General features: G+C 35.3%; 2 protein-coding genes across 12 annotated transcripts; both read right to left on the bottom strand.

Annotated features, from left to right (window-relative positions):
- Positions 1 to 4,692: 4,692 nt before the first annotated feature.
- Positions 4,693 to 34,502, bottom strand: LOC105751056 (butyrophilin-like protein 9). The gene is made up of 10 exons (XM_031941295.1): positions 34,186 to 34,502; positions 22,493 to 22,840; positions 15,831 to 16,109; positions 13,102 to 13,218; positions 11,866 to 11,886; positions 10,929 to 10,964; positions 9,993 to 10,013; positions 9,267 to 9,287; positions 8,308 to 8,334; positions 4,693 to 6,138 (listed from the first exon to the last, which is right to left on the bottom strand). Exons 1-10 carry the CDS (start codon positions 34,250 to 34,252, stop codon positions 5,645 to 5,647), a joined length of 1,431 nt encoding a protein of 476 aa, XP_031797155.1. The 5' UTR covers positions 34,253 to 34,502; the 3' UTR covers positions 4,693 to 5,644.
- Positions 34,503 to 61,863: 27,361 nt separating this feature from the next.
- Positions 61,864 to 124,538, bottom strand: LOC111721515 (butyrophilin subfamily 3 member A3-like). 11 transcript variants are annotated; one of them, XM_031941284.1, is made up of 27 exons: positions 124,223 to 124,538; positions 116,366 to 116,710; positions 110,810 to 111,157; positions 104,474 to 104,752; positions 101,777 to 101,893; positions 100,461 to 100,481; positions 99,500 to 99,535; positions 98,641 to 98,661; positions 97,883 to 97,903; positions 97,126 to 97,146; positions 96,744 to 96,779; positions 95,398 to 95,418; positions 94,224 to 94,244; positions 91,558 to 91,749; positions 90,666 to 90,686; positions 89,044 to 89,079; positions 87,685 to 87,705; positions 86,485 to 86,505; positions 83,332 to 83,523; positions 73,547 to 73,567; positions 71,941 to 71,961; positions 71,501 to 71,521; positions 68,864 to 69,022; positions 67,929 to 67,952; positions 67,422 to 67,676; positions 65,135 to 65,161; positions 61,864 to 62,977 (listed from the first exon to the last, which is right to left on the bottom strand). In XM_031941284.1, exons 1-27 carry the CDS (start codon positions 124,287 to 124,289, stop codon positions 62,472 to 62,474), a joined length of 2,871 nt encoding a protein of 956 aa, XP_031797144.1. In that variant the 5' UTR covers positions 124,290 to 124,538; the 3' UTR covers positions 61,864 to 62,471. The 11 variants fall into 11 exon arrangements, with proteins under 11 accessions (XP_031797144.1, XP_031797152.1, XP_031797150.1 ...); XM_031941292.1 differs by having other exon boundaries at positions 67,422 to 67,613; XM_031941290.1 differs by lacking the exons at positions 87,685 to 87,705; positions 89,044 to 89,079 and adding an exon at positions 89,837 to 89,845.
- Between the last annotated feature and the right edge of the window lie 19,641 nt (positions 124,539 to 144,179).

The following is a 144,179-nucleotide window of genomic DNA, read 5'->3' as shown; positions in this document are numbered from 1 at the left end:
GGACACCTAGCTTCTACCATTACTCATACATTAGCCCTTTAGCATTCAAGCCTACTGGAGAATGGGAAAGAGATGAAGAAGGTAAAGTGATAAAACTCTTACTTGGTTAATAGGACTGTTTATTAGGATCTCTGCTGAAAAATATGAAGTGGGAGAAGACATGCAAAAAATGCTGCCCAAAGAATGACACTGCAAAGAATGTAGTGTAGTCTCTATGTGCTGTATTCCACCAAAGAAGATTATCTCCTTAAGATAAGGAATTGTTCTATTTTTTTCTTTGTATCCTTAGTGGCTAGCACAGTGCTTGGGATACAGCAGATACTTAATAAATGCTGCCTGATTCTTAATTGATCGGCTATTGATTTCATTTTAACATTCAAAAACTTCCCTAACACCTGTCTTACCATATATAATCAAAAGGTAACTGCAAGTATTTTTTTTTCATACAGGTTTCAATATATGAAAAAGTTTGTGACTTCATCAACTTACCATGACGTCATAATACCGATGGAAATTATAGCCCTTCTGTGTCTTAGTAGATGGATGAATAAAATAAATTCTATAAACACACACACACACACACACACATATATATATATATATATATATATATATATATATATATATATTCAATTTTTAAAAAATACTCTATCTACCTGGACTGGGCATATCCAAACTTTGTTGTTACTGGTTTTTAATCATGTCCAACTCTTTATGACCATGTGGACCAACCAGCCATGGAATTTCTTGGCAAAAATACAAAAATAATTTGTCATTTTTTCTATACCTTTTTGAAGGCAGGATCTAAGTGACTTGTCCAGAGTCACACACCTAGTAGGTATTAAGGTCAGATTTTAATTCAGATGTTCCCAAATGCAGTTCAAGTATTCGGTTCAATGTACCATCTAATTGCTCATCTTCAAACTTAGCTAAATAGATATTCAGGTGACAATCCACCACTGGACATATGTTGTCCTTCACTGGCATAGTCTTTGAGAACCCAGCTTCCCCTCTAGTCACAATGGCATGGAGATGGTATATGAATAAATAGCATAAAGAACCAATTCAATTTCCTAAACTTTGTTAATTCTCATTTTAGAGTAATGTTAAAAATATTTGTTAACATATGAATTCAGACCTAGAATGTTTCATCTAAGTTCATATAGAGAAATCGTAAGAGTTGGGGTTATCCTGTATGAAATACAGATGCTATTGATTCTTCTCCACTAGAAGAAGACATATTTTCTGTAGCAAGTATGCATTTCCATAGGGCACCAGTGAAAAAAGTATATAATCAATCTCAATATTTAAAGGCCCTTTGTGAATTTTGAATGAATTATTTTGTCTACCCCAAAGCCAATTCTAAGATCAGAGTGTCTTAAAAATTTATATCTGGAAGTGGCTCTACAGGCCCTAGTCCAAATCTCTCAACTACAGATGAATAAAGTAAGTCCCAGTTTTTGTCTCTCTGACTCAATTTTTCATTTATCTAATAAACATATTGATATTTACTGAAAATTAAAAGTTACCTGGTAGTTGAGTTGTTATTAAGGTCTATTGAGGAATGCTTTAGTTTAAGAATTTTGAAAGGTTAAAAATATGGTATAAATATAAAAGGAAGAAAAGAAGGAGAAATTAGGAAAATGAGAAGGCAGTGAAGGAAGAAAAGGAAGAGGAAAAAGAAAAGGAAAATGAGAAGAATCCTAGCCATGGATATAATGAACCAATCATTGGATGCCTAGAGAGCATTTAGAAATAATATAAAAATACTATTCAGGACAACAGTCAATCAGTACATAAACATTTATTAAGTACTCACTGTGTAAAATATCGTGATAAGTGCTGGGGAAGAAAACTCAAAAAAAAATCTGTCTGTGTCCTATATATAAATATCTATGTACATACAAGATATTATACAGAGTAGATGGGCGGCATTGGGAACAGGGAAGCATTAACAATGGGTCACTCAGACAAATGATAAGGAGATAAAGAAAGAAAAGATGAAAATTCCATATATATATATGTATATATATATACACACACATATATATATACATATATATATATGTATATATATATATATATATATATAAACTTCTACTTTAAATATGTTGTGTCGCCTTGTTTCATTTAGGCAAAGGATGCTCAAACACTGAGAACCTCCTATGTTTCTATTTGTCTTACTCCTCATTGCCTGGTTCCTTTTGTGTGTTGTTCCCCTCTTTAGATTGGAAGTTCCTTGAGGGCGAAAATTGTTTTTCTTTTTTAGCAATTGTATTCCCAGTAATTCGTAATTTCTCACACATAAGAGTCACTTAATAAATGCTTATTGCATCAGATGGAATTGGTTTAGACTCAAGAACATAAAGTCTTTGGATAGAATGATGATTGATGATGACTGAGAAGGAGTGATCAGATGGATAGGAGATTGGAAGGGTCAATGTCATGAAATGCCAGCAAGAACACAGCATCCAGAAGGAGGCAACAATTAACCATAGCAAAGTCTGCAGAGAGGACAAGGAGGGTGAGCACGGAGAAAAGGCTACCAGAATAAATTCCTAAGAGATTATTGGAAATCTTTGGGGAGTGTAGTTTTGGTAACAAGGTTGGAATGCAGATTGCAAAGAATAAAGCAGAGAATAGGGGGAGAAGAAGTGGAAAAATGAGCATGTAGCCTTTGCTTAGGAAAAAATAGAAATTATGATAACATGAAGGCATGGTACAGCCACATTAAAGTTTTTTAAGGTTGATGGAGACATGAATAAAATTCTGGTCAGAAGGAAGGAGCCAGGAGTCATTAAATGCATGGGTAGGATTCTTCTCATTTTCCTTTTCTTCCTCCTCTTTCTTCTCTTCCTTCACTCTTTTCTCATTTTTCTTATTTCTCCTTCTTTTCTTCTTTTTGTATTTAGACCATATTTTTATCCTTTCAAAATTTTTGAATTAAAACTTTCCTCATTAGGCCTTCATAACAACATAACTACCAGGCAACTTTTAATTTTAAGTAAATATCAAATAAGACTGCAGATTAGATATAAATATTTCTGCTTCTCATTTAAAACCTTCTGCAGCTCATCTTTCCCGGTTTATTTTATATAATCCCCCCTAGTGACAGCAGTAGCAAGAGTCAAAGAGAAAGAGAGGTTCAGATCAGCTGGAGTGGGGATCAAGTAGCAGTAGAAACAAAGCAGAGAAGGTACAAATCGAGCAGAGGAGAATTTAATGGGGACTGGGACCAGGACCAGGAAAAGTAGTATAGTGAATGGTAAGAAGACAAAGGATGCTAAGAAATATCAAAGGAAGAAATGCTCCTTCACAGAGGTGCTTTGACCACATGTGGCAGGTGTGCATGCATATATATGTAGTATATATATATATATATATATATATATATATACACACATATGTGTGTCATACATGTATCTCCTCTTCCCACTGACTATAAGCACTTATGGTCATAGAGTGAGCATTGTCAACTGAGTGAAATCCATATTGAAAAAGATAAATTGTATGAGACAAAACAAAATGGAGGAAATGAGTATGTGCCCCTGATTTTAGGTTATTTCTAGATTTTTGCAACTACACATAATGTGGCTATGAAAAATTTTGAAGACATTCTGTTTTTATTTTGACAATACCATCAGGCTATATTCCTAACAATGGAATTATTGATCAAAATCTAGGATTTGTTTTGTGAACTTTATTGTACACTCAGATAATTCCAGAAAACTTCTACATATTTGCAGGTATAATTGAACAGATTTATGATATGATGGTGAAGATCTCATTTGAACTGAATACCAACTCAAAAATGTAACTGTGTATGTGTAAATGTATTAGTTACTCATAACTTTGGGTGCCAGTAGTGCTAGCTCACTTTGGTAACCAGCCAATATTTCCCATAAAAATAAACCATGCTTCTTTTTTTAAAAAAAATTAATAGCCTTTTATTTACAGGTTATATGTATAGATAACTTTACAGCATTGACAATTGCCAAACCTCTTGTTCCAATTTTTCCCCTCTTACCCCCTACCCCCTCCCCCAGATGTCAGGATGACCAGTAGATGTTAAATATATTAAAATATAAATTAGATACACAATAAGTATTCACAACCAAACCGTTATTTTGCTGTACAAATAGAATCAGACTCTGAAATATTGTACAATTAGCCTGTGAAGGAAATCCAAAATGCAGGCGGGCAAAAATATAGGGATTGGGAATTCAATGTAATGGTTTTTAGTCATCTCCCAGAGTTCTTTCTCTGGGCGTAGCTGGTTCAGTTCATTACTGCTCCATTGGAAATGATTTGGTTGATCTCATTGCTGAGGATGGCCAGGTCCATCACAACTGGTCATCATATAGTATTGTTGTTGAAGTATATAATGATCTCTTGGCCCTGCTCGTTTCACTCAGCATCAGTTCGTGTAAATCTCTCCAGGCCTTTCTGAAATCATCCTGTTGGTCATTTCTAACAGAACAATAATATTCCATAATATTCATATACCACAATTTATTCAGCCATTCTCCAACTGATGGGCATCCACTCAGTTTCCAGTTTCTAGCCACTACAAAAAGGGCCGCCACAAACATTCGTGCACATACAGGTCCCTTTCCCTTCTTTATGATCTCTTTGGGATATAAGCCCAGTAATAACACTGCTGGATCAAAAGGTATGCACAGTTTGATAACTTTTAAAGCATAGTTCCAAATTGCTCTCCAGAATGCTTGGATGTATTCACAGTTCCACCAACAATGTATTAAACCATGCTTCTGCCTGGAAAACATGTAGGGGTTCCTTGATCCATGGGCTAGTATCTAATGCATAGCTGTGTTTTTAAGACCATTGTTAAAAAGCTATAAAACAAATAGAGCTGTTATAGAAAAGGTACACTAGGAATTTCCAGTGTTGAAACAAACAGATTAGGAGGATGCTATTGGTGATTATTCTTTGTTTGCAAAGAGGACCAATGATATGTGACATTTTAACTTGAGAGTGATTGGATTAAACTGAGGTGGAGTTGCACAAAGTCATCATCCTTACTCTCTCTTCCAGAATAATTGAAGTCTAATGGCAAGACAAAAGTCAAGATGATTGATGATGACTCAGGATATAGCAGATGATCTTGGCACCTTTGATGTCTAACCAAGCTTTCAGTGCTCCACAGAGCCTGCTTTAGCTGTCTTCATGGCCACTGAACAAATTGTTCTCTTCTGCCTATTCCAAGGAAGGTCATCTTTATATTCTTGGGGTAGACATCTCTTTAACTCACCGAGAAGTTTGAGTGTCATCAGTAAGCTGCAACCTGGTTAGTCCATCTTCCAAGAAGTTGTTACCCTGCTGTGAATGCTACAGCTTCTTGGAACCATGGGTGAGAATTGGGTAACAGGTGGGTACTACAGTAGTCCTGGAAAGGCCTTGTACCAAATGGAGGAGAGAAGCTGTGCATATGAAGGGAGAAAGACACGTGGGAGAATTCTCAGCATGTGCTGAAGGGAAGACTGAAGGCTGTGGATAAGATGACTCCTCAAGAGCCCATTTCTGCTTACTCAAAACAATTTCCAGGCTCTCTTTTGGGGTTAGGAATTTTACAAGGCTTGAGAATCCCCTGCCTTTGGGGGATGGTAATAGGGACAATGTTTTCCTATGGAAACAAGGGGTCAGAGTACATAAATAGCCGTAGGGCTTCTCTAAAGGTATCCTGGAAGGTGTAGATATGGGTATCATCAGTCACATTGTAGAAAGAGATGCAGCCAGCTTCATAGTCCAGGAAAATACCCACTACCTTGGGGGGCACTCTCAAGTGGAGACGGGTTGGAGGCCTAGATTTAGCCCAGTACTGATTTCCCTTCTTCAGAGAGATAGTCCAGAACTCAGTTGCTGGTATGATCTCGCACCTTCCTTTTCTCATGACTGAGTCATTACAGAGTCCCAAGATCCACTTCATCTTATCTTCTATCTGCACCTCCCAGTAATATTTTCCTGAAGTGAATCTCTCCTTGCCCAGCACACAGTACAAGGGCTCTAAGCCCTGAGGGCCCCTGTGCTTGTTTTGGTGAGAGGAAGAATGAGAGCTTTTTCCATCCATTCCAGGAAGGAGGAAAGGACGAGCTGTGTCCGCATCAAAAGTGACATCCACTGCAAAGAAATGGACACATTTAATCCCAGAGTTCAAACAAGAGCCTACAGCTATGCTCTCACTTCAACTGGCCCTCCTTGTGATATGGTTTATTCAATGATCCTTCATCTCTTGATGATACCCTAGAACATATTTCCCAGCTGCGATTCCAAATCACCTCCAATTTCAAGGCCCCAAACTCTCCACCAGAGACACCCACGTATAGATTGAGTCAATACATCCCCCCAATTTTGTTGAAAAAATGCAAAATCATTTGGCCCAACTTTTTTCATCTTCCCTTTTTTCTTCAATATATTTTTGTCTTTTCACGTGTGCCCTGTCTCAATTTTCCCTATCTCAGAGGAATGTCTGTTTTCCATCTTTGCATTTACTGCCCCCATTACCATCAAACACATACATATACACACAAGCAAATAAAAATAACTAGCTTTAAGGTACAAATAGTAAGTCATTTTACCTATACAACAAACTGGAAGGTTGTTGCTATATTGTTCCCATTTGAAACTGAGGCAAACTTGTTAATTGACTTGCCTTTGGTAACCCAATCATTATCTGAAACCAATTTAGAACTCAGCTTTGCTGAGTCTAGTGTGTCCCCAAGCTGTGAATCTATTTTGTTTCTATTATAGTATAGTTACACTTCTTTGAAATCATGCCTCATATACTTTCTAGATTAGGGTTCCTATTACTATATTGTGTAGGAACAGTTAAAAAGGTAAGAGAAAAACAATAAGGGAAAAGGGATGTCAAATAATAGCATATTGTCACAGAATCCAAGAGAAGAGAGTTCCAAGAAGGGATATATAAAATAGGATTAAACCAAAATAATTAAATTTTCTGAAAACCTTAAATTCTATATAAATATGAACTATTTTCCACAGAATCACAAAATCTCAATTAGAAGAACTTCAGGCCTTTCACCCCAATGTGCAACTGAAAGAAAACCACTTCAAATAAGAATGTTCGGTAAGTTGTTGGTCAAATAACAAACGTGAATTAAATGTTTACTTAAAGCCAAACTATACTAAGTACTGATTTAAATCATTGCAATCATTTATTAATTACCTACTATAAAAACAAGTCACTATGCTAAGCTCAGAGGATACAAAAATAGAGAATGAAACAAAGACCTCAATTTAGGGATTAATAGGACATAGATTTTTGCTAGAAGGGACCTGAGAAGCCAGTTTATTCACCAGTCCACACACACACACTTTTTACACATGAGACAATCAAGGCCTGAGAATTTGAATGAGTTTAACAAAAGGTGGTTAAATGACAGAGGGAGAATTGTAGCCCATACCCTTGACCGTAAAATCAACACTCTCTTCCCTCCACCACTTTGTCTTCACTTCAGACCATCCTTTTGCCTTATAGCTGTCACTAAATTGTCAAGTATTTGTTACCTCTCACTTGTTGATCTATTTTTCTTCCATCTCCTTTCTGGGTCCAACAGAATAATCATAATCCCTATTTCACATGGCAGCTTTCCAAATACTTGAACACCTTAAATATGTTCATTTATATAAAAAATTATAGCTAGGAGTTTAATAGCACCTGCTATTTGCAAGCCTCCTTCTGTGTGTTTAATAATTATTATCTCATTTCTTCCTCATAACCTTGAAAGGCAGGGAATACCTATTATTATCTCCATTCTACAGTTGAGAAAAAAGAGGTAAACTAAAGCTAAATGACTTGCCCAATATCATATCACTAGTGTCTAAGCTGTATTTGAACTTAGAGCCTCTTGACTCGACGTCCAATATGCTATTCAGTGTACCACCGAGCTTCCCTAACATGTCCATCTTAAATATCCAGTTTCTTAATCAGGTTCTCACTTGGCATCAGTTTAAGGCCTTTAAGCACCCTGATTTCCCTTCCCTGGATTCTCAGTTTATAAATGTCCTTCCTAATGTATGGCTCCCAAAACTAAAATCAGTAATACTTCATATGTACGCTGACCAGAGCAATGTATAATGGAATTATCATCTTCCTAGTCTTGGCTATTATTAAGCTTCTTTCAATGAATTTTTGGAAGGTATTAGATTTTTTCACTGTCATCCAACACTGTTGAATTTAATGGAGCTTGCAGTCAGATATAATCTCAGAACTAGTTTAAAGACATTTTGTCCTCTCCTCTGATTCTGCTTATAGTCTCTTCAGTTTACCTCTGTATTTCTGGGCAGTTTGTAAGTCTGAAACAAAACCAAAAGAGGAAATAAGATTAAAATTCCAGCACAAGGTAAAGAGGCTCAGTTTAGCTATAGCCATAGGGACCGGGGGCCCTAAACCATTCTTCACCTTTTACCCAGTAATTAGTGATTGCTCAGACTCAGCTCTCATCAATCTTGAGTTCTATCAAGTAGATTAGGATCCCTATTCTGATATGTTTTAGCTATTAGAAAGTCCACATCTTAGTCACATGGAGAATGTTAATCATAAAAATTATAATTCATAACATGATTCTCCCCCCCAAAAAAATACAAGTAATTAGCAAATATATTCAAAGCACAAATAAAATATTATATAGTAAATTTACTTCTGCACAAAAACAATTAAAGTATAAAGATCATAGTGTACATCAACATAATGTTTAAAGCAGGGTTAAGGAATGAAGCACTGACCTTCCATTAAAAAGGCATAGATTGGGTAAATGTTCTCATAATCAATTTTTCTCTAAGCTTTGGAAAGCATTTTACTCACTTTTTCCTTTTGTAAACTGATAGAGGTGTAGTACATAATCTCTAAGATTCGTTATCAAATAACACCGTTTGAATCTTTCCCAGATCCACATTCATATCACAGTTATAACTAATCTCAAAACTCTAATTTCTGACTGGCAAAAATGAAGCCACAGAATTGCTTGGCTGATTAGGTCACTTCTGATTTTCCATGTATAATGTGTTGATTTTTTGAAAATGTCTATCCTTTTTTTTCAATGATTCAGTGTTTCAAGAAAAAATTACAAGAAAATCAGGTAGTCACATTTTTCTCTCTAAAAATATGAGCAACTGAATTAGTTCATTGATTCGGGATCTCCTGATCAACTCAGTTGCCAGTGTCCTGCACTAATATTTGGATCACCACATAAAAATATTTGGATAATGAAGGAGAAAATATTACTCACCAGGTTCATCTCTAAACACGTCTGAAAAGAAATAAGGAAAGAGTGAGTGAGAGAGAGAGAATTCATTTCTCTGGATTACTCATTTCCAACACAGGGGATGCCTCATTTTATAGTTCTGTTTCAAAGAGACTTCATTCTTATTGATATTGAGAAATAATGCACTGCTTTAGCATTTAAAAGGCATAGATTGATTGGGGGAATGTTCTCATAATCATTTTCTCTCAACATTGGAAAATATTTTTCTCACTTTTTCCTTTTGTAAAGTGATAGGGTTGTGATGCATAATCTCTAAAATTCTTTATCATCTAACAATATTTAACCCTATCTCAGCTCTCACATTCACACTCTTTGGGATCTTTACATAGTGATAAACACTCTGAAACTTTACTTTTTCATCTGAAAAATGAAGACATAGAACTGAATGGTCTATTAGGTCACTTCTGATTTTCCATATATAATCTGTTGATTTTCCAATTTTCATAAGATGCCTCATTAGTAGTGGTCCAATTCACTGAGTTTTTTAAAAAAATATGTCAATTCTTTTTTTCAAGAATAAGTATTTTTCTAAATAACTAGGTTATTAAGTCTCCTCTGTACAAATACAAGGTCCTGGATTTGTTCATTATTTCGGGGTCTCCTGTTCAACTCAATTGCCAGCAGCCTCCACTGGTATATTGTATCACCATATACAAATATTTTGATAATGAAGAAGAAACTAGTACTCACCATCTTCATCGTTATTCACACCTGCAAAGAGTGTGCAGAACAGAAACAGAGAGAGACAGATACAGAGAGAGAGAAAGACAGAGACAGAGACAGAGACAGAGACAGAGAGGCCGGGCCAGAGAAAGATAAAGGGAGAGAGAGACAAAGAGAGACAGATAAGGAAAGACAGAGACATGGAGAACTGAATTAGCATCTCTGTATTATCCATTTGTAACACTGAGCATTCCTCATTTGACACTTCTGTTCTCCATACTATTCCAAGTATTCACATTTATTGGTCTTGAGAAATGGACCACTCAACTATTGACCAAAACAAAGATCTGGGATATCTTTCTCTATTAATACATTCTATACTTTTAGGAAAGTCATTTTCTCACTTTTTCCTTCCGTAAAGTGAAAGGGTTGTAATACCATAATTTATAATAAATAATACATAATCTTAAGATTCCTTGTAATTTTACAGTGTTTGATACTATCACAGTTCTCACCCTCATTATCTCTGGGATATTGACAAAATGATGACATCACTGAACATCCATTTTCTCATTTGTAAAATGAAACCAATGGATGGCATGGCCTCTAAGATCACTTTTAACTATAAATCCCTAATTCTAAAATAATCCCAATTTCCACTAGACACCTTAATTCTTACTGCCCATGCATTGACATTTTTAAAAATTTCTATTCTTTTGTCAGCTTCTTGATTAAGAAACAATGTTTTGGCAAAACAACAACAACAAAACAAAACAAAACAAAGACAAAAACAAAAACAAAAAACCTCCACAGGAAAAACCCAAGCTTGTCTACAAATTGGAAAGTCTCAAATGCAGAATTGAGTTGGGGTCTCCTGATCAATTCAGTTCCCAGTATTCTTAAATTCTATATTAAATCAACATATACAAATATTTGAATAATGAAGAATGAGGCACTACTCACCGAATTCATTTTCTACCTTGACTGAGGCATAAGAGACTGAAAGAGTGAGAGCAAGAGAGAAAAAGGGAGAACAGGGAGGGGAGAGAGAAGGAGAGAATTAGCTTCTCTTGATTCTCTTCCCCAATACTGGGGAAGCCTCATTTGATACTGCTGTTCTTTAGATTTTTCATGGCTTTTTATATTGAGGAATAAAGCACTGACTAGCATTCAAAAGGCATGGTTTGGGTAAATGTTCTCTCATCATTAATTCTCTCAGCTTTGGAAATCATTTTTTTCACCTTTCCCTTTTGTAAAGTGATAGGGATCTAATACATAATCTCTAAGATTCCTTTTCATTGAACAATGTTTGAATCTGTCCCAGCTCCCCATTTATAACTTTATACAGTGAAAACCACTCTGAACCTCTACTTTCTCATCTGCAAAATGAAGCCATTGAAATGCTTGACCTATTAAGTCACTTCTGATTTTCCATATATCATGTTTTGATTTTACCAGTCTCCACAAGATGCCTTATTTATTAGTTCTCTAATTCACTGACTTTTTTTAAAATTTCCATTCTTGGGCAGCTGGGTGGCACAGTGGATAGAGCACTAATCCTGAAGTCAGGAAGATCTGAATTCAAACCTAGCCTAAAACACTTCATGCTTCCTAGCTGTGTGACCTTGGGCAACTCACTTAACCCCAATTGCCACAACAAAACAAAAAATAAATAAAAAAATAAAATTTCCATTCTTTTTTTCATGAATCAATATTCTGACAAAACAAATATTTTACAGGAAAATCTAGGTTGTCAAGTTCTTCTCTCTACAAATCAGAGATCCTGGATTTATTCATTAATTCAGGGTCTCCTGATGAACTCAGTTGCCAGCATCCTGCACTGTTATGTTGCATCACCATATACAAATATTTGGATGATTAAGAAGAAAATATTACTCACCAGGGTCTTCTTTATTCACACCTGCAAAGAGTGTACAGAAGAGAAACAGAGAGAAAGAAAGAGAAGGAGAGAGAGAGAGAAAGAGAGAAAGAGAGAGAGAGCAAAGAGAGAATTAGGCTCTTTTATTAATCATCACAGCCTGTTCTCATATTAATTTATTTTGTCATCTTGGGAAAACCATTTTCTCATTTTTTCATCTCTAGAGTAAGTGCGTTTTACTACACAATCCCTAAGATTCCTTATAATCTAATATTTGTATCTATCCCAGCTGCCGTTATCTTTGTGTACCTTAGAAAATCATAACATCTCTGAAGCTCTATTTTCCCATCTGTAAAATGAAACCTCTAAAATGAAACAGTGTGGCCTCTAAGGTCACTTTCATATTTAATCTGTAATTCTTAGATAATGCCAACTTCCACTAGCTATGTTTTTTTTGCTTCCTATCCACTCCCTTTTTCAAACTTTCCATTATTTTGTCAATTCCTTAATTAAAAAATTGTGTTTCAATACAACATATTCCTCACAGGAAAAATCCAAGCTGTCATGGTTTCACATGTACAAATTAGGGAGACTGAATGACTATGTTGATTTGGGGAACTCCTAATCAATTAATTTCCTGATGTCCTGGACAAAATTACATGGGATAAGACATTAAATTACCTAATCACCAAATATAGGGTCAGGAGACCCCAAGCATGCAGAAGAAATAACTTTGGAGAAATTTTGGAGGACATATAGTAATTCTATAACTAGTTCCAGTGTATTGTCATGTGGTGACATCTTTCTTAATATGTCCTTTGTAGTTAATCTGGGTGTTTATACTAATGAAAATAGCTAGATAGATAAAGATATATACATATATATATATATACATATATGTATATATATGTATTCGTGTATTCACATACATGTCTATGTATATATATTTATTAATTTGCATATATAATACATATGTTATCTGAAAATGTATTTTGTCTGTATATATAGTAGATCAGGAGCTATTTCCAAAATCAGAAAGACCCGAGTTAGAAAGTTGCTTTTGCCACATGCTTGTTGAGCAGCCCTAAAGAAGGCCCTTAACCTCTCAGTGCTCTCAACAATTCGATAACCTTCTTCCTTGCCTAGAGGGAACCAACCTGCATTGACAGAGGGATTGCCCTTGTCTGAGCATTCTCTGTTTCAGAATCTCTGGCTTCTACTTCATGCTGGAATAATCCACATTGCACAGATCTTTACCTTTGCCTTTTTTTAACTTCCAGATCACAAAAATAAGGATGAGAATCACAGCGATGACAAGGACCCCAGTCACAATCCATATCACAATCCCGGGAGGATTATTTTGAGACAAGTCATCTGAAAAATTCAAACCATCGAGTTATATAATAGAATCCGGGGTCTTCAGTGATCACTAAATTAGTGCTCAATTTGGTGATTGCACTAAATAGTGAAATGTCCTCATTTTACAGAGGAAGAAACTAAATCTTGGATCATTCAATTCCCAACTCCCAAATGTCTCTAGAGGATGGCCCCTGATTTTCTGACCAGTGTTCTGGTCAAAAGACTTTCTGAACACCTGCAAACATAGATCCCTCTCTGATCTGGGTACTAGCACAGCAGGGAAGGCAGCTTATGGAGTCAGAAATAGAAACTATATGACTAATGCTGCAAAGAGGGAGGGATTTTGGTCCAAATGGAAATTATTTGCACCTAAATCTGTGAAACTGTGAGATGCTTGAGAACATAGATTCTCTTTTGCCTTTCATTTTATTCATGTTGCTTTGTATAGTACGAGACACTATCTGTGTCTGGCTAACTAATTGCAAGCAATTCAATTGAGAAGGAAAAGGAGCACTGCCTTTGAATACTGTGTATGTATAGAAAGACAGCCCTTCATATAAAAAGCATTTCAGTATAAAAAGCAATGAAATGTTTGCTGTGCTAAATAGAGATGAAGACAGAAAGAAGAACTTGGGTTGCAATGAGGTACCATGGCACGGGTGGTCTTGGGTATATCTGCTCTGCTCTCTCTCCATATATATTTTTTTGCTTCAATGGTCAAAATAACCTTAGAGGAAGACCATCCTCGGATCAGATACCTAGTGTATTCTATCTCTTCTTCCCAGTGGAGAGGATCTTAATCTTTTGTGAGTCCTGAATCTCTTTGTCAGATTAATAAAGCCTATGGATTGCTTTTCAGAATCAGGTTTTTAAAAGCATAACATAAAATACATAGAATAACAAATGAAACCATTGTTATTAAAAATAAATTATCAATATTTACATTTTAAAAATCTTCATACTCAGTATGTATGTTGAAGTTTCCTATTATGAGTATAGGGGTTGAGGAGGAGAGAAAAATAGAGTCATGTGCCAAAGTCATTGGGGAAAGGAGGATGAATTGGAAGTCTATAGAAAATCTCTACCGGGGATTTAATTGTGTGGTAAATGTTTACAGCATAAAATTCAAAAGAAGACAAGTTATTGAGAGAAGGAGGTGGAGGGAAAGCCTGGAAGTGACAATGTGGAATAAGGAAAATGAAATTTCCCCACTTTGATGATTGACCCATTGGCTAATGAGTAAAGGTCAATATTGGAAATAGTAGAAGGGAATCTGTGTCTTCCAGGGGCAGCCAGGTAACAGAAAGATCTAAAAATCAGAACGTGGAAGAGGAACAGATTTAGGATGAAGAGAAGTCTGTTACCTATGGCATTCCAAAAGTTACATTGGAAAAGCTGGGTAATATTTGATTAAAATTTGGAATGGGAGGGTTGATTGAAGTAGTAATAAGAACTTGGGTTACACAGGTGGTGTGGGGTTTGAAAGATGATCCATAGAGGATCAGAATTATTAGATTATGAAGCACATGGACATGTATGAGGATGTTCATCATTGAGTGGAGAGCAGCACTCTTCCAAAATAGAGGTTGAATATTGGGGTTAGAGACAAAGGCAGCTGAAATGAAAGGGACCTGGTCAAATGACAAGATGGCTGACTTGCTTCACTACTCCTCTTCCCTCAGAAGGTGGAAATTAGCCAAGAAAGGGATGCAGCAGATGGAGAGCAAACCTGCAGGGTAGGGGAAAGTAATCCCATTCATCACTAATTTTTCCATTACTCTTCCCTCAAAGGACAGATGCTATGGACCTGAACTCAAAGAATAGATTGTTGCTCTTTGCACCACAGGTTTTCCACATACTAATTGGGAGATTGGACTGGCAGCAGGAAATGAGAAGTTATCTTGTGCTGCCACAGATGGGACAAGGGGAAATGTCCTTTTGGGAAGATGGAAGATGGCAGGCCCCTTTTTCCTTCAAAGACATACTACACCCAGAAGAAGAAAGAAGACACAAGGCTCATGAGCAGAGGAACTCTTAGTCCCTCTCATCATTTGAGATGACTAGCCACTAGGTGGTAGCAAGAAGAGAGATATTCTCTGCAAACAAGGGAGCCTATCTATAAAACCTTCATGTCACTGCTTCCCTTTGTGTTTACCTCCAGTTTACTGGGCATATATGTTATTTGAACACAGATGCTTGCATGTTGCTTTATCCACATTAATCTTTATTATTATTTATTATTAATAATTAATAAAGACTGCTTTGGGGTGGGTTTTTTATTTTATTTGTTGGGTTGTTGTTTTATTTCTTTTCTTCATATTCCCTTAAAACTTATCACAGTGCATGGAATATATGAGGTATTTAGGACATGTTTATATTCCAATGCAGTAATTTTACTACTCTTACTCTCAGTTTCTTCATATGTAGAATCAGGAGGTTAGATTGCATGATTCCTAAAATTCCTTCCATAGCTGAAATCTTATGAGTCTTAAAGACAGAAATTTTGGCATTATAACACATGAATGGGAGAAACATTTGAAAATCCTGAGTTGTTTTCTTCCCCTTTCTACCAAAAAGTACTCAGTCTGGTCACAAAGCTGTCTTTAGTGCTCAGGGAAGGAACTTACCTGACAGAGAAAAACTTGCTTCCAACTTTTGTCTGAGGAGAGGGTTCCCAATGAAACAAGAAACATTCACTATGGAATTCATGGAAACTGTAATTGATGTTTCAACAGAAAATAACCCATTTTCTTCCTTCTTGATCGTAGTGTCTTGTGGCAATAACGTTTCCTGGTTTTTTCTCCATAGAACTTCAGGCTCTGGGTACCACCCTGTAGATGTGCATACCAGCCTATGCCTTTTATTTTCATCATTCACAGCGTATATGTGAGGAGCAGAGCCTTTGCCTAGGAAAGGAAAGCAACACAAAAGTAAAATTATTTCCTAGACGAAATATTCAAGAGGATTTTTATCTTATTCCTCCTTATTATGTTTATCAAATATATTAATGGTAAAGCATCAAATGAGAAAAACACAATATGTCTCTGTATCTGGGATGACAATATGTTTTTCCAATTATGGATTTCCTTGGCAAGATTTGAACATGACTGAAACTGAACAACAACAACAGAGGAAGTGATCATTCTATTATTGACTTTTAGTCAGACCCTATCTTTTGTTCAATTATGCCACTTTTGACAAATATTTTAACATTCTTTTTTTTTAAATTTCAGCTCAAAAATGTTTCCATCCTTCCACCCCTTCTACCATTCATAGGTAGAATATGATATGCATTATACATATGAAGTCATGCAAAACATTTCCAAATTAATGCATTTTGTTATTCCTTCTGTTTTATGTGTGAATTCATCTCATTCACAGTCATAGTCATGATTACTGTGTAATTCCTTCTATCCTTTTTACTTCTATTCATCATTCTCTTTTTTTTTTCCTTTTTATTCTGCTCTTTCTCAAAAGGCTGTTTTATCTCTGGACACTGACTCCTTAAACTGTTCTCCCTCCTATCACACCTGTGTGTTCTTTTATCTCATTTCTCTCCTCTTTTCCTGTTGGGTAAGTGGATTTCTATTCCCAACTAATTGTGCACATAAGATCTTCCCTCTTTAAACCAATGCAGATGAGGGTCAGAAGAAGCACTGCCTGCTTCTCCCATCAACCTATTTTCCCCTCCATTGTAAAAACTCTTTCTTGTATACCTCTTCTATGTGAGATAATTTCCCCCATTTTCTCTCTTTTTCCTCTTCTCCCAGTTCATCCCTCTTTCGCATCTTTTCCTTTTTATAGCATGACAACATAATAGAATCATGTTCATACCCTCAGTAAAAGTAGACTGTTTAGTCTTTTAAAAAAAGTAGACTTAAGACACAGATCTTTGAGGTTATAATATCATCATACCATTTTTGGAATACAAATAATTTAACCTTATTGAATCCCTTATAATTTCTCTTTGCTATTAATCGTTCTATGCTTCTCTTAAAATTTGTATTTGAACACCAAAATTTTGTTGTTTTAGTTTTTCATTAGCAGAGTTTGAAAGTGGTTATTTTATCAATATTTTCTTTCCTCCTAAAGGATTACATTCTGTTTTACTGGGTATTCTTGATTTTTGTTCTAGGGCACTCTTGACTGTAATCCTAGCTCCTTTGCTTTCTGGAATATCCTAATATCACCATCCACTTTAATGTGGAAGTCACCAAATTTGTGTGATCTTGACTGGTTTCATTGTATTTGAGTTATTTCTTTCTGACTACTTGCAGTTTTTTCTCCTTGACTCCAGAGCTCTAGAATTCATTTACAATATTTATGGAAGTTTCTATTTTGGAACTACAGGACAGAATTATGGATTGTTTCAATTTCTATTATGTTGTCTTTTTCTGAGATATATGAGCAGGTATCCTTGACAATTTCTTGAAATTTCATATCTAGGATTTTTTTGATTATGGATTTCATATAGTTCAAGAACTATATCTATTTCCTAGGTCAGTTTTTTTTCTAATGCAATATTTCAGATTTTTCACCTTTTCATTCTTTTGGCTTTCCTTTATTATTTCTTAAAGTTTCATGGAGTAATTTAAACAACTCTCTTTTTTGAGAAATTTTTTTCAATGAGTCATTATATCTCTTTTTCCTATTTGACTATTTCTGTTGAGTAAGCAATTCTTCAGCATTTTTTTATAACTTTTTTTCAAGCTCTTCTTTTTGGATAATGTTTGACATTGCACTCATTTCCTCCAATTTTGTCTCTGCTTCTTATTTGACTTTTTAAATCACTTTTCTTTGTTTTTAACCATTTTATCTCTTCTAGAAATTATTGGGCTTGTGACCAATCTCTGTTTTTCTTTTATGTTTTTTGTATATTTTTATGTCATTTTTTACTTTTTAGTTTTTGTCTTGACCTTCCCTATCATCACAATTGCTCTCTATGGTCAGGTTCCTTTTTTTTTGTTGTTTGTCCATTTTTACATGTTATTTCCTGAATTTAAACTTCATATTAGAGTTTGGGATTGAGGGAGCAATTACGTTCCCAAGTTTTAGACTTTTTCACCTAGCAGCTGGTTCTATGTAGCTAGACATTTTAGATCCTTTCAAGGTGAAATGACAAAGAAATAGATGTATCCAATGCTTTCCTGGTTTGCACAGACAGTACACTACTGTTTCATGAGAATTAGTCCTTTCTTTATTGAATCTATGACTAGGAACTGTGATTCATGCTCCCAGGGCCACAAGTGCTCCTTTATTCCCTGAGACGAATATCCTGGATCTAGGATTCCTGATCATTGGTGACTGCAAGTTCTTTCCATTCCATTTCTAGAACCGGTTAATAAGCAATGGAGCTGCCAAATTGTTCCAGGACCTATGCCAAATGCTATTATGCTATATAATGGGTATTATTGGCCAGAACTCTGAACTTGAAGCAAGGATTCTTACAAGGTGTTAAGTCAGTGGAATTGATAAAGACAATGATTATCTAATTTTGCATGGTGCTTAATAGTTCTCTAAATTTAGTATGATTGATTTAATTTAACAACAAATAATGGTTTCCTGGTGATATAATGATTGGTTCATACACAGTGTATAGCATATGAGCTGGGATTCAGATTCAGAGCCAGATTCATTCACTTCATCTCACATCACCATGGTAGCCTATGCTCCTGCATTTGCTCCACTGAAACGAAGTCCCTTCTGAAGGCCATGGGAAAGCTAGTTGAAGCCCCAGTCACGGAAACTAGACTTTCAAGGAGATAATAAAGGATTTGAACTTTAACACCTGGCTAATCTTGTGGTTATTAATCTACTGAAAAAAAGGCTGCTCTAAGACCCCCAGAAAACTAACAAGGAACATTACATTTTGGTCCCCAATGTGGGGCTAAGGACTTATATCTATGTACATTTATGTACCATAAATTAGGGTGAGTACAAAAACAGACAAGAAGGAAACTTTATAAAGGGCTAAACTAGTATTTCAGTTGAACTGGGACAAATGTTTAGAAGTTCAGGAACCTTTTCTACCTCAAGGAAAATGTGTAGAAAGCATGCTTAGACTGATAAAAAAAAAAATCAAGTTTAATTGTAACTTGGAAGCAGATCATTGAACTTTTAGAAACAGTACACAACACATCTCCTTGTTTCTCAAAGGAAAAAGAATTAGATCCAGAGGAGTGGAAATTAGGAGAGCAATGAAGTGAATATTACAATGATAATGGTCCTGATTCAATTTGTAAAGAAACACTTTATACATATAACTTACTACAATTGGCTTTAAAGAATTATATAAGTATTAGAATAAGGAAAAGGAAGGAAGAAAAGGAGGGTGAGGATACTGACAAACTAGGTGAAAAGGATGAAGAATTAGACAAGAATAGAGTTAAGTATAATTCTGATGAAATTAAGGAATGTGGTGCTTCACAGCAGAAGCCATTAGGGATTTCCCAACCCCTGACCTACCTCCCTCAATTAACCCTTCATGGGTGGAGGGAGAAGGAAGAAGGGGAGAAGCAGTGACACAGTCAGCACCACCTATGAAACAGCCTATAAGAAGATTACAAAAGGCACAAGTTAAAGCTAAGAAAGGACAGGATATATCTGATTTGATAAGTGCATACCCTGTTATTGAAGAGTTTGACTCTTCAGGTCAACAAAGGAGAAGATACACTCCTTTTGATCTGGAAATTATTAAAGACTTAAAAAAAAAAAAGGCTGCACTCTTTATTTACATCTTCTTATGGCAAGATGTATTAAAGAATTTGGCTTATGTAATCTTAATCCCTAGTGACTGGAGATCTATAAGAAGGACATATTTAGAATCTGACAAAACTTGTTGTGGCTACCAGCCCAATGAAATAGGCAAACTGGAGTTAATATACAAATCACCTTTGATCAAGTAGCAGGTAAAGGTCAGTATGAAGACTGTTTAGCACAGATTAATTACCCTTTGATAGCATATGAGCAAATTGCTGCTGTGGCTATCAAAGCATGGGGCTCCCTCCCAGGAATTCAAGATCGAGGGGAAGCCCTCACAAAAACAGAACAAGGTCCCAATGAATCCTTTGCTAATTTTGTGGGACATCTGCAAACAGCTGTCATATGAACAATTGGAGAAAATGCAGCTACAGGAACAATGATCAAATAACTAGCTAAAGACAATGCTAATGAAGTTTGATAAAGACAATAGTTATCGCATTTTTGATTTCCTTCACAAGTTAATTGTACAATATTTCAAAGTCTGATTCTTTTTGTACAGCAAAATAATGTTTAGGTCATGTATATTTATTGTGTATCTAATTTATATTTTAATGTATTTAACATCTACTGGTCATCCTGCCATCTAGGGCAATTGTTAATGCTGTAAAGTTACCCATGCATATAACCTGTAAATAAAAGGCTATTAAATTAAAAAAAAAAAAAAAAACTCTAATTATACAGAATGGAAAAAAAAAAATACAATAGTTATCTAGTTTAGCATGGTGCTTAATAGTTCTCTAGTTCAGTACATGTACTTAGTACTTAATATAGTTTTACAAAATTCACACCTATGATAATGTAATTATAAGAGAGTATATAAGCTGGGAGCCTCAGCCAGAGTCAGAGTCAGAGAAGACAAGTGCACTGGAGGTGGGACCTCAAGCTCTCAGAGCCAAGCAGAGACAGATTCATTCTATCATCTACCTTTGTGGTGGCTGGAGGCTGAAACACAAGCCCTTGGACTCAGAGCCAGATTCATTCACTTCATCTCACACCACTGTGGTGGCAGGCTCTCCTCCTTTGCTTCTACATTGAAACCAAGACTCCAGAAGGCCTCTAAGAAAGCTAGCCCAAACCCCAGGAAGGAAACTAGATTGTGAAGGAGATATTAAAGAATTTGGACTTTAACACCTGGCTATTCTCATGGTGATTACTCTACTGAAACAAAGGCTGCTTCTAAGACCTCCAAAAAACCACCAAAAACACTACAGATGGGTACCATGGAATATTGTTCTTATCAAATATTCAGTCCCCTTTCCATCTCTCTGTGGTGATAACTCTCATTACTGCTGGTACTGCACCTGCTATCACCATTTCTTCCAATGCCCTATTTTTGTGTAACTGTCATGCTCCAAGTCAGTACCTATACAAAAACCACAGACACTGCTTCGGACCAGCTAAGTTGTCCTGGAAGGAAAAAATGTCTTCCCTCAACTTTTTGTTGGTTATGCAAATTTGACTTGACACATTATTTTAAAGTTGTTTAGAGAGGAATTTAGCTAGCATTTAGCTAGATAATGTTCTCTTTACTCCATTTTCCTGGCTCTGCCTCTCCAATCATATCATTAATAGACATTAACAAGTGAAGCATTTTCATTTCAAAGAAAGAATTGACTAGATTGGGAATGAAGGGGAGTATGGAAGATGGATTGATTAAAGGAACAGGACAAGAAAAAGAGAAGACTGAGGTAAAATAAGACATAGGTTTCAGGTGTTTAAAGAGTTATCAAATGGAAGAAGAATTGACTTTATTCTAATTTATCTCACAGAAGACAAGTAGAAACAATTGATGGAAGTTGCAGAAGGGAAATTTCAGATATTCTTTCTTGTAGTAAGAGCTGTTCAAATTATGGATGGACTGCCTCAAGAGACAATGAGTTTCATTTCTTTAGAAAACTTCCAGAGAAGAGGCTGACTGACAGTTTGTTAGAGATATTATAGAAGGGATTTCTGTTCAGATTAGGGTTAGATAATCTTTGAGGTCCCTTTTTTGCCTTTATCCTCCCCCCCACACACACACACACACACACATACACACATGTAAGCCCATATAGCTTAAGTACAAGAGTTCATTCTATTTTGTTTTCATGAGCTGTTTGAAAATGCTTCTCTCAATTTAAAAGGTATTGAAATAGTCAACACACACTATTATGAGCAAAACTATTACCTAAAGCTCTACATTTGAATAAGTATCTTTCACACTGTGACTCTCTTTAGTTGCTTCCCAGAAAGTTCTTTGTCTATGTTCATGTATCAGGTTTGAATTGCTCTAATTATTATATCTGAGCACTTTAATGCTCTTCACTCTCTGAATTCTTGAACTTCATCCTCAGATTAATCCTTCAGACACTCCCAGTTCAATCAGCTGCCTCTGACCAAAATAAACTTAGCTCACACCTGCCCTGCCTACTTTTGTCCCTCTGGCCTGATATTTAGGATTCTGTGTGTTCCCATCAGAAAAACACCACAATTGCTCCCCTTCCCAAATATGACCCTTATAGGGCCAGGACACCTGGCACCAACTCACCTGCTACATACACTTGGTATTCTGCTTCCCCATAAGTTTTAGAACTTTCAAATAAACACCAATACTTCCCTTCATCAGAGGGACGAATATGATGAAGCTTCAAGGCCACACTCCCAGTGGAAATGTCATCTCGAAGAAATTCTGTCCTCCCTTTATATTCTTGGCGCTGATGATTTAGATAATCCTGCCTCTCTTTATACTGATGCACAAGTTCTAAGGACTCTCCATAAAACCACGTCACATCCATGTCCTGGGCATCCATCTGGGGAGAAAGGTGGCATGGGAATATGGCCTCTTCGCCCACCATGGCAATGACTGGTTGTTGTGGTCCTATCACAGTGAATTTCCCTGAAAAATGTAGACAGTCAAGGGGTGAACACAAAATTAATTCAAGAATTGGGGTAAAACAGAAGACCACATAGTATGAGCAAGACATGAATATTTAGATGTGAAAAAAACACATTCAGAAATAATCCAATCCCAGATCTCATTTAATAAAACACAGAATCTTATCATCTGAAGGAAGCTCAGAAAGCCCTATCAATGGGAGTCAAACTCTCTCTACCCTATTTCCCTAATAATATCACTCTCATGTTACTTCTATCTACTATTGGGCAGAGCCAACAATGGTGAACTCTCCTCCTCACTTTTCTCAGTGAAAGAAAGAAAACTAAGATTGATGGGATAATAAACATTGATTTCTTTGTCAAAGGTCAAGTAGGCAGAAATTATCATAAACATACATGCAATTAAAACTAGGGTGGCTAACAGATTTCTCCTTTGTCCCAGCTTCTCCTTAGATTTTAATTATCTTTAGATATAGTCAAATCAGCCATCTGAAAAATGAAAATGAGACTATAATTACATTGCATAAAATATTTCTTTTAACCTTAAGTTAGATACCATAATAAGTTACAAATGAATAGTTGTCTAAGAAACATTAAAAGTTTACTAAAAATAGAGGCAAATGGGTAAAGAAATATGGCTAGAAAGCAAATTGTTAACCAAACTTGGAGTAAGAGAGATCATAAAAAATAAAATTATTATGTAATATAAGGTACAGTCAGGAAGACCTGAATTCAAATCCTGTCTCACGTACTAAACAACTATATGACCCCAAGTCAGATAGAAAACTCAGAAAGGGAAATAGAGGGTACAAGACAGAAATCGTGTTCTATATTCTTAATAGATAAATTTGCATGTAGGACCCAGATTCTTCTAAAACCCAGACCAGTTTAAACTTAACCCTACTTTATCTTTTTTGATTTATGGGATGTTATGATAAAGAGGTTGTGAGGGAAAATTAAAGTCATCACTTAAGAACTGATTGGTTGACAGCAGAAAATGAAAGGGAATAAAGCCCAGAAAGCTCTGGAGAGGTAATAATGACAGAAAAAAGACTGAGGTTAAATTTGAATATTACTTCCTCATTAAGCAGAAATATGGACAAAATTAGATTAAGGATGAAAGACAGTTAAGAACTTATGAGAATGGAACCAAATTACAATTGTGTTAATTTTGATAAAACATTCTATTCAAAGGAAGGGATTTTTCCTTTTGAATGGTCATATAAATAGTCTTAATACAGTTTTTTTGGAAAAACAATTGGATAAAACATCATGGGATTCTCTCCATTCACCATACCTATGGTTTAAATTCGCTATTTCCACCCACACAAATAAGTCATTGATTTCTCTTTGTATGCAAGTACAATAATTCTCAGTTCACTTTCGAAGAAAGGGGTGAGAAATCAAAGTGGAAATTACAAGGTGAAATCAAACCCACTAGCAAATTAATTGAGAAATTGTCTAATTCATACATTGGTATGTCGAAAAGACCAGTCATATAAATTCAGTAATTGTTTACTTTGATAAAATTAGGAATAAGTCAGTGACATTTTGCAATGAAGACTGAAAAGAAATTCTTGGGTGGCAGATCTAGCAGTGTTGAACAGATGTCATCCTGAGCTATATCTGTGGGTGAGGCTAAATGAGCATATGTTGTCATAGTGAGTATGGAGCCAGAGGGAGCAAGAACATTTTCAGGATAGCAAGTTTGGAGGTCCTAAATGTGCCGTAGGAGAGGTGAGAAGTGCCCAAGATTGTGACTACAGACATTATTCAGGAAATGAGAGTAATGAGGACATGAAGTCTGAAGCAACACTAATTAGAGCCTGGTAACAATAATAAGCTATTAAAAATAAAACAAAACAAAAATAAAATGAATAAGCAAAGGAAAAACCCTGGTCATAAGTAGTTACTATATATAAAAAAAAAGATTTGAGTTGATATTTAGAGAAAGATAATGAGGTTAAAAAAAATTAAGCCACTCCTAACCCAAAAAGTAATCTCAAATGTTCACAAATCTAAAAAGAAGCCTTGGAAGAACTAAAAAAGGAATTCAAAAATTCAATAACAGAGACCAATAAAATAACAAGGGGGGAAACAGTGCATGAAAATATTAAAAGAAAATAAATCAATTCGAAAAAGACATCCAAAGTCTTAGGGAAGAAAATAACTCCTTGAAAGCTAGAACTGAGCAAGAAAAATTGAATAATATTCTTAAGACATCAAGAAATAATACAACTAGAAAAAAACAGAAGAGAATTTCAAATGCCCTTTAGAAAAATAACTGTTATTTTGAATACTTTGAGAATATGCAATATAAATTCTTATGTTCAGATTACCTGAAAGTTATGATAAAAAATAGAATTTGACGAGAAATTGTTAAAGGAAATTCCTCTGAAATTCTAGAACAAAAGGGTAAGAGAGAAATAGAAAAACAAATGTATTATTCATCACCTCCAAAAGAGCCCAGAAGGAAAAATTACAGGAATGTCATATCAAAGTTGCAAAATTCCCAAGAAAATATTTTAAACAACAAGAAAAAATACAATGTAAACATTGCAAAGATATAGCTAGGATTTCACAAGAACTAGCAACTTTTACACTAAAAATCAGAGCTCTTAGAATATTCTATTTCAAAGAGTAAAAGAATAGGAGTTGCAACCAAGAATAAGTTACCCAGCAAAGCTGAGTTTCATCTGAATAAAAAATAAAAAGAACATTTCAATGAGCTGAGAGACCAAAAATCAATGGAAAATTATAAATAAAAGATCAAGAAGAAGCATAAGTAAAACATTAAATATTAATTACAAGGCACTCATTTACATCAAACTGTTCACTTATTATATATGGAAATGTTATCGATATTCTTAAAACTGTCTCTATTATTAGGGTAGTTTGAAAGAAGGGTTTGATGTGAATTATGTATCATGGGTGTTTTTCAAAATCAGATATTAAAAGATCAAAAGGAGCATTATCTCATAAAATGGGGTGTGAAAAGAAATACTGATACAAATGAAGCAGATGGAGGTGGAGGGATGGTAATGTTGGAACCTTACTCTCAACAGATTTTGGTTGAAAAGGAAAGAACATGTAAGGCATGTTCTCAAGGCATGTGGAAGTCTTTGAGATGAGAGGACTGGGGGACAGGATATGGAGGACAATTTTCAAATGTGAATTCAGATTTAGGAAGATGAGGAAGAGGAGAAGAAACAGACCATTAGAGGAGTGAGTAGAATAAAAAATAAGAGGGTATTGGGAGAGACTGTTGTAATAAGGATAGGGATTTGAGAGATTTAGAAGGATAAGAGTAAAATTTAGATGGAGGTAAATTCACAAATAGTAATTAAACTTTGAATGTAAATGGGATGAACTCATCCAAGAAATGGAAATGAATAGCAGAATGGATTAAAATTAGAATTTAACAATATGCTATTAAAAAAAATTTAAGAATATGATACACACACTTAAAGTGGAGAATGAGAGAATTTATTTTGCTTTAGTTAATGCAAGAAAAACAGAAAAAGGTGGCACATATGATGTGAGACAAAGATAAAGCTGAAATAGATTTAAACTGAAAGAGATTAGTAGGATAATTACATTTAGATAAAAGTTACCATAGACAATGAAATAATATCAATATGAAATCCTATACATACTAAATACTATAATATCTACATTTTAAATGGAGACTGTAGTACAATAATACTATTTATTAATATCTTTCCCTCCCAGAAATAGATAAATCTGTTGTCCTCAGCCAAGGAATACACCAAGGAATAAATAAATATGAAGGCAAGAAATGTATATAATTTTAGATTAGCTAGATAGGATACAAATCTGGAGCACACAGAATGAAATTAGAAAGCAATATTCTCAGTAGGAAATAATGCATTTACAAAAACTGATCATGTATTAGAATATAAATTTTTTTTCAGACAAAAGCAGAAAAGCAGAAATGTTATATAAAGGACCATAGAAACACTGATTAAAAGATAATTGAAAATTAAATGACAATCTTAAAGAATGAGTTTGTTAAAAAACAGATCATAGAAACAGTCAACAATTTGTTTAAGAAGAATGACAACAGAATAATAGATGGACCATTAGATAATCATTTTTTAAAATAAAGAAAACAAAATCACTAGCACAAAAATGAAAAAAAAAGTCAATGTAACAGCAATAAAGATGAAATTATAAAGACTTATTATAAGGAATTATTTTACCCAGTTATATATCAATACATTTGAATATTTAAGTGAAATGGGATATGCAAAAAAATAAAATTGCTTAGATTATCAGAAGAGGAAATGTTTGATATAATTCTCTTTTACATCTATCTAGTCATGAATAATATAGACATATTTCTGTCTAATAGTAGCCTTCTCTAGAGTGGAGAAGAGAGGGGGAGAAAGGAAAAATTAAAGAAATTTACATGAGAACCTGATTAAATATTAAGAGAAATAGAAACTTGTACAAAATAGAGTTGCATTTTCATCTGCAATTGTCTCTTTTATTATGCTGTTATGAAAATGTTTATTTTATTTCACAAACTAAAAATAAAATAAATACAATTTTAAAAAAGAAATGGTCTTTTAGAAATTGAAACCCACAAGATCCAGATCAAAATGACCAACTATCAATTAATAAATCTAATAATCAATACTTATTAAAAAAAACCTTCTTGTGACAAAGCAAAATGCTGTTATTTCTATACAAATGATCTCACTGTTTAGGTGACAGATTGTCATAGACCTCAAAGATCTTACATTCTTGCTGGAAGAAAAGAAAGAAATACACGGGGGAAATACCATTAAATGTCACATGGTAGATACAAAGTAAGTAATTATAAAACAAAGTGCTTGGAAAAATTATTCTTAAGAGAAGGAGTATTGGGGAAGTCTTCTTGGAGGATGAGTGAGCATTTAAGTTGGGTTTTGTGAAACAGGCATTCACTAGGTTACCTTGGAAAGAATACGTTCTAGGAATAGAAAAGTGTTTCTGCAAAGCATCAGTAAGGAAGGAAAGGTAAAAAGATTATAGGATGAAGTCTTGTGCCAAAGTTCCCTTTTAATGCCGTGACCCAGTTTCTCTAATTGTCCTATTTAGTTATTCTGCCTCAGGTTATAACCTTTCCCTCTTAATGTTTGATGAGATAAAGGTCTACCTCAATTGCTCTGCCCCAAAACCCCAGGCTATAATCATTCCCTCTTAAATGGTTGATGAAATAAAGGTTTTATATCTTTAGGTTGTAGACATTCCTCCTTAATATTTGACAGAATAAAGGTTTATCCATTTTAGACGTCATTAGAATATCAGTAACCTCCCTCCATTGTGTCATCCTAGGGGCTTCCCCACCATTAGCTTATCCCCACCCAGATACCTCCCCCATTATGTCATTGTTCTTGTTATCCTATAAAAGAGTCTTGCTGTCTAATACTCAGGGCTGGATTCTTTGAGATGGTAGTCTTGTCCAGCCCTGGTACCAACCATGGATCCATTAGTTCCAGTATTTCTCACTATGTAATAAACTATTGAATTGGTCTCCAATCTCTGTCTTGTATAGTTTCTTCAGCATTACATTTTGGAGGCTCCAGTGAGATAATTAGAAAATGAGCAGGATTAGAGATAAGAGACTTTTCAATTTCTGCCTTGGGCAAGGTGGTTGCAGATCTGAATTCTTGGCCTGTAGCAGCTGGGCCCCTCTGAATTCTTTTCCAGAGCCTCCAGGAAAGAGAGCAGTTTCCAGCCACAACACCCTGATAGTAAACACCCCCATTTTGGCCACAGGAGAGTAGGTCTGTTTGGGTACCTTTTGGGTTACCATCTGGTTATGTCTTAAGACCTATTTTATTTGGTATGCTAGCATCTGGATTCCCAGAATTTTGAAATACTGACGGGCATAGATTCTGGGAGTCGGGTCTTCTGGACACAGGGGACCCTAGCTGAGTGTCTTCCTAAGACACATCTGGTGTGCCAGTTAGCACAACTCTTGGCATTCCAGAGAATAACCCTGGATGTCTTCTAAAGACAGCATTGGCTTAGCCTTGTGTGTGAATAACCAGATGTGGTTGTCACTGTTGGGGTGTCCTTGACACGCCTTTGCTTGATACTTGATTAGTGCCTAACTGGATTCAGTTGTCAGTATTGGGGTGTCTTTGAGACACCATTTGGCTTGTGATTAGTGTCTAACCAGATGTGGTTGTCACTATTGGGGTGTTCTTGAGACACCCATTTGGCTTGTTTCTTGATTAGTGTCTAACCAGACATGGTTGTCATTCTTGGGGTTTCCTTGAGACACCCGTTTGGTTTGTTTCTTGATCTAGACACTTCCCTGCTCCTAAAATCTTTCCTTGAGCAGATGCTTTGCTTGAGGAAACTCCCTCTGTCCAAATCCTTTCCAGAGGCAAAGGCCCCACTTTGCATTTCAATGCATTTCGAATCCCTCTTTTTCTCTCTCTCACAAGAAAGCCCTGCTTTCAGGTAGGGAGTCCAAGAGGGAGAGGAAGTGTCTCTTTTAACACCCCCTCCAGACCAAGGAGACACGTGGCCATTCTGAGGACCCCATCCTTCTCGGGAGTGCCAGGCCAGCACTCTCTTTGATCTGTTCTGGGGAGATAACTGGACAAAAGAGGAGCTTTGTTTGAGCCCTTCTCCCACTCCACTGTTATATGCAATGGAGTCTCCAATGGTCGGGCTGTAGCCACAAACAGAAAGGTCACTGAATTGGAGTGAGTTTAGAGAATGTCTCTACCCACGACTGCTACTCCCTGGACAGGGGTAAGCGGTCTCTCCTTCAGGTCTTGGTCTCCCATCAAGATTTGGGGGCTTAGGTGAGCTACCCCGCCCTCAAGTTCCAACGTGGAACCGCCAGAGAAGCCCTCGCCATTCGGGATGCACCATGCCAGGTAAGATGGAATCTCTTCTTCCCCCACCCTCATTCTGGCTTTTCCTCCCACTTTTTCCATTGAGTGGGGAGTGTATACATTTGAAAAAGGGACTTGGTTTCGCTGATTTGGTCATCCTGTGTTAGAGCAATGTCCCTCCTGTCACAGCCTTTTAACTGTAGAAGTCTCAGAATTACACTTTTGCATACTCAGGGGGCTGTCTACAAAGACTGGGGATTTTAAGATGCCATTTGGCTTGGTTTTAATGCTAGTGTCCCACTGAATGTTGTAATTGTGTAGTCTAAGTGTGATTAGTGTCCTGTATGTCTTGTATGTTATTTCCTGTTTTGTGGCTTAAGGTTAAAAAAAGGGGGGAGGGCTCCATTTGGATTATGGGAGGGAAGACTGGAGCAGACAACTTTCCTCAGGGCTATTCTTTCCAGATAGCTCCTGGTCTGTGTTAAATGTTAACTGGCTGGTGGATAGTCTTTCTGTGTTATTTTTTTTTTTGTCTGTGTTAAATGCCTGCTGTGTTCTGTGTAATTTGTTTGTCTGTTCTGTTAATTTAAGAGCTCTGTTAAATTTAAGAACAATAATCAAATTTGGGGATTGGTTATTTCAATGCTGAATTCCATCTGGAGAAAACATTTGATTAGGAATTTTAAGATGATTCTAAATTTGGGAAATGAATTGGTTATCTTTAAGCATAAGATCTTAAAGAAACAATAGCTTCTTAAAGAAGTTCTATTAACTTGCCTGAAAGGGGTCATGTGCCTCTAATTAGGTAATGTAACAAAAGCGATCTGACTTTTCTGAAAGCTTCAACTCTGGCCAAGTTGGAGCTCAGGAGGAATCCATTGGGAATAATGGCCACATGGGGCCCGAAGGAAAGAAACTATGCTGTTTCATTATTTGAAATGAGATAGGAAAAGCAGTTTTATATTATTGGGAATTTAAAACTGTTTGTTACCTATATTATAACATTGTAAATTATGCTTTAAATCCAGCTCTGCTGGACATGTGGGCTTTATGGAATTTGCCCATCCATCCACCCACTGATTTCTGCTACTTTAAATGTTGGGTGGGGTAGGGATCTTTTCATCTAGTTAGTCTGGAGTGAAGTTTAGTTCGACTTCCCTCCCCACCCCCTTGTCTCTTTGGAGGTAGAGAGCGGAGAAGGCCAATCACATGGAATTCTCTCTTCCCCCCTGCCTCTAAACTGTTCAAGACATTTTTTTTTTATCAAGTTGTAGCTACCTGGTTCTTGGTTAAAAGCAGCAAACTGATAAGGTTATGGTAAATATCTGTTTAGGATTTGTTACTGGAGGTAAAATTTCTTGGGTTTGTAGTTAATATTCACTGCATTTTTTCCTCCTGTAACTGATTTCTATAATCAGAGCAATGGTCAATAAGAAATTGTTAATTCAATTATGTCATAGCTTGCTGTTTCCAATCTGGTTATGTGTAATCATTATATCCTAAATACTTGAGCAAATAAGTATTTAATCTGGTCATCTATTGATGACTAGATATTGTGTCTGGATATTCTTGTAGCAGTCCTTGTAGACCGGTCTTTCTATCTCAGACTGTTCTAACTTTCCTTTGTTGGATTTGTTATTATTTCTAGATTTGGTCAAATTACAGATATATAGACATGCTTCTGGGACCTACATCAAGCTTTGATTGTCAGTACGCCATACTACATACACCCATCCCCCTTCCTGGACTGAGCATCTTCTGCCCATTTTCATCAAGAAGAAGTTTTTGAGAACCATCTCCCCTTTTCCTAATGTAATCTGGACTGATATGGAGGAATGGGAAAGTGGTTGACTTGTTAGAATTGTAACTGAATCACTGTGTGTTTAAGACTTGGGATGGAAATTGTTAAACTTGTGTAACTATTGCTGTTATGTTTGAGGGACTTTTAGTCTGTTATGTATATGCATATGTATATGATTTATATGTGGGATGGTTATTTGGTAATTCCTTTCCAAAAGAAAAAAAAGGGAGGAAGAAATAGGAAATTGGGGAAACTGGTATATTTTCTTAGGCACTTCTGCCCTACCCCCTATCTTACTAGTTCATATTTAATTGAAAGTCCTTTAAACAGTCCTTTTCATTTTTTAATCCTTGCTTAAATTTACTAGACTATGATTTGCTGGTTGTGCTTTAGAAATCCCTTATTCTGTTGGAATTACCCTGGTAGACTGTTTTTGGTATTTTTTTAAGAAACAACCAGAAATTGGATACCTGCTTTGAAACTGGCAGTCTCTCTTATCTGTTTCTCCACTCCTGTTACCCCAGGTCCTTAATTAATATTTCAGAGTACTTAAAAGGACCTTGTAGTTGACACTGGGCCTCTAAAGGTTTGGAGTTTGCCTGCCTTGGTCTAATTGTGCATAATCTGCTTAGAGATCTGATCCTTTCTGTAGTCCTGTTTGTTCCTCTGAGCAGGGATAGGTGGAGCTACTCTAAGCCTCACCCTTCTCCCCTGAGGTGGATTGCCCCTCTGAATGGGCGGCACAACTGCCTTGAACTCTGCTACTCTGTAAGTAGAGGCAGAGTCATGCACAAATGACCACATATGCTTCCCACCTACAGAGGATGTGACATGATTGAAATAAGGAACTTTGTGTATTGCTGATTAACTCTGGGGTTATCAGGGAGAGACTTGACCTTGCCATAAGTCCTTGCATTGTTCTAGCTTTATTTTGATTTTTATTTGGTCTATTTACTTCACATAGGGTTGTTTAAATTATGGTGCTAAGACCTTCTAGAGGAAGGTAATTCAAAGATTTGAATAGTTCCAAGAGAAAGAGTAGGGAATGTTGTGCCAAAGTTCCCTTTTAGTGTCATGAGCCAGTTTCTCCAATTGTAGTTACTCTGCCTCAGGTTATAACCTTTCCCTCTTAAATGGTTGATGAGATGAAGGTTTTATATCTTTAAGTTATAGACATTCCTTCTTAATGTTTGATAGGATAAAGGTTTATCCATTTTAGATGTCATTAGAATATCAGTAACCTCTCTCCATTGTGTCATCCTAGGGGCCTCCCCCCATTAGGTTATCCCCACCCAGGTACTTCTCCCATTATGTCTTTGTTCTTGTTATCCATAAAAGAGTCTTGCTGTCTAATGCTCAGGGCTGGACTCTTTGAGATGATAGTCTTGTCCAGCCCTGGGACCAACCATGGATCCATTGGTCCCAGTATTTCTCTCCATTTAATAAACTATTGAATTGGTCTCGAATCTCTGTCTTGCTCAGTTTCTCCGGCATTAGAGAAGAAAAAGTCAATGATACCAAAGTACAAAATAGTATTATTGCATATTCTGGAATGATGGGGATATAGTCCAAGAGGAAACACAGATGAGATTACTGCCAGAAGTATTACTCTTAAGATAAGATCTGCCCTATGTTTAATGTGTTGTGCCTGAATGGCAGAAATCCCAGGTATAATAGAGTATAGAATGTTAGAGAAGGGGGAGCACTGACCTTGGGCTTTACAGCTTTAGTGTTTTAGGGCTACAACAACCAGAGTTTTTCTAATTAGGGACATGCAAGCAATATTTAGCCTATTGATTTCCAGAGGTGGTGTGCCTACAATGAAGCTGTAAGAGAAATAGGGATGAAGTACATGGAAGTATCCATCTTCTGGTTCTTCTTAGGAAAAGTTGTGCAAGTAATGACTCTATCAGCAAACATTTGCCAAGCACTTATTATGTGGCAGGCACTGTATTAAACTCAGGAATAAAAAAAATGCAAAAGCATGATCCCTACCCTTGGAAATTCACATTCTAATGAAAGAACTTACATCTCTTTGAAATAGACACCTTCAACGGAATGATAACAGTGTTCTTGGGGACCCTCAAGATGGCAAAAATAAAGACTTTGTAAAATAACTTTTTTATGTAAAATTATCCAGCCAGATTGGGGGCACTGAAGATCGAGCAATAATCTTAACAACTAACATGAATCAGGCAAAGAGGGAGGGGATACCTTCCCCAAGCAGTTCCAAGGACACCTATTTGTGACTATGCTGCCCCATTCGATCTGCCCTCAATGTTCATTTTAAGGTGAGTAAAAAGGCTGAAAGGTGAACAGAGATACATGGCTTGACTAACTCAAAACCCTCCACCCTTTCAGGATGTCCCAGAGAAGCCAATAAATGGATCATTAAAATCACTTTGAAATCCCATAGTCAAGAGCAGTTTCGAACATGACAGGATCTAATGAAGATATGAAGACATAGACTTGATTGGAATATAAAATAGAAATGTGACTAAACACAAGTATTCTTTCTGAATCACTCCCATCCTCTTTCACTTAGAAAATATTAAACATCAAAGAAAGGTAAAAAGAGAGATTTAGGACAGAAAAAGCTATAGAGAGGCCCAGAGACATAGGGAATCTCTCCCTGAAGGGACCAACCAGATAGCTATGAATTCAGAAACATCTCCCATTTACCTGCGACTGTCCAGGGGAGCAGGACCAAGAGGACAAAGGACAAATCTTGAAGAAAGAGGCACTGCATCTCAATATCATCCCATCAGAGACACTGTAGCTGTGACTATTGACAGGTTATTTAATTTCTCTGATGTATTTTCTTCATCTGAATGCAAATGGAAATGGATTCAATAAGTTCTGAGGTTCCTTTAAACTCAGCTGAAAATCAGTGGTTCTCTTGGTCTTGACTAAAAGAGAATCCTCCTTTTCAGAGACCTGGCTATCTTGATAAGACCACCAAGCTGCCCAGGCTCTCTTGAGGCTTGGCATCTGCCAAGCTCCAGTGGAAAATGAAAGCTGAAAACTTGCGGACTGTGTACCTTGGGACCTTTGTCCCTCAACCAGAGTCATTTACTTATCATAAAGCTTCAGTGCAAGTTATCTTTTCTCAATAGAAAATCCATGCTGTGTTTTTCCTACTTAGCCAATTTTAGGGATCAATTAATATTACTTTAGAGATGCCCTTAGAAGTCCCCCACTTCAATCCTCAGTTATAAAATATTCTACCTGATGTTGTCAAGACAGCACTTTGAACACTTGAAAGCCCATTAAACAACTTGATTATTGTTGTACCCAAATCAAGTGGCAGCTCTGTTCCTGATCTGGACTTTGTCACCATACTCAGCTCAACTCTGGAAGAGATTACATTGCCTGGGCTCACCTAACACAGCAATATTCCTCTGCCAAGCCAGCCCCCTCTCCTACAAGTAAATTGTGCCTGTAGCCTCCATTTTGGGGAGAGACTCACTCTTACTCGCCTTTCCCTTTTCAACTTGGATTCTGACTTTTCAAATATTGACAACAATCTCAGGTACTGACAACTCCCCTCATTTTTGGTGGCTTATCTCTGTCCTTAGAACATAACGCTTTGAGGACTATGACTTTTTTGTTTATATTTGTAGGCCCAGTGCTTAGAACAGTGACTGGAACACTTTTGTTGCTGTTGTTCAGTCATTTTAGTCATATCCGATTTTTCATGACCCATTTAGGGTTTTCTTGGCAAAGGTATGGAGTGGAACGCCATTTTTCCATTTCATTTTATAGATAAGGAATTGAAGCAAACAAGATCTGGCTAGTAAATATCTGAGGCTACTGAAACTATGTTCCCCTTTAGGGACACAACCTAAAGGATGAGGTTACATGGCTACCCAGGCTACCTGGTTTGGAAAGGCCATTGTGTCTTCAAAAAAAGCCACTTTCATGCCTTGGAATTTCTCTTTCCTGAAACTCTTGTCTGATTTATTGGAAAAGGAAAGTGAAAGAGTTCAACTATAACCTTACATGATAATGGAGCCTCTTTTAAAAGAACTTATAATTACATTAACAGTGAAAAGCAAGGTGGATAGTAGATAGAACCCTAGGTCCTGAGTCAGGAAGAGCTGAATGTGAATCTGATCTTAGACACTTACCAGTTGTGTGACCTTGGACAAGTCACTTTTCCCCTGTTTCCCTCACCTTCCTCAAATGTAAAAGGAGGATAATATCATCCACCTCTTGGGATTGTTGTGAAGATCAAATAAAATAATATTTATAAAGGAATGATATTTCTGAATGAAATAATATTGATAATATGCCATATACTATATATTTTGTAACCTTTGTTCTTATTTTTTCTCAATCAGGAATTATATTTTGTCAGGAGAAAAGTCCATGCTATGCATTCTCTCTTTAGCCAATTTCATATATCGTGGATTTTCAGAATTCCAAAAGCCCATGTTAAACCACATCAACACCTGCCCCAATTTTCAGGGGATCTCTATTAACTCTAGGGTGAAATGTAAACTCTTTATTCTGACATCTAAAGGACTGAACTTCTTAGATCCAATGTCTTTGATTGTTATTTTAAATATGATTCTCCTCTGTACATATCAACATATATTTGTGCATATATGTATATATATGTATATGTGTGCATAAACACACATATTTGTCTATATAAATTTAGATGGATTATTTGTACATATGTTTTCATTCTACGTGTACATTATATGTATTTTGTGTGTACACATTTACACATAATATATATATCCATATATACATTTATATAAAGTGATAGAGATATATGTAATGTATATTATATTTTTTCACTTGACCTGAAATTTTATTTGTATAAGGGACTGTAGGATTTTGAGGGAGAAATGTGTTATACTCACCAGGAGAAATCATCTAATGGAAATTAGAAATACTGCACAGGTAATCAACCCCCCCAACAATCTTACGATGACCCTCTGGCCCAACTTCTCCACATTGGGGATTAACAGGAAATGTGTCCAACCAGGAGAACTTCAAACTCACCCAGCTGTTGTCAGAGTTAAATGACTCTGTCCGCTTTGATGCTCCCTCTATTATACTCCATTGTATGTGATAGTAAGGCATTTTAAAACATTCTAATAAAAAAAATTATTTCATTAGCTAGTCTTCTGCTGCCCCTGCTGAGCCTACATGGAGCATCACTATGTGATATCTCTGTATATCTCGGTATATAACTAACTTTTGCTCTTTTTCCAGCTCCATTTCAGAAAAGACATCAAAGGTGACATTCCAGCTCGGGCCTGGCCTCTACCTGGCCACCTCAGTGATCGGTCTTTGTATGAGACAGACTAGGCAAACTCTTCTGAGTAGACAGGACTGTTTGAAGGCCTACCTTCAGTTTACTGCACAAAGAGAGAAAGAGGGTTTCAAGAGAAAGAAGCAGATGAAGAAGGTGAAATAGGCAGAAAAATCTACCAAAAAACATGACTATCAGGGAAAAGAAGAAGGTATTGGACACTGCTATTGTTCATCTGCAAATCAGTGTTTCAGCCATTCAAAACCAAAGGGTGAAAAGAAGTCCAGGATGCTAATGTGGACAGACAGAAAGATTCTCAGCCTAGGAACTAGACCTTAAGCAAGAAAAAGCTTCAAAAGCAAAGAAACCAGAGAAAGAATATTAAATTACAATACCCAAAAGGATGCTCTTCAGAATGGACCACACTCCTCATGTGCTGATATATACACAGACTCTGACAATAAAACCTTTTGAGATAACTGGAGTTTATTTTCTTACCTCTATTCCTTTGCTATACCATCTCCTACCATTTGCCAGACAATGAAAACCAATCTCACAGGGTCCACCAAACACCCTGATGCTACCTGCTGACTGCCCCAAATCTCCCAAAATGGAGCCCTGTGTGGTTCTTTTCTCTCCATGGTATCTTCAAATACAAAGAAACCAAAACAAAAAAGATGTAATTGATTCCATGCTACTTATTCCACTGTTGTAAAGGGAGTAATATGAAATAATCATTATTGATTTCATTTTGACATTCAAAAACTTCCCTTATTAACATCTGTCTTACCATATATAATCAAAAGGTAAATGCAAGTATTTATCTTCTCATATAGATTTCAATATAATAAAAAATTTATGACTTCATCATCTTACCATAACTTCATAATACCAATGGTAATTATAGGCCTTCTGTGTCTTAGTAGATCGATGAATAAAATATATTCCATAAACACACACATATTTACCTATATATTCCATTTTAAAAAATACTCTACTTGGATAACTTCTGACTGTGCGTATCCAAACTTTGTTGTTACTGATTATTAATCATGTCCAACTCTTTGTGACCTCGTGGATCAACTGTCCATTGGATTTCTTGGCAAAAATACTAAAATGGTTTGTCATTTTTCTCCAACTTTATGCAGGCAGGATTTAAGTGACTTGTACAGAGACACACACCTAGTAGGTGTCTGAGATCAGATTTTAACTCAGATGTTCCCAACTTCAAGTCAAGGGCTTGATTCACTGTCCCATCTAATTGCTCTTATCTTCAAACTTAGCTAAATCGATATTCAGGTGACAATCCACAACTGGACATATCTTGTACTTCACTGGCTCAGTCTTTGAGAACCCAGCTTCTCCTCTAGTCACAATGACATGTAGATGGCATATGAATAAAAAGCATAAAGAACCAATTCAATGTCTAAACTTTGTTAATTCTCATTTTAGAGTAATGTTTAAAATATTTGTTAATATATGAATTCAGACCTAGAATGTTTCAGCTAAGTTCATATAGAGAAATTGTAAGAGTTGGGGTTATCCTGTATGAAATACAGATATTGTTGATTCTTCTCCACTGGAAGAAGCCATATTCTCAGTAGCAAGTATACCTTTCCATAGGGAGCCACTGCAAAAAACATATAATCAGTCTCAATATTTAAAGGCCCTTTGTGAACTTGGAATGAATTATTTTTACCTAACCCAAAGCCAATTTTAAGATCAAAGAATCTAGATCTGGAAGCCAATAATGAAAGGTAAATCTTATACAAGGTTAAATATCAGTGAATTTTGTTAGCTTACTTATATCTTCTTTGTCAATTCTATGGATTGTTTGATTCCTCTGTTTCCCTGACTTGAAACCATATACATAGGCATTAAGGGCAATTCCTAGTTATACTTTAACCATCTTTTGGTTCCTAGGTATAATAATCTTTTCTGAGTCTAAGTTGTAAACACCATTATTTCTTGGACCTTTGGATTCTCTCCAACAGTAGCAATGCTTTCCATAGTGTTCTCTCCTTTAGCATTTGTCTCAGTGAGAGATTAATTTTATTAGGACAGAATATGCAAGTGGAGTCATTTCTAGTTAACTTGCCCAAATTCCCCTTGTCACCAGATTTTTTTAGATAATGTTTAGTGCTGTAATCAAGGCAATTATAAGTAATATAGGAAATAGTAGTCCACTAATGAGAATCATAGAGGGAAATGTTGTTCCTGCATGAGTGCTGTGCACATTTGATCTCAGTGCTGGGCTTTGCCAATAAGCTTAGAGATGGCGGCTTCCAACAAGGAAGAACTAAAACTTTTTCCATCCATTTGAGGAAGGAGGAAAGGACAAGCTGTGTCCACATCCAAAGTGACATCCGCTGCAAAGAAATGTATACATTCAATCCCAGGGGTTGAAACAAGAGCCTACAGCTATGCCCTCTCACTTCAACTTGCCCTCCCTGTGATATACTTTATGTAATGAAACTTCATTTCTTGATGATTCCCTAGAACTTATTTCCCAGCTGCTATTGCAAATCACCTCCATGTTCAAAGCCCCAAACTCTCCTCCAGAGATACCCATGTAAACACTGAGCCAATGCCTTCCCCCTAATTTTGTTGAAAAATACAAGATCATCTTGGCAAACATCTTTCACTTTCCCTTTTTTCTTGGACATATTTTTGTCTTTTCACATGCCCTGTCTCCATTTTCCCTATCTCAGAAGGATGTCTGTTTTCCATCTTTACCTCCACTGCCCCCATTACCACCAAACACACACACATACACACACAAGCAAATACAAATAATTAGCTTTAAGGTACAAAGTACCTTACAAATAGTATGTCATTTTACTTATACAACAAAATTGTAAGGTTGTTGCTATATTATTCCCATTTGCAACTGAGGAAACTGAGGTAAATTAGTTAATTGACTTGTCTCTGGTAACATATCATTATCTGAAACCAATTTTGAACTAAGTCTTGCTGAGTCCAGTGTGTCCCTGTGCTGCTGAATCTATTTTGTTTCCATTATAGTATAGTTACACTTCCTTGAAATCATGCCTCCATACACTTTCTAGGTTAGAGTTGTGAAGGAACAGTTAGAAAGGTAAGAGAAAAACAATAAGGGAAAAGGGCTGTCAAATAATAGTATATTGCTACAAAGTCCAAGAGAAAAGAGTTTCAAGAAGGGAAATTTAAGATAGGAGAAAACAAAATAAATAATTCTTTGAAAACCTTAACATTCTATTTAAATATGAATTATTTTTCACAGAATCAGAAAAATCTCAGTAAGAAGAACTTAAGGCCTTTCAACCCAATGTGCAATTGAAAGAGAACCACTCTAAATAAGAATATTTAGTAAGTTGTTAATCAGTCAATTAACAAACATGAATTAAATGCTTACTTTGAGCCAAACTATACTAAGTACTAATTTAAATCAAGTTACAACCATTTATTAATCATCTCCTATAAATAAGTTAGTATGCTAAGCTCTGAAGATACAAAAATAGAGAATGAAACAAAGACTTCAATTTAGGGATTAATAGGACATAGATTTTAGTTAGAAAGGATCTGAAAAGCCAACTTATTCCTCAGGCGCTCCCCCCCCCCAAAACACACACACACACACACACACACATATACTTTTTACACATGAGACAACCAAGGCCTGAGAGTTTGAATGACTTTCACAAAAGCTGGTTAAATGACAGAGGGAGAATTGTAGCCCATACCCTTGGCCCTAAAATCAACACTCTTCCCTCCACCACTTTGTCTTCACTTCAGACCATCCTTTTGCCTTATAGCTGTCTCTAATTGTCAAGTTTTTCTTTACTTCTTACTTGTTTGATCCATTTTTCTTCCATCTGCTTTCTGGGTCCAAGCAGAATAATTATAACCCCGATTTCAAATGGCAACTTTTCAAATACTTGAACAACTTAAATATGTTCATTTATATAAACAATCACAGCTAGGATTTTATGTAGCACCTGATATTTGAAAGCCTTTCTGTGTTTTATAATTATTATCTCATTTCATCCTCACAACAACCTTGAAAGGCAGAAAATCCCCATTCTGATCTCCATTCTACAATTGAGAAAAATGAGGTAAAGTAAAGCTAAATGACTTGCCCACTAGTGTCTAAGAGTGGATTTGAACTTAGAGCCTCTTGACTCTACATCCAATATCATATTCTGTGTGCCACCAAGCTTCCCCAACATGTCCAGCTTAAATATCCAGTTTCTTAATCAGGTTCTCACTTGGCATCAATTTAGGGCCTTTAACGACCCTGATTTCCCTTTCCTGGATTCTCAACTTTATAAATGTCCTTCCTAATGTATAGCACCCAAAACTAATACTTCTGATGTAGGCTGACCAGAGCAATGTACAGTGAAACTATCATCTATCTAGTCTTGGCTATTATTAAGTTTCTTTCAATGAGTATTTGGAAGGTATTAGATTTCTTTTCTGTCATCCAAAACTGTTGAATTAAATGGAGCTTGCAGTCCAAGATAATCTCAGACCTAGTTCAAAGACATTTTGTGCTACCCTCTGATTTTCCATTTTGCATCTCTGCCAAATTTAGTTTCCTCTCTGGTGGTCACCAAAGATGTTTCTCTTTATTCCAATCCACTGATACTGCTGCCACCACAACCATTCTGCCATACACTTTTACTACTTCTCACAGACTTTGATAGTTAAAACTCACAATGTCACTTATTCAAAGAAAGGAATATCAAAAGGTAATCAGAGTTAGCTAAAGTTCACCTGGTTGTGTTTCCACTGCATTGGTTGCCATATAGGGTGCCTTAACACCAGCATAGGATGGGATTTTAGGAGTCAAATGGGGAATATAGGACTTTGTCCTCTCCCCACCTCATTCTAGAATGACATTTAATCATTTGCTAAATTATAGTCAAGAGGGAGTAAACAGGAAGCTGCATCCCCTTTAAAAGTCCCTGAATCCTCAGTCATCAGTCATTTGTGACTTAAAGTCGAGGCTTCAAATTCTCTCATGGTTGATTAAAATAAAAGCAGGTAAAGAATATTTGCACATGCTGCAAAGAATGGTCTTTATGTGTTACAAATTATGTTAGTGGGATTGCTTTTACTTATAATCAAGTAATTGTGAGTTCATTTTTATTTTTGTGCTTTTGGGATTCTCTCCATTCACCATACCTACAGTTTATACTTGCTATTTCAACCCACATAAATAAGTCATTATTTCCCTTGTATGCAAGTACAATAATTCCCAGTTCAGGTTTGAAGGGAGGGGTAACAAATGAAAGTAGAAATTACAAGGTGAAATCAAACTCACTAGCAAATTTATTATAAAATTGTCAGATTCATACTTTGGTATATCAATAAGACCAGTCATATAAATTCAGTTATTGTTTACTTTGAGAAAATTAGGAACAAATAAGTGACATTTTTCAATCAGGATTGAAAAACAAAATCTTGGATACCAGATCTAGCAGTGTTGAGCAGATGTAATCCCGGGCTATGTCTGTGGGTAAGGCTAAGTGACCACATGTTCTCATGGTGAGTGTGTTGCCAGAAGGAACAAGAACATTTTCAGGACAGCAAGATTGAAGATCCGAACTGTGGCTTAGAAGAGGTAAGGAGTGCCTGAGATTTAGACTCCAGACAGAATTCAGGAAATAATAGTAATGAGGACTTAAGGTCTGAAACAATACTTCAGACCTTAACAATTTAGGATTAGATCCTGGTAACAATAAAAAGACATTAAAATAAAACAAAACAAAAATAAAAATGAGTAAGCAAAGGAAAACAGCCTGGCTATAAGTAGTTATGTGTAAAAGATGATTTGAGTTCATATTCAGAGAAAGATAATGAGGATAAAAAATTTAAGCCACCCAAACCCAAAGAGTAATGTCAAATGCTCACAAGTCTAAAAAGAGTCAATGGGAGAACTTAAAAAGGAATTCAAAAATCAAATAACAGAGACCAAGAAAAGAATAAGGGGGGAAGCAATCCATGAAAATTATAAAAAGATAATAAATCAATTGGAAAAAGAGATCAAAAGTCTTAGGGAAGAAAATAATACCTTGAAGGCTAGAAGTGGGCAAGAAAAATTAAATGGTATTATTAAGACATCAAGAAATAATAAACCTAGAAAAAAAGAAGAGAATCTAAAATGCCCTTTAGAAAAATAACTGATATTAAGAATAGCTTGAAGATATACAATAGGAATTCTTATATTCTGATTACATGAAAGTTATGATAAAATAGAATTTTGATATCATGTTACAAGAAATTATTAAGGGAAATTCCTCTGAAATTCTGGAACAAGAGGGTAAGAGAGAAATAGAAAAATAAATGTATTATTCATCACCTCAAAAAGAGCCCAGAAAGAAAAATTACAGGAATGTCATATCCAAGTTTCAAAATTCCCAGATTAAGGAGAAAATATTTTAAGCAACAAGAAAAAATACAATGTAAATACTGCAGAGATATAGTCAGGGTTTCACAAGACCTGGCAACTTTTACACTTAAAACCAGAGGTCTTAGAACATTCTATTTCAAAGAGTAAAAGAATTGGAGTGGCAACCAAGAATAAGTTACCTGGCAAATTGAGTTTAATCTGAATAAAAAATTAAAGGAACATTTCAATGAACTTAGAGACCAAACTCAATGAAAAATTAAAAATAAAAGATCCAAAAGAAGCATAAGTAAAACATTAAATATTAATTACAAAGCACTCATTTACATCACACTGTTCACTTATTATATATGGAAATGTTATTGGTATTCATAAAACTGTCTCCATTATTAGGGTAGATTGAAAGAAGGGTTGGGGGTGAATTATGTAACTTGAGGTGTTTTTTAATCAGATATTAAAAGATTAAAAGGAGCATTATCTCATAAAATGGAGTGTGAAAAGAAATACTGATACAAATGAAGTAGATGGGGGTGGAGGACTGGTAATTTTGGAACCTTACTCTCATCAGATTTTGATTGAAAAGGAAAGAACATGTAAATCTCAAAGAGTGTTAAAGTCTTCTAAATTTGTAGAGAGATGAGAGGCCAGGGGGACAGGATATGGAGGGCAATTTTCAAATGTGAATTCAGATTTAGGAAGATGAAGAAGAGGAGAAGAAACGAACCATTAGAGTGTAATGGGCTGAAGCTGAGCAGATGCACTGAGGTCTGCTCCGAGCACTTATGGCTAATTAGTAATTGGACAATACTTTATTAATATATACATGGAGAAAGAATGGCCCCGCCCACTCTCTGTGCAAGTTTTGATGTGTTGTATAGGAAATGACATAGAGACAATTTGGTGGGTGGAGTGAGAGAGGCAGAGGCACTGTTGGCCAGATTCATGTCACAGTTGCTTCATTTCGTATAGCCATTCCCCTTCACCTCCACAAAGAATAAAGATCAAGGATTTTCGCTTATCCTGACTCCAGCTGATTTTAAAATACCCTGGGTGCTAAATGCAGTCATCACATTTGGTGCCCATGATGGAACCAAGAACTGGGCAAGAAAAATTGAATGGTATTATTAAGACATCAAGAAATAATAAAGAACTCTCTGATGACCAGGAAATTAGATGACTATTTTAAGAGACAAACAGGGAACTTACTTTGTTAAGGGCTAAACTAGTAACATTTTCTTGGCTGAAATGGGGCAGATATTGGGAAAAGATTCCCCCCCCCCAACCCCACCCCAAAGGAAATCTGCAGGAAGCATACTCTGACTGTTAAAGAGACAGGGCTTATTTATGACTTGGGAGCAGATTGATGAATTCCTGGATACAGTAGAACGAACGTCCCTTTGGTTCTTCAATGAACAAGAGATATGTTTAGATAATTGGAAGCTTGTAAGAGATCAATTATGTGAATATTATAATGATAATGGTTTTGAGTCAATTTCCAAAGAAACATTATATATATATACACAACATAATACAATTAGCCTTAAAAAATCCTGCAAGTTATAGAAAAAAGAAAAGTTTTCAGAACAGCCAGATGAGAAAGTGTGAGGACAAAGAGAACAAAGACAAAGAACAGTTTAATGACCATAACCCCACAGGGCATGGAGATTTAAGTGAGGTTCAAGGGTGTGGTGGTGACTTTCCATCCCACCAGGAAGCTTCAACCCAGCCTCTGGAGCAGATAATTGACTCTCCTCCATCAACTCCACCTTCAGGGATGGAGGGAGGAAGAAGAGTAGGAGGGGCAGTGACACCACCAGCACCTCCCCCTCAGCAACCAATGCCACCTATGAGTAGATTGCAAAAGGCACTACTGAAAGCCACTGAGGAAGGGGAAAATGTAACCGAATTAAAACTACAAATTTATCCTGTGATTCAACAGTTTAACTCTTCAAGTCAAGAAAGTAGAATATTCGCTCCTTTTGATATAGAAATCCTCAAAGATCTAAAAAAAGGCTGGCACTCTTTATGGGGCTACATCAGCTTATGTTAAGATGTTATTACAGAATTTGGCTTATGAAGTCTTAACCCCTAGTGATTGGAAATCTATTGCAAGGCTATACTTAAAATCTGGACAAAACTACTTGTGGCTTTCTGAATATAGTGAGCTCTGTAGGATACAAGCCCAACAAAATAGTCAAAGTGGAGTTCAAACTCCAATCATCTTTGACCAACTAACAGGTGTAGGTTCTTATGCAAACATGGCAGTACAGCTTAATTACTCCATAACAGCATATGAGCAAATTGTTGCTGCTAATATCAAAGCATGGGATTCTCTCCACAATAAAAATGACAAGAGTGAGGCCTTCACAAAAATAACACAAGGGCCAAATGAATCCTTTGCTGATTTTGTGGGACTTTTGCAGACAGCTATTATACAAACCAATGGTGAAAATGCAGTAACAGACATTTTGATAAGGCAACTTGCTGAAGAAAATGCTAATGAGGTTTGTAGAAGAATTGTACTAGGACTGCGCAAGGATGCTCCTTTAGAGGAGATCATAAGTTGCTGTGTCACAGTGGGCACAAATGCTTTTTATAGCCAGGCTATGATGCAGATTTTCCAAGATCCCAACATGGGAAGACAGGGTCCCTTTTGTCAAGGGACTTCCAAGGATACTCATCAATGCTTTCAATATGGTAAAGTAAGACATCTGAAAGCTCAATGCTGCTATAGAGACAGAGTGAAAAAACAGAATGGGAGAACAAGACCCAATACCCCATGTCCAAAACACAACAGAGGCTTCCATTGGGTCTCAGAATGTAGACTGATTCAGGGAAACGGATGAGGGGCCCAGCCCCAGGGCCCAAGACAAAAAATACTTGGGGCATGATGGCAGCCAATGCTACACCCAGAAAGTGCCTAGAAGTCCAGTACCCAGAAATGACCAATCAGCCAGGAAGCCATCTGATGGAACAAAGGGATTACAATTGGGGAGAATAGAGTTGTATGCAGCTGGAACAACTGAGATACCCCCTAGAGAAGTGAAATCTGTTCCTCTCCAGCCTATGGATCCCTTGCTCCAGGCACAGTAGGCTTGACCATTTCACCTCCTGAGAGTTCGTACAAAACAGTATCTATCCACACACTGATGTGGGAAACTGGATAATGTGTAGATAATATCCCAGTCACTAATACAGGGAGACAATGTGTGACTGATCACCCAGGAGAAGTAATAGCATCAAGTTTACTCATACAGACTCCTAAAAAGCAATCTGGTGATTGTCGCCCAGATTCTGACTCCAAGCAACAAAAATCCAGGAATATAGTGGACAACAGCTATGACAGCTGACCGACCTATGCTCATGATCTATATAAATGGCCTACCATTAGGATTGGTAGACACAGGTGCAGTTCGTACAGTCATTAGAGGTGCCAATTGGCCCGGTCACTGTCCAAAGATTAAAGCAGACACTTACATGTCTGGCATAGGAGGATCAATAGCAGCTGAAGTTAGTGCTACCCCTTTGAGATGGACTTTTGAAGCAAAACAGGAGTTTTTACTCCTTTTATAGTTGAAAAAATCCCCATCAATCTGTACAAAAGAGATGTTTTACAACAATTAGGGTTAAAAATTAGTACATTGGTTTTTTAGGCAGGGCTGCTGTTGAAGGCTTGCCAACACTTTCACCTGTTCCTATCCAATGGAAAACTGATACACCAATATGGATAGAACAGTGGCCCTTAGGTAGTGATAAAATTCAGGCCTTATTAGATATAATACAGGAGCAACTTGACCAAGGACACTTACCACCTTCTCTAAGTCCTTGGAATTCCCCAGTATTTGTTGTAAAAAAGAAATCTGGAAAATGGAGAATGTTGACTGCTTTCAGAAAGGCAAATGAACAGATGGAAACTATGGGAACTCTTCAACCTGGACTTCCATCTCCTACTCAATTGCCTAGAGAATGGACTCTTTGGGTTATAGACATTAAAAATTGTTTCTATTCTATCCCTCTGGATAAGGAGGAGGCAAAAAGATTTGCCTTTTCAGTGACCAGCGTTAACTTAGCTGAGCCTTATAAAAGATATGAATGGACAGTTTTGCCACAGTTCAGCCACAGGACTGAAAAACAGCCCTACTATGTGTCAAATGTTTGTTGCTGTTGCTCTTACTTCAATAAGAAAAGCATTTCCAAAAGTTATGTTATTACATTACATGGATGATATATTGGGATGTGCACCTGAGGAACAAATGTTAGAAGCATGTCTACAAAAGACCATAGAAACGCTAAGGAAGTACAAATTGTACATAGCTCCAGAAAAAATTCAAAGACATGCTCCTTTTCAATATTTAGGATATGAAGTATACCCTAAGGTTTTTACAGTACAAAAACTGTCCTCAAGAACAGAGAAGCTAAACACCTTAAATGACTTTCAAAAGTTAGTAGGAGATATTCAATGGATGCAACCAGTGTCAGGCTAGACTACCTATCAATTGTGTTATATGACATTATAAAGGGAGACACTGCTTTAAATTCATCACATCAGCTTGCAAAAGAAGCTCTAAAGGCTTTGAGTGAAGTTGAACGGCTTTATCCAATGTGGTTGAAAGAGTCACTCAAAAACCCTTGGAAATATCAGTTTTGCGACACAAGAGGCACCCACAGCAGTCCTTCATCAAGGAGACAATATGATAGAGTGGGTGAACCTCCTGGCACAACCAGAACAAAGCCTAATTCCTTACCCAGTGCTTGTGGCTAGAATTTTATGAAAGGCCATGAAGCGAGCAGTACAATTATCTGGGACAAGACCTGACAAGATATATACCTTTTATACCAATACACAAATTAATGTGTGCTGTGAGACCATCCCAGAGTGGCAAATTTTATTAGCCATGGCTCCAAATTTGACACACAGGTCTCCATTAAAGATAACCAGACTATTACATAATTGGTGATGGATTATTGAAGAAAAGGTTTCTAAAGTTCCTCTTAAAGGACCAACAATCTTTACAGATGCATCCAAACATAATATTTGTGCTGTATACTCTCGTAACTTAACTATAAAGAGAGTAGTCAGAATTCCTTTTCAGTCCACTCAGCAGAATGAATTGTATACGATCATTCTAACTCTTACTTATTATCCAGGAGACATAAATATAATATCTGATTCGGCCTATTCAGTAGGTGTGGTACAAAGAATTGCCACAGCCCAAATAAAATTTGTAGCCTCTAATATATACACCTAACCCTAACTCCTTGAAAGCTAGAATTGGGCAGGAAAAATTGAATAATATTATTAAGACATCAAGAAATAATACAAGTAGAAAAAAGAAGAGAATCTCAAATGCCCTTTAGAAAAATAACTGATATTGAGAATAGTTTGAGCATATGCAATATAAATTCTTATGTTCAGATTACCTGAAAATTACAAGAAATTATTAAGGGAAATTCCTCTGAAATTCTATAGTACCTAAAAGGATGCTCTTCAGAATGGACCACACTCTTCCTCATTTGCCCTGACAATAAAACCTTTTGAGATAACTGGAGTTTCTCTTTTCTTACCTCTATTTCTTTTCTACACCATCTCCTACCACTTGCCAGACAATGAAACCCAGTCCCACAGAGTCCACCAAACACCCTGATGCTACCTGCTGACTGCCCCAAATCTCCCACAATGGAGCCCTCTGTGGTTCTTTTCTCTCCATGGTATCTTCAAATACAAAGAAACCCAAACCAAAAAGATGTAATTGATTCCATGCTACTTATCCCACTGTTGGAAAGTGATTAATATGAAATAATCATTATTGATTTCATTTTAACATTCAAAAACTTTTCTTTCTAATATCTGTCTTACCATATATCATCAAAAGGTAATTGCAAAGTGTTTATCGTCATACAGGTTTCAATATATAAAAAAAAATTGTGACTTCATATTCTTACCATGGCTTCATAATAACAATGGAAATTATAGGCCTTCTGGGTCTTAGTAGATGGATGAATAAAATATATTCCATAAACATACACACACACATACACATACACACACACACACACACACACACACACACATGCCATTTTAAAAAATATTCTACCTGGATAAGCTTCTGACTGCATATCCAAAGTTTGTTTTTACTGGTTTTTAATCATGTCCAACTCTTTGTGACCACCTGGATCAACTGTCCATTGGATTTCTTGGCAAAAATAACTAAAATGATTTGTCATTTTTTTCTCCAACTTTATGCAGGCAGGATTTAAGTGACTTGTACAGAGACACACACCTAGTAGGTGTCTGAGATCAGATTTTAACTCAGATGTTCCCGACTTCAGGTAAAGTGCTCGACTTACTGTCCCATCTAATTGCTCTTATCTTCAAACTTAGTTAAATTGAACTTCAGGTTCCAATCCACCTGGACACATGTTGTATTTCATTGGCTTAGTCTTTGAGAACTCAGCTTCTCCTCTAGTCACAATAGCGTGGAGATGGCATATAAATAAATAGCACAAAGAACCAATACTTAAACTTTGTTAATTGTCATTTTTAGAGCAAAGTTAAAAATATTTGTTAATATATGAATTCAGACCTAGAATGTTTCACCCAAGTTCATATAGAGAAATTGTAAGAGTTGGGGTTATCCTGTATGAAATACAGATATTATTGATTTTTCCCCACTGGAAGAAGCCATATTCTCAGTAGCAAGTATACATTTCCATAGGGCACCACTGCAAAAAGCATATAATCAATCTCAGTATTTAAAGCGCTTTGTGAACTTTGAATAAATTATTTTTACCCATCCCAAAGCCAATTATAAGATCAGAGAATCTTAACAATCTAAATCTGGAAAGTGGCCTCACAGGCCATTTAGTCCAAATCTCTCAATTACAGATGAATAAAACAAGTTCCAATTTTTTAGTCTCTCTGTCTCAATTTTCTCATTTATCTAAAAAACATATTGATATTTACTGAAAATTAAAAGCTGCCTGTTAGTTGAATTGTTATGAAAATCTAATGAGGAAAGCTTTAATTCAAGAATTTCAAAAAGTTAAAAATTTGGTATAAATATAAAAGATAGAGGAGAAGGTAAAATAAGGAAAATGAGAAAGCAGTGAAGGAAGAGAAGGAAGAAGAAGGAAAAAAAGGAAAATGAGAAAAATACTAGCACTGGATAAAATGAGCTAGTCATTGGATATCTAGAGAACATTTAGAGATCATGCAAAAGTACTATTCAGTACAAAGCCTATGTTTGACAAAACCACAGTCAATCAGTACATAAGCATTTATTAAGTACTCATTGTATAAAATATTGTGATAAGTGCCGGGTAAGAACGCTCAAAAAAAAAATCTGTCTCTATCCTAAATTTTCCATTGGTGAAGAAACTGTATAAATAACCATGTACATACAAGATATTATACAGAGTAGATGGAAGGTGTTGAAAACAGGGAAGCATTAACAATAGGCCAGTCAGACAAATGGTAAGAAGATGAAGAGAGTAAAGAAGAAAATTCCATATATATATATATATATATATATATATATATATATATATATAACTTCCACTGTAAATCAGCTGTCTTGCCTTGTTTCAATTCTGCAAAGGATGCTCCAACAATGGGAACTTCCTACTGTTGTATCTCTTTTACCCCTGATTTCTGGTTCCTTTTGTGTGTTGTTTTCCTCTTTAGATTGGAAGTTCCTTGAGAGCAAAAACTGATTTTCTTTTTTAGCAATTGTACTCCCAGTAATTAGTAATTTCTCACATATAAGAGTCACTAAATAAATGTTTAGATGGAATTGGTTTGTATTTGAGAACATATAGTCTTGGGGAACAGAATGATGACTGATGAGGACTGAGGAGTGATCAGATGGATAGGAGATTGGAAGGGACAATGTCATGAAATGCCAGTAAGAACACAGCATCCAGAATGAGGCAACAATTAACCATAGCAAAGTCTGCAGAGAGGACAAGGAGGGTGAGGATGGAGAAAAGGCCATTAGAATAAATGGCTAACAATAAATTTGATAACCTAAACGAAATGGATAACTACCTCCAAAAATATAGGCTTCCCAGATTATCAGAGGAGGAAGTAAATTGCTTAAATAGTCCCATTTCAGAAAAAGAAATAGAACAAGCTATTAATCAAGTCCCTAAAAAAAAAATCCCCAGGACCAGATGGATTGACATGTGAATTCTACCAAACATTTAAAGAACAATTGCCCCAATGCTATATAAATTATTCGATAAAATAGAGGATGAAGGAGTCCTATCAAATTCCTTTTATGACACAGATATGGTACTGATACCTAAAGCAGATAGGTTGAAAACAGAGAAAGAAAACTATAGACCAATCTCCCTAATGAATATTGATGCTAAAATCTTAAATAAAATATTAGCAAAAAGATTACAGAAAATCATCCCCAGCATAATTCACCATGATCAAGTAGGATTTATACCAGGAATGCAGGGCTGGTTCAATATTAGGAAAACTATCAGCATAATTGGCCATGTTAATAACCAAATTAACAAAAACCATATGATCATCTCAATAGATGCAGAAAAAGCATTTGATAAAATCCAACATCCATTCTTATTAAAAACACTTGAGAGTATAGGAATAAATGGATTTTTCCTTAAAATAATCAGTAGCATCTATTTAAAACCAGCAGTAAGCATCATATGTAATGGGGACAAACTGCAACCATTTCCAATAAAATCGGGAGTGAAACAAGGTTGCCCACTATCACTGTTACTATTTAATCTTGTATTAGAAATACTAGCTTTGGCAATAAGAGCTGAGAAAGAGATTAAAGGAATAAGAATAGGCAATGAGGAAAACAAATTATCACTCTTTGCTGATGATATGATGGTATACTTAGAGAACCCCAGAGATTCTACTAAAAAGTTCTTAGAAATAATCCACAATTTTAGCAAAGTTGCTGGTTATAAAATAAACCCACATAAGTCATCAGCATTCTTATATATCACCAACAAAATCCAACAGTCAGAGTTACAAAGAGATATCCCATTTAAAGTAACTACTGATAGTATAAAATTTTTAGGAATCTATCTGCCAAGGGAAAATCAGAAACTTTATGAGCAAAACTACAAAACACTTTCCACACAAATTAAGTCTGATCTAACAAACTGGAAAAATATTAGATGCTCTTGGATTGGGCGAGCAAATATTATAAAGATGACAATACTACCTAAACTAATCTATTTATTTAGCGCTATACCAATCAGACTTCCCAAAAACTATTTTGATGACCTAGAAAAAATAACAACAAAGTTCATATGAAAAAACAAAAGATCAAGAATTTCAAGGGAATTAATGAAAAAAAACTCAAATGAAGCTGGCCTAGCTGTGCCAGATCTAAAATTATATTATAAGGCAGCGGTTACTAAAACTATCTGGTATTGGCTAAGAAATAGACTAGTTGATCAATGGAATAGGTTAGGTTCAAAGGACAAAACAGTCAATAACTTTAATTATCTAGTGTTTGACAAACACAAAGACCCCAGTTTTTGGGATAAGAAGGCATTATTTGACAAAAATTGTTGGGAAAATTGGAAATTAGTATGGCAGAAACTAGGCATTGACCCACACTTAACACCTTACACCAAGATAAGGTCAAAATGGGTTCATGATCTAGGCATAAAGAATGAGATCATAAATAAATTGGAAGAGCATAGGATAGTTTACCTCTCAGACCTGTGGAAGAGGAAGGAATTTATGACCAAAGAAGAACTAGAGATCACTATTGACTACACAATTGAAAATTTTGATTATATCAAATTGAAAAGATTTTGTACAAACAAAACTAATGCAGGCAAGATTAGAAGGGAAACAATAAACTGGGAAAACATTTTTACAGTCAAAGGTTCTGATAAAGGACTCATTTCCAAAATATATAGAGAATTGACTCTAATTTATAAGAAATCAAGCCATTCTCCAATTGATAAATGGTCAAAAGATATGAACAATTTTTAGATGATGACATTAAAGCTATTACTACTCATATGAAAGAGTGTTCCAAATCACTATTGATCAGAGAAATGCAAATTAAGACAACTCTGAGATACCACTATACACCTGTCAGATTGGCCAGAATGACAGGGAAAGATAATGCAAAATGTTGGAGGGGATACAGGAAAACAGGGACACTGATACATTGTTGGTGGAATTGTGAACACATACAGCCATTCTGGAGAGCAATTTGGAACTATGCCCAAAAAGTTATCAAACTGTGCATACCCTTTGATCCAGCAGTGTCTCTACTGGGCTTATACCTCAAAGAGATACTAAAAAAGGGAAAGGGACCTGTATGTGCCAAAATGTTTGTGGCAGCCCTGTTTGTAGTGGCCAGAAGCTGGAAAATGAATGGATGTCCATCAATTGGATAATAGTTGAGTAAATTGTGGTATATGAATGTTATGGAATATTATTGTTCTATAAGAAATGACCAGCAGGATGAATACAGAGAGGATTGGCGAGACTTACATGAACTGATGCTGAGCGAAATGAGCAGAACCAGGAAACCATTTTATACCTCAACAACGATACTGTATGAGGATGTATTCTGATGGAAGTGGATTTCTTCAACAAAGACAAGATCTAACTTAGTTTCAATTGATTAAGGATGGACAGAAGCAGCTACACCCAAAGAAAGAACACTAGGAAATGAATGTAAACTGCTTGCATTCTTGTTCTTCTTCCCAGGTTATTTATACCTTCTAAATCCAATTCTCCCTGAGCAACAAGAAAATTGTTTGGTTCTGCACACATATATTGTATCCAAGATCTACTGTAATCTATTTAACATGTATAGGACTGCTTGCCATCTGGGGGAGAGGGTGGAGGGAGGGAGGGGAAAAATCGGAACAGAAGTGAGTGCAAGGGATAATGTTGTAAAAAATTACCCTGGCATGGGTTCTGTCAATAAAAAGTTATTTTTAAAAAAAAGTTGGAAAAAAAGAATAAATGGCTAAGAGATTATTGGAATCCTTGGAGAGATTAGTTTTGGTAACAAGGGTGGAATGCAGATCACAAAGGGTAAAGCAGAGGGAAGGGGGAGAAGAAGTGGAGAAAATGAACATGTAGCCTTTGCTTAGGAAAAAAGAGAAAATATGATAACATGAAAGTAAGGTAGAGCCACATTAAAGTTTTTTAAGGAAGGAAGGAGCCAGGAGTCATTATATCCATGAATAAGATTCTTCTCATTTTCCTCTTCCTTCAGTGCTTTCTCATTTTTCTTATTTCTGCTACTTTTCTTCTTTTTTTTATTTATACCATATTTTTAACTTTTCAATCTTCTTGAACTAAAACTTTTCCCATTCAACCTTCATAACAATTCAACTCCTAGGCAGCTTTTAATTTTTAGTAAATATCAAATAAGACTGAAGATTAGATATAAATACTTCTGTTTCTCATTTAAAACCTTCTGCAGCTCATCTTTCCAGGCTTATTTGATATAATCCTCATTAGTGGCAGCAGTAGCAAGAGTCAAAAAGAGAGAAAGAGATGCTCAGATCAGCTGGAGTGGAGCTCAACAGCAGTAGTGAGAAACAAAGCAGAGAAGGTACAAATCAAAGCAGAGAGGAGAATTTAATGGGGGCCAGGACCAGGAAAAGGAGTATAGTGAATGACAAGAAGAAACAGGATGCTAAGAAATATCAAAGGAAGAAATGCTCCTTCACAGAGGTCCTCTGACCATATGTGGCATGTATGCATGCATATATATATATATATATATATATATATATATATATACACACACACAGATATGTGTTAAACATGTATCTCCTCTTCCCACTGACTGTAACACTTATCACAGTTTTAGAGTGAGCATTGTCAACTGAGTGAAATCCATATTGAAAAAGATAAATTGCATGAGACAAACCTCATTTTTGGTGGTTTACCTCTGCCCTTAGAACATAACCTTGAGGACAATGACTTTTTTGTTTTTATTTGTAGCCACAGTGCTTAGGACAGTGACTGGAACACTGTTATTGCTGATGTTCAGTCATTTTAGTCATATCCAATTCTTTGTGACCTATTTGGAGTTTTCTGGGCAAAGATATGGAGTAGAATGCATTTTTCCACTTCATTTTACAGAGAAGGAACTGAAGTAAACAGGATCAAGTGACTTGCCCAAGATCACATTCCTAGTAAATGTCTGAGACTGCTGAAAACATGTCTCCCTTTAGAGACACAACCTAACTGATGAGGTTACATGGCTGTCCAGACTACCTAGTTTGGAAAGGCCATTGTGTCTTCCAAAAGATCTACTGTCATGGCTTGGAAATCCTCTTTCCTGAAAGTCTTTTCTCACTTGTTAGAAAAGGAAACTGGAAAAGTTCAAGTATAACCTTAAGTGATAATTAAGCCATTTTTAATAGACTACGTAATTACATTAACAGATAGGGCTAAGTGGAAAGCAAGTTGGATATTGAATAGAATACTAGGTCCAGAGTCAGGAAGAGCTGAACGTGAATCTAATCTTAGGCACTTACTAGTTGTGTGAACTTGGACAAGTCACTTATTCACTGTTTGCCTCACTTTCCTCAAATATAAAATGAGGATAATAATAATACACAACTCCTGAGGTTATTGTGAAGATCAAATGAAATGATAGAAGTGAATGATATTTATGAATGAAATAATAATTATGCTGTGCCAGATAGTAAATATTTAATAATATTTGTTCTCATTCTTTCCCCAGACTGGAATTGTTTTTTGTCGGGAGAAAAATCCACGCTATGCATTCTCTCTTTAGCCAATTTCATATATTGTGGATTTTCAGAATTCTGAAAGCCCATTAAAACCACATCAGCACCTGCCCTAACTGTCAGGGGATCTCTATTAACTCTAGGGTGAAATGTAAACTCTTCATTCTGACATCTAAAGAACTTAACTGCTCTGCTCCAATGTCTTTGATTGTTATTTTAAATATGATTCACCTCTGATTCATCATGTATTTGTATGTGTGTATATAAATAGATATATATGTATGCATAAACATGTGTCCATATGAGTACACACATACATGTGTCTATTTAAATTTAGATGGCAGTAGTTATGCATATATGTGCAAACATATAGATACATTGTTTTCATTCTATGCGTACATTATATGTATTTTGTGTGTTTGTCTACATATACACACAATATATAGTACATGTATACATTTATATAAAGTGGTAGATATATATGTAATGGATATTATATTTTTTCACTGGACCTGATATTTCATTTGTATGAGGAACTATGGGGTTTTGAGGGAGAAATGTGTTATACTCACCAGGAGAAACCATTTAATGGAAATTAGAAAGACTGCACAGGTAATCAACCCCCCAACACTCCCACAGTGAACTTTTGGCCCAAATGCTCCACATTGGGGATTAGGAGGAAATGTGTCCAACCAGAATATCAAAGTCATGAAGCTGTTGTCAGAGTTAAATGACTCTGCCCATTTTGATGTCCTTCTGTTATACTACGTGGTATGTGATAGTAAGGCATTTTAAAAAGCTCTCATCAAAAAAAAATATTTCATTAGCTAGTCTTCTGCTGCTCATGCTGAGCCTACATGGAGCATCATGATGTAAATATCTTTATATATAAGTAGTTCTTGCTCTTCTGCCTACATTTCAGGAAAAACATCAAAAAAGACACTCCAGCTGGACCTGGCCTCTCACTTGGCCACCCCAGTGATGGGTTTTTCTATGAGAGATTCAGCAAACTCTTCTAAGTAGACAGGACTGTTTCAAGGCCTACCTTCTGTTAATTGCACAAAGAGAGAAAGAGGGTGTCAAGAGAAAGAAGCAGATGAAGAAGGTGAAATAGGCAGGAAAAGCTACAAAAAAAAAAAAAGAAAGACATGCCCATCAGGGAGATTAAGAAGGCACTGGATGCTGCTGTGGTTCATCTGCAAATCAGAGTTTCAGCCATTCAACACCGGAGGGTGAAAAGAAATCCAGGATGCTAATATGGACAGACAGAAAGATTCTCAGCCTTGGAATCTAGACCAAAGCAAGAAAAAACTTCAAAAGCAAAGAAACCAGAGAAAGAATATTAAACTACAGTACCTAAAAGGATGCTCTTCAGAATGGACCACACTCCTCCTCATTTGCTGATATAGACACAGGCCCTGACAATAAAACCTTTTGAGATCACTGGAGCATTATTGATTTTATTTTCACATTCAAATCTTCCATTTCTAGCATCTGTCTTACCATATATAATCAAAGGTAACTGCAAGTGTTTATCTTCATACAGGTTTCAATCTATGAAAAAATTTGTGACTTTATCATCTTACCATGACTTCATAATACCAATGGAAATTATAGGCCTTCTGTGTCTTAGTAAATGGATGAATAAAATATATTCCATAAACACACACATATACATATACATATATATTCAATTTTTAAAAATACTCTCTATCTAACTGGATAAGCTTCTGACTGTGCATATCCAAACATTGTTGTTACTGGTTTTTAATCATGTCCAAGTCTTTGTGACCACAATTGTCCAGGAGATTTCTTGGCAAAAATACTAAAATGGTTGCCATTTTTTCTCCAGCTTTGTGCAGGGAGGATTTAAGTGACTTGTCCAGAGCACACACCTAGTAGATGTCTGAGATCAGATTTTAACTAAGATGTTCCCAACTCTAGGTCAAGTGGTCAATTCACTGTGCCATCTAATTACTCTTATCTTCAGACTTAGCTAAATTGAACTTCAGGTTCCAATCCATCCCTGGACATATGTTGCTTCAAACTGGCTTAATCTTTGAGAACTCAGCTTCTCCTCTAGGCACAATGGCATGTAGATGGTATGTGAATAAATAGCATAAAGAACTAATTCAATTCCTTAAGCTTTGTTAATTTTCATTTTTAGAACAATGGTAAAAATATTTGTTAATATATAAATTCAAACCTAGAATGTTTCATCTAAGTTCATATAGAGAAATTGTAAGAGTTGGGGTTATCCTGTATGAAATACAGGTACTGTTGATTCTTCCCCACTGGAAGAAGCCATATTCTCAGTAGCAAGTATACATTTCCTTAGGGAACCACTGCAAAAAGGATATAACCAATCTCAATATTTAAAGGTCCTTTGTGAACTTGGAATGAATTATTTTTACCTAACCCAAAGCCAATTATAGATCAGAGAATGTCAAAAATCTAGATCTGGAAGTGATCCCAGAGGCCATGTAGTCCAAATCTCTCCATTACAGATGAATAAAGCAAGTCCCAGGCTTTTAGTCTCTCTGTCTCAATTTTTTCATTTATCTAATAAACAAAATGACATTTACTGAAAATCAAAAGCCGCCTGATAGTTTAGTTGTTATGAAGGTCTAATGAGGAAAGTTTTAATTCAAGAATTTTGAAAAATTAAAAACTTAGTCTAAATACAAAAGAAAGAGAAGGAGAAATAAGGAAAATGAGAAAGTAGTGAAGGAAGAGAAGGAAGAGGAGAAAAAAAGGAAAATGAGAAGACTCCTAGCCATGGAAAAAATGAGCTAATCATTGGATGTCTAGAGAACATTAGAGAACATACAAAAGTACTATTCAGCACAAAACATATGTTTGACAAAATCACAGTTAATCAGTATATGAGCATTTACTAAGTACTCATATTGTACTAAGTGCTGGGTAAGAAAGCTCAAAAAAAATCCGTTTCTATCCTAAAATTTCCATTGGTGGAGAAACTATATAAATAACCATGTACATACAAGATATTATACAGAGTAGATGGATGGCATTGGGAACAGGGAAGCATTAACAATGGGTCACTCAGACAAATGATAAGGAGATGAAGAGAGAAAAGACAAAAATTCCATATATATATATATATATATATATATATATATATATATATATATATAAGCTTCTACTTTAAATCTGCTGTCTTGCCTTGTTTCATTTCGGCAAAGGATGCTCCAACACTGAGAACCTCCTAGGTTTCTATTGGTCTTACTCCTAATTACCTGGTTCCTTTTGTGTGTCGTTTCCCTCTTTAGATTGGAAGTTCCTTGAGGGGCAAAAACTGTTTTTCTTTTTTAGCAGTTGTACTCCCAGTACTTAGTTTCTCACACACGAGTCACTTAATAAATGTTTATTGCATCAGATGGAATTGTTTTAGATGCAAGAACATATAGTTTTTGTATAGAATGATGACTGATGATGACTGAGAAGGAGTGATCAGAGGGATAGGAGATTGGAAGGGTCAATGTCATGAAATGCCAGCAAGAACACAGCATCCAGAAGTAGGCAACAATTAACCATAGCAAAGTCTGCAGAGAGGACAAGGAGGATGAGAAAGGAGAAAAGGACCCCAGAATAAATGCCTAATAGATTATTGGAAATCTTTGGGGAGTGTAGTTTTGGTAACAAGGTTGGAATGCAGATCACAAAGCATAAAGCAAAGGCAAGGGAGAGAAGTGGAGAAAATGACTGTAGTCTTTGCTAAGGAGAAAAGAGAAAATATTATAACCTGAAAGTATGGAAGAGCCATATTTTTTGAGGATGATGGAGACATGAATGTGCTTCTGGGTCAGTAAGGAAGGAGCCAGAAGTCATTATATCCTTGGCTAGGATTCTTCTCGTTTTCCTTTTCTTTCGGCCTTCTCTTCCTTCACTGCTTTTTTTTTTTTCTTATTTCTCCTTCATTTCTTCTTTCTGTTTTTATATCATAATTTTAACCTTTCAAAATTCTTGAACTAAACGATTTCTCATTAGACCATAACAACTCAAATACCAGGCACCTTTTGATTTTCAATAAATATCAAATAATACTGAAGAGTAGATCTAAGCACTCTGATTTCGCATTTAAAACATTCTGCAGCTCCTCTTTCCAGGCTGATGTTATATAATCCCCATAGTGGCAGCAGTAGAAAGAGTCAAAAAGAGACAAAGAGAGGCTCAGATTAGCTAGAGTGGGGAATCAACAGCAGTAATGAGATACAAAGAAGAGAAGGGAGAAATCGAGCAGAGAGGAGAATTTAATAGGAACCAGGACCAGGAAAAGGAGTATAGTGAATGACAAAAAGACACAGAAAAAAGACATAAATATAAAAGGAAGAACTGCTCCTTCACAGAGGTCCTTTGACCACATTGTAGCAGGTATACGTGCATATATATGTAATATGTGTGTGTGTTTGTTTGTGTGTGTGTGATACATATATCTCCTCTTCCCACTGACTGTAGAACTTATCCCAGTCTTAGAGTGAGCATTGTCAACTGAATGAAATCCATATTGAAAAAAGATAAATTGTCTGGAAGAAATGAGTATGTGCCCCTGATTTAAGGTCATTGCTAGGTTTTGGAAATACACATAATGTGGCTGTGAAAAATTTTAAAGACATTCTGTTTTTATTTTGACAATACCATCAGGCTATATTCCTAACAATGGAATTATTGATCAAAATCTAGGATAAGTTTTGTGAACTTTATTGTACACTGAAAGATAACTCTAGAAAGCTTCTACATGTTTACTAATATAATTGAACAGATTAATGATATGGATGGTGAAGAGCTCATTTGAACTGGATACCAACTCAAAAATGTAACTGCATCTACATAGATGTATTAGTTACTCATAACTCTGGGTGCCAGCAGTGCTAGCTCACTATGGTAACCATCCAATATTTCCCATAAAAATAAACCATGCTTCTGCCTGGAAAACATGTAGAGGTTCCTTCATCCATGGTCTAGTATCTAATGCATAGCTATGTCTTTACGACCATTGTTAAAAAGCTGTAAAACAAATAGAACTGTTGTAGAAAAGGTATACTAGGAATTCTCTGTGTTGAAACAAACAGATTAGGAGGATGCTGTTGGTGATTATTTTTTATTTACAAAGAGGACTTTGATATGTCACATTTTAACTTGAGAGTGATTGGATTTAAATCAGGCAGAATTGCACAAAGTCATCATCCTTATTCTCTCTTCCAGAATAATTGAAGTCTAATGGCAAAACAAAAGTCAAGATGATTGATGATGGCCCAGGATACAGCAGATGACCTTGTACCTTTGATGTCCAACCAAGCTCTCAGTTCTTCACTGTTGGAATCTTTACAAAGTGTTAAGCCATTAGAGTTGATAGAGACAATAATTATCTAATTTAGCATGGTTCAATATGATTGATTTGATCTTAGAAGGAGATATTTTGGGTCAGAACTTGAAACAAGGTACTAAGTACAACTGATAGAAATGACGTTTGTGTTCACACCTTTAGAGAGCTCATAAGTATTTAAATACTCATTGGAGTTCACATGTTTGGGAGATTTCAGGGTTTAGAAAGAGATATCTGAATTCATATTTCCCTTAATCCCTGCCTCCAGAAGGCAGAGTCAGCCTTTTACACTCAGCATAAATACAGCTCCAGTGAGGAAGAATTTCTCTGGAACATTGACTGGGGTCTGAGAGGAGCACTCTGTGAGGAAGCCCACAAGCCCTTTCTCTGAGACAAGAGAAATTCATTGCATCTTCCAACCTGATGCTGGCTGGAGGCTGAAGAAAGCAGAGGCAGAAGCCAAGGACAAAGCTGCAGGCAGTTCTTAGAACCAAGCAGAGAGATAGGCCTGAGCTAATCGGGCTATATTGAAGGACACAATAAAAGATCTGAACTTTTACCAGCTGGCATCGATTTTGGAGTAATTATTTACTTGTAATTGAAATTAAAGCTGCCTCCAGAAAGCCTCCCCAAGAAACCTACATGCTCCCAGAGAGAACCATCACATTATTATTATTTTAAAGAAGAGAAAAACACCAACACTCCACAGAACCACTTTAGCTGCCTCCATGGCCACTGAACAAATTGTTCTCTTCTGCCCATTCCGCTGAAGGTCATCTTTATATTTTGGGGGTAGACATCTCTCTAAGTCACCAAGAAGTTTGAGATCCATCACTAAGCTGCAACCTTGTTTAGCCCATCTCCCAAGAAGTTGTTACCATGCTGTGAATTCTACAGCTTCTTGGAACCATGGGTGAGAGTTGGGTAACAGGTGGGCATTACAAGCGAATAAGAAATCCTGGAAAGGCCTTGTACCAAATGGAGGAGAAAAGCTGTGCATATGAAGGGAGAAGGATACGTAGGAGAATTCTCAGCCTGTGCTGAAGGGAAGCTCCTAAAGATTCAGTGTATCCTCCAACAAAGATGAAAGGCAAACACATTTGTACTGAGAGCTGTGGATAAGATGACTTCTCCTCAACAGCTCATATCTGCTTACTCAGAACAATTTCCAGGCTCTCTTTTGGTTTTAGGAAGTTTGCTTGAGAATCCCCTGCTTTTGGAGGTTGGGAATATCAATACTTTTTTTTGTTTGGAAAGTGTATGAGGTTACTAGGGCCGATGCATGGCTGTAGGGCCTCTCTAAAGGTATCCTGGAAGGTGCAGATATGGGAATCATCAGTCACATTGTAGAAAGAGATGCAGCCAGCTTCATAGTCTAGGAAAACCCCCATTACCTTGGGGGCCACTCCCAAGTGGAGACGGGTTGGAGGGCTAGAGAGAATCCAGTACTCATTCTCTTTCCTCAGAGAGAGAGTCCAGAACCCATTTATCGGTGTGATCTCACACCCCTGTTTTCTCATGACTGACTCCTTACAGAGTCCCACAATCCACTTCATCATATCTTCTACCTGCACCTCCCAGTAGCATCGTCCTGAAGTGAATCTCTCCTTGCCCAGCACACAGTTCATGCTCTCCATACCCGCAATGTTGTTTCTGTGAGAGGAAGAACTAAAGCTTTTTCCATCCATTCGAGGAAGGAGGAAAGGACCAACTGTGCTGACATCCAAAGTGACATCCACTGCAAAGAAATGTACACATTTAATCCCAGGGTTCAAACAAGAGCCTACAGCTATGCTCTCTCACTTCGATTGACCCTCCCTGTGATGTGCTTTATTAAATGATCCTTCATCTCTTGATGACTCCCTAGAATATATTTCCTAACTGCTATTCCAAATTACCACCAAGTTCAAGGCCCCAAATACTCCTCCAGAGATGCCCACATACAGATTGAGTCAATGCATTCCCCCCAATTTTGTTGAAAAATGCAAGATCATCTGGCCCAACTTCTTTCATCTTCCCTTTTTTCTTAAAAATATTTTTGTCTTTTCACATGCGCTGTCTCAATTTTCACTGTCTCAGAAGAATGTGTTTTCCAATTTTACATTTACTGCCCCCTTTACCATTAAGCACACACATACACACACAAGCAAATAAAAATAACTAGCTTTAAGGTACAAAGTACCTTACAAATAATATGTCATTTTACCTACACAACAAAACTGGAAAGTTGTTACTATCTTGTTCCCATTTGCAACTAAGGAAACTGAGGTAAACTAGTTAAGTAACTTGCCTCTGGTAACACAGTCATTATTTGAAACCAATTTTGAACTCAGTCTTGCTGAGTTCAGTGTGTCCCTGAGCTGCTGAATCTATTTTGTTTCTATTATAGTATAGTTACACTTCCTTGAAATCATGACTCATATACTTTCTAGGTTAGGGTTCCTTTTACTGTATTAGGAAGGAACAGTTAGAAAGGTAAGAGAAAAAAAACATGGGGAAAGGGATGTCAAATAATAGTATACTGATACAAAGTCCAGGAGAAGACAGTTCAAGAAGGGGTATATGAAATAAAATCAAACAAAATAAGTACATTCTTTGAAAACCTTAAAATTCTACATAAATATGAACCATTTTTCACAGAATCACAAAATTTCAGTTAGAAGAACTTGAGGCCTTTCAGCCCAATGTGCAACTGAAAGAGAATTACTTCAAATAAGAATGTTAAATAAGTTGTTAGTCAATAGACAAACATGAATTAAGTGCTTACTTTGAGCCAAACTATACTAAGTACTGGCTTAAATCAAGTTACAACCATTTCTTAATCACCTACTATAAACAAGTAAATTCTGAGGATACAAAAAGAGAGAATGAAACGAAGACTTCAGTTTAGGGAAAAGTAGAACATAGATTTTAGTTAGAAGGGACCTGGGAAGCCAACTTATTCCCCAGCCCACACACACACCCTTTTTACAGATGAGGCAACCAAGTCCTGGAGAGTTTAAATGCCTTTAAGAAAAGCTGGTTAAATAAAAATGAGAGAATTGTAGCCCATACCCTTGACCCTAAAATCAACACTCCACCCTCCACCACTTTGTCTTCAGACCATACTTTTGCCTTATAGAGATCTGTAATTGTCCAGTTTTTCTTTACCTCTTACTTGTTTTGCATTTTTTTTCCATCTGCTTTCTGTGTCCAAGCAGAATAATTGTAATCCCTATTTCACACGGCAGCTTTTCAAATACTTGAACAACTTAAATATGTTCATTTATATTAAAAAAAATACAGCTATGATTTTATACAGTACCTGCTATTTACAATCCTCCCATATATATATATATAGTATGCTTTATAATTATCTCATTTCATCTTCACAACAACCTTGAAAGGCAGAGAATCCCCATTATGATCTCCATTCTACAGTGGAAAAATTGAGGTAAACTGAAGCTAAATGACTTGCTCAACATCATATCAATAGTGTCTAAAGCTGGATTTGAACTTAGCTCCTCTTGACTCCATGTCCAGTGTGCAATTCAGTGTACCACCAAGCTTTCCCAACATGTCTAGCTTAAATATCCACAGCTAATTAAACAGTTTCTCACTTACCATCAATTTAAGGCCCTTAACAACCCCGATTTCCCTTCCCTGGAGTCTCAACTTATAAATGTCCTTCCTAATATATGGCACCCACAACTAAAATCATTAATACTTCCGATGTACGCAATGTACAGTGGAACTCTCATCTTCCTAGTCTTGGCTATTATTAAGCTTCTTTCAATGAGTATTTGGAAGGTATTAGATTCTTCTCTGTCATTCAACACTGTTGAATTAAATGGAGCTTGCAGGGCAAGACAGTTTATGCTCCCCTCTGATTCTGCTTATAGTCTCTTCAGTTTACCTCTGTATTTCTGGGCGGTTTGCAAGTCTGAAACAAAACCAAAAGAGGAAATAAGATTAAAATTCCAGCACAATGTAAAGAGGCTCAGTTTAGCTGCAACCACAGGGGCTGGGACCTGAACTATTCTCCATCTTTTACCCAGTCATCACTGATTGCTCAGACTCAGCTCTAGTCCTTCTTGAGTTCTATTAAGAATATTAGAATCCCTATTCTCATATTTTCAGCTCACTTTCAGAAAGTCCACACCTAGCCACATCGAGATTATTAATAATGATAAATATTACAATTCATAACTAGGTTCTTCCCACAAAATAGAAGCAATTAGCAAATATATTCAAAGCACAAATAAAATAAGATATTTTGTAGTAAATTTACTTATTCACAAAAGAAATTAATCAATAAGGATCATTAACTATTGGCACATTTTTCTGGGAGTCTGAGAGTCAGGCCTCACTAGTATAAAAAAATCAATTTTTGCATGCCTTTTAACTAATTATTTTCCAATTTTTATCTCTGCCATTGTTTAATTAAACTTCCAAATTTAGTTTCCTTTCTGGTGGTCTTTTCACCAAAGATGTTTCCCTTTATTCAAATCCACTTGATGCTGCTGCCACTACAATCATTCTGCCATACACTTTTACTACTTCTCATAGACCTAAATAGTTAAAACTCACAATGCTACTTACTCAAAGAAAAAAATACCAAAGGGCAATCAGAGTTAGCCAATCACCTTAGCTAAAGTTTACCTGGTTATGTTCCCACTGCTCTGGTTGCCATATAGGGTGCCATAACACCAGCATAGAATGGGACTTTAGTGGTCCAATGGGGAAAATAGGACTTTGTCCTCTTCCTACCTCATCCTAGAATGACATTTAATCATTTGCTAAATTACAGTCAAGAGGGAGTAAACAGGAAGCTGCATTCCGTTTAAAAGGTCCCCTGAGTCCTCAGATCTTCCTACTTTATAGCTAGTTATGGGATCTCCAGTCATTTGTGACTTAAAGTCAAGCCTTTAAATTCTCTCATGGTTGATTAGAAGCAGGCAACGAATATTTGCACATTCTGCAAAGAATGGTCTTTATGTGTTACGATTTATGGTAGTGTTTGCTTTTAGATATTTATAATCATGTAATTGTGAGGTCTTTTATTTTTGTATTTTGGGATGTTCTCCTCTAAAAAATGTTTGGGGTATAAATATTTCATTACAAAATTAATGAATTTTTAAAATTTCATTTACTTAATATTTTTTCTAGTTATATTCCAAACAAAAAAAATACATTTATTTTTAAATTTTTTTGTTTTAGGTTCTCTCTCTTATTCTCACCCATAATTAAGAAACTATATATTAAATTATGCAAAATGTTTTTTTAAGTCAAGTTGAAAAGAAAATATAGATCTCTCATCCTAATAAAAAATCAAAACTCTCAAGAAACATTGTTTAAAAAAAAAGAGAGAGAGACAGAGACAGAGAGGGAGAGGGACAGAAGATGCTTCAATCTGTATTTTGACACAATCATTTCCTTCTCTGGATATAAATAGGATTTTTAATCATAAACTCTTCAGAATAGTCATGGATGATTATACTACTGAGAATAGTAAAGTCATTTACTGTTGATCATCCCAGAACATGGCTGTTACTTTGTACAAAGAACATTTCATTTTACTTGAGCTGATGGAATATTTTCCAGATATTTTTTTCTTTGAGAACATCCTGCTCATAATTTTCTATAAGACGATAATATTCTATAACAATTACATACTGCAGGTTATTGAGTCATTTCCCAATTGATGGGAATTCTCTCAATTTTTCAATTTTTCAAAATTAATTTCTATTGTGCTAGCTTTTATGTCTATATTTTCTCTAAATTTGAAATATCCTTGAATTTCTGGCATAAATGAAACTTGGTAAATAAACATGATTTCATGAATACACAGCTATGACTTGCTTGATCATGTTTTAATCAGTATTCTTAAAATAAGGTTCACTTCTGATATAGGTCTACTTTTTCTTTGCCTAATTTATGTCAACTGATTTGTGCATTAGAACAATAAATGTGTCATACAAAGAGCTGGATGAAATGCCTTCTCTCACTCTCTCTCTCTCTGTATATATATATATATATATACATATGTGTGTGTGTGTGTGTGTTTAGTTTATATAACCCAGCAGCTAAAATTGTTTATTTTTACAATGTTTAATAGAATTCAGCTTGAAATTCTTATCAATTCTTCCTGATTACATAAGCGGAAGAGAAATAGCAATCCCTCCTATCCCCAGACTACTTACCTGGCTCCTTCAAGGTGACAGGGGAGGGAGAGAGATTTCTTTCCATTTTCTTCTGGTCTCTTTTTTGTATCTCTTCATGATGGGAAAAAGGGAAAGGCTTGATTCCTGTTTGTTTGTTTTGCATATATCCTGGGTTGTGCCACTTCTGCATGCCATTCCTTTCTCTTCTCTCCAATGGTCTGCCGGCCCAGGCTGGATAGTGTGCAAGAGTTATTTTTTCTCTTTTCCATCCAATTCTCCCATTAGTCCCTTCCCCTAAGTAGACAAATGATCAAGAAGATTCTACTCTGAAGGCAAGCCCGAAGAATACTGATAACCCCCCTCAATTCATTTATCAGTAATTAATAAACACACATCCAGTTGCAACCGCCTCTTCTTAATGATTCTGAACCACAGCCTCTAATTACTCAAATTATCCCCAAGGCTTTTAAGCCAACTTCCACAATGTTCCATTTTTGAGCTATCCATTCCTTCTACTGTGATAATGAAGCAGAAAATATTACTCACCAGATTCCATATCTTTATCCACATCTGCAAAGGAAGGGAGGGATAGATGGAGGAAGGGAGAGAGAGAGAGAGAGAGAGAGAGAGAGAGAGAGAATGTTTCATTCCATATTCTGACACAGTCAGTTCCTTCTCTGATTATAAATAGGATTTTTAATCATAAACCCTTGAGAATAATTATGGATGATTTTACTATTGAGAATAATGTTAGTCATCCCAGAACATTGTTATTAATTTGTATATAGTAAAATTCATTTTGCTTGAGTTGATGGATGATTTTCTGTATGTTTTTTTAAAGCATTTTGCTCATCATTTTCCATAAGAATATGATATTCTGTCACAAATACATACATTGTCTGCAGATGATTGAGTCATTTCCCAATTGATGAGCATCCTTTCAATTACCAATTTTACATAATTAATTTTTACTGTGCTTGTTTTAATATTATTATGTCTCTATTTTCCCTAAATTTGAAATATCCTTGAATTTCTGGCATAAACCCAACGATGAATAAACATGATTTCTTGAATACACAACTATGGCCTCGTTGAGCATGTTTTAATCACTATTCTTATAGTAAGGTTCACTTCTGATATAGGTCCATATTTTCTTTTCCTAATTTATGTCTACTGATTTGTGCATCAGAACAATAAATGTGTCATAGAAGGAGCTTCATAAGATGTTCTCACTCTCTCTCTTTTTTTCTCTCTCTCTCTCTGTATATATTCTATATATGTGTGTGTGTGTATGTGTGTGTATTTAGTTCATATAACCTAGGACCAAAGGATGATTTATTTTTACAATGTTTAATAGAATTCATCTTGAAATTCATCTCAACTCTTCCTGATTGCAAAAGAGGAAGAGAAATACCATTCCTTCCTATCCCCAGATTTCAAAGCTGACCTCTTCAAGGTGTCAGGAAAGGGAGAGAGAATACCTTCCATTTTCTGCTTCTTCCATTTTCCAACTTGTACCTCTTTAAAATGGCAAAGAGAGGAAGAATTGATTCCTATTTGTTCCTTTTGCATATATACTGGATTGGGCCACTTCTGCATGCCATTGCACTCTGTTGTCTCCAATGTTCTGCTGGCCCGCTCTGGATAGCATGCAAGAGAAAAAATAAATTTCCATCTGATTTTCCCATTAATCCCTTCCCCTAAGTTGACAAATGACCAAGAAGATTCTACTCTGAAGGCAAGCCCCTAAGAATACTGATACCCCCCGGAATTCATTTATCAATGATTAATAAGCACACACTCAGTTGCAAGCTCCTCTTCTTAATGATTCTGAAGCACAACCTCTAACTATTCAAATTATTCCCATCACTTTTAACCCAACTCCCACAGTGTTCCATTCTAGAGCTACTCATGCCTTCTACTGTGCTCTCTGGAATGCAATCTCCATCGATAATACATATATTTTCATCTTTAAAACTTTTCCTTTCCCACTCCTTTCATATTTTGTCTCCCACTGAAAATAGCCTCCTTCTTTATTCCATTCTTCTCCATCTCTCTTTCCAGCACTGGTTATATTTTTACTCATTTGTCCCATTCACTGTTTAAAATGAGGCAGTTAGAATGTCCAGACTATCCTCTATGAACATCTGTCAGTAACTTCTCTCTTTACCATTCACTTAATCCAGATCTAGAAATCAATCAAATTCTGGTAGCTTTTGTTTATTGATCCTCAGAACATTCTCCCATTTTTTTGCAAAGAGTTCAGTGACTGGCTCACCTTCTTTCTTTTCTTCCCAATTCCTGCCTCATGATATAGGACATTAAGAAACATATTGATACTCCCTCAAATAACAAAGGAATATTCTCCCAGTTCTTCAATGTTTTTATTTCATAGGATCTCCTTCCTCATCACACATCAGCTACACAGAGATGGCCATACCCTTTATCTTGTCATCCATAAATTCACCACTTCTATGTTTATAAACTGTGAAATTCCCTTCTACTCCACTTCTCCCTCTGCCACAAAACCCCTACCCTCACTATTCTTTCTCATTGTAACCTTTTATCTCTCTACTTCTCAGTTTTTTTTTCAAACTATTACCTTGCATTGAGAATTTTCCTTCCTTTCTTCATCTTGATTCACTTGATTCACAAATTAGTTTAACTCTACACAATACTTTTCTTTCCATTGTTCCTTTGTATACTTATTCTATCAAAAATCTTGTCCTATCTAACCGCAGCAATTGACATCTACTCCACCCACAGACTTTGCTTCAGATAGCTGAAAAAACTGGAAAAAAACTACATAACTGTGTGCCAAATTCAGAGGTAGTAGACCTGAATTATTATTATACTTGGTTCACCTCACCTCTTGGGATCTTTGATATACTACTTCTCTCTAGACCTGTGTCGTAACCTAAGAGGGTATTGAATAAGATATGACTAACATTGAATGAATCTAGGTCAACTCAATTTTTTAACAACCTCATGACCTTGGAGAAGTAATTTAATTTCTTTATACCTCTCTTTTTTATCATGAATTGATTGATTTGAAATAAAAGGCCTCTAAAGTTCCTAATTTTCAATTTATAATTCTTTAATAATGCTAGTTCTACTGGATATCTTGCTTTCTAGTGATTTCCCAAACACTAATTTTTTTTCTAAATCATAAATATCTTTTAAATTATTGCAACACTGGGCCCTGGCACAGGTAAAAAGAGGATTAGCTAGATCTTTAGTCTCTTGAAGCTCTAAATCTATCAATCTTTGAACATTCTTTTTCCATGTTGCCTAGGAATTATTTGTTCTCTAAATATTTAATAAAATTCAATCAAGTCAATTCAGACTAAAAGTATTTTCTTCAAGAAAGTATTTTCTTCAAGAAAAGTATTTTCTTCAAGAATTTCTTAACTTTGGTTTCTCTTTCAGACATCTAGTTGTTTAGAGCCTATATTTATTGTTTTGCTAATTTTTGTATTTTGTATTATTCTACATATTCATCCACTATATTTACATTTTAAATTTTAGCCATTTCTTGTATTTATTAGTGGAATGATTTTTTTAATCTTATCTCTTCTTTCATATTTTCAAAAGTTCAACATCTGGGCTTGCCTTCATGTCTCTTGTTTTGTTGGTTTAATCCCCAAGGATTTAAGTTTATGTTCTCCTGATATAAGTCTTCAGACATATGACACTTTCAATTAAGAACTTTTTAAACTACATCCCAATGGTGTTGATAGGCTGATTCTCTATTACCCTTTTCTTCTTTCTATGATAAAATATAGACATTTTGGAGGCATTTAGAGTTCTTCATAACCTGCCATCCCCTCATCTCTCTGTGATATACTTATAATTACTTATATGCTGCAGCTTAAGTGTGACCCTCTATCTTTAAATCCCCAGAACTTAGCACAGTGCCTGCCATATGGTAAGCTCTTAATAAATTCTTGTTGACTCACTGTCTGACTAACGCATTCAATTTTTAAGATGACAATATTTTGACTATTTCAGGAGCTTCTTTTTTCTAAAATCAACAACACAAACAGGTGAGAATTGTTCCAAAGCATGCAGTCTCCCCATTTTTATTTGTATAATGATAGTGAGAATATTTAACTTACCACATCTGTCATTATTAATATCTGGGGAGAAAGAGAAAAAGAAGAAAATCAATAATTGATTTCATCACTGTGGATTAGTTTTCTCGCAGATAAAATTATGTACTGATCAGTCACTAAGGACACTTCCAACATTAAATCTATAAAACTAAGACCATACTGACCAGCCCTAGATGTGTTATGACTCAGGGCTTCCCATTCACTGATTCTTTTCAAAATTTCCTTTATTATGTCAATTAATCAGTGAAAAAACTCTATTAGAGAAAACAAATACTTCAGAGGGAAAGCAAAATGGAGAAAATGTCTCCTTTGGAAAAGTTAAGGTTAGGTGGTTACATTGATGGGAATTTCATACTGAACAGGTCATTTTCTGAAACTTTCCACTGCTACATACTATTTCCACGTGCATATCACTAGATAATGATGAAGGGGTTATGACTCACCAGTTGCATCTTTGATCACCACTGAAAAGTAGAAGAAAGAGTGTTGGAATCTTTACAAACTGTTAAGTCATTAGAGTTGATAGAGACAATAATTATCTAATTTAGCATGGTTCATTATGATTGATTTGATCTTACAAGGAGAAGTTATGGGCCAGAAGAAACAAGGTACTAAGTACACCTGATAGAAACAATGCTTGTGTTCACAGCTTTAGAGAGCTCATATAAGCAAGAAGTATTTAAGTACTCATTGGAGTTCACACGTTTGGGAGATTTCACAATTTAGTATGAGATATCTAAATTCACACCTCCCTTGAAGCTCTCAGGGCCAGGGAGCACTCTGGGAAAAACCCATAATCCCACTCTCTGAGAGGAGATCATATATGAGAAACAGACAGAGGCTATCTAGGAGAGTTGAGCTGAATTAGAGTGAAGAAAGTAATGTCAGTCAGTTCAGCAGAAACCCACTCTGGGAGGAGCAACCAGATTCACTTCACCTCACACAGCTGTGGTGACTGGGCTCCTGCACCTCCTCCATTGAGACCAATGCTGGTCTGAAAGGCTCTCCAGAAAGTTGCCCAGCCCCAGGCAAGGAATTGCTGGCTGGAGGCTTAAGAAAGCAGAGGCAGAAGCAAGGGACAGTCTGCAAGAGCTCTTGGAACCAAGCAGAAACATAGGCCTCTGAGCTAACCCCAAGGAAAGAGATAAGAAATAAAGATCTGAAATTTTATCACCTGGCTGCATTTGGGTAATTATTACTTTTAACTGAAACTAAGGCTGCCTCCCCAGAAACCTCCCCAAGAAACCTGCTCTCAGAGAGAACCATTATTATTTTAAAGAAAAAAAAAAAAACACCACAAAAGAGAGATGAAGAAAGAGAGAATCATAGATACTGAGAAATAGTAGAAAGGGGAAATTAGCTCCTATATATTATCCATTTGCTACTTTTACTTTGCCACATTTCATGCACCTATTTACCTAAATACTTAGGTTTCTTGATCTTGAAGAAGGCACAATGAATTATGTGTTAAGCAACATACATCAGGGAATGCTTCTCAAATTATAAAAGCTTATGATCTTGGTAATGACAGCTCCTCCCCCCACCCCATTTTTTTTTTTTTTTGTTCATTTCCAAAGGACAAGGGATCTATCCATGTAAACTCTGAGATGTTTTCTAGAAAAACATATTTGATTTGATCTCAGATCTTATACTGAAGAGCTCTGCTCCCTTTTTGAAGTGATAACACAAAAATCTCTTTTCTCATTCATAATGGTAAGGACTGACTATCCACTAGGCTCATGTCCAAATTGAAACATAAAACTAAAATTAAACTGACTTTCACTATGTTCCTCAAGTCCCAGTGCTTCCACTTCATTAACTTTTTTCAAAATATCAATTATTTTGTCCATTAATAACAAGCACTCTTTTGCAAAACAAAACACATCAGAGGAAAATAAAAACACACAAGATATCCCCTCCATTAAAATGTAGGTTATGTGGATACATTGACTTGTAGGATATATTCATTAGCATATTTCCCTGTCTACTGCCCTACTCCAAAGTATCACCACATGGAAGTCTTTCAGTAATGAAGAAGGTATTACAGACCTGTTGCATCTTGTATCGTTCCTGAGGGGGGGGGTGGGGAAGAGAGAGGGGAAAAAAAGAGAAAAACACATTGACAGAGTGAGATAGAATAAGCTTCACTAAAATGTCCATTTGGTAAAATTCAAGTGTCTTTTCTAATGAATCTATTATCCAAAATATTGATACTTCTTGATCTTGAGGAAAACTGAATTATGAGTTAAAAACATAGAACATTGGGGTATTCTCAAATTACTTCATTTTTAAGACCTTGGGAGGGACATTTTCTCTCTATATTGAAGTTATGGCCACATAGATCACTTCATTTTCATTTATTTTTCCCTATTATATAGTATCACCAAGTACATATATTTGAAAGTGTTGAAGTAGTTATTACTCACTAGGTGCATCTTTGCTCACACCTGAGTTGTGAGTGAATGATAGAGTGAAAAAGAGAGAAAGAGATAAAAAGAGAGACACAGAGACACACTAAAAGACACAGAGTGACAGATGGACAGATAGATTGACAGAGAGAAAGAAAGAGTGGGGGAGGCATAGAAAGAGAAAGAGGGAGTGAGGGAGAGAGACAGAGAGATAGGCAGACAGACAGGCAGACAGACAGAGAAGCGAGCACAGAGGACAGAGAAGAGGAGAGAGGAGAGAGAGAGAGAGAGAGAGAGAGAGAGAGAGAGAGAATGTCTCAATCTGTATTCTGACAAAATCAGTTCCTTTCTGATTATAAATGGATTTTTAAATTTAAACTTCTTGAATAATTATGGATGATTGTACTATTTGAGAATACTGTTTAGTCATCACAGGAACATTCTATTAATTTGTATGTAATTACAAATTTTTTGCTTGATTTGATGGAAGGATTTTCTGTTTTTTTAAAAGCATCCTGCTCATTAATTTTCCATGGACTATGATATTTCTTCCAAATCATACATTGTCTGGGATGATTTGAATCATTTCCAAATTGATGGGTATCCTCTTCAATTTAAATTTTAATAATTAAATTTCTATTTGCACATTAATTATAATTATGTCTTCTATATTTCCTAAATTTAAATATCCTTGAATTTCTAAATAAAATCCAACTTGATAAATAAACATATTTTCTTTTAATACAAGCTATTTTGATCATGTTTAATCAGTATTCCTATAGGGTTTACTTTTGATATAGGCCCTACTTTTTCTTTTCCTAATTTTTGGCTACTGATTTGTATCAGAACAATAAATGTGTCATAGAAGAAGCTTTCTTGAGATGCCTTTTCTTTTTTTTTTTTATATATATTATATATATATATATATATATATATTTAGTTCATAAATCTAGCACCTAAGGATGATTTTTTTGCAATGTTTAATAGAATTCAGCTTTAAATTCATCTCAACTCTTCCTGATTGCAAAAAGGGAAAAGAATCCATTCCTCCTATTTCCGAATTTCTAAACCTGGCCCTTCAAGGTGTCAGGGGAGGGAGAGAATTTCCTTTCCATTTCCTTCCTGGGTCTCCCTTCTTGTACCTTCTTGATGCAAAAGGGAGAGGAAGGTTCTATTTCTTTTGTTTCCTTTTAGTAAATTTCCGGATTTTCCGGCTCCTCCATTGGGTTTTCTATTCTTCTCCAATTTCGTTGCCCTTGGTCTGGAATATCAGAAAAAAAATAAATTCCATCTGATTCTCTCCTTATTCCCTTCCCCTAGGTTGACAAATGACCTAGAAGATTTTCTCTGAAGAAAAGCCCCTAAGAATACAGATAACCCCCGAACCATTTATCAAGGATTAATAACATACCTCAGTTGCAAGCTCCTCCTTCTTAATGATTCTGAAACAGTTCTAATTATTCAAATTATTCCCATCATTTTTAATCCAACTCCCACAATGTTCCATTCTAGAGCTACCCATCCTTCTAAGTGCTCTCTTGAATGCAATCTCATTGATAACAATATGTTTTCATCTTTAAAACTTTCCTTTCCCACTCCTTTTCATATTTTGTCACGTGCTGAAAATAGCCCTCCTTCTTTATTTCCATTCTTCCATCTCTTTTCCAGCACTGGTTATTTTTTTCATTTGTCCATTCAGGTTTTAAAAATGGGGAGTTGAATTTTGGACTTCCTCTTTAGGAAATTCTGTTAGTAACTTTTCTTTACCATTCACTTAATCCAGACTTAAAAATCAATCAAATTCTTTTAGCTTTTTTTATTGATCCCGGGAATCTCCTAATTTTTGTAAAGGTTCAAGTGATTGGTCACCTTTCTTTTCATTTTTCCCCAACTTTAGCCTCAAGGATATAGAGGACTATACCCAGGATATAGGACTTCAACATAATATTGTTACCTCTCAAATGGCTAAGGAATATTTCCCTAATTCTCCCAAGTTCTTAAATTTTTTATTTCCTAGGACCACCCTCACCAACCTCAGCTAACAGAGATGGCCATACCCTTCATCTTGTTGTCAGCCCTAAATTCCTCTTTCTATATTTATAAACTCTGAAATAACCTTTATATTCCCACCTTCCTTTCTTCCACAAAACCCCAAAACTTCATTTCAATTTTCCTCTGACCTTTCCACACCTTACTTTCTCGGGTTTTTTTTCAAACTATTACCCTGGAATTGAAAAATTTTTTTCCTTTTTCCTGATCCACTGATGAATTAGTTGAACTCTACACAATTTTTTTTTCCCCCATTTGTCCTTTTGTTTCCTTATTTACAAAATTTTTGCCTTATCCTTACCTTTAAAGAATTGATACCTACCACCACAGCCTTTCTTAGATAGCTGAAAAACTGGGAAGAAAACCATTATGATTTGTGTCTAACTCAAGGGGAAACCTGGATTATTAATTATACTTGGTTCACCTCAAATTCTTGTGATCTTTGGTATTTACTTTGTTGGATCTGTGTCATAAAAAGAATTTTGAAGGATATAATACTAACCAATTATGAATCTGTCTTTAACTAATTTCTTAAAAGTTTTTACCTTGGGATATGTAATTTAATGGGATCTATACCTCTGTTTTTTATCATGAATTGAGGGTTTGAATTAAAAGGCCTTCTAAGGTTTCCTAATAATTTTTAATTTATAATTCCTTAAAAGGCTAATTCTCGGATACCCCTGGGTTTCCAATGATTTTTGCAATCACTTATTTCTTTTTCCTAAGTATAAAAATTTTTAAAAATTATTGCCACACTGGGCTTTTCAGGGAAAATGAAGGGGAATACTATATTCCTAGGTTCTTGGTTCTAAATCAAAACCTTTGAATCTTCTTATTCCATTTTTGTTTAGGAAATTATTTGTTCTCTAAATATTTAATAAAATTCAATTAAATCAATGCAGATTGAAAGTATTTTCTTCAAGAACTTCTGCAGATTGGCTTCTCTTTCAGATATCTAGCTGTTTGGAGCCTATATTTTTGTTTTTCTGATTTTTGTATTTTGTATTGTTCTACATATTCATCCAGTTTATTTACATTTGTTTTAACCATTTGTTGTATTAGTGGAATGATTTTTTCAATCTTAGCTCTTCTTTCATATTTTCAAAATGTGAACTTCTGGGCTCGCCTCCATGTCTCTTGTTTGTTGGTTGTCTAGGGGTTTAAGTTAATGTTCTCCTCCTGATATGTTTTCAAAGTTACGAACCTTTCAATTAAGAACTTTTAAAACTACATCCCAATGGTGTTGATAAGCTGATTCTCTATTATATTTCTCTCCTTTCTACGATAAAATATAAAGACATTTTGGAGGCAGAGTTCTTCATAACCAGCCATTCCCTCATCTCTCTATGGTACACTTATAATTACTTATATGCTGTATCTTAAACATGAGTCTCTATCCTTATATCCCCAGAATTTAGCAAAGTGCCTGCCATATGCAAAGCTCTTAATAAATTCTTCTTGACTCACTGTCTGACTAACCTATTCAACTTTGAAGATGACAATATTTTGACTCTTTCAGGAGCTTCTTTTTTCTAAAATCAACAACACAAAGATATGAGAATTTTTTCAAAGCATGCAGGCTCCCTGTTTTTATTTGTATAAAAATGGCGAAAATATTTAACTTACCACATCCATCAGTATTACTATCTGGGGAGAAAGAGAAACAGAAGAAAGTTAATAATTGATTTCATTAGTATGGATTAGTTTTCTCACAGATAAAATCATGGACTTGTCCGTCACTAAGGACATTTCCAAGATTAAATCTATAAAACTAAGATCATATTGACTAGCCCTAGATGTGTTATGACTCAATGCTTCTCATTCACTGATTCTTTTCAAAATTTCCATTATTATGTCAATTAATCAGTGAAAAAACTCGATTAGAGAAAACAAATAATTCAGAGGGAAAGCAAAATGGAAATTTGAGGTTAGGTGGTTGCATTGATGAAAGGTCATACTGAACAGGTCATTTTCTGAAACTATCCACAGCTATATAATATTTCCATGTGCACATCACTAAATAATGATGAAGAGGTTATAACTCATCAGTGGCATATTTGTTCACCACTGAAAAGTAGAAGAAAGAGAGATGAGGACAGAAAAAATCAGAGATATTGAGAATCACAGATATTGAGAATTAGTAGAGGGAAAATTAGCTCCTCTATAGTATCCATTTGCTACTTTTGCTTTGACACATTTCATCATCTATTTACCTAAATATTTAGCTTTGTTGATATTGAAGAAGGCACACTGAATTATGTGTTAAGCAACATAGATCAGGGAATGCTTGTCACATTATATAAACTTACCATATTGGTAATGAAATTTAACCCCCCCCCTTTTTTCTTTCATTTGCAAAGTACAAGGGATCTATCCATGTAAACTCTGAGATGCTTTCTAGAAAAACATATTTGATTTGGTCTAGATCTTATAATAAGACTTTGCTCCCTTTTTAAAGAGATAACACAACTCATCTATTTTCTCATTCATAATTTAGACTGACTACCACTAAGGTCATGTCAACTTGAAACATATAAAAGTAAATTATCATACTTTCATTATTTCCTCATGTCCAGTGCTTCCCTCCACTAACTTTTTCAAAATGTCAATTATTTTATCAGTTGATAAAGAGCACTTTTTTCAAAACAAAACACATCAGAGGAAAATCAAAGCACACAGGATATCCCTCTATTAAAGTGTAGGTTATATGGTACATTGACTTATGGCCATATTCATACATATATCCGTATGATGCCTTATTTCAAAGTATTGTCACACAGAAGTATTTCAATAATGAAGAAGTTATTACAGACTTTTACATCTTTTCTCATTCCTGAAGGGTGGGGAAAGAGACAGGGAGAAGAAATAGAAAACACATGGACAGAGTGAGATAAATTAGCTTCACTAGAATGTCCATTTGGTACAATTCAAGTGTCTTTTCAAATGAATCTATTATCCAAAATATTGATACTTTTGATCTTGGGAAAACTCTGAGATATGAGTTGAAAACATAAAACAGTGAAGTATTTTCAAAATTACTTCATTTTAAGATCTTGGGAGAGCATTTTCTCCACAATGAAGTTATGCACAGAGATCATTTCATTTTCCTTTATTTTCCCTGTTATATAGTATCACCAATCAAATATTTGAAAATGTTCAAGTAGTTATTACTCACCAGGTGTATCTTTGCTCACACCTGAGTTGTGAGTGAATGATATAGTGAAAAAGAGAGAAAGAAATAAAAAGAGACACACAGACACAATAACAGACAGAGAGTGACAGATGGACACAAAGATTGACACAAAGAAAGAGAAAATGGGGAAGGCATAGAAAGAGAGGGAGGGAGGGAGGGAGGAAGAGACAGACACACAGAGATAGACAAAGAGACAGAAATACAGAAACAGAGAGAGTCACAGACAAAGATGGAGGGAGAGAGAGAGAGACAAAGGATACAGATAAGGAAAGACATTAACAGAGAAGGTCTGAATTGGCGTTTCTGGAATATCCATTTACAATATTGAGTATTCCTCATTTGACACTTCTATTCTCCACACTATTCCATGTATTCAGGCTTATTGATCTTGACAAATGGACAACTCAACTATTAGCCAAAACATAATTCTGGGGTATCTTCTTCTATTAATTCATTCAATGGTCTTGGGAAAGTCATTTGGTCACTTTTTCTTTCAGTGAAGTGAAAGGGTTTTACTATATAATTTTTAAGATTCCTTGTAATATTATAATGCAAACACTCTCCCACTTCTCACCCACATTACCTTTGGGATACTGACAAAATGATGACATCACTGAACATCTATTTTCTCATTGGTAAAATGAAACCAGTGGATGCCATAGCCTCTAAGATCACTTTTAACTATAAATCCATAATTCTAAAATAATCCCAAATTCCATTAGACACCGCATTTTCCTTTCCATGCACTGAGATTTTTTAAAATTTCTATTCTTTTGGCAACTTCTTGATTAAGAAACAGTGTTTAGGCAAAACAAAAACTCCACAGGAAAAACCCAAGTTTCTCTACCATTGGAAAGGCTCAAATGCAGCATTGAGTTGGGTTCTCCTGATCAACTCATTTTCCAGCATTCTTAACATCTATATTGAATCAACATAAGAAAATACTTGGATAAGGAAGAATAAGATACTACTCACCATATTCATTTCCAAACTTGACTGAATTTTAATAGAATGAAAGAGTGAAAACAAGAAAGGGAAATGGAGAACAGGGAGAGGAGAGAGACACAGAAAGAGAGAGACAGATGGAAAGAAAGAAAGAGAGTTTGCTTTTGTTTATCCTCTTCCGCAATAATGGGGAAGCCTCATTTGAAACTTCTGTTCTAAAGATTTTTCACACTTATTTATATTGAGGAAAAAAGTAGTGACACAGAATTCCAAAGGCATGATTTGGGCAAATGTCCTCATAATCACTCATTCTCTCAGCTTTCCAAAGCATTTTCCTCACTTTTGTTTTTTGGAAAGTGTGACAGTTGTAGTACATGACCTCTACGATTGCTTATCACCTAACAATGTTTAAGCCTATCCCAGTTCTCACATTCACCCTCTTTGGGATCTTTACACAGTGATAACCACTCTGAACCTCAACTTTCTCATCTCAAAATGAAGACACAGAACTGAATGGCTTATTAGGTCACTTCTGATTTTTGATGTATAATCTAGTGATTTTACCAATTTCCTCAAGATTTCTCATTTAGTATTGTTCCAAATCATTAATATTTTTCAACATTTCCATTTTTTTCTCCATGAATCACTGTTTTAGCACAACAAATACTTTACAGGAAAATCTAGGCTGTGGAGTCAAACTCTGAACAAAGATGAGGCCCTGGATTTCTCCATTGATTCTAGGTCTCCTGATCAACTCAGTTGCCAGTATCCTCTACTGGTATGTTGTATCACCATTTACAAATATTTGGATAATGAATTAGAATATATTACTCACCAGGATCTTCTTTATCCACACATGCAAAGGGAGAAAGAGAGAAAAAGAGAGAAAGATAGAGAGAGAGAGAGAGACAGAGTATGAATTTGTTTCTCTGGATTACTTATTTCTAAGACAGGGGATACCTCATTTCATGGTTCTGTTCTAAAGAGACTTCATTCTTATTGATGTTGAGGTATAAAGCACTGATCTATCATTTAAAAGGCATAGATTGATTGGCTGAATTTTCTCATAAGCACTTTCTCTCAAAAGAAAGTATTCTTCTCACTTTTTCATTTTGTAAAGTGATAGGATTAGAGTGAATAATCTCTAAAATTACTTATCATCTAACAATGTTTGACTCTATCACAGCTCTCACATTCATACTATTTAGGATCTTTATACAATGGCAATCACTCTGAATGTCTACTTTCTCATCTACAAAATGAAGACATAGAACTGGGTCTCAGAGGTCACTTCTGATTTTCCATGTATAATCTGTTGATTTTACCAATTTCCTCAAGATGCCTCTTTTAGCACTGTTCCAAATCACTGACATTTTTCAAAATTTCCATTTTTTTGTCCATGAATCAATAATTTAGCACAACAAGTATTTTGCAAGAAAACCTAGGCTAGCGAATTGAACTTTCTACAAATAAGGGGTTTTGGATTTCTCCATGCATTCTGGGGTCACCTAATAAATTCAGTTGCCAGCATCGTCCTCTTGTATGTTGTATCTTATGTATTTGGATAATGAAGAAGAAAATATTACTCACCAGGTTCTTCTTTATCCACAACTGCAAATGGATAGAGAACAAGAGAGAGAGAGAGAGAGAGAGAGAGAGAGAGAGAGAGAGAGAGAGAGAGAGAGAAAATTCATTTCTCTGAATTATTCATTTAGAATACAGGGGATGCCTCATTTCCTATTTCTGTTATAAAATTTCTTCATTATTGTTGACCTTAAGGAATGAAGCACTGACTTTCCATTCAAAAGGCATAAATTGGATGAATGTTCTCAGAATCATTTTTTCTCTAAGCTTTGAAAAGCATTTTACTCACTTTTTCCTTTTTTAAACTGATAGAGCTGTAGTACATAATCTCTAAGATTTATTATCAAATAACATCATTTGAATCTTTCCCAAATCCACATTCATGATATTTGGGATCTTTGCACAGTAAAGATCTCTCTACTCTCAAACTCTACTTTCTGATTAGGAAATAAAGCCATAGAACTGCTTGGCTGATTAGCTCACTTCTGATTTCCCATGTATAATGTGTTGATTATTTTTAAATGTCTATTCTTTTGTCGATGAATCAGTGTTTCGAGAAAAAAAAATACTTTACAAGAAAATAAGGTTGTCACATTCTTCTCTCTATAAATATGAGCAACTGAATTAGTTCATTGACTTGGAACCTACTGATCAGCTCAGTAGCCAGTGTCCTGCACTGATAATTGTATCACCACATAAAAATATTTGGATAATGAAGGAGAAAATATTACTCAAAATTTTCATTTTCATACACATCGGAAAAGAGAGAGAGAGGAGGGAGAGAGAGAGAGAGAGAAAGAGAAAAAGAGAGAGAGAGAGAGAGAGAGAATGTCTCAATCTGCATTCTGATACAATCAGTTCCTTCTCTGATTATAAATGGGATTTTTAATCATAAACTCTTCAGAATAATTATGGATGATTGTACTACTGAGAATACTGTTAGTCATCCAAGGACATTGCTATTAATTTGTATGTAGTACAATTCATTTTGCTTGAATTGATGAAAGATTTTCTGTATGTTTTTTAAAAGCATCCTGCTCATCATTTTCCATAAGACTATGATATTCTGTCACAAATACATGCACTGTCTGCAGATGATTGAATCATTTCCCAATTGATGGTATCCTCTCAATTTCCAATTTTACATAATTAATTTCTATTGTGCTTACTATTAATATAATTATGTCTCTATATTTCCTAAATTTGAAATATCCTTGAATTTCTGGCATAAATCCAACTTGATAAATAAACATGATTTCTTGAATACACATCTATGGCCTCTTTGACCATGTCTTAATCAGTATTCTGATAGGAAGTTTCACTTCTGATATAGGTCTACTTTTTCTTTTCCTAATTTGGCTACTGATTTGTGCATCAGAACAATAAATGTGTCATAGAAGAAGCTTCTTCAGATGCCTTTCTCTCTCTCTCTCTCTCTCTCTCTCTCTCTCTCTCTCCGTGTGTGTGTGTGTATATATATATATGTATGTGTATATATATATATATATATATATATTTAGTTCATATAATCTAGCACCTAAGGATGATTTATTTTTGCAATGTTTAATAGAATTCAGCTTGAAATTCATCTCAACTCTTCCTGATTGCAAAAGAGGAAGAGAGATACCATTCCCTCCTATTGCCAGATTTCTAACCTGGCCTCTTCAAGGTGTCAGGAGAGGGAGAGAGATTTCCTTCCATTTCCTTCTGGTCTCCTTCTTGTTCCTCATCTTGATGCGAAGGAGAGGAAGGTTCTACTTCTCTTTGTTCCTTTAGTAAATTTCCTGGATTTTCCCGCTCCTCCATGCGATTGCTCTCTATTCTCTCCAATGTTCTGCTGCCCTGGTCTGGATAGTATGCAAGAGAAAAAATAACATTCCATCTGATTCTCTCCTTAGTCCCTTCCCCAGAGTTGACAAATGACTCAGAAGATTCTACTCTGAAGGCAAGCCTGTAAGAATACTGATAACCCCATGCAATTCATTTATCAAGGATTAATAAGCATACACTCAGTTGCAAGCTCCTCTTCTTAATGATTCTGAAGCCCAGCCTCTAATTATTCAAATTATTTCCATCACTTTTAACCCAACTCCCACAATGTTCCATTCTAGAGCTACCCATCCCTTCTACTGTGCTCTCTGGGATTCAATCACCATTGATAACACATATGTTTTCATCTTAAAAACTTTTCCTTTCCCACTCCTTTCATATTTTGTCTCCCACTGAAAATGAGCCCCTTCTTTATTCCATTCTTCTCGGTCTCTCTTTACAGCACCAGTTATATTTTTACTCATTTGTCCCACTCACTGTTTAAAATGAGGCAGTTAGAATGTCCAGACTATCCTCTATGAACATCTATCAGTAACTTCTCCCTTTTGCGGTTCACTTAATCCAGATCTAGAAATCAATCAAATTCTGGTAGCTTTTGTTTATTGATCCCCAGGACATCCCCCCAGTTTTTACAGTTAAGTGAACAGCTCACCTTCTTTCATTTCTCCCCAATTTCTACCCTCAGGATATAGGACTTCAACATACATATTGATACTTGTTGGAATCCTTACAAAGTGTTAACTCATTAGAGTTGATAGAGACAATAATTATCTAATTTAGCATGGTTCAGTGTGATTGATCTCATCTTACAAGGAGATGTTATGGGCCAGAACTTGAAACAAGGTACTAAGTGGAACTGAGAAACAATGCTTGTATTGACACCATTAGAGAGCTCATATAAGCAAGAAGCTCTTAGGGCCAAAGAGCACTCTGAGAGGAAGCCCACAAGCCCAGTCATAGAGGTGGAGTCATATTCATTCCATCTTCCATCTTTGTGCTGGCTGGAGGCTGAAGAAAGCAGAGGCAGAAGCAAAGGACAAAGCTGCAAGAGCTCTTAGAACCAAAGAGGGAGAGAAAGTTAACCGGGCTTGGAAGGAGAAAATAAACGTTTGGATTTTATCACCTGGCTGCATTTGGAGGAATTATTACTCTGAACCAACACTAAGGCTGCCTCCAGAAAACCTCCCCAAGAAACCTGCTCCCAGAGAGAACCATCCTATATTACATAAAAGAAGAAGAACACCACAGATACTCCCTCAAATAGCAAAGTAATATTTACCCTAATCTCCCAGTTCTTCTACATTTTTATTTCATAGGACCGGCTTCCTCACCACACCTCAGCTACGCTTCATCTTGTTGTCACCCATAAATTCACCATTTCCATATTTATTAACTCTAAAATAATCTTTATATTCCACCTCTCCCTCTGTGCCAAAACTACAAGCCTCACTCTGACCTTTCATCTCTCTACTTCTAAGGGTTTCTTTATCTCAAACTATTACCCTCAATTGAAAAATTCTCTTCCTTTCTTCATTTATTCACTAATGAATTAGTTGAACTCTACAAAATCTTTTTTTTTCCCATTTGTCCTTTGTATACTTATTCTATTAAGGATCTTGCCCTACATTACCTCAGCAATTGATACCCACCCACCCACAGCCTTTGCTTCAGATAGCTGAAAAAACTAGAGAAAAAACCACATAATTGTGTGTCTAACTCAAAGTTAGAAGACCTGCATTATTATTACACTTGGTTCAACTCAAATTTTTGTGATCATTGGTATGTCACCTCTGCTGTCTAGATCTGTGTCATAACATAGGAGGGTATTGAATGATATACTACTAACCATGTATGAATCTGTCTCAACTCCATTTCTTAACAACTTTGTGACCTGGGATAAGTAATTTAATCTATCCATAATTTTGTTTTTTGTTATCATAAATTGAATGGTTTAAACCAAAAGGCCTCTAAGGTTTCTAATAATTTTCAATTTATTCTTCTTTAATAAGGCTAATTCTACTGGATACCTTGGTTTCCAATGATTTCCCAATCACTGATTTTTTTTCCTAAGTATAAATATCTTTCAAATTATTACCACACTGGGCTTTGGCACAGGTAAAATGAGAGGATTAGTCTAGATCCCTAGGCTCTTGAAGCTCTAAATCAATAATCCTTTGAATCTTCTTATTCCATGTTGCCTAGGAATTATTTGTTCTCTAAATATTTAATAAAATTCAATTAAATCAAAGCAGATTAAAAGTATTTTCTTCAAGAACTTCTGCAGATTAGCTTCTCTTTCAGACATCTAGCTGTTTGGAGCCTATATTTTTATTTTTCTAATTTTTGTATTTTGTATTGTTCTACATATTAATCCACTTTATTTACATTTGTTTTAACCATTTGTTGTATTAGTGGAATGATTTTTTCAATCTTAGCTCTTCTTTCATATTTTCAAAATGTGTACTTCTGGGATCACCTCCATGTTTCTTATTTTGTTGGTTGTCTAGGGGTTTAAGTTAATGTTCTCCTCCTGATATGTTTTCAAAGTTATGAACCTTTCAATTAAGAACTTTTTTAAACTACATCCCAATGATGTTGATAAGCTGATTCTCTGTTACATTTTTCTCCTTTCTACGATAAAATATAAAGACATTTTGGAGGCAGAGTTCTTCATAACCAGCCATCCCCTCATCTCTCTATGATACACTTATAATTACTTCTATGCTGTATCTTAAGCATGACTCTCTATCTTTATACCCCCAGAATTTAGCATAGTGCCTGCCATATGCAAAACTCTTAAGAAATTCTTCTTGACTCACTGTCTGACTAACCCATTCAACTTTTAAGATGACAATATTTGGACCCTTTCAGGAGTTTCTTTTTTCTAAAATCAATAACACAAAGAGATAAGAATTTTTTCAAAGCATGCAGGCTCCCTGTTTTTATTTGTATAAAAATGGTGAAAATATTTCACTTACCACATCCATCAGTATTACTATCTGGGGAGAAAGAGAAAAAGAAGAAAGTCAATAATTGATTTCATCAGTATGGATTAGTTTTCTCACAGATAAAATCATGGACTTGTCAGTCACTAAGGACACTTCCAAGATTAAGTCTATAAAACTAAGATCATATTGACTAGTCCTAGATGTGTTATGACTCAATGCTTCTCATTCACTGATTCTTTTCAAAATTTCCATTATTATGTCAATTAATCAGTGAAAAAACTCGATTAGAGAAAACAAATACTTCAGAGGGAAAGCAAGATGGAAATTTGAGTTTAGGTGGTTGCATTAATGAAAGGTCATACTGAACAGGTTATTTTCTGAAACTATGCACTGCTACATAATATTTCCATGTGCACATCACTAAATAATGATGAAGAGGTTATAACTCATCAGTGGCATATTTGTTCACCAATGAAAAGTAGAAGAAAGAGAGATGAGAACAGAAAGAATAACAGATATTGAGAATCACAGATATTGAGAATTAGTAGAGGGAAAATTAGCTCCTCTATAGTATCCATTTGCTGCTTTTATTTTGCCACATTTCAAGACCTATATGTTTAGCTTTCTTGATCTTGAGCAAGGCACACTGAATTATGTCTTAAGCAACAGAGATCAGGGAATGCTTCTCAAATTATATAAACTTACCATATTGGTAATGACAATTTACCCCCCCTCCTTTTTTTTTCATTTGCAAAGTATAAGGCATCTATCCATGTAAACTCTGAGATGCTTTCTAGAAAAACATATTTGATTTGGTCTCAGATCTTATAATGAAGAGCTTTGCTCCCTTTTTAAAGAGATAAAACAACTATCTATTTTCTCATTCATAATTGTAAGGACTGACTACCCACTAAGGTCATGTCCAAATTGAAACATATAAAAGTAAAATTATCCACACTTTCACTATGTTCCTCATGTCCCAGTGCTTCCCCTTCACTAACTTTTTTCAAAATGTCAATTATTTTATCAGTTGATAGAGAGCACTCTTTTTCAAAACAAAACACATCAGAGGAAAATCAAAGCACACAGGATATCCCCTCTATTAAAGTGTAGGTTATATGGGTACATTGACTTGTGGGCCATATTCATAAGCATATATCCCTGTATGATGCCTTATTTCAAAGTATTGTCACACAGAACTATTTCAATAATGAAGAAATTATTACAGACCTGTTACATCTTTTCTCATTCCTGAAGGTTGGGGGAAAGAGACAGAAAGAAGAAGGAGAAAAACACATTGATAGAGTGAGATAAATTAGCTTCACTAGAATGTCCATTTGGTACAATTCAAGTCTCTTTTCCAATGAATCTATTATCCAAAATATTGATACTTCTTGATCTTGGGGAAAACTCTGATATATGAGTTAAAAACATAAAACATTGGGGTATTTTCAAATTACTTCATTTTAAGATCTTGGGAGAGACATTTTCTCTCCACAATGAAGTTATGGCCACAGAGATCATTTCATTTTCCTTTATTTTTCCCTGTTATATAGTATCACCAAGTGCAAATATTTGAAAATGTTCAAGTAGTTATTACTCACCAGGTATATCTTTGCTCACACCTGAGTTGTGAGTGAATGATATAGTGAAAAAGAGAGAAAGAAATAAAGAGACACACAGACACAATAACAGACAGAGAGTGACAGATGGACACAAAGATTGACACAAAGAAAGAGAAAATGGGGAAGGCATAGAAAGAGAGGGAGGGAGGGAGGGAGGAAGAGACAGACACACAGAGATAGACAAAGAGACAGAGACAGAGAGAGGCACAAACAAAGATGGAGGGAGAGAGAGAGACAAAGAGATACAGATAAGGAAAGACAGAGACAGAGAGCGTCTGAATTAGCATTTCTGGAATATCCATTTACAATACTGAGTATTCCTCATTTGACACTTCTATTCTCCACACTATTCTACGTATTCAGGCTTATTGATCTTGACAAATGGACAACTCAACTATTAGCCAAAACATAATTCTGGGACATCTTCTTCTATTAATTCATTCAATGGTCTTGGGAAAGTCATTTACTCACTTTTTCTTTCAGTGAAGTGAAAGGGTTGTACTATATAATTTCTAAGATTCCTTGTAATACTATAATGTTTGACACTCTCCCACTTCTCACCCACATCACCTTTGGGATACTGACAAAATGATGACATCACTGAACATCTATTTTCTCATTGGTAAAATGAAACCAATGGATGGCATGGCCTCTGAGATCACTTTTAACTATAAATCCATAATTCTAAAATAATCCCAATTTCCACTAGACACCTCAATTCTTCCTTTCCATGTACTGACATTTTTAAAAATTTCTATTCTTTTGTCAACTTCTTGATAACAAACAGCGTTTTGGCAAAACAACAACTCCACAGGAAAAGCCCAAACTTCCCTAACAATTGGAAAGGCTCAAATGCAGCATTGAATTGGGGTCTCCTGATCAACTCAGTTCCCAGCATTCTTAACATCTATATTGAATCAACATATGCAAATATTTGGATAATGAAGAATAAGATACTACTCACCATATTCATTTTCAAACTTGATTGAGTCATAAGAGACTGAAAGAGTGAAAGCAAGAAAGGGAAAGGGAGAACAGCAAGGGGAGAGAGAGACACAGAAAGAGAGAGAGAGATGGAGAGAAAGAGAGAGAGTTAGCTTCTCATGATACTCTTCCCCAATACTGGGGAAGCCTCATTTGAAACTTCTATTCTAAAGTGTTTTCATGCTTATTTATATTGAGGAATAAAGTAATGACCTAGAATTCCAAAGGCATGATTTGGGTAAATGTTCTCATAATCACTGAGAGCATTTTCTTCACTTTTCTCTTTTGGAAAGTGTGACAGTTGTAGTACATGACCTCTAAGATTCCTTATCACCTAACAATGTTTGAGCCTATCCCAGTTCTCACATTCACACTCTTTGGGATCTTTACACAATGATAACCACTTTGAACCTCGACTTTCTCATCTGCAAAATGAAGACATAGACCTGAATGGCTTATTAGGTCACTTCTGATTTTTGATGTATAATCTGTTAATTCTACCAATTCCCACGAGATTTCTCATTTAGTATTGTTCTAAATCATTAATATTTTTCAACATTTCCATTTTTTTTCTCCATGAATCACTGTTTTAACACAACAAATACTTTACAGGAAAATCTAGGCTGTGGACTCAAACTCTCAACAAATATGAGGTCCTGGATTTCTCCATTGATTCTGGGTCTCCTGATCAACTCAGTTGCCAGCATCCTCTACTGATATATTGTATCACCATATACAAATATTTGGATAATTAATTAGAATATATCTCTCACCAGGATCTTCTTTATCCACACATGCAAAGGGAGAAAGAGAGAAAAAGAGCGAGAGATAGAGAGAAAGTGAGACAGAGTATGAATTTGTTTCTCTGATTACTCATTTCCAACACAGGGGTTACCTCATTTCATGGTTCTGTTCCAAACAGACTTAATTCTTATTGATCTTGAGATATAAAACCCTGATTTAGCATTTAAAAGGCATAGAATGATTGGGTGGATGTTCTCATAATCATTATCTCTCAACTTTGGAAAATATTTTTCCTCACTTTTTCCTTTTGTGAAGTGATAGTGTTATAGTGCATAATCTCCAAGATTCCTCATCATCTAACAATGTTTGACTCTATCCCATCTCCCACATTCATACTCTTTGGGATCTTTACACAATGATAACCACTCTGAACCTCTACTTTTTCATCTGCAAAATGAAGTCATAGAACTGAATGGCCCAATATTGTCACTTCTAATTTTCCATATATAATCTGTTTTTACTAATTTGCACAAGACACTTGATTTAGTTCCAATTCACTGACATTTTTAAAAATGTAGATTTTTTTGGTCGATGAATCAAGGTTTTAACACATCAAATACTTTATAGGAAAATCTGGGCTGTTGAGTTGAACTCTTTATAAATATGAAGTCCTGGATTTATACTTTATTTATACTTTAGAGGAAAGTCAAGTATTTCAAGTTGAACTCTCTACAACTGGTCTTGGATTTCTCCATTTATTCTGGGTCTCCTGATGAACTCAATTGCTGGCATGCTCTACTGTTGTGTTGAATCACTATATACATATATTTGGATGATGAAGAAATAAATATTATTCACCAGGTTCTTCTTTATTCACAGCTGCAAAGAGATAGAAAGAGAGAAAGAGAGAGAGAGAGAGAGAGAGAGAGAGAGAGAGAAAGAGAGAGAGAGAGAAAGAATGTCTCAATCTGTATTCTGACACAATCAGTTCCTTCTCTGATTATAAATAGGATTTTTAATCATAAACTCTTCAGAATAATTATGGATGATTGTACTACTGAGAATACTGTTAGTCATCACAGAACATTGCTATTAATTTGTATGTAGTACAATTCATTTTGCTTGAGTTGATGAAGGATTTTCTGTATTTTTTTAAAAGCATCCTGCTCATCATTTTCCATAAGACTATGATATTCTATCACAAATACATACATTGTCTGCAGATGATTGAATCATTTCCCAATTGATGGGTATCCTCTCAATTTCCAATTTTACATAATTAATTTCTATTGCGCTTACTATTAATATAATTATGTCTCTATATTTCCTAAATTTGAAATATCCTTGAATTTCTAGCATAAATCCAACTTGATAAATAAACATGATTTCTTTTATACACAGCTATGGCCTCTTTGATCATGTTTTAATCAGTATTCTGATAGGAAGTTTTACTTTTGATATAGGTCTACTTTTTCTTTTCCTAATTTGGCTACTGATTTGTGCATCAGAACAATAAATGTGTCATAGAAGAAGCTTCTTGAGATGCCTTTCTCTCTCTCTCTCTCTCTCTCTCTGTGTATATATATGTATATATATATATAATATATATATTTAGTTCATATAATCTAGCACCTAAGGATGATTTATTTTTGCAATGTTTAATAGAATTCAGCTTGAAATTCATCTCAACTCTTCCTGATTGCAAAATTGGAAGAGAGATACCATTCCCTCCTATTGCCAGATTTCTAACCTGGCCTCTTCAAGGTGTCAGGGGAGGGAGAGAGATTTCCTTTCATTTCCTTCTGGTCTCCTTCTTGTACCTCATCTTGATGCAAAGGAGAGGAAGGTTCTACTTCTCTTTGTTCCTTTAGTAAATTTCCAGGATTTTCCGGCTCCTCCATGCGATTGCTCTCTATTCTCTCCAATGTTCTGCTGCCCTGGTCTGGATAGTATGCAAGAGAAAAAATAACATTCCATCTGATTCTCTCCTTATTCCCTTCCCTAGAGTTGACAAATGACTCAGAAGATTCTACTCTGAAGAAAAGCCCCTAAGAATACAGATAACCCCATGCAATTCATTTATCAAGGATTAATAAGCATACACTCAGTTGCAAGCTCCTCTTCTTAATGATTCTGAAGCACAGCCTCTAATTATTCAAATTATTCCCATCATTTTTAATCCAACTCCCACAATGTTCCATTCTAGAGCTACCCATCCCTTCTACAGTGCTCTCTGGAATGCAATCTGCATTGATAACACATATGTTTTCATCTTTAAAACTTCTCCTTTCCCACTCCTTTCATATTTTGTCACGTGCTGAAAATAGCCTCCTTCTTTATTCCATTCTTCTCCATCTCTCTTTCCAGCACTGGTTATATTTTTACTCATTTGTCCCATTCACGGTTTAAAATGAGGCAGTTAGAATTTCCAGACTATCCTCTATGAACATCTGTCAGTAACTTCTCTCTTTACCATTCACTTAATCCAGATCTAAAAATCAATCAAATTCTGGTAGCTTTTATTTATTGATCCCCAGGATATCTGCCTAATTTTTGTAAAGAGTTCAGTGACTGGCTCACCTTCTTTCATTTTTCCCCAACTTCTAGCCTCAGGATATAGAGGACTATACCCAGGATATAGGACTTCAACATACATATTGTTACTCTCTCAAATAGCTAAGGAATATTTACCCTGATCTCCAAGTTCTTCATCATTTTCATTTCCTAGGACCAGCTTCCTCACCACACCTCAGCTACACAGAGATGGCCATACCCTTCATCTTGTTGTCAGCCCTAAATTCACCACTTCTATATTTATAAACTCTGAAATAACCTTTATATTCCACCTCTCCCTCTGCCACAAAACCCCAAACTTCACTGTTCAATGTCACTCTGACCTTCCACATCTCTACTTCTCAGGGTTTTTTCTCAAACTATTACCCTGAATTGAAAAATTTTCTTCCTTTCTTCATCCTGATCCACTGATGAATTAGTTGAACTCTACACAATATTTCTTTCCCCCCATTTGTCCTTTGTTTACTTATTCTATCAAGAATTTTGCCCTATCTTACCTCAGCAATTGATACCTACCCACCCACAGCCTTTGCTTCAGATAGCTGAAAAAACTGGAGAAAACCATATGATTGTGTGTCTAACTCAGGGGCAGACAACCTGGATTATTATTATACTTGGTTCACCTCAAATTCTTGTGATCTTTGGTATGTTACTTCTGCTGTCTAGATCTGTGTCATAACATAAGAGGGTACTGAATGATATAATACTAACCAATTATGAATCTGTCTCAACTACATTTCTTAACAAGTTTCTTACCTGGGATATGTAATTTAATCGATCTATACCTCTGTTTTTTTTATCATGAATTGAGTGGTTTGAACTAAAAGGCCTCTAAGGTTCCTAATAATTTTCAATTTATAATTCGTTAATAAGGCTAATTCTACTGGATACCTAGGTTTCCAATGATTTTGCAATCACTCATTTCTTTTCCTAAGTATAAATAATTTAAAAAATTATTGCCACACTGGGCTTTGGTACAGGGAAAATGAGAGAATTAGTCTATATTCCTAGGCTCTTGAAGCTCTAAATCAATAATCCTTTGAATCTTCTTATTCCATGTTGTCTAGGAATTATTTGTTCTCTAAATATTTAATAAAATTCAATTAAATCAATGCAGATTAAAAGTATTTTCTTCAAGAACTTCTGCAGATTGGCTTCTCTTTCAGATATCTAGCTGTTTGGAGCCTATATTTTTGTTTTTCTAATTTTTGTATTTTGTATTGTTCTACATATTCATTCAGTTTATTTATATTTCTTTTAAACATTTGTTGTATTATGGGAATGAGTTTTTCAATCTTAGCTCTTCTTTCATATTTTCAAAATGTGTACTTCTGGGCTCACCTCCATGTCTCTTGTTTTGTTGGTTGTCTAGGGGTTTAAGTTAATGTTTTCCTCCTGAGATATCTTCAAAGTTACGAATCTTTCAATTAAGAACTTTTTAAACTATATCCCAATGGTGTTGATAAGCTGATTCTCTATTATATTTCTCTCCTTTCTACGATAAAATATAAAGACATTTTGGAGGCAGAGTTCCTCATAACCAGCCATTCCCTCATCTCTCTATGATATACTTATTATTACTTATATGCTGTATCTTAAACATGACTCTCTATCTTTATATCCCCAGAATTTAGCAAAGTGCCTGCCATATGCAAAGCTCTTAAGAAATTCTTCTTGACTCACTGTCTGACTAACCCATTCAACTTTTAAGATGACAATATTTTGACTCCTTCAGGAACTTCTTTTTTCTAAAATCAACAATACAAAGAGATGAGAATTTTTTCAAAGCATGCAGTCTCCCCGTTTTTATTTGTATAAAAATGGTGAAAATACTTAACTTACCACATCTGTCAGTATTACTATCTGGGAAGAAAGAGAAAAAGAAGAAAGTCAATAATTGATTTCATCACTATAGATTAGTTTTCTCACAGATAAAATCATGGACTTGTCTGTCACTAAGGACACTTCCAAGATTAAGTCTATAAAACTAAGATCATATTGACTGGCCCTAGATGTGTTATGACTCAATGCTTCTCATTCACTGATTCTTTTCAAAATTTCCATTATTATGTCAATTAATCAGTGAAAAACTCTATTAGAGAAAACAAATACTTCAGAGGGAAAGCAAAATGGAAATTTAAGGTTAGGTGGTTGCATTAATGAAAGGTCATACTGAACTGGTCATTTTCTGAAACTATCAACAGCTACATAATATTTCCATGTACACATCACTAAATAATGAGGAAGAGGTTATAACTCATCAGTGGCATATTTGTTTACCAATGAAAAGTAGAAGAAAGAGAAATGAGGACAGAAAGAATCACAGATACTCAGAATCACAGATATTGAGAACTAGTAGACGGAAAATTAGCTCCTCTATAGTATCCATTTGCTACTTTTACGTTGACACATTTCAGGACGTATTTACCTACACTGAATTATGTGTTAAGCAACATAGATCAGGGAATGCTTCTCAAATTATATAAACTTACCATATTGGTAATGAAATTTACCCCCCCCCTTTTTTTTTTCATTTGCAAAGTACAAGGCATCTATCCATGTAAACACAGAGACGATTTCTAGAAAAATATATTTGATTTGGTCTCAGATCTTATAATGAAGAGCTTTGCTCCCTTTTTAAAGAGATAATACCACTATCTATTTTCTCATTCACAATCGTAAGGACTGACTACCCACTAAGGTCATGTTCAAATTGAAACATACAAAAGTAAAATTATTCATACTTTCATTATGTTTCTCATATCCCAGTGCTTCCCCTTCACTAACTTTTTTCAAAATGTCAATTATTCTATCAATTGATAAAGAGCACTCTTTTTCAAAACAAAACATATCAGAAGAAAATCAAAGCACACAAAATATCCCCTCTCTTAAAGTGTAGGTTATATGGGTACATTGACTTGTGGGCCATATTCATTAGCATATATCCCTGTATGCTGCCTTATTCCAAAGTAATGTCACACAGAAGTATTTCAGTAATGAAGAAGTTATTACAGACCTGTTATATCTTTTCTCATTCCTGAAGGGTGGGGGAAAGAGACAGATAGAAGAAGGAGAAAAACACATGGACAGAGTGAGATAAATTAGCATCACTGGAATGTCCATTTGGTACAATTCAAGTGTCTTTTCTAATGAATCTATTATCCAAAATATTGATGCTTCTTGATCTTGGGGAAAACTCTGAGATATGTTAAAAACATAAGACAGTGGGGTATTTTCAAATTACTTCATTTTAAGATCTTGGAAGAGACATTTTCTCTCTACAGTGAAGTTATGGCCACAGAGATCACTTCATTTTCTTTTATTTTTCCCTGTTATATAGTATCACCAAGTGCAAATATTTGAAAATATTGAAGTAGTTATTACTCCCCAGGGGCATCTTAGCTCACATCTCAGTTGTGGGTAAATGATACAGTGAAAAAGGAAGAAAGAGATAAAAAGAGTGACACACAGACAAACTGACAGAGCATGATAGATGGATAGATAGATTGACAGAGAAAGAAAGAGTGGGGGAGGCATAGAAAGAGAGGAAGGAACAAACAAACAGGTAGACAGAGAGAGACAGGGACACAGAGACGGAGAGGGGCAGGGACAGAGAGAGATGGAGAGAGAGAGAGACAAAGAGATACAGGAAAGACAGACACAGACAGACAGGGTCTGAATTAGTATCTCAGATTATCCATTTACAAAATTGAGTATTCCTCATTTGACACTTCTATTCTCCATACTATCCCAAGCATTCAATCTTATTGATCTTGACAAATGGAATACTCAACTATTGGCCAAAACGTAAATCTGGGGTATCTTCTTCTATTAATTCATTCTATAGTATTGTGAAAATCATTTGCTCACTTTTTTTTCAGTGAAGTGAAAGGATTATACTACATAATTTTTAAGATTCCTTGTATTATTATAATATTTGACACTCTCCCACTTCTCACCCACATTACCTTTGGGATATTGACAAAATGATGACATCACAGAACATCTATTTTCTCATTTGTAAAATGAAACCAATGGATGACATGGCCTCTAAGATCACTTTTAACTATAAATCCATAATTCTAAAATAATCCCAATTTCCACTAGACACCTCAATTCTTCCTTTATACACACTGACATTTTGAGAAACTTCTCTTCTTTTGTCAACTTCTTGATTAAGAAACAGTGTTTTGGCAAAACAAAAACTCCACAGGAAAAACCCAAGCTTGTCTACAAATTGAAAGGATCAAATGGAGCACTGAATTGGGATCTCCTGATTAATTTTGTTCCCAGCATTCTTGACTTCTATATTGTAACAGCATATACAAATATTTGGATAATGAAGAATGAGACACTACTCACCATATTCATTTTGAAACTTCACTGAGTCATAAGAGACTAAAAATGAGCAAGAGAGGGAAAGGGAGAACACCAAGGGGAGAGAAAAACAGATGGAGAGAGAGAGAGAGTTAGTGTCTCTTGATACTCTTGTCCAATACTGGGCAAAAATCATTTAATACTTCTGTTCTAAAGAGTTTTCATGGTTGTTTATTTTGAGGAATAAAGCACTGACCTAGCATTCAAAAAGCATTATTTGGGTGAATGTTCTCATAATCATTGATTCTCTCAGCTTTGGTAAACATTTTTCTCACCCTTTTCTTTTGCAAAGTGAAAGCATTCTCTACTGTTCTGTTGTATCCCCATATGCAAATATTTGGATGAAGAAGAAGAAAGTATTACTCACCAGGATCTTCTTTATCCACACCTGCAAAGAGATAGAAAGAGAGAGAGACAGACACAGAGACAGAGAGAGACAGAGACAGAGAAAGAGAGAGACAGAGAGAGAGAGAGAGAGAGAGAGAGAGAGAGAGAGAGAGAGAGAGAATTCCTTTCTCTGAATTATTCATTTAGAACACAGGTGATGCCTCATTTCATACTTCTCTTATAAAGTTTCTTCATTATATTGGACATTAAGGAATAAAGCACTGACCTCCCATTCAAAAGGCATAGATTGGGTGAATATTCTCATAATCATTTTTTCTCTAAGCTTTGGAAAGCATTTTTCTCACTTTCTTGTTTTTGTAAAGTGATCAGGTTGTAAAACATAATCTCTAAGATTCCTTATCAAATAACACTGAATCTGTCCCAGCTCCACATTTATTATCTTTGGGATCTTTACACAGTGATAACCACTCTGAATCTCTACTTTCTGATTGGCAAAATGAAGCCGTAGAACTGCTTGGCTGATTAGGTCACTTCTGATTTTCCATGTATAATGTGGTGATTTTTTTAAATGTCTATTCTTTTTTTCAATGAATCAATGTTTCAAGGAAAAAATACAGGAAAATCAGGTTGTCACACTCTTCTCTCTAAAAATATGAGGAATTGAATTAGTTCATTGATTCGGGATCTCCTGATCAACTCAGTTGCCAGTGTTCTGCACTCGTACTTGTATCACCACATAAAAATATTTGGATAATGAAAGATAAAATATTACTCACCAGGTTCATCTTTATACACATCTGAAAAAAGTTGAGGAGAGAGAGAGAGAGAGAGAGAGAGAAAGAGAGAGAGAGAGAGAATTCATTTTTCTAGATTATTTCCAATATAGGGGATGCCTCATTTCCTAGTTCTGTTCTAAAGAGACTTCATTCTTATTGATGTTGAGGAACAAAGCACTGATTTAGCATTTAAAAGCCGAAGATTGATTGGGTGGATGTTCTCATAATCATTTTCTCTCTACGTTGGAAAGTATTTTTCTCACGTTTTCCTTTTGCAAAGTGATAGGGCTGTGGTGCATAATCTCTAAAATTCTTTATCATCAAACAATATTTAACCCTATCCCAGCTCTCACATTCATACTCTTTGGGATCTTTATACAGTGATAACCACTCTCAACCTCTACTTTTTCTTCTACAAAATGAAGACATAGAACTGAATGGCCTATTAGGTCACTTCTGATTTTCCATGTATAATCTGTTGATTTTACCAATTTCCACAAGATGCCTCATTTAGTATTGTTCCAAATCACTGACATTTTCAAAATTTCCCTTTGTTTATCCATGAATCAATGTATTAGCACAACAAATACTTTACAGGAAAATCTAGGCTGCCGAGTTGAACTCTCTACAAATATGAGGTCCTAGATTTCTCCACTGATTCTGGGTCTCCTGATCAACTCAGTTGCCAGGATCCTCTACTGGTATGTTGTATCACCATATACAAATATTTGGATAATGAAGAAGAAAATATTACTCACCAAGTTCATCTTTATTCACACCTGCAAAGAATGTGCAGAACAGAAACAGAGAGAGAGAGAGAGAGAGAGAGAGACAGAGACAGAGACAAACAGAGGCCAGGACAGAGAAAGATGGAGGGAGAGAGAAACAAAGAGAGACCGATAAGGAAAGACAGAGACATAGAGAAGTAAATTAGCATCTCTGGATTATCCATTTGCAACACTGAGTATTCCTTATTTGACACTTCTATTCTCCATACTATTCCAACTATTCAAACTTATTGATCTTGAGAAATGGACCACTCAACTATTGACCAAAACAAAGATCTGGGATATCTTTCTCTATTAATTCATTCCATGGTTTTAGGAAAGTCATTTTCTCACTTTTTCCTTCTGCAAAGTGAAAGGGTTGTACTACATAATTTTTAAGATTCCTTGTAATTTTACAATGTTTGATACTATCCCAGTTCTCAACCTTATTGCTTTTGGGATATTGACAAAATGATGACATCACTGAACATCTATTTTCTCATTTTTAAAATGAAACCAATGGATGTCATGGCCTCTAAGATCACTTTTAACTATCAGTCCCTAATTCTAAAATAATCCCAATTTTTACTAGACACCTCAATTCTTACTTCCCATGTAATGACATTTTAAAAAATTTCTATTCTTTTGTCAGCTTCTTGATAAAGAAACAGTGTTTTAGGGGAAAAAAAAGACCTCCAGAGGAAAGACCCAAGCTTGTCTACAAATCGGAAGGATCACATGCAGCATTGAGTTGGGGTCTCCTGATCAATTCAGTTCCCAGCATTCTTAACTTCTATATTGAATCAACATACACAAATATTTGAATAATGAAGAATGAGGCACTACTCACCGAATTCATTTTCTAACTTGACTAAGGCATAAGAGACTGAAAGAGTGAGAGCAAGAGAGGGAAAGGGAGAACAGGGAGGGGAGAGAGAGACATGGAGAGAGAGAGAGAATTAGCTTCGCTTGATTTTCTTCCCCAATACTGGGGAAGCCTCATTTGATATTGCTGTTCTAAAGAATTTTCATGGTTTTTTATATTGAGCAACAAAACACTGACCTAGAATTCAAAAGGCATGCTTTGGGTGAATGTTCTCACATCATTTATTCTCTCAGCTTTGGAAATCATTTTTCTCACTTTTTTCCTTTTGTAAAATGATAGGGATCTAATACATAATCTCAAAGATTCCTTATCGTCTAACAATGTTTGAATCTGTCCCTGCTCCCCATTTATAACCTTTGGGATCTTTATACAGTGAAAACCACTCTGAACATCTAATTTCTCATCTGCAAAATGAAGCCATTGAAATGCTTGGCCTATTAAGTCACTTCTGATTTTCCATATATCATGTTTTGATTTTACCAGTCTCCACAAGATGCCTTATTTAGGAGTTCTCCAATTCACTGACTTTTTAAAAAATTTCCTTTCTTGGACAACTGGGAGACACAAGGGATAGAGCACTAGCCCTTAAGTCAGGAGGACTTGAATTCAAACCTAGCCTAAGACACTTAATACTTCCTAGCTGTGTGACCCTGGGCAAGGCACTTAACCCCACTTGCCTCAACAAAACAAAAAATAAATTAAAAAATAAAATGTCCATTCTTTTTTTCATGAATCAGTATTTCAACAAAACAAATATTTTACGGGAAAATCTAGCTTGTCATGTTCTCCTCTCTACAAATAAGAGATCCTGGATTTGTTCATTAATTCTGGGTCTCCTGATCAATTCAGTTGCCAGCATCCTCCACTGCTATGTTGCATCACTATATACAAACATTTGGATGATTGAGAAGAAAATATTACTCACCGGGTTCTTTTTTATTCACACCTGCAAAGAGTATACAGAAGAGAAATAGAGAGAGAGAGAGAGAGAAAGAGAGAGAGAGAGAGCGCAAAAAGAGAATTAGGCTCTTTTATTAATCATTTGCAACATTTAATTGCCTCTTTTGATACTTCTGTTCTCTAATGTATTCGGACTTATAGATATAGAGAAACAGACCTTTAAACTAGAGTTCAAAAGACTTAGATCATGAACCTGTTCTCATATTAATTCATTTTGTCATCTTGGGAAGACCATTTTCTCATTTTTTCATCTCCAGAGTAAATTCATTTTACTACACAATCACTAAGATTCCTTATAATCTAATATTTGTATCTATCCCAGCTGCCACCCGTGTTATCTTAGTGTACTTTAGAAAATCATAACATCTCTGAAGCTCGATTTTCCCATCTGTAAAATGAAATCTCTAAAGTGAAACAGTGTGGCCTCTAAGGTCACTTTTATATTTAATCTGTAATTCTTAGATAATGCCAACTTCCACTAGCTATGTTTTTTTTTTGCTTCCTATCCACTCCCTTTTTCAAACTTTCCATTATTTTGTCAATTCCTTAATTAAGAAACTATGTTTTGACACAACATATTCTTCACAGGAAAAATCCAAGCCGTCATGGTTTTGCCTGTACAAAATAGGGACACTGGATGACTATGTTGATTTGGGGAACTCCTAATCAATTAATTTCCTGATGTCCAGACAAAATTACATGGGATAAGACATTAAATTACCTATTCACAAAATATAGGGTCAGGAGACCCCAAGCATGCAGAAGAAATAACCTTGGAGAAATTTTGGAGGACATATAGTAATTCTATAACTAGTTCCAGTATATTGTCCTGTGGTGACATCTTTCTTAATACATCCTTTGAAGTTAATCTGGATGTTTATACTAATGAAAATAGCTAGATAGGTAAACATATAGATAGATTGAAATATATATATGTATGTATGTATGTATCCATGTATGCACAAACATGTCTATGCATATATATTTATTAATTTGCATTTATTATACATATGTTATATGAAAATGTATTCTCTCTGTATATATAGTAGATCAGGAGCTATTCCCAAAATCAGAAAGACCCGAGTTAGAAAGTTGCTTTTGCCATATGCTTTGTTGTGCAGCACTAAAGAAGACCCTTAGCCTCTCAGTGCTCTCAACAATTCGTTAACACTCTTCCTTGACTGCATTGACAGAGGGATTGCCCTTGTTTGAGCATTCTCTATTTCAGCATCTCTGGGTTCTGCTTCATGCTGGAATAATCCACATTGCACAGATCTTTACCTTTGCCTTTTTTTAACTTCCAGATCACAAAAATAAGGATGAGAATCACAGTGATGACAAGGACCCCAATCACAATCCATATCACAATCCCGGGAGTATTATTTTGAGACAAGTCATCTGAAAAATTCAAACCATAGAGTTATATGATAGAATCCGGGGTCTTCAGTGATCACTAAATTAGTGCTCAATTTGGTGATTGCACTAAATAGTGAAATGTCCTCATTTTACAGAGGAAGAAACTAAATCTTGGATCATTCAATTCCCAACTCCCAAATGTCTCTAGAGGATGGCCCCTGATTTTCTGACCAGTGTTCTAGTCGAAGGACTTTCTGAGCACCTGCAAACATAGATTCCTCTCTGATCTGGGTACTAGCACAGCAGGGAAGGCAGCTTATGGAGTCAGAAATAGAAACTATATGACTAATGCTGCAAAGAGGGAGGGATTTTGGTCCAAATGGAAATTATTTGCACCTAAATCTGTGAAACTATGAGATGCTTGAAAACATAGATTGTCTTTTGCCTTTCATTTTATTCATGTTGCTTTGTATAGTGCCAGACACTATCTATGTCTGGCTAACTAACTGCAAGTAATTTAATTGAGAAGGAAAAGGTGCACTGCCTTTGCATACTGCATATGTGTAGAAGGACAGGCCTTCCCATAAAAAGCATTTCAGTATAAAAAGTAATGAAATGTTTGGTGGGCTAAATAGAGATGAAGAACGAAAGAAGAACTTGGGTTGCAACGAGGAACCATGGCACTGGTGGTCTTGGGTATATCTGCTCTGCTCTATAAATACCTTTTTGCTTCAATGATCAAAATAGCCTTAGAGGAAGACCATCCTTGGATCAGATACCTAGTGTATTCTCTCTCTTCTTCCCAGTGGAGAGGATCTTAATCTTTTGTGAGTCCTGAATTTCTTTGTCAGATTAATGAAGCCTGTGGATTGCTTTTTAGAATCATGTTTTTAAAAGCATAAAATAAAATGCATAGAATAACAAATGAAACCATTTTATTAAAAATCAATTATCAGTATTTATATTTTAAAAATCTTCATACTCATAATGTATGTTAAAGTTTCCTATTATGAGTATAGGAGTTGAAGAGGAGAGAAAAATAGTGAGTCATGTGCCAAAGTCGTTAGGGAAAGGAGGATGAATTGGAAGGCTATAGAAAATCTCTATCAGGAATTTAATTGTGTGGTAAATGTTTACAGCATGAAATTCAAAAGAAGAAAAGTTATTGAGAGAAGGAGGTAGAGGGAAACCTGAAAGTGACAATGTGGAACAAGGAAAATGCAATTTCCCCACTTTGACCATTGACCCATTGGCTAATGAGTAAAGATCAATATTGGAAGTAATAGAAGGGAATCTTTGCCATCCAGGGGCAGCCAGGTTACAGAAAGATCTAGAAATCAGAAAGCAGAAGAGGAACAGATTTAGGACGAAGAGAAGTCTGTTACCTATGGCATTCCAAAAGGTACATTGGAAAAGCTGGGTAATATTTGATTAAAATTTGGAGTGGGAGGGTTGATTGAAGTAGTAATAAGAACTTGGGTTGCACAGGTGGTGTGGAATTTGAAAGATGATCCATAGAGGATCAGAATTATTAGATTATGAAGCACATGGACATGTATGAGGATGTTCATCATTGAGTGGAGAGCAGCACTCTTCCAAAATAGAGGTTGAATATTGAGGTTAGAGACAAAGGCAGCTGAAATGAAAGGGGCATGGTTAAATGACAAGATGGCTGAGCTGCTTCACTACTCCTCCTCCCTCAGAACATGGAAATTAGGCAAGAAAAGGATGCAGTAGATGGAGAGCAAACTTGCAGGGTAGGAGAAAGTAGTCCCATTCATCACTAATTTTTCCATTACTCTTCCCTCAAAGGACAGATGCTATGGACCTGAACTCAAAGAACAGATTGTTGCTCTTTACACCAAATTGTACTGGCAGCAGGAAGTGGGAAGTTATCTTGTGCCGGCAGAGATGGAAGTCTTTCCTTTGGGACAGGGGAATGTCCTTTAGGGAAGATGGAAGATGGCAGGCCCCTTTTTCCTTGAAGGACATATTACACCCAGCAGGAAAAAGAAGGCACAAAGCTCATGAGCAGAGGAACTCTTGGTCCCTCTCATCATTTGAGATGAGTAGCCACTAGGTGGTAGCAAGAAGAGAGATATTCCCTGCAAATAATAGAACCTATCTATAAAACCTTCATGTCACTACTTCCCTTTGTGTTTATCTCCAGTTTACTGGGCATATATATTGTTTGTACACAGATGCTTGCATGTTGTCTCCCCCTCATTAATCTATGGGCTCCTTGAGAATAAAGCCTGCTTTGGGGTGGGTTTTTTATTTTATTTGTTGGGTTATTGTTTTATTTCTTTTTTCATATTCCCTTAAAACAGCACAATGCATGGAATATATGAGGTACTTAGGACATGTTTATATTCCAATGCAATAATTTTACTACCCTTACTCTCAATCTCTTCATATGTAAAATCAGGAAGTTAGATTACATGATTCCTAAAATTCCTTCCATAGCTGAAATCTTATGAGTCTTAAAGGTAGAAATTTTGGCATTATATAACATGAATGGGAGAAATATTTGAAAATCCTAAGTTTTTCTCTTCCTCTTTCTACCAAAAAGTACTCAGTCTGGTCCCAAAGTTGTCCTTAGTGCTCAGGGAGAAAACTAACCTGACAGAGAAAAAGTTGCTTCCAACTTTTGTCTGAGGAGAGGGTTCCCAATGAAACAAGAAACATTTCCTATGGAATTCATGGAAACTGTGATTGATGTTTCAACAGAAAATAACCCATTTTCTTCCTTCTTGATTGTAGTGTCTTGTGGCAATAACGTTTCCTGGTTTCTTCTCCACTGCACTTCAGGCTCTGGGTACCACCCTGTAGATGTGCATACCAGCTTATGACTTTTATTTCCACCATTCTTGGTGTATATGTGAGGAACAGAGCCTTTGCCTAGGAAAGGAAAGCAACACAAAAGTAAAATTATTTCCTAGAGGAAATATTCAAGAGGAATTTTTATCTTATTCCTCCTTATTATGTTTATCAAATATATTAATGGTAAAGCATCAAATGAGAAAAACACAATATATCTCTGTATCTGGGATGACAATATGTTTTTCCAATTATGGATTTCCTTGGCAAGATTTGAACATGACTGAAACTGAACAACGACAACAGAGGAAGTGATCATTCTATCATTGACTCTTATTCAGACCCTATCTTTTGTTCAATTATGCCACTTTTAACAAATATTTTAACATTCTTTTTTTTTAATTCAGCTCAAAAATTTTTCCATCCTTCCAGCCCTTCCACCATTCATAGGTTGAATATGATATGCATTATATATATGAAATCATGCAAAACATTTCCATATTGATGCATTTTGTTATTAGTTCTGTTTTACGTATGAATTTATCTCATTCACCATCATAGTAATGATTACTGTGTAATTACCACTATCCTATTTACTTCTATTTATCATTCTCTCTTTTTTTTTTCTTTTTATTTTGCTCTTTCTCAAAAGGCTATTTTATCTCTGGACACTGACTCCTTAAACTGTTCTCCCTCCTATTACCCCTGTGTATTCTTTTATCTCATTTCTCTACTCTTTTCCTGTTGGGTAAGTGGATTTCTATTCCCAACTAATTGTGCACATCTTCCCTCTTTAAACCAGTGCAGATGAGTATCAGAAGAAGCGTTGCCTGCTTCTCCCATCAACCTCTTTTCCCCTCCTTTGTAAAAACTATTCCTTGTATATCTCTTCTATATGAGATAATTTCCCCCATTTTCTCTCCTTTTCCTCTTCTCCCAGTTCATCCCTTTTTCGCATCTTTTCCTTTTTATAGCATGACAACATAATAGAATCATGTTCATACCCTCAGTAAAAGTATACTTTTTAGTCTTAAAAAAAAAGTAGACTTAAGACACAGATCTTTAAGGTTATACTATCATCATACCATTTTGGAATACAAACAATTTAACTTTATTGAATCCCTTATAATTTCTCTTTGCTATTAATCTTTTTATGCTTCTCTTAAAATTTGTATTTGAACACAACATTTTGTTGTTTTAGTTTTTCATTAGCAGAGTTTGAAAGTCCTTATTTCATCAATATTTTCTTTCCTCCTAAAGGATTACATTTTGTTTTACTGGGTATTCTTGATTGTTGTCCTAGGGCACTCTTGACTGGCATCCTAGCTCCTTTGCTTTCTGGAATATCCTAACATCACCATCCACTTTAACGTGGAAGTCACCAAATTTGTGTGATCTTGACTGGTTTCATTGTATTTGAGTTATTTCTTTCTGACTACTTGCAGTTTTTTCTCCTTGACTCCAGAGCTCTAGAATTCATTTACAATATTTATGGAAGTTTCTATTTGGGAATTACAGGACAGAATTGTGGTTTGTTTCCATTTCTATTATGTTGTCTTTTTCTGAGATATATGAGCAGGTATCCTTGATAATTTCTTGAAATATGATATCTAGGATTTTTAAAAATATGGTTCATATAGTTCAAAAACTATATTTCCCAGGTCAGTTTTTTTTCTAATGCAATATTTCAGATTTTTCACCTTTCCATTCTTTTGGCTTTGCTTTATTATTTCTTAAAGGTTCATGGAGTCACTTAAAAAACTCTTTTTTGAGAAATTTTCTTCAATGAGTCATTATATCTCTTTTTCCTATTTGACTATTTCTGTTGATTAAGCAGTTCTTCAGCATTTTTATAACTCTTTTTCAAGCTCTTAATTCTTTTTGGATAATGTTTGACATTGCACTCATTTCCTCCAATTTTGTCTCTGCTTCTTATTTGACTTTTTAAATCACTTTTCTTTGTTTTTAACCATTTTATCTCTTCTAGAAATTATTGGGCTTCTGACCAATCTCTGTTTTTCTTTTATGTTTTTTGTATATTTTTATGTCATTTTCTACTTTTTAGTTTTTGTCTTGACCTTCCCTATCATCACAATTGCTATGATCAGGTTCCTTTTTTTGTTGTTTGTCCATTTTTACATCTTATTAGAGTTTGGGATTGAGGGAGCAATTACTTTCCCAAGTTTTAGACTTTTTCACCTAGCAGCTGGTTCTATGTAGCTAGACATTTTAGATCCTTTCAAGGTGAAATGACAAAGAAATAGATGTATCCAATGCTTTCCTGGTTTGCACAGACAGTACACTACTGTTTCATGAGAATTAGTCCTTTCTTTATTGAATCTATGACTAGGAACTGTGATTCATGCTCCCAGGGCCACAAGTGCTCCTTTATTCCCTGAGACGAATATCCTGGATCTAGGATTCCTGATCATTGGTGACTGCAAGTTCTTTCCATTCCATTTCTAGAACCGGTTAATAAGCAATGGAGCTGCCAAATTGTTCCAGGACCTATGCCAAATGCTATTATGCTATATAATGGGTATTATTGGCCAGAACTCTGAACTTGAAGCAAGGATTCTTACAAGGTGTTAAGTCAGTGGAATTGATAAAGACAATGATTATCTAATTTTGCATGGTGCTTAATAGTTCTCTAAATTCAGTATGATTGATTTAATTTTACAACAAATAATGGTTTCCTGGTGATATAATGATTGGTTTATACTCAGTGTAGAGCATATAAACTGGGATTCAGATTCAGAGCCAGATTCATTCACTTCATCTCACATCACCATGGTGGCCTATCCTCCTGCATTTTCTCCAATGAAACCAAGTCCCTTCTGAAGGCCATGGGAAAGCTAGTTGAAGCCCCAAGCTACAGAAACTAGACTTTGAAGGAGATAATAAAGTATTTGAACTTTAACACATGGCTAATCTTGTGGTTATTAATCTACTGAAAAAAAGGCTGCTCCAAGACCCCCAGAAAACTAATGAAGAACATTACATTTTGGTCCCCAATGTGGGGCTAAGGAACTATATCTGTGTACATTTATGTATCATAAATTAGGGTGTGTACAAAAACAGACAAGAAGGAAACTTTATAAAGGGCTAAACTAGTATTTCATCTGAAATGGGACAAATGTTTGGAAAGGAACCCCTTTTCCACCTCAAGGAAAATGTGTAGAAAGCATGGTTAGACTGATTGTAACTTGGAAGCAGATCATTGAACTTTTAGAAACAGTACAGTATACATCTCCTTGTTACTCAAAGGAAAAAGAATTAGATACAGAGGAGTGGAAATTAGGAGTGCAATTAAGTGAATATTACAGTGATAATGGTCCTGATTCAATTTGTAAAGAAACACTTTATACATATAACTTAATACAATTGGCTTTAAGGAATTATATAAGTATTAGAATAAGGAAAAGGAAGATAGAATAGGAGGGTGAGGATACTGACAAACTAGGCGAAAAGGATGAAGAATTAGACAAGAATAGAGTTAAGTATAATTCTGATGAAATTAAGGAATGTGGTGCTTCACAGCAGAAGCCATTAGGGATTTCCCAACCCCTGACCTACCTCCCTCAATTAACCCTTCATGGGTGGAGGGAAAAGGAGGAAGGGGAGAAGCAGTGACACAGTCAGCACCACCTATGAAACAGCCTATAAAAAGATTACAAAAGGCACAAGTTAAAGCTAAGAAAGGACAGGATATATCTGATTTGATAAGTGCATACCCTGTTATTGAAGAGTTTAACTCTTCAGGTCAACAAAGGAGAAGATACACTCCTTTTGATCTGGAAATTATTAAAGACTTTAAAAAAAAAAAAGGCTGCACTCTTTATTTACATCTTCTTATGGCAAGATGTATTAAGGGATTTGGCTTATGTAATCTTAATCCCTAGTGACTGGAGATCTATAAGAAGGACATATTTAGAATCTGACAAAACTTGTTGTGGCTACCAGCCCAATGAAATAGGCAAACTGGAGTTAATATACAAATCACCTTTGATCAAGTAGCAGGTAAAGGTCAGTGTGAAGACTTTTTAGCATAGATTAATTACCCTTTGATAGCATATGAGCAAATTGCTGCTGTTGCTATCAAAGCATGGGGCTCCCTCCCAGGAATTCAAGGGGAAGCCCTCCCAAAAACAGAGCAAGGTCCCAATGAATCCTTTGCTAATTTTGTGGGACATCTGCAAACAGCTGTCATATGAACAATTGGAGAAAATGCAGCTACAGGAACAATGATCAAATAACTAGCTAAAGACAATGCTAATGAGTTTTGATAAAGACAATGGTTATCTAATTGAGCATGGTGCTTAATAGTTCTCTAGTTCAGTACATGTATTTAGTACTTAATATTGTTCTATAAGATTCACACCTATGATAATGTAATTATAAGAGAGCATATAAGCTGGGAGCCTCAGCCAGAGTCAGAGTCAGAGAAGACAAGTGCACTGGAGGTGGGAGCTCAAGCTCTCAGAGCCAAGCAAAGACAGATTCATTCTATTATCTACCTTTGTGGTGGCTGGAGACTGAAGCACAAGCCCTCGGACTTAGAGACAGATTCATTCACTTCATCTAACACAACCATGGTGACAGGGTTCTCCTCCTTTGCTTCTCCATTGAAACCAATACTCTAGAAGGCCTCTAAGAAAGCTAGCCCAAGCCCCAGGAAGGAAACTAGATTGTGAAGGAGATATTAAAGAATTTGGATCTTAATACCTGGCTATTCTCATGGTGATTACTCTACTGAAATGAAGGCTGCTTCCAAGACCTCCAGAAAACTACCAAGAACACTACACATGGGTACCATGGAATATTGTTCTTAGCAAGTATTCAGTCCCCTTTCCATCTCTCTGTGGTGATAGCTTTCATTACTGCTGTTACTGCACCTGCTACCACTACTTCTTCCAAGGCCCTATTTTTGTGTACCTGTCATGCTCCAAGTCAATCCCTACACAAGAGCCACAGACACTGCTTCTGACCAGCTAAGTTGTCCTGGAATGAAAAAATGTCTCCCCTCAACTTTTTGTTGGTTATGCAAATTTGATTTGGCACATTATTTTAAAATTGTTTGAGGGGAATTTAGCTAGCATTTAGCTAGATAATGCTCTCTTTACTCCATTTTCTTGGCTCTGCCTCTCCAGTCATATCATTAATAGACATTAACAAGTGAAGCATTTTCATTTCAAAGAAAGAATTGACTAGACTGGTAATTGAAGGGGAGTATGGAAGATGGATTGATTAAAGGAAAAGGAGAAGAAAAGAGAAGACTGAGGTAAAATAAGACATAGGTTTCAGGTGTTTAAAGAGTTATCAAATGGAAGAAGAATTGACTTTATTCTAATTGATCCTTAAGAAGAGATTAAGAAGAGAAGTAGAAACAATTGATGGAAGGTACAGAAGGGAAATTACAGATATTCTTTCTTGTAGTAAGAGCTGTTCAAATTCTGGATGGACTGCCTTAAGAGAGAATGAGTTTCATTTCTTTAGAAAACTTCCATAAAAGAGCCTGGCTGATGTTAGAGATATTATAGAAGGGATTTCTGTACAGATTAGGGTTAGACTAGATGATTTTTGAGGGTTTTTTTGCCTAACCCTAACCCTAACACACACACACACACACACACACACACACACACACACATATACACAAATGGAATCCCATATAGCTTAAGTATAAGAGTTCATTCTATTTCTTTTCATGAGATGTTTGAAAATGTTTCTCTCAATTTAAAATGTATTGAAGTATTCAACACACACTACTATGAGCAAAACTATTACCTAAAGCCCCACATTTGACTAAGTATCTTTCACATCATGACTCCCTCTAGTTGCTCCCCAGAAATATTCTTTGCCTATGTTCATGTATCAGGTTTGAATTGCTCTAATTATTATATCTGAGCACTTGAGTGCTCTTCACTCTCTTAACCCTTTAACTTCATCCTCAGATTAGTTCTTCAGACACTCCCAGTTCAATCAACTGCCTCTGAAAAAAATAAATTTAGATCACACCTGCCCTGCTTACTTTTGTCCCTCTTGCATGATATTTAGGATTCTGTGTGTTCCCATCAGAAAAACACCACCATTTCTCCCCTACCCAGACATGCCCCAGGATATCTGGCACCAACTCACCTGCTACATACACTTGGTATTCTGCTTCCCCATAAGTTTTAGAACTTTCAAATAAACACCAATACTTCCCTTCATCAGAGGGACGAATATGACGAAGCTTCAAGGCCACACTCCCAGTGGAAATGTCATCTTGAAGAAATTCTGTCCTCCCTTTATATTCTTGGTGCTGATATTTCAGATAATCCTGTCCATATTTAGAATGATGCACCAGTTCTGAGGACTCTCCATAAAACCACATCACGTCCATGTCCTGGGCATTCATCTGGGGAGAAAGGTGGCATGGGAATATGGCCTCTTCACCCACCATGGCAATGACTGGTTGTTGTGGTCCTATCACAGTGAATTTCCCTGGAAAATATAGACAGTCAAGGGGTGAACACAAAATTAATTCAAGAATTGGGGTAAAACAGAAGAGCACATAGTATGAGCACATAACAAGACATGAATATTTAGATGTGGCACAAGTACATTCAGAAAAAATCCAATCCCAGATCTCATTTGATAAAGCACAGAACTTTATCATCTGAAGGAAACTCAGAAACACACTACCAATGGGCGTTAAACTCCCTAGCTTACATAATAATCACTCCCATGTTATTTCTGAGCAGTAGCTTTCTGTCTACTGTTGGGCAGAGCCACCTATGATGAACTCTCCACCTCACTTTTCTCAGTGAAAGAAAAAGAACTAAGATTTATGGGATAATAAACATTGATTTCTTTGTCAAAGGTCTAGCATGCACAAATTATCATAAACATACAAGCAATTAAAACTAGGGTGGATAACAGATTTCTCCTTTGTCCCAGCTTCTCCTTAGATTTTAATTATCTCTAGATATAGTCAAATCAGCCATCTGAAAAACGAAAATGAGACCATAATTAATTGTATAAAATATTTCTTTTAACCTTAAGTTAGATACCGTAATAAGTTAGAAATGAATAGTTGTTTAAGAAACATTAAAAGTCTACTAAAAATAAAGGGGAAATGGGTAAAGAAATATGACTAGAAAGCAAATTCTTAATCAAACTTGGGATAAGAGAGATCATAAAAGATAAAATTGTTATGTAATATAAGGTACAGTCAGGAAGACCTGAATTCAAATCCTGTCTCATGTACTTACCAACTAGGTGACCTCAAGTCAGATAGAAAAGTCAGAAAGGGAAATAGAGGGTGCAAGCCAGAAATAGTGTTTTATCTTCTTAGTAGATAAATTTGCATGTAGCACCTAGATTCTTCTAAATCCCAGATCATTCTGAAGTTAACTGTACTTTGTCTTTCTTGATTGATGGGATGTAATGATAAGGAGGTTGTGAGGGAAAATTAAAGTCATCATGGAAGAACTGATTGGTTGACAGCAGAAAACAAAAGGAAATAAAGCCCAGAAAGTCTGACAGAAAAAAAAAAAACCTTCTTATATATTTAAAAACACAAAAAAACATTTAAGGACAGAAAATCCTAAAGGTGTACCAGATGGATAAACTAGTCTCTGGAGAAGTAATAAAGACAGCAAAAAGATGGATATTAAATTTGAATATTACTTCCTGATTAAGTCAGAAATAGAGACAAAATTAGATTAAGGATGGAAGGCAGTTAAGAACTTATGAGAATGGTACCAAATTATAATTGTGTTAATTTTGATAAAACATTCTATCCAAAGAAAGTGATTTTTTCTGTTAAATGGTCATATAAATGGTTCTAACACTGTTTTTTGGGAAAACATATGGATAAAACATCATGGGATTCTCTTCATTCACCATACCTACGGTTTAAACTTGCTATTTCAACCCACACAAATAAGTCATTGATTTCTCCTTGTATGCAAGTATAATAATTCTCAATTCATGTTTGAAGGAAGGGGTGAGAAATCAAAGTGGAAATTACAAGGTGAAATCAAACTCAGTAGCAAATTTATTGTGAAATTGTCTAATTCATACATTGCTATGTCAAAAAAAAACCAGTCATATAAATTCAGTTATTGTTTACTTTGATAAAAATTATGAACAAGTCAGTGACATTTTGCAATGAGGACCGAAAAGAAATTTTTGGATGCCAGGTCTAGCAGTGTTGAATAGATGTCATCCTGAGCTATGTCTGTAAGTGAGGCTAAGTGAGCATATGTTGTCATAGTGAGTATGGAGCCAGAGGGAGTAAGAACATTTTCAGGACAGCAAGGTTGGAGGTCTTAACTGTGGCTTAGGAGAAGTAAGGAGTGCCTGAGATTTAGACCCCAACAGAATTCAGGAAATAATAGTCATGAGGACACAAGGTCTGAAGCCACACTAAAACAATTTAGAATTAGAGCCTGATAATAATAATAAGCTATTAAAAATAATACAAAACAAAAATAAAAATGAGTAAGCAAAGGAAAAAACCCTGGCTATAAGTAGTTACTGTGTGTAAAAGAAGATTTGAGTTCATATTCAGAGAAAGATAATGAGGTTAAAAAATTTAAGCCACTCCTATCCCAATGAGTAATGTCAAATGCTCACAAGTCTAAAAAGAGTCCTTGCAAGAACTAAAAAAGGAATTCAAAAATCCAATAACAGAGACCAATAAAATAATAAGGGGGGAAACAAAATGCATGAAAATCAATTGGAAAAAGACATCCAAAGTCTTAGGGAAGAAAATAACTCCTTGAAAGCTAGAATTGAGCAAGAAAAATTCAATAGTATTATCAAGACATCAAGAAATAATACAACTAGAAAAAAAAAACAGAAGAGAATTTCAAATGCCCTTTAGAAAAATAACTGATATTTTGAATACTTTGAGAATATGCAATATAAATTTTTATGTTCAGATTACCTGAAAGTTGTGATAAAAAATAGAATTTTAATATCGTTACAAGAAATGATTAAAGGAAATTCCTCTAAAATGCTAGAACAAAAGGGTAAGAGAGAAATAGAAAAATAAATGTATTATTCATCACCTCAAAAAGAGCCCAGAAGGAAAAATTACAGGAATGTCATATCAAACTTGCAAAATTCTCAGATTAAGGAGAAAATATTTTAAGCAAGAAGAAAAAATACAATGTAAACACTGCAGAGATATAGCCAGGATTTCACAAGACCTAGCAACTTTTACACTAAAAACCAGACCTCTTGGAATATTCTATTTCAAAGAGTAAAAGAAGAGGAGTTGCAACCAAGAACAAGTTACCCAGCAAAGCTGAGTTTAATCTGAATAAAAAATAAAAAGAACATTTCAATGAGCTGAGACCAAAAATCAATGGAAAATTAAAAACAAAAGATAGAGGAGAAGAATAAGTAAAACATTAAATATTAATTACAAGGCACTTATTTACATGAAACTGTTCACTTATAAATGGATATGTTATCGGTGTTCTTAAAACTGTCTCCATTATTAGGGTAGTTTGAAAGAAGGGTTAGGAGTGAGTTATGTATCATGGGTGTTTTTCAAAATCAGATATTAAAAGGTCAAAAGGAGGATTATCTCATAAAATGGAGTGTGAAAAGAAATACTGATACAAATGAAGCAGATGGGGGTGGAGGGATGGTAATGTTGGAACCTTACTCTCATCAGGTTTTGGTTGAAAAGGAAAGAACATGTACATCTCAAGGAGTGTGGAAGTCTTCTAAATTTGTAGAGAGATGAGAGGACTGGGGGACAGGCTATGGAGGGCAATTTTAAAATGTGAATCCAGATTTAAGAAGATGAGAAAGAGGAGAAGAAATGGACCATTAGAGGAGTGGGTAGAATAAAGAATAAGAAGGTATTGGGAGAGACTGTTGTAACAAGGATAGGGTAAAAGAGAGATTTAGAAGGCTAAGAGTAAAATTTAGATGGAGGTAAACTCACAAATAGTAATTAAACTTTGAATATAAATGGGATGAACTCGTCCAAGAAATGAAAATGAATAGCAAAATGGATTAAAATTAGAATTTAACAATATGTTATTAAAAAGAAACACATTTAAGAATGTGATACATACACAAAGTGGAGAATGAGAGAATTGATTTTGCCTTAGTTAATGCAAGAAAAACAGAGAGGTGGCAAGTATGATGTAAGACAAAGATAAAGCTAGAATAGATTCAATTGAAAGAGATTAGTAGAATAATTACACTTGGATAAAAGTTACCATAGACAATGAAGTAATATCAACATGAAATCATATATACAGCAAATACTATAATATCTACATTTTTAAAAGGAAAGTTAAATGACTTAAAAATGGAGACTGTAGGACAATAATACTATTTATTAATATCTTTCCCTCCCAGAAATAGATAAATGTGTTGTCCTGTGCCGACAAATAAACCAAGGAATAACTAAAGAAGAAGGGCGAGAAATGGATATAATTTCAGATTAGCTAGATAGGATACACATCTGGAGCACACTGAAAGAAAATAGGAAGCAATATTCCTTTTCTCGTTAGGAAATAATACATTTACAAAAATTGATCATGTATTAGGATATAAAAATTTTTCAGACAAAAGCAGAAATATGTTATAAAGGGACATAGAAACATTGATTAAAAGCTAATTGAAAATTAAATGACAATCTTAAAGAATGAGTATGTTAAAAAAAAAAAAAACAGATCATAGAAACAACCAATAATTTAATTAAGAAGAATGACAATAACAGTATAATAGATAGACCATTAGATGATCATTTTTTAAAATAAAGAAAACAAAATCACTAGTACAAAAATGAAAAAAAGCCAATATAACAGCAACAAAGATGAAATTATAAAGACTTATTATAAGGAATTATTTTACCCAGTTATATATCAATACATTTGAAAATTTAAGTGAAAAGGAATATGTAAAAAAATACAAATTGCTTAGATTATCAGAAGAGGAAATGTTTGATAGAATTCTCTTTTACATCGATCTGGTCATAAATAATATATACATATTTCTGTCTAATAATAGCCTTCTCTAGAGTGGAGAAGAGAGAGGGAGAAAGGAAAAAACAAGAAATTTATGTGAGAAAAAATACATGAGAACTTGAAGGAGAGGAAAAATTGGAACAAAAGGTCTTGCAATAGTCAATGCTGAAAAATTACCTATGCATATATCTTGTAAATAAAAATCTATAATAAAAAATAATAAAATAAAAATGAAAAAATGAAAAAAGAGACAATCAGTTTAACTTCTTTGGAATAAAGAACAAAGCTTCAACAAAAGAGGCTGGTTGACAGTTTGTTACAGATATTATAGAAAAGATTTCATTTGACTAAGTATCTTTTACACAATGATCTCCCTCTAATTGCTTCCCTAGAAATATTCTTTGCCCATATTCATGTGCCAGGTTTGAGTAGCTCTAATTATTATATCTGAGCACTTGTATGCTCTTCACTCTCATAACCCTTGAACTTCATCCTCAGATTAGTCCTTCAGACACTCCCAGTTCAATTAGCTGCCTCTGACCAAAATAAATTTAGATCATAAAATAAACTTAGATCACACCTGCCCTGCCTATTTTGTCCCTCTTGCATGATGTTTAGTATTCTGTGTGTTCCCATCAGAAAAGCACCATGATTGCTCCCTTACCCAGATATGCCCCTTATAGGGCCAGGTCACCTGGCACAAACTCACCTTCTACATACACTTGGTATTCTGCTTCCCCAGAAGCACTAGAACTTTCAAAGAAACACCGGTACTTCCCCTCATCAGAGGGACGAATATGATGAAGCTTCAAGGCCACACTCCCATTGGAAATGTCATCTCGAAGAAATTCTGTCCTCCCTTTATATTCTTGGTGCTGATGATTTAGATGATCCTGCCTATCTTTATACTGATGTACCAGTAGTGAGGACTCTCCATAAAACCACATCACATCCATGTCCTGGGCATCCATCTGGGGAGAAAGGTGGCATGGCAATATGGCCTCTCCGCCTACTAGGGCAATGACTTGTTGTGGTCCTATCACAGTGAATTTCCCTGGAAAATATAGACAGAGTCAGAGGTAAACCTAAGATTAATTCAAGAATTGGGGCAAAATAGAACCATATGTTATGACCACATAGCAAGACATGAATATTTAGATGTGGAAAAATACATTCAGAAATAATCCAATCCCAGACCTCAAATGATAAAGCACAGAATCATATCATCTGAAGGCAACTCAGAAACTCCCTATCTTACACAATAATCACTCCCATGTTATTTCTGAGCAGTAGTTTTCTATCCACTGGTTGGGCAACACCAGCAATGGTGAACTCTCCACTTCAGTTTTCTAAGAAAAAGAAAGAGAACTAAGATTGATGGGATAATAAACATTGACTTTTTTGTCAAAAATTAAGCAGATTCAAATTATCATGAACATGCATGCAATTAAAACTAGGGTGGATAACAGATTTCTCCTTTGTCCCAGCTTCTCCTTAGATTTTCATTATCTCTAGATATAATCAAATCAGCCATCTGAAAAATGAAAATGAGATTATAATTAAATTGCATAAAATACTTTTTTTTAACCTTGTGTTAAATGCCATAATAACTTATAAATAAATAGTTTCCTAAGAAACATTAAAAGTCTACTAAAAATAGAGGAAAATGGGTAAAGAAATATGGCTAGAAGCAAATTCTTAACCAAACTTGGGATAGGAGAGATAAGAAAAGATAAAATTGATATATAATACAAGGTGCAGTCAGGAAGACCTGAATTTAAATCCTGTCTCAGGTAATTACCAGTTATATGACCCTAAGTCAGATACCTGACCTATCTGCCTCAGTTTTTTCAACTATAAAATAGGGATAATAATAGACTCTATCTCCCTGGATTGTTGTGAGTATAAAATTAAGATCATTTTTATAAACTGCTTTGAACATCTTCAATGCTCATTAAATCACTTATATTACATGATGGGCAGCTAGATGGTATAGTGGGTAGACCAATGTTCCTGGAGTTAGGAAGACCTAAGTTCAAATTCAGGTTCTGAAACTTACTAGTGAGTATGACCCTGGGTAAGTCATTTTACCCTATTTTTCTCAGTTACTCAGTTATTGGAAAAGGAAATGGTAAACCACTCTAATATCGTTGCCAAGATGACCCCAAATGGGGGTTCAAGCTATTTTAGCACATTTGATACCTTTTTTTCCCTGTCTTTGAACTTCTTGTGTACCTAATACTGTATGGATTTTTTGGGTAATAGGCTAAGGATATTCTAATCACATTTAATTATAATTTCCAAAGCTAAGAAAATAATAAAGGGGAAGAAATGCATGAAAATTATGAAAAGAATTAGACACAACTGAAATAACTGAACAAAAATTACATAATCTTTTAAAAAAAATTGTCAATGAGGAAGGATATCAAGGTAGTAAAGAATAAAAAGGAAAATTATCCTGTAGGGGAGATATTGGATAAATTATCTCTAATTTGGATCTGATGTTCAAGCTATGTAATGAACTGACATAAATATACAAGATGAAAAGCCTGGTCCTAAACAATAGATAATGAAAGGATTTGGGGAGGAAGGGAGGAAGCTCTCAAAGAATTTCAAAATTTTAACTTTTGATTAAAGATTAACTTCAAATCATTAGCAATAAAAGAATTAACAATCAAAATAACTACCAGGTTATGAAAAAAACATAGAAAAATATTAGAGGCTTCAAGACACACCAAGAAACTATTGAAACAATTGAGAAATGTTCCAACAGTTCTATAATTTGGAATTAGAATTAAATGTGATTAGAATATCCTTAGCCTATTACCCAAAACATCCATACAGTATTAGGCACACAAGAAGTTCAAAGACAGGAAAAAAAAGGTATTAAATGTGCTAAAATATCCACATTTGAAAGTAGCAAAGAAATAAAAACAAACTGATGCTTATCAATATGAATAAAATGAAATTTAACTCTATTAAAAGAAACAGTAGATATTAAATATTCAGAAAAAAATTAAAAGATTTTTTCTGAACTGATCCAAAGCGAAGTAACCAGCATCACAATGCTATATACACAATTAATATAACAGTTTAAATGGAAAGAATAAAGCAAACCTGAATGGTTTTAAATATGGTGATCACCCTTGTGCTCAGTAACTTAAAGATGTGGGAGACTATGAATATGGAATAGAGGAACTGTCTGAAATTATTGATATTATTTGTTTTTTCCATATTACTTTCCTCCTCAGCATTCCAATATTCTGCTTTTTTACAGAAAAAAAATGTTGTTAGAAGAGAAGGCTTATTGGTTGTTAGGTTGAAAGGAAAATATTAGAAAATGAATGTGATATAAAAATAAGAAGCATAAGATATATATAAAGACATTAAGAAATAGAATACTTTTTTCAAAATCAGATGATAATTCATGTTGCAACTTGTTATAAAAATTTTTCATTTGGGGGAATTTTTAAAAATCATAATTTCAAGAAAAAACATATCTTTCTTCTAAGACACTTTTTGGGGAAGAGCAAGTATCTTCTTTGAGAAAAGTAAAAAGCTAAAATTGCTGACTTCTAATTGAAAAATAAAATCACGAAAGATTAACTTGAATTTTGAGAAAGCCCTGGAACTTTCTTTTTTTGTGCATTTCTACTGAAAAGGGAAAGAGACAATGTAAAACAGAAATAATGTCTTATCTTCTTAGTAGATCAATTTGCATGTAGGACCCAGATTCTTCTAAATCCCAGTCCAGTCTGAACTCAAACTTACTTTGTCTTTCTCGATTAACCGGATGCCATGATAAGGAGATTGTGAGGGAAAATTAAAGTCATCACTTATGAATTGATTGGTTGATAGCAGAAAATTAAAGGCAATGAACCCCAGAGAGCTGACAAAAAAAAAAAAACTTCTTATATATGTGAAATCACAGGAAAAAAATGATACAAAATCCTAATGTTAATGTTTCAGATGAAGGAACTAGTCTCTGGAGAGGTAATAATGACAGCAAAAAGATGGAGGTCAAGTTTGAATATTACTTCCTGTTTAGGTCAGAAATACAACAAAAATTAAATTAAGGATGAAACTAAGAATTAAGTACTTATCAGAATGGGACCAAATTACACTTCTCTTAATTTTTATAAAACATTGTATACCAAGGAAGTGATTTTTCCAGTTGAATGGTTATATAAATGCTTTTAACACTTTAAAAAAAAAAGGGAATGGATAAAAAAATCATGGGATTCTCTCCATTCATTGTACCCTACAGTTTAAACTTGTTTTTCAACCCACACAAATAAGTCATTGATTTCTCCTTGTATACAAGTACAATAATTCTCAGTCCATGTTTGAAGGGAGGGGTGAGAAATGAAAGTGGAAATTACAAGGTGAAATCAAACTCACTAGCAAATTTATTGCAAAATTGTCTAATTCATACATTGGCATGTCAAAAAGACCAGTCATATAAATTCAATTATTGTTTACTTTGATAAAATTAGGAAAAAGTCAGTAACCTTTTGCAATCAGGATTAAAAAAAAGAAATTTTGGATGGCAGATCTAGCAGTAATGAGGAGATGTAATCCTGGGCTATGTCTGTGAGTGAGGCTAAGTGACCACATGTTCTCATAGTGAGCGTGTTGCCAGAGGGAGCAAGAAGAACATTTTTAAGACAGAAAGGTTGGAGGTCTTAACTTTGGCTTAAGAGAGGTAAAGAGTGCCTGAAATTGAGACCCCAACAGAATTCAGGAAATAATAGTCATGAGGAGACAAGGTCTGAAGCCACACTAAAACAATTTAGAATTAGAGCCTGATAACAATAATAAGCTATTAAAAATAAAACAAAACATAAATAAAAACGAGTAAGCAAAGGAAAAAACCCCGGCTATAAGTAGTTACTGTGTGTAAAAGAAGATTTGAGTTCATATTCAGAGAAAGAAAATGAGGTTAAAAAATTTAAGCCACTCCTAATCCAATGAGTAATGTCAAATGCTCATAAATCTAAAAAGAGTCCTTAGAAAAACTTAAAAAGGAATTCAAAAATCAAATAACAGACCAAGAAAATAATAAGGGGGAAGAAATGCATGAAAATTATGAAAATAAAATAAATCAATTGGAAAAAGACATCCAAAGTCTTAGGGAAGTAAATAACTCCTTGAAACATAGAATTGGGCAGGAAAAATTGAATATTATTAAGACATCAAGAAACAATACAACTAGAAAAAGGAAGAGAATCTTAAATGCCCTTTAGAAAAATAACTGATATTGAAAATAGTTTGAGGCTATGCAATATAAATTCTTTTGTTCAGATTACCTGAAAGTTACAATAAAAATAGAATTTTGGTTTCATGTTACAAGAAATTATTAAGGAAAATTCCTCTGAAATTCTCAAACAACAGGTAAGAGGGAAATAGAAAAAATAAATGTATCATTCATCATCTCAAAAAAAGTCTCAAAGGAAAAATTACAGGAATTTTATATCCAAATTTCAAAATTCCCAGATTAAGGAGAAAATATTTTAAGCAACAAGAAAAAAAATGTAATTTAAACACTGCAGAGATATAGCCAGGATTTCACAAGATCTTGCAACTTTTACACTAAAAATCAGAGGTCTTAGAACATTCCATTTCAAAGAGTAAAAGAACTGGAATTGCAACGAAGAATAAGTTATCCAGCAAAGTTGAGCTTAATCTGAATAAAAAGTGAAAAGAATATTTCAATGAACTGAGAGAAATCAATAGAAAATTAAAAATAAAAGATCCAGAAGAAGTATAAGTAAAACATTAAATGTTAATTACAAGGCACTCATTTACATCAAACTGTTCACTTATTATATATATATATATGGAAATGTTATCGGTATTCTTAAAACTGTCTTCATTATTAGGGTAGTTTGAAAGAAGGGTTTGATGTGAATTATGTTTCATGAGTGTTTTTCAAAATCAGATATTAAAAGGTCAAAAGGAGGATTATCTCATAAAATGGGGTGTGAAAAGATATACTGATACAAATGAAGCAGATGGGGGTGGAGGGATGGTAATGTTGGAATCTTACTCTCATCAGGTTTTGGTTGAAAAGGAAAGAACATGTACATCTCTAGGAGTGTGGAAGTCTTCTAAACTTGAGAGGTGAGAGTACGGGGGCACAGGATATGGAGGGCAATTTTCAAATGTGAATTCAGATTTAGGAGGATGAGGAAGAAGAGAAGAAATGGACCATTAGAGGAGTGGGTAGAATAAAGAATAAGAGGGTATTGAGAGAGACTGTTGTAACAGGGATAGGGTAAAACAAAGAGAGATGTAGAAGGATAAGAGTAAAATTTAAATAGAGGTAAATTCACAAATAGTAATTAAACTTTGAATATAAATGGGATGAACTCATCCAAGAAATGGAAATAAATAGCAGAATGGATAAAAATTAGAATTTAACAATATGCTATTGAAAAAATACATTTAAGAATATGATACACACACAAAATGGAGAATGAGAGAATTTATTTTGCTTTAATTAATGCAGGAAAAACAGAAAGAGGTGTCAAATATGATGTGAGACAAAGATAAAGCTAAAATAGATTTAATTGAAAGAAATTAGTAGAATAATTATATTTGGATAAAAGTTACCATAGAAAATGGTGTTATATCAATATGAAATCCTATATACATCAAATACTATAATATGTACATTTTTAAAAGGAAAGTTAAATGAATTAAAGATGGAGACTGTAGTACAACAATACTATTTATTACTATATTATACTATTTATACTATATTACTATACTATACTATATACTATTTATTTACTATATTAAAGATATTAATCTTTCCCTCTCATAAATAGATAAATCTGTTGCCCTGTGTTGAGGAATAAACCAAGGAATAAATAAAAAGAAGGACATGAAATGGATATAATTTTAGATTAGCTAGATAGGATACACATCTGGAACACACAGAATGAAAATAGAAGCAATAATTCTTTTCTCAGTAGGAAATAATACCTTTACAAAAATTGATTAGGATATAAAAATTTTTCAGACAAAAGCAGAAAAGCAGAAATATTATATAAAGGACCATAGAAACACTGATTAAAAGATAATTGAAAATTAAATGACAATCTTAAAGAATGAGTGTGTTAAAAAGAAAAACAGATCATAGAAACAACCAATAATTTGATTAAGAAGAATGATAATAACAGTATAATAGACCATTAGATAATCATTTTTTAAAATAAAGAAAACAAAATCACGAATACAAAAGTGAAAAAAAGTCAATGTAACAGCAACAAAGATGAAATTATAAAGACTTATTATAAGGAATTATTTTACCCAATTATATATCAATACATTTGAAAATTTAAGTGAAAAAGAATATGTAAAAAAAATACAGATTGCTTAGATTATAAGCAGGAAGAGGAAATGTTTGATAGAATTCTCCTTTACATCCATCTGGTCATGAATAATATATACATATGTCTGTCTAATAGTAGCCTTCTCTAGAGTGAAAAAGAGAGGGGGAGAAAGGGAAAAAAAGAAATTTACTTGAGATCTTGATTAAATGTTAAAAAAAATAGAAACTTGTACAAAATAGAGGTGCATTTATATCTACAATAGCCTCTTTTATTATGCTGTGTTATGAAAATGTTTATTTTATTTCACAAACAAAAAATAAAATAAATACAATTTTTTTAAAAAAGGGTATTTTAGAAATTGAAACCCACAAAATCCTGATAAAAATGACCAATTATCAATTAATAAATCTAATAACCAAAACTTATTAAAAAACCTTCTTGTGACAAAGCAAAATGCTGTTACTTCTATACAAATGATCTCACTGTTTAGGTGACAGATTATCATTGACCTCAAAGATCTTACATTCTTGTTGGAAGAAAAGAAAGAAATACAGGGGGGAAATATCATTAAATGTCACACTGTAAATACATAGTAAGTAATTATAAAGCAAAGTGCTGGGAAAAATTATTCTTAAGAGAAGGAGTATTATGGATGTGTCCTTGGAGGATGAGGAAGCATTTAAGTTGGGTTTTGTGAAATAACGAGGCATTCACTAGGTTACCTTGGAAAGAATACATTATAGGAATAAAAAGTATTTCTACAAAGCATCAGTAAGGGGGGAAAGATAAAAACGATTACAGGATGAAGAAAAAGTCAATGATACCAAAGTACAAAGTAGCATTATTGCATATTCTGGAATGATGGGTGAATAATCCAAGGGGAAACACAGATGAGATTACTGCCAGAAATATTACTCCTAAGATCTGTCCTGTGTTTATGGTGTTGTGCCTGTATGGCATAAATCTCGGGTACAAGAGAGTATGGAGTGATCTGAAAGAACTTTAACTGTTAGAGAAGGGGAACACTGACCTTAGGAAGACAACTTAAGGGCTACAACAACAAGAGTTTTTCTAATTAAGGACATGCAAGCAAAGTTAGTCTATTGATTTTCAGAGGCGGTGTGCCTACAATGAAGCTGGAAGAGGTATGACGGGATAAGAGAAAGAGAGATGAGGTAAATTGTAGTTGCCAGGTGGCTATAAATTCGGCAACATCTCCCACTTACCTGAGACTGGCCAGGGGAGCAGGACCAAGAGGACAAAGAACAAATCTTGAAGAAAGAGGCATTCCATCTCAATATCATCCCATCAGAGTCACTGTAGCTGTGACTATCGACATGTTATTTAATTTCTCTGATTTATTTTCTTCATTTGATTGAAAATGGATTCAATAAATTCTGAGGTTTCTTTAAATGCAGCTGAAAGTCAATGGTTCTCTTGGTCTTGACTAAAAGAGAATCCTCCTCTTCAGAGACCTGGCTATCTTGATAAGACCACCAAATTGCCCAGGCTCTCTTGACCATGGCATCTGCCAATTTTTAGTGGAAAATGAAAGCTGAAAACTTGTGGACTGTGTACCTTGGGACCTTTGTCCCTCAAACAGAGTTATAAAAGTTCAGCAAGTTATCTTTTCTCAATAGAAAATCCATGCTGTGTTTTTCCTACTTAGCCAATTTTAGGGATCAACTGATATTATTTTAGAAGTCACCCACTTCAATCCTCAGTTATAAAATATTCTACCTGATGCTGTCAAGACAGCACTTGGCATACTTGAAAGCCCATTAAACAAATTGATTATTGTTGTATCCAAATCAAGTGGCAGCTCTGTTCCTGATCTGGACTTTGTCACCATACTCAGCTCCCATCTCTCCCTGGAAGAGATTATATTATCTGGGTTCACCCAACATAGGAATATTCCTCTGCCACACCAGACCCTTCTTCAAGTAAATTGTTCCTGGAGCCTCCATTTTGGGAACAGACTCACTCTGATTAACTTTTACCCTGTCAACTTTTGACTTTTCAGATATTGAAAACAACCTCAGATATTGACAACTCCCCTCATTTTTGGTGACTACTCTCTCCTGTTAGAACATAACCCTGAGGACAGTTATTTTTTTCTTTATTTTTATAGCCCCAGTGCTTATGACAGTGACTGGAACATTGTTGTTCCTGATGTTCAGTCATTTTATTCTTGTGCTATTCTTCCTGACACATGTGGGGTTTTCTTGGCAAAGATATGGAGTGGGTTGACATTTTTTGCAGTCCATTCTATAAATAACTAAAGCAAAAAGGATCAAGTGACTTGCCCAAGATCACATTCCTAGTAAATGTCTGAGGCTGCTGAATACATGTCTCCTTTTAGAGACACAACCTAAATGATGAGGTTACATGGCTGTCCAGGCTATCTGGTTTGGAAAGGCCATTGTGTCTTCCAAAAGAGCTACTGTCATGGTTTGGAAATCCTCTTTCCTGAAAGTCTTTTCTGACTTGCTGGCAAAGGAAAGTGCAAAAGTTCAAGTATAACCTTACGTGATAATTGAGCCACTTTTAACAGAGTACCCATAATTACATTAACAGACTGGTCTAAGTGGAAAGCAAGGTGGATAGTGGATAGAACACAAGATCCAGAGTCAGGAAGAGTTGAATGTGAATCTGATTTTAGACACATCAGTTGTGTGACCTTGAACAAGTCACTTATTCCCTGTTTGCCTCACCTTCCTCAAATGTAAAATGAGGACAATAATAACACCCAACTCGTGGGGTTTTTGTGAATATCAAATGAAATAACATTTATAAATGAATGATATTTGTGAATGAAATAATATTTATAATGTACTAGATAGTAAATATTTAATAATATTCATTCTCATTCCTTCCCCAGTTTGGAATCGTTTTTTGTCAGGAGAAAAATCCATGCTGTACATTTTCTCCTTAGCCAATTTCATGTATCATGGATTTTCAGAATTCTGAAAGCTCATGTTAAACCACATCAGCAGCCTGCCCCAACTTTTAGGGGATCTCTAGGGTGAAATGTAAACTCTTCATTCAGATATCTAACGTCCTGAACTCCTTAGCTCCAATGTCTTTGAGTATTATTTTAAATGTGATTCACCTCTGTACTCATCATCAGTATTTGTGTGTGTATAGTATATATATATATATGTGCATAAACATGTGTCCATATGTCTACACACATATGTCTATATAAATTTAGATGCAGATGTTTATGCATATGTATTCAAACACATAGATCTATATTTTTCATTCTATGTGTACATTATATGTATTTTGTGTGTTTGTGCAAATATTTATATAAAGGGTAGAGATACTTGTAATGCATATTACATTTGTTCACTTGACCTGAAATTTCATTTGTATAAGAAACTATGGGGTTTTGAGGGAGAAATGTGTTATACTCACCAGGAGAAATCAGTTAATGGAAATTAGAAATACTGTACAGGTAATCAACCCCCCAACACTTCCACAGTGACCCTTTGGCCCAAATTCTCCACATCAAGGATTAGGAGGAAATGTGTCCAATCAGAACTTCAAACTCATGAAGCTGTTGTCAGAGTTAAATGGCTCTGCCCCTTTTGATGTCCTTCTGTTATACTCCGTCGTGTGTGAGATAGTAAGGCATTTTAAAAAGCTCTCATCAAAAAAAAAATTATTTCATTAGCTAGTCATCTGCTGCCCCTGCTGAGCCTACATAGAGTATCACTATGTCAATGTGTCCATATATAAGCAGCTCTTGCTCTTTTGCCATCTCCATTTCAGGAAAGACATCAAAATTGACACTCTCGCTTGGCCACCCCAGTGATGGGTCTTTCTATGAGACAGACTCAGGAAACTCTTCTGAGTAGCCAGGACTGTTTGAAGGCCTAACTTTAGTTAACTTCACAGAGAGAGAAAGTGGTGTCAAGAGAAAGAAGCAGATGAACAAGGTGAAATAGGCAGGAAAATCTAAACCAAAAACAACAACAACAACAACAACAACAAAAAGACATGACCATCAGTGGGATGAAGAAGGCATCAGATGCTGCTCTTGCCCACTTCAAATCAGAATTTCAGCCACTCAAAACCAGAGGATGAAAAGAAGTCCAGGATGCTAATGTGGACAGACAGAAAGATTCTCAGCCTAGGAATCTAGACCTTAAGCAAGAAAAATCTTCAGAAGCAAAGAAACCAGAGAAAGAATATTAAACTATAGTATCTAAAAGGATGCTCTTCAGAATGGACCACACTCCTTCTTATTTGCTGATATAGACACAGGCCCTGACAATAAAACCTTTTGAGATCACTGGAGCATTGTTGATTTTATTTTCACATTCAAATCTTCCATTTCTAACATCTGTCTTCTAACATCTTTTGACAACCTTATAATTCTCTATAAATATGAACTATTTTTCACAGAATCACAAAATCTCAGTTAGAAGAACTTGAGGCCTTTCAGCCCAATGTGCAACTGAAGGAGAACTAATCCAAATAAAAATGTTCAGTAAGTTGTTGGTCAATTAAAAAATATGAATTAAATGCTATACTATAGTTCTGGATTAAATCAAGTTAAAAGCAATTTATTAATCCCCTACTATACACAAGTCACTTTGCTAAGCTCCGAGGTTACAAAAACAGAGGATGAAACAAACACCTCAATTTAAGAATTAGTAGGACATGGATTTTAGTTAGAAGGGACCTGTTTAGTTAGTTTAGTTAGAAGGAAGCCAACTTGTTCCCCAGCCCCCACACACATACTTTTTATAGTTGAGGCAATCAAGGCCCGGAGAGTTTGACTTTCACAAAAGCTGGTTAAATGAGAGAGGGAGAATTGTAGCCCTATTCATACCCTTGACCCTAACATCAACACTATCTTCCCTCCACCAGTTTGTCTTCACTTCAGACCATCCTTTTCCCTTATAACTATCTCCAATTGTCAAGTTTTTCTTTATCTCTTACTTATTTGGTCCATTTTTTTATCTGCTTTCTGAGTCCAAGCAGAATAATCATAATCCCTATTTCACATGGCAGTTTTTCAAATATTTGAACACCTTAAATATGTTCATTTATATAAAAAATTACAGCTAGGATTTTATATAGCACCTGCTATTTGGAAGCCTCCTTATGTGGGCTTTATAATTATTATCTCATTTCATCCTCACAAAAACCTTGAAAGGCAGGGAATCCCCATTATGATCTCCATACAGTCGAGAAAAATAAGGTAAACTAAAGCTAAATGACTTGGCCAACATCATATTACCAGTGTCTATGCTGGATTTGAACTTAGATCCTCTTGATTCCATGTCCAATATGCTATTCAGTGTACCACCAAGCTTCCCCAACATGTCTAGCTTAAATATTCACAGGTTCTTAAAGTGGTTCTCACTTGGCATCAATTTAAGGCCCTTAACCATCCCAATTTCCCTTCCCTGGAGTCTCAACTTATAAATGTCTTTCCTAATGTATGGCACCCAAAACTAAAATCAGTAATACTTCAGATGTACGCAATGTATAGTGCAACTCTCATTTTCCTAGTCTAGGCTATTATTAAGCTTCTTTCAATGAGTATTTGGAAGGTATTAGATTCTTCTCTGTCATCCAACACTGTTGAATTAAATGGAGCTTGCAGGGCAAGATAATCTCAGACCTAGTTCAAAGACATTTTGTGCTCCCCTCTGATTCTGCTTATAGTCTCTTCAGTTTACCTCTGTATTTCTGGGCAGTTTGCAAGTCTGAAACAAAACCAAAAGAGGAAATAAGATTAAAATTCCAGCACAAGGTTAAGAGGCTCAGCTTAGCTGCAACCACAGGGCCTGGGACCTGAACCATTCTTCATCTTTTACTCAGTCATTATTGATTGCTCAGACTCAACTCTGGTCATTCTTGAGTTCTATTAAAAATATTAAGATCCCTATTCTCATATTTTTTAGCTCATTAGAAAGTCCACACCTAGCCACATGGAGATTATTAATAATAATAAAAATTATAATTCATAGGAACTCAAAGGAAAGAACACTTGGATATATTGGAAAGAAAATTGGATTTGTATTTTGAAGATATACTTGAATCCAGATTTTGACACTATAAATTGTGAATTTCTGGAGTCTCGTCTATCGTTAAGATCCTACATTTCCTGATAGTGAAATGTCAAACATTATGACACAAGACTATATAAAACATTGGGAGACATTTGGTTTTCCCTTTTTTTAAGTGCTATAGTCTGCTCTATAAATGCAGAAAGCTAGTTCTGGTATTTAGGGAGGGAACTGACCTGCTAAAAAAAACTTTTACTTCCTTCTGTTGGTTGAGAAGGGGTTCCTAATGACAGAAGAGAAGTTTTCTTCTGAATTGGCCAACACCATGATTGAGCTTTTTACAAAGAACAGCCCATTGTCCTCCTGCTTCACACTCTCTGAGGCTGGTGTCAAGGGCTTCCCATGAGAGTTTCTCCACTGCACTTCAGGCTTTGGATACCAGCATGTAGAAGTGCACATCAGCCAAATATTGATTCCCTTTACATTGATGTGTATGTTAGGGTCTGAGCCCATTCCTAGGAGGGAGAAACAAAATAAATTTGCGAACATTTCCATGCATAAAAAATGATTTTTAATTCTTTTATTGTTCTTTGTACAATTTGCTACTGTTGCAAATGGAAAAATATAGGATAATAAAAATGCACACATCTCTACTTTAGTTAAAGTCATCTATGGCATACATTTTCAGTTTAAATTGGAAAGTATTAAGTGCCTGCTATTTTTCAGATATTGTCCAAGGTTGTGGGGGGTCCAAAACCAAAATTATATAAGTCCCTGTCCTCAAGGAACATACACACATTGGCAGAGAGGTGGAGGAACTGAAAGAAGAAAAAAATATACACAGATAATTAAAATGTAGACAAAGAAGTTTCAGGAAGATGGAGGGGCATGAGAAACAAATGAAAAAGATAGTCAATATTTTATAACAGTATTGAGCTGTAAACTGATCACAGCTTGTAAGAATAGTGACATCTAAGATGAAATAATTAACCATAAAAGTCTTACTGGGATTCCAAAAATCAGTTGCACAAACACAACAGAGGGAAGGCCTGATTGGCCATAAAATATTAGAAAGACCAGGGAACTTATGAAATGAAAACCTGATATGATTCAACAGTGAGACATTGAGCCAATCAATGTACAAACATTTATTAAATGCCTACCATATGCCAGCTACTCTGGTAGGCACTGGTAAAAATAAATATACTGAAAAAATGAGACAATTCTCGCTCTTAAGGACCTTACATGTTATTAGAGGAGACAATAGACACACTCACAATAAATAAATGAAGGAATGATTAAGTGAATGGCTGGGCAAATGAATAAACAAATTTATGAATGATGAATAAGCAAGCTAACCAATTGGCCGGTTGTTTTCCCTTGTTTTCGAAGAGGACCAATATGACATCACGATGCTAGAGTGGAGTTACAGGGTGTTCATCTGTCACTGATCAAATCAATATGAGCTTGGTTTGCTCTGCCACAGGTCAGACACTTAATCATCCCTATGAACATTTGGGATGGACTTTGCATATATTGCATTTTTTCTAAGCTAATTCAATTCTTTTTTTTTTCCTGAGGCAATTGGGGATAACTGACTTGCCCAAGGTCACGTAGCTAGGAAGTGGCAAGTGTCTGAGGCCAGATTTGAACTCAGGTCCTCCTTTCTTCAGGGCTGATGCTCTATCCACTGTGCCACCTGGCTGCCCCTAAGCTAATTCAATTCTGCTTTGCTCATAGAGAACACTATCTTCCCTGATGAGGGCCCACCATGCTTAGGAGATCCTGTGCCAGGATCTCTCATGTCATGTAATCAATTCTAAAGTTCTGAAGAAAGCCCCTGAGAGTATCCTTGAATTGTTTTTTCTGACTACCTTGTGAGTGCGTGCCCTGCGAGTTCTTCATAGAATAATTTTTTTCACAAGCATACATTTGGCATTCGAGCAATATAGCCAGCCCAACTAGCACGAAGCTAAGTACTATGCCATCTGGAAAGGAGCTCACCACTCAGAAGATGGTACTGGAAGACAGAAAAGAGAGCTCTGAAAGAGAGAAAAGTGATTCCTGAAAGAGAACTGAAGAGAGAATACATTTTAAAAACGAAGGATGATCAGTGCAAAGGCACAGTCTATTTGGTGAATTTCAGGAAGAATTTCAACAAATTAGGGTATATTAAAGACTTTCCAGGATAATAAAAGGAAAATGATTTTAAGAAATCAAAGTAAAGATATCAGGGGATCATTATCAGTGCTTTCATACAATGGAAGGACTGAATACTTTGACTCAATGGTAGAATTATATAGAAGTAAATTTTCAAAAAATTTTATGACAATGTAAGCTGTCCAGAAATTAAGCAGTCTACCTCAGTTGGCTGTGGGATCTCTTTTCCTGAAGACAAAAATCTTTATTTTATTTAAGAGAAGAATAGATGATCATATATCAGGGATATTATAGAGAAGATTCTTATGCAAGTAGAGTTGAAATATATACATATATGTGTATATATTTCATATGTATATATGTGGAGTTCCCTTCCAAAATCTTGGACATCCTATGATTATACACAAATCCACATGTATATCTGTGCACATTTCTGAGCATATGCACTAAAATGAATAGACAGTGAGTAAAAACATGACTATCTGTATCTAAGTTTCTTTACATATTATATTACTATGTATAGATGGAATTTTCAAGTATCATGACTCTATGCCAATAACAAGATGTCTCGAAAGTCCTAACTTGACAATCTCTAATACTTTTGAAGGAGATGAGGTGAGATCTTTCAAGACAGTTGTGAAAATCGAGTAAGGCTTCATCTATTTCAAAGTTGGAGTAGGCCTGAAGGACTTTAAGCATTAAGTCAAGGGCATACTTAAGTCCCCTCCCTGCTATCCTCCTAAGGGCATACTTAAGTCCCCTTGTTATCCTCCTATGACATCAGTGTCTTTCTGTTTAGGTCAAATATGGGCAACTATGTACTTACTGGTCAAGTTAAATTTCTTGGATAGTTCCTGTGTTTAGAATGTAAGATCCTCAGCCAATAAGGATGAGGGTCAGTGGTGGGAGGGGGTATTTGCGTTAGGGATTAAAAGTGTTGACCCTGCCCCCCCTATAATGCCAATTCCCTTCGATTGTCTGCTCCATGGGTGGGACACCCGATTCTCACAAGAATGTGTAATAAACTTTGCTTTGCTTCTAGAGATCTCTTCTGTTTTTTTTTTTTTTGTTTTGTTTTGTTTTGTTTTTTGTTTTTTATTAAATGCTTTCTGAACCACACACTTTCATCTCCATTTTCAAACTGTCTGAAATTTCCTGAAATTTGAAGTTGCCTGATAGTATATACAAAGGAATGAGTAAGGATACCATACTGCACCTTTTTCCCATGCTCCAGTAAAAACATTTTGCAAATTGAATCTGCATTCTCCTCATTGAAATGGAAGGAAATTATGGTCTTCATTATGTCACTTCAATAGGTCTGTTCCTTCAAAAGATCACTCTTTCCTCTCATGTGCATCCATGCATCTAGGACATATGCACTTGATATCTCCACTTCCTCACTGACTTTTAATATCTTGTAATGTGACTCTCATCCTCCACATTTAACTGAAGCTACTTTCTTTATTGTTTCTTATGATTTTTTTTTTTTTTTTTTTTTTTTTTGCTGATGCACTTGGCGTTAAGTGACTTCCCCAGGGTCACACAGCTAGGAAGTGTTAAATGTATGAGACCAGATTTAAACTCAGGTCTTCCCAATTTCAGGGCTGGTGCTCTATCCACTGCACTACTTAGCCTCCCCTCTTAGGAATTCTTATTGGTCAATGCAAGGCTTTTTCTCAGTCCTCATCCTTCTTGGTCTCTATGCTTTTTTATGCTGTTGACCATCCTGTCTTCCAAAGTACAATTTTGATACCTAGATCTTTGTGATATTCCTCCTCTCCTCAATTTCCTTTTCAGTATTTTCTACTATAGGATGGGTCTTCTCTCTCTACACTCTCTCTTTTCCATAGTATGGCACCAATGACCATAAATTAATTTGTCACTTCATTCAGAGGACTTTCATATATACATTGCCAGTCCTTGTCTCTTTCCTGAACATTTGTCCCACATCACCCAGATACTTCCCTCTTGATGTCCCTTAGGGATGTCAAGCTTAACATGTCCAAATCAGAAATCAGTTTTTTCTTGCAAACACATCTTTACTGCTAACTTCTCTCTTTTTGCAAAGAGCATCATTTCTTTTAGTCAACTAAGTTTGGAACCTCAATCTCTATATCATTCTCTATTCCTCCCTTTTATAATTCACCCACATCCAACTTTCATGACATCTCTTGTATTCATTCACTTTTTCATATTCCCATGGCTACTACCCTAGTTCAAGCTCTTATCACATTTTGTCCCCCCATTAATCTCTCTTCTAATCTCTTCCCAATTCAATTTATCCTGTGCACAGCTTGCAAAATTCACATTCTAACACAGAGCTCTAAACATGTCATTTCTCTCCCTTTGAAATTACTGTTTTTACTTTGTATATAAATTATGTTTCTTACCAATATAATTGTTGCAAATATAAGCTACTTGAGGTCAGGGATAGTTAAGTTTTTTTTCTTCAAAAGATCTTTGAATTGATTAATAGAAACCATGGGCATAACTAGCCATCATTTTAACACATCAGTCCAAATATCATTTCAAAAACTGCTGAAAAGTCACTATGATTTGACCATTATTCTCACCCACTCTCTCACTTGCTCACAGTTGACTTTCCAAAAACATTAGCACAGTGAATTTAACTTAAATACCTGAGTTGGAGTCTATTCCATTTCTTTAGCTGAGCTAATTGTCTCTAACTGGAGTGAAACATTGTCTGTCTAACTGGAATGAAACATTGTCTGTCTAACTGGAGTGAAACATTGACTGTCTAACTGGAGTGAAACATTGACTGTCTAACTGGAGTGAAACATTGTCTAACTGGAGTGAAACATTGTCTGTCTAACTGAAGTGAAACATTGTCTAACTGGAGTGAAACATTGACTGTCTAACTGGAGTGAAACATTGTTTAACTGGAGTGAAACATTGTCTGTCTAACTGGAGTGAAACATTGTCTAACTGGAGTAAAACATTGTCTAACTGGAGTGAAACATTGTTTAACTGGAGTGAAACATTGTCTGTCTAACTGGAGTGAAACATTGTCTAACTGGAGTAAAACATTGTCTAACTGGAGTGAAACATTGTCTAACTGGAGTGAAACATTGTCTGTCTAACTGGAGTGAAACATTGTCTAACTGGAGTGAAAAATTGTCTAACTGGAGTGAAACATTGTCAGTCTAACTGGAGTGAAACATTGTCTAACTGGAGTGAAACATTGTCTGATTGGAATGAAACATTGTTTTCTGGAATACTAATCTTCATCTCAGAATTACCCCTTTCCCTTTTGAGTTGTCTTTAACATTGGATACTCCTGTTTTTGTCCCTTTAGAAGGATAGAGCTGCTTGTGTTCCCCAGAAATAAATTTCCCAATAGTTGTTGCCTCCACAGGAAGGCCAGAACACCTGCCACAGACTCATCTGCCACATAGACTTGAAATTCTGTTTTATCAGAATAAATGCAACTTGTAAATTGGCAAAAATACTTCCCCTCATCAGATAGATGGATGTTGTGCAACCTCAGGGCCACATTCCCTCTGGAAATGCTCTCTCGAAGGAATTTGGTTCTCCCTGTATATTTTGGAAGTTGGGAATACTTTTGATCCTGCCTATCTTTATAGCGATGAATTACATTTGAGGGCTTCTCGTGGAACCACATCACCTCCATATTTCCAGCATTCTTCTGAGGACAGAGGCCACAGTGGAATGTAACTTCTTCACCCACCAAGGCTTTGATTGGCTGTTGTGGTTCCAATACAGTGAACTCTCCTGAAGAAAGAAGAAAGAGTCAGAGAGAAGCCAGGATGGGAACAAGATGTGGGAAAAGCCTAAATCAAATTTTTTTTCAATATGGAAAATACTTTAGACACGAGATAGTCTAATCTTCTTTTTAGATTACAGAGCCATGATAATAAGAACAATAACACTTTAGAGTAGGAAGCACCTTTAAAATATACCGCAAATATATTTTCCATAGTATCCTGAAAGATAACCATCTAACCCATGCTAAGAGATACCTACTTGGTGGGGAGCTCAAAACCTGTTATCATTTAATAAAAATGGAGAAGAAGAAAGCAGATCAAGACAAAGGGGATTAAAAAAAAAAAACAGTAGTCTTAAAGTCCCTGGCCAAACAAAATATCATCCATGAGCATAAAAATTCAGGCTTAGGATGGTCAAAAGGAAATCAATTAAAATTAATTAATTTATTCTTAGTTTGATTATAGGATTAAATTCCCTTCTTTAGGAAAAGCTAACCCTAATAGCTAAACCAGACTACCATAGATAATCTCTTCAATCTAAGTTATCTATAGATTTGAGAAGGCTTTGTCATTTAATAGCAGATTATTTAAAGAAAGAGATAATAAAATTATCATAGGATTACTCTTTTAAAAAGGCTAGGTTTCCCTTTCAGAGAGAAAGGGGCATTGACCAGAAGCTGTTTCCCTTTCTGATAATTAGAGAAAATCTAGCCAAAGGCTTAGTTCTTTCCAGCCTCCATGGAGAAGAACCCTCTTTTTCTTGAGCTAAAAGGGAAGTTGAATAATGGAAGCTTCTAAAGAAGATGGGGGGGAGGGGGAGTGACTGCTAACTATTGACCACATGTCCCTCTTCCTCAAAGGCTTTTCAATTATAAAAGGTACTACTTGTAAGGAAAGTTTTGAATTAAGGATTATGGGTATGATTAAGAAATCATGGGAGAGCTAACTATTCAGGTGGCATCACTTGTCCAATTGAATTGTGTACCAAAAAAAGCTCTATCTTTATTTATTTGTTTATTTATTTTGTTATGAAAATCAGCTTTGTAAACCACTTCTTGTTTCTGAGAAGTCATGTCATTCAATTTGATATGCAAATGCTGTCTTTGCAAATTAAATTGTAGATAGCTAAGTCCTGTTTCCTTTTTATTTCATATAAATAATTTAACAATGGAATGTATATCAACAACATGCTATGAATTTCTCTCTGCTAAATTGATTTGTCATTTGTTTTGTTCAAAGGAAAAAAATTGCCTGAACAGTTGACAAAACAGGCTAGTTAATTCACTAAAAGATGTGAAATTGAATACAAATACAAAGCAAGTCAAGCACTTAAAAAAAAAAGGTCATTTTTTGCTAGATTAAAATTATCTCTGAACTCAACAAAATCTGCCCCTCCCAAAAAAATGGAAATAGGTACTACGAAGCTGTTAAAAATATCTGTCTTCATTTTATACCATGTAGCATATTCTAACATTTAAAAATTAGAAGAAAATAGATGGGGATCATCTTTCACAAATGTGATTTAGCTAACTAAAGATCTTTTACCAAATAAGAAATAGAGGAAACCACAAAATAATAAATAGGAAATATATTATACAAAATTGGAAAAGCTTTTGCACAAACAAAATTAATGCAGCTTTTATGAAATGATGAAATATCTCTGGTAAAGATCTTCTATCCAAAATATGTAGAGAACCAATACAAATATATAGAGCTAAAAGCCATTTTTCAATGGATATGTGGTCAAAGCATAATAACAAACAATTCTTGAAAGAATTGGCAATTGTAATTTCAGTTTCATGAAAGATTGCTCAAAATCAGTAATTATAAAAGAATTGCATATCATTATAACTCGGCAGTTTCATCTGATGCCAAAGAAATTAAGATTGCAAAATATTTGAAAAGATCATGTTGGCTACAGTTTTAGAAAATAAATGATATGCAGTGGATGGACCAATAATTCTCTGGAAAGTATTCAGAATAATGCTTTAATAAAAGTAACCAAAATGTCTGTACCTTTTGATCCAGAAGAAACTCCATTTCTGTCTTTCAGGAAATCACAGCAGTCCTTCCTAGGCTGGTAAAACTCTGTAGGGGAAGGAGCATAATATGTATCTGAGGATTGGGAAAGTGTAAAGCAAATGGAAGTTTATGAATGCAATGAAATTTTAGTTATTAAAAACAATAAACATGAAAATAGGAGAAAATGTAAAGAATTATATCAACTGATGTATAGTGACTTAAATAGTTCTAAGAAAACAATACATATAGATGACAGCAACATAATGGGAAGACTCAATAAAATCAGTCAAGGTCTGTATTTACATTGCCCTAATGTATATTGATAATATGACAGAATATTGACCCAGAAAACAGTAAAGCAAACTTAGCTCTCTTCACTGCAGAGATGAGGGACAATGGTGTGGAATATTTTGTATTCTATCAAATAGATTTATTTGGATAGCCAAGTGGCATAGTGGGAAATGGGTTAGAGTTAAAACCAAGAAAATCTGAGTTTGAGTTTTATATCATATACTTACCAGCTGGCTGAACAGAGGAAAGCCACTTAATTTTTTGGGTATCTCAGTTTCTTCACCTGTGAATGGGAATAATAATAGCAATACCCTCTACCCCAGGTTGTCAAGAGGTTGTACAAAATTGTAAAGGCTGCATAAATGTTAGATATAATGTGTTAACTGTTTTTTGAAGAAATAACTAACTAGCACCACAGATTGAAATTAGTTCTTTTATCAGGAAGAATTGAGTTCAGAATTAGTCTTAGACACCTACTAGATATGTAACCCTGGGCAAGTCACCTGACTCAATTTGCCTCAGTTTCTTCATGTGTAGAATGATCTGGAGAAGGAAATGGAAACCCATTCCAGTATCTTTGCCACAAAAACTTCAAATGGGGTCATAAAGAGTCAGACAGACACAACTGAACAAAGTTTTTGTGATGTAGCTATTTTCTCCTTTAAAAAAAACAACATATATCTTTACTATATGGGAATCTTTCATAGTTTAGAGCTGAAAGGTAAAGGGATATATTAGTAAATGCAAGTTACATAAAAACTAAAGACATTAGTAAAAATAGATAAATAAAATTTCATTTTTGAAATCTGATGCTTGAACCAGAGATAAGTCTGTAAAAGTAATACCCTAATGACAGTAATCTCAGCTGCGAAATTAGAAATACTATTCAATACTATTCATACCTAGTCAGTACATCTGGAAAGCTTTCGAAAGAATAACTGAGAGAAGAAAAAACAATAAAAGAGTCCCATAATAATAGCCTGATCTTTGATAGATGTTAAAATGTATAAAGCACTTGACACATGCTATCTCATTTCATTCTAACAATTCCACTGTAATGAAGGTGCTATCACTATGCCCATTTTGTAGAAGAGGAAACTAAGAGTGGGAGAGGTTAACAATTTGCCCAAGATTTGTTTCTTGTTTAACCATTGTTTGAGGCTGGATTTAAACTTATGTCTTCTTTGCTCCAAGTACAACTTTCTATCCACTACAGAATTGTTTCCATGATAAAAAAATTATTTTATGCTTGTTGAGACCATGCAGACAAAGGAGAGAACAGAATCAGAGATAATGTTTTATCTTCCTAATAGATAGCTATATAGGTTCCACATTCTCCTGGTTGCCCAGACAGTCAAAGTCTAACTCTACCTGACCTTTAATTATTTAGGTGCTCTATCTGTAAGGAGTTATAGGAACATGGGACCAAGGTATATGGGATAGACACAGATGGTTATGTCCATTCATCAGTAAATTTCAAGCTTTAGATGAATTTCACTCCTTCATTTCATTAGTTATCTATCTCTTCATAGTAGACATCACAACTCCTGTGCCCAAAAACTTCCATGAATGATCCAATTTCAAGGATAGAGACTTTGCAAAGTTACTCTATCTTATTAGACCACATGACTCAATTTGCCATGACTTATTATTACTTTCATAACCCCCATTTACATTGTATCTCCATGCATAGATATGGTGAGGTAGCATATTCAATTATGACAGTGCTGTGAACAAAACTCAGCCACAGAAATGTATTTAAAAAAAACACACAACAAAAAAATATGAAGGGAACAAGTTTTCCTGTGGTGACAAGTTTTCTCCATTGAGGCTGGGACATTAGGTCATTTTGAACTGGATTGAAAGGTTAAGAAGCAAAAATCAGGGTTCACTGATCCTAGACCTGGCACCCCTTTCAGATTATCCATGAATATAAAATGAATGAAATAATAATACAACGAGGAAAAGCAGGGCGGGGTCATTTAGAGGTTCTACTGATATAGAACTCGGAATCTTATCTGAGTCCTTAGAAATAAGAAGGATTAGAATCTAAATTGGAAATAAGAATATACCAGATTTTTCCCAATATCCTCTGATCTAAATATTCTACTACATCAGGAAAGGAGACAAAGATACAGAGAAAAGGAAAATGTCAGAGAGCTACAGAGGCAAAGAAATCCTTCCCAGCAAGCTCCAACAAGGAAAGCAGTACTAAACATCAATATCCCAGGTACCTAAGAACAACCAGGGGAGCTGGAAAAGGAGGATAAGAGCTATTTCCCTAAGAGAGAGGAACACCATCTTGCACAGCTCTGCCACAGGTCTGATCTGCAGTTCAGTTTCCCCAAACCGAAAGTTCAGTTTTTCCTGTTGCCACTCATGAGACTTTGGACCAGTAATTAAAGCCCTCTGAATTTCCTTTCATCAGCAATGAAAAAGTTACTCTAGAAGAACTCTGACGTCTCTTCCAGCTTTTAATCCTGGATTTTCGTATTTGTCTCTGAAAACATGTCTCTGTATAGAGACACAATCTAAATGATGTAGTCACAGAGCAGCTCAGGCTGGCTGTTTGTAAAGGCCTTCGTGAATTTTAAAAGAGATACTTTCACAGCTTAGTCCTAAGACTGTCATCCATCTTGCTGGAAAAGGAAAGTGAAACAGTTCAATGGTAATCTTATATCATAATTAAATTTCTCTTGACAGAGTACTCATAATTACATTAACAGACCAATCTAAGTGAAAAACTAGGTGGATAGTGGATAGAGCACTGGATCTGGAGTCAGGAAGAGTTGAATTTAAATCTGATCTTGGACACTCACCAGTTGTGGAATCCCAAACAAGTCACTTAATCCCCATTTGCCTCAGTTTCCTGTAAAATGAGGATAATAACAGCACCTCTCCCTCTGGGATTGTTGTATCAAGTGAAATCTATAATGGGTCTAGAACATAGTTGCTATTTAGCAATATTGTTCTTTCTTCAGTATGGAATTATCATTAATTAGGAGAAAAATCCATGCTTTGTATTATTCTCTAGTAGCCAATTTCATATCTCATGGATTTTTAGAATTTTTAAATCACAGGTAGAACCATTTCAGCCTCCTGTTAAATAATCTCCAGGGCATCACTATTAACTCTAGGGTGAAATGTAAACTTTTCTTTTTGACATCTGAAGGATTTAACAGTTTGACTCCAATGTTTTTGATTGTTACTTAAATATAATTTCCCTCTATGCACATAAACATATATTTGTGTGTATATATGTGTGTAAATATATGTCTACACACATATATATGTCTATATACATTTAGATATGGGAATTTTGTAGAGTGATATACATATGTATGTTGTCATTTTATGTGCAAATATATGTTTTATGTATTTATTCATATATACATGTAATCTATGTTAACAAAATGAATGTCATATATAGTGACATCAATATATGTGTATATATGTAGCATATATTTTTAATTGACCTGAAATTTCATTTGTATAAGGAATTTTGGTGTTTTAATAGAGAAATGTGTTATAGAGACAGCTAGGTGGTGCAGTGGTTAGTGGATAGGCCACCAGCCCTGAAGTCAGGAGAACCTGAGTTCAAATCTGATCTCAGATATTCAACACTTCCTCTGGGCAAGCCACTTAACCCCAATAAGAAAAAGAGAGAGAGACAGAGACAGAGACAGAGAGAAAGAGTGAGAGAGAGAGAGAGAGAGAGAGAGGAAGGAAGGAAGGAAGGAAGGAAGGAAGGAAGGAAGGAAGGAAGGAAGGAAGGAAGAAAGAAAGGAAGGAAGGAAGGAAGGAAGGAAGGAAGGAAGAAAGAAAGAAAGAAAGAAAGAAAGAAAGAAAGAAAGAAAGAAAGAAAGAAAGAAAGAAAGAAAGAAAGAAAGAAAGAAAGAAAGAAAGAAAGAAAGAAAGAAACCACAACCACATACAACCACAACCAAAGCTGTCAGAGTTAAGTGACTCTGTCTCTGTTTAATGTGCATATTATACTCCATGGTATGTGATAGTAAGGCATTTAAATAAGCTCTCATCAAAAAAAAAAAAAAAAGATTAGCTTGAATTTTCCGCTGCCTACATGTCAATAATGGATTTCTTTTCCACCCTGTATATAAGTAGCTCTTGTTCTTCTGTCAGTTCCATTTCAGAATTGACATCAAAGGTGACACTCCAGCTGGGCCTGACCTCTCACTTAGCCTCCCAGTGATTAGTCTTTTTGTGATGGAGACTCAATAAACCTCTGAGTGGACAGAATTGTTTGACTTCCTATCTTCAGTTAATTGTACAAAGAGAAAAAAAGGGTGTCAACAGAGAGAAGCAGATAAAGAAGATGAAATAGGCAGGAAAAGCAATGAAAAATAGAAATGACCATCAGGGGAATGAAGAAGCCATTGGACTCTGCTCTTGTTCATCTTCAAATCAGAGTTTCAGCCATTCAAAACAAAGGATGAAAAGAAGACCAGGATACTAATGTGGACAGATTCTCAGCCTAGGAATATAGACCTTAAGTAAGAAAATACTTCAAAAGCAAAGAAACCAGAAAAAATATTAGACCACAATGCATAGAAGGGTGTTTTTCAGAATGAATCACACTCATCCCCATATATACAAATATATGTGTGTGTGTGTGTGTGTGTGTGTGTGTGTGAGACACTCATCCTCATATACAAATGTATATACGGACCCTGACCATGAGTACTTGAATGGAGCTTTTCTTTTCTTATTTTTACTTCTTTTCTATACTATCTCCTACCATTTTCCAGACAATGAAACCCAGTCCCACAGGGTCCATCTAATACCTTGATGCTGCCCCAAATCTCCCAAAATGAAGCCCTATGTAGTCCCACTCTCTCCATGACATCCCCAAACTCACAAATGAAGAGGAACAGAAAAATGTAAATGATTCAGTGCTACTTATCCCCAGTTTTGGAAAGGGAGCAACATGATATAAGCATGGAAAGGTAACCTTCAGGCAGTTAGTGAAGAGTTTTAAATGGCCAGATCATTATTACTAGTGCAGTCCCTCCAAGTACTTTCATTGCTCACTGAGAGTGGTCCAGAAGTAAAGCAATGACATATAGAGCTTGATGGTCAATGGGAAAAGCAACTGTTCCCTCATGCAAGCAGATTTAATCACCTTCAAGCCTGTAATGCACAGTCCTAGTGAATGGGGCATGAATGTACATATATGTATTTTAGAAAAGATGGTTCAGAAGGAGAAAGAGCTACAGCTTGATCAAAAGAATTCAGCACAATGAAAACAACTGGTAGTGTGTAAGGAGCACTAGAATTCAAAATAGGAAACTCTGAAAGTAAGACTTCCAGAATTGTGTGACAATTTAAACTCAATGTCAAACACTACATTATAAAATCTCTATTTTTAAAAAATTAAAAGGGGAAAAAAGATTATGGAAATGGCTGAATGACCCCATCTCTTCCTAATAAATTTCAATCACATGATCCTCCATACCTAGCCCTTTTGGAGTATGATTAGCAGCAATTCTCTGTCAAAGAGAAAACTGAGTGATTTCATTAGAACATGCTTTTTAACGGAAAAAAAAAAAAACATAACTTGTATTATTTTATTATCTTTGATAGTATGATTCTTTGAGTTTCTTGAGATGTGATATTATTTTCACCTTGAAGTGAATTTTGATTCCCAATGACTTTGAGTTTAATACATTCACATTCTGTTCCCCCCAAGTCCTCAGCATATGACTTTGCTTCTTGGTCATACCTAGTAACAGCTGATTCTCCCTGGGAATTTTCCCCAAATATAGTTGAAAAATCATTCTCCCAAAGCTCAAAAAGTTATATATTTTTTCCCCACATCACAACACTGCCATGTGATAATTCTTAAATTGGTATATTGTTTTTACTTTTGGAAGTATTTGTGGGGAGAAGTGTGAAGGGTGTCTAGTGTATCAGATGAATTTGAAAGTAAAATAATTCTAGGAGTATAAATATCATATTGTTGTGAAAACCAACTTGAGACATGACGAGATCCTGAATGAGAGAGATAGCAATGTTAACAGAGAGGAGATGGCTCCCAGATAACCAACTTTAAAAAAAAAAAAATTGCAACTGATAAGTTATGAGGAAATGAGAGTTGAGGATGAGTAAGATTACAAACCTGCATCACAAAAAATCCAATGGTGCCCCCCCCAAATAAAGAAGTTTTAAGGAAAAAGAAAATTTATCAAAAAAAAAAGTCATTTTAGAATTACTAACTTTGAGATATCCATGACATATTCACTTGAAGACGGGAGACTGGAAAATGGTAATGTAGAATGAACTGGGCAGTTAGGTGGTGAAGTGAATAGAGTGCTAGGGCTGGAGTCAGAAAGACTCATCTTTCCAAGTTCAAATCTGGTCTCAGATGTTTCCTAGCTAAATGATGCTGGGCAAGTCATTTATGTCTGTTTGCTTCAGTTCCTCATCAATAAAATGAGCTAGAAAAAGAAATGCCGAATCACTCCAGTCATTGCCAAGTAAACCTCAAATGAAGTCTGCTGAAGAAGGTGGGATGGAAGGGAACACTTGTTATGGGCCAGAACTCTGAACTTGAAACAAAGGATTCTTACAAGATACTAAGTCAGTGGAATTGATAGAGACTATAGTTATCTAATTTAGCCCAGTTCAGTAAGATTGATTTACTCCTACAAGGAGATGTTATGTGCCAGGACTTAAAACAAGATACTAAGTGGAATGGAGGGGACAATGATTAAATCTAGTTTAGCAATGAATTAATCTACAACAAATAATCATTTCCTAGTGATATAATGATTGGTTTATACTCAGTATGGGGCATATAAGCTAGGAGCCTCAGCCAGGATTCAGTCAGGGAGATTTAGAAGCCAGAGAAGGCAAGCAGAAGCTCAAGCTCTGGGAACCAAGACTACAGGAGGTCTCTAAGAAAGCTAACTGGGCCA

The sequence above is a fragment of the Sarcophilus harrisii genome, chromosome 6 (genome assembly GCF_902635505.1).
Source record: "Sarcophilus harrisii chromosome 6, mSarHar1.11, whole genome shotgun sequence".
In the NCBI taxonomy this organism is placed as follows: Eukaryota; Metazoa; Chordata; class Mammalia; order Dasyuromorphia; family Dasyuridae; genus Sarcophilus; species Sarcophilus harrisii.
The sequence above is the reverse complement of the archived record's forward strand: the minus strand, read 5'-3'. Positions and strand labels throughout refer to the sequence as shown.

Coding starts and splice junctions, on each gene's coding strand:
- LOC105751056 (XM_031941295.1), bottom strand. CDS start 34,252: ATGCAGTGCCTCTTTCTTCAAGATTTGTCCTTTGTCCTCTTGGTCCTG. Junction 22,841..34,185: donor GCTCCCCTGGACAGTCGCAG/GTAAATGGGAGA, acceptor TACATTTTTCAG/GGAAATTCACTGTGATAGGA. Junction 13,219..15,830: donor AGCAAGTTTTTCTCTGTCAG/GTAAGTTCCTTC, acceptor TGAATTTTTCAG/ATGACTTGTCTCAAAATAAT.
- LOC111721515 (XM_031941284.1), bottom strand. CDS start 124,289: ATGGAATGCCTCTTTCTTCAAGATTTGTTCTTTGTCCTCTTGGTCCTG. Junction 104,753..110,809: donor ATACCAAGTGTATGTAGCAG/GTGAGTTGGTGC, acceptor TTCCTTTCCTAG/GCAAAGGCTCTGTTCCTCAC. Junction 62,978..65,134: donor AACCGCCCAGAAATACAGAG/GTAAACTGAAGA, acceptor ATTTCTTTGCAG/TGGATGTCACTTTGGATGTC.